A 144,179-nucleotide genomic window follows, 5' to 3' on the forward strand; every position below is an offset into this window, starting at 1 on the left:
CGCAGTCTCCCAGCGCTGTAGCAGTTCTCCGTAAAAGCGAATCCGAAAACATCGCGGACATGATACAAGCGCCTGCCGTCAATGGGTGATACAAGGAACAAGGAACATTATAAATGTGCAGGGCCCTGCCTGACTGCTGTGTCTGTGTATAAATAACCGCGCTGTTGCTGTTTCAAGCTGAATAAAGCTTGGGTTGCTAAAGTACTGAGACTCAGCTTCGTGTTTTAGGGTGCAAGACGGGGACTCGCACGTCACAGCACACACACGCGCGCGAGTGAGCACACACACACACGAGTGCGCGCGAGCACACATACACACACGTGCGCGCGTGCACACAGTCACAATGCTAATGCTGTAGTAAACACTATATGCTCGTACTGATGTTGACTATATGAGTGAGGCACGCCGACTCAGACGGAGAATAGGACACGATTGCCCACAATCCCGCAGTGAGAGAGAGAGAAGAACCATCAGCTCAGTTGTGATCACATGACGCTCAGCAGACAAAGTGTATACAGTACATACTACTCGTACTGCAAGACCTCGCTCATTTCTCAAGTGAAAATTTATTAAAAATTTTTGCTCGTCTTGCAAAACACTCATAAACCAAGTTACTCGCAAACCGAGGTTCCACTGTACTGAGATGTATACATGATATCATTTTCATGATGATAGGAGTTAAAGCGCGTTTATTAAACATGGGAACATGGTGACGCAGTGATTGTTCATGTCTCATGCAAGATGCTTGCTGCGCCGTGCGCGACCTTCGATGAAATACTTTATTGCAGCAGTACTGTCTTTCAAACATACTAACCGCCAATTCCTGTTCTTACTTTTCTTTCTCCAAATACCCAATTGCCACACAATCAGCTCAGTAATAGACGTTAAGCCATCTGTAACCTTAGAACGCCGATTCTTCAAAACTTTTAAGGAACATTGAAATATCTTCGTAGTACGTGTTTAATTATTCTATCCATCTATCCTTCCAGTGTCGCACCAGCAAGAATACAGCGCGAGGCAGGAACAATCCGAGAACGGAGCGCCAGCTACTCGCTAGTGCTGCAGCACCGTGTCCTTGCATGTTTAATTATTTACAATATAGATTATTTAAATAAAGTTAAAGTTTTATCTGTATAATATAATAAACATATTTTGCTGCATTTCATCTTAAAAATGATATCGTCATCATATGTAAATGCCCACTTTATAAAGTGGCTCAGGTTGTGTAATATTATAACTGTATCGCAAGTTTACAGTGAGGTAATTGTACTTATAAGTACAAACAGTTCTATAAGGAGCACTTGATGGACTGATTGAGTGCGTTTAGAGCTCTTGGGATGAAACCGTTTCTGAACTGTGAGGTCCGTACTGAAAAGGCTCTGAAGCGTTTACCGTATGAGAGCAGTTCAAATAGGCAGCATGGCTGAGGCAACATGTGCTTGATGCTGTATACCGATAATTGCTGTAGAGCTGTGATTCCTCACTCAGATATAGTGATATAAATACTCCAAGTGGTACAGTGAGAGTAATATGGAAAAAGATGATCCGCTGAGGCAACCCCTAACGGGAGCAGCTGAAAGAAGAAAAAGAAGGTGCAATGAGAGTAACAATGCTAAAGCAGCTATGGTATTTGGAATAGTTTGGCCATTCTGTGGACCATTATATTGTTATAGGTCAATTACAATCAGATGTATTAAACTAATAAACAATATGCAGTTAGTTTCAGTGTACTGTATATGATAAAGCCGCGTCAAGGATGTGGATCTAAAAAAGAAAGGGAGACCACACTGAAACAAAAGCACTGCTTTGACACTGGGTGCCGCCAGTCTTCAAAACCGAGCGGAAAACTTGCGTATGCCAGGGTATGAGCTACCGTGGAAATGTGCATGGCTTTATGCCAAGTTTAGGTTTTATACATCGCGATTTGTGCATGGAAACGTTCGTACGCAACATTTTTGTACGTACACACTGTTTATACATGAGGTCCCTGGTGCTTTAAGTAAGTTAACTAATAGAGAACAAAAAAGGTCACTTCTCTTGAAGTAAATGAAAGGGGGAAACAATTCTGTAAGCATATATAAGACCGAATTGATCGAATTCATATTACATGCAGATTATTATCGTAAAAAGCCAACATTATCACGGGAAAGGTGTGGCTGCCCTAACTAATATTAACACAAGATGGATTTAAACATGGACAGTGGCATCGGGAGGTGGGGTCTTCAGTCGCTTAAGCCCGTGATTTCTGCCACCTGGCCCCGACAGTTTCAGTCCCAGATAAACTGAAACAATTGCATCAATTCCCTGATCTTCTTGCCCATCGTGTGCCGTTTGTACTCCCACTATACAATAAATCAGTTCCTTTCCAAAATCTTATTTATAGAATTTTAATGATTTGCTGTGTTTTAACTAACATTCATAGCTCTATGGAGAAATTATTTTAATTCCTGTTTTCCTTCCATATGGTAATATTGATACTGATTTTATGATAGTGTGGACGATCACTTACACAAGACAGCAGGTGTGGTCATATAGCAGCTTTATTTTCTCATCGTCACAGTGAGCAGGTTTCAGAAAAGCAGGCAATCAATATTACATGACAGCGTCAGGGCTCTTCTGAATAAACTGTTTGTTGGGTGGGGCAAAGTTTTTATACCCCTAGAATGCGTGATTTAATATTTATTATGAAAATGCAACAGTCAACACTTTATTATACACAATCCTTGAGCCCCTTCAATGCTCCTTGTGCAACTTGATTCCTTTTTTCTGTTTGCTCAGCAAAGCATGTTTTTAAAGCTTACTTCTGCTTAACTCCTTAGACAAGGATTAGAACAAGGGAACGAAGAGAACATTCATCTTCCACAATAGTATCAGACACTTTGTATTAGTAGTTATTTTTCAATTGGATGTGACTCTACTGGATAGACTTTCAAATATGTTATTTTTTAGAAAAAATTGAACAATTAGTCACAGACCCCCACCTCTATGAGCACACATCAGTTGACACCATTTTCACATCACTTGAATTGCAGTCTGCTGTATAAGAAAGCCATTAAACCACCAAAAGCCTCTTTGTGCTTCATTTTTAACTCCGTTGTAGAGTGCTGTTACAAAGCAAATATTTAATGTCATCTACTAACACACGGAATTGCATTCTGTTATCATTATTACTTTTGAATATGACTCATTGCTACACAACTACTCTTGAAATCTTTGATCTGCTTATGAATGTGTTGGGGTAACAGACAAGACCCCCTTTATAGGAGGTCTGCACCAGGGATTGTCCTTCAACTCCTTACCTCTTTGATCTGGTTATGGACACGTTGACTCTTAGGATAAAAGACTAAACCCATGGTGCAAGCCTACAGCTGATGACAATGTGTTGTGTGGCACCAGGAAAGAGAAAGTGCAGAGGAAGTTGGAAGAATGGAGAAGAGCTTTGACAGACAGAGAAGTGAAGATAAAAAGGAACCAGACAGAATGTATGAGGTGTAATGATGATCAGGATTCATAGGGGGAGCCATTGAAAAAGAGTGTATACATTTCAATATGTAGGATCAGTGGCGGGTCAAGATGGAGAATTAGATTCAAAGATAACCCATAGTGGGCAGTGTGGATGGAACAATTGGAAGAGGGTATCCGGATTGTTGTGTGATCAAAGAATTAAGATGAAGATTAAAGGTTTTTAAGGTTTTTAAGACCATGGTAAGACAAGTTTGTATATCTGGAGTTGAGACATGGGCATTAAAGGGAGCACAGGTGAATGGGCAAAAATGAGAAGGTTGAGATGGATGTGTGGAGGTACAGAAAAGGACAGAATAAGAAATGAGACAATCAGAGGTACAACAAAGTGGGAGAGAATGTACAGGAAAGTAGTTTGAAGTGGTGTAGACATGTGGTTAATCAATCAATCAATCAATCAATCAATCAATCAGTCAGCTTTTTTAAAAGTGCACAATCACCATGCAACATTAAATAATTAAAAGTTAAGGTATGTCAACAAGTAACTGTGGCGGATGGCCAGAACCCTTACCAGGCTGGGACTCCTATGAACTGGAAGTACCAGGCGAGAGAGAAGACATAGAGCATTACCTCCCTAGGAGTGCTGGATGGCAGACCCCGTGGGTGGCAGTGGTGCCTCACATTACCACAGGGCTTCATGGGAGTTATAGATAGATAGATAGATAGATAGATAGATAGATAGATAGATAGATAGATAGATAGATAGATAGATAGATAGATAGATAGATAGATAGATAGATAGATAGATAGATAGATAGATAGATAGATAGATAGATAGATACTTTATTAATCCCAGGGGGAAATTCACATATTCCAGCAGCAAAAATATTAAATTAAAGAGTAATAAAAAATGCAAGTAAAAAAAAAAAAAAAAACAGACAATAACTTGAATAATGTTAACGTTTACCCCCTCTGGTGGAATTGAAGAGTCGCATAGTTTGGGGGAGGAATGATCTTCTCAGTCTGTCAGTGGAGCAGGACGGTGACAGCAGTCTGTCGCTGAAACTGCTCCTCTGTCTGGAGATGACACTGTTTAATGGATGTAGTGGATTCTCCATAATTGATAGGAGCCTGCTGAGTGCCTGTTGCTCTGCTACGGATGTCAAACCGTCCAGCTCTATGCCAACAATAGAGCCTGCCTTCCTCACCAGTTTGTCCAGGCGTGATGCATCCTTCTTCTTAATGCTGCCTCCCCAGCACACCACTGCGTAGAAGAGGGCGCTCGCCACAACCATCTGATAGAACATCTGCAGCATCTTACTGCAGATGTTGAAGGATGCCAGTCTTCTAAGGAAGTACAGGCGGCTCTGTCTTTTCTTGCACAAAGAATCAGTATTGGCAGTCCAGTCTAATTTATCGTCCAGCTGCACTCCTAGGTATTTATAGGTCTGCACCCTCTGCACACAGTCACCTCTGATGATCACGGGGTCCATGAGGGGCCTGGGTCTCCTAAAATCCACCACCAGTTCTTTGGTTTTGCTGGTGTTCAGTTGTAGGTGGTTTAAGTCGCACCATTTAACAAAGTCCTTGATGAGGTTTCTATACTCCTCCTCCTGCCCACTCCTGATGCAGCCCACGATAGCAGTGTCGTCAGCAAACGTTTGCACGTGGCAGGACTCCGAGTTATATTGGAAGTCCGATGTATATAGGCTGAATAGGACAGGAGAAAGTACAGTCCCCTGCGGCGCTCCTGTGTTGCTGACCACAATGTCAGATCTGCAATTCCCGAGACGCACATACTGAGGTCTGTTTGTAAGATAGTCCACGATCCATGCCACCAGGTATGAATCTACTCCCATCTCTGTCAGCTTGTCCCTAAGGAGCAGAGGTTGGATGGTGTTGAAGGCGCTAGAGAAGTCTAGAAACATAATTCTTACAGCGCCACTGCCTCTGTCCAAGTGGGAGAGGGATCGGTGTAGTATATAGATGATGGCATCTTCCGCTCCCACCTTCTCCTGGTATGCGAACTGCAGAGGGTCGAGGGCGTGTTGGACCTGTGGCCTCAGGTGGTAAAGCAGCAGCTGCTCCATGGTCTTCATCACATGTGATGTTAGAGCGACAGGCCGGAAGTCATTCAGCTCACCAGGACGTGATACCTTTGGGACTGGGGTGATGCAAGATGTTTTCCAAAGCCTCGGGACTTTCCCCTGTTTCAGGCTCAGGTTGAAGATGCGCTGTAGAGGACCCCCCAGCTCTGATGCACAGACCTTCAGCAGTCATGGCGATACTCCATCTGGACCTGCTGCTTTGCTGGCACGAAGTTTCCTCAGCTCTCTGCTCACTTGCGCTGCTGTAATTGTGGGTGGGGATGTCTCTCCTATGTTGGTATCAGCAGAAGGATGTGTAGAGAGTGCAGTACTCTGAGGTGAGAGTGGGTTAGGGTGGTCAAACCTGTTAAAGAAGATGTTCATTTGGTTTGCTCTCTTCACGTCTCTCTCGATGGTGGCAGTTGGAGTTCGGCACAGCCCTGTTGGGGGTGCCTGGGTGCTGCCGGTGGGTTGGGGGGGGGGGGGGGGGGTTAGTAATTGGGGATTGAGGGTTTAGCAGGGACTGCGGAGCCCTACTTTATCGGGCCTCTACCTCACATAGTGGTGCTTCCAGACCACGGTAAGAGGACACTGGAATTAGTCCCAGGTGCAGGATAAAAGAAGTCCGCTGCCACTGCTCCAGGAGTCAGAGTTGGGAAGAAGGTGACAAAGTTTACTGGAGGAGGAGTGCAAACCAGTATTAGCACTCAAGCTCTCACACAATTGTCCATATAGATAGATAGATAGATAGATAGATAGATAGATAGATAGATAGATAGATAGATAGATAGATAGATAGATAGATAGATAGATAGATAGATAGATAGATAGATAGATAGATAGATAGATAGATAGATAGATAGATAGATAGATAGATAGATAGATACTTTATTAATCCCAAGGTGAAATTCCCATACTCCAGTCTGTCGCTGAAGCTGCTCCTCTGTCTGGAGATGATCCTGTTTAGTGGATGCAGTGGATTCTCCATGATTGACAGGAGTCTGTTCAGCGCCCGTCGCTCTGCCACAGATGTCAAACTGTCCAGCTCCGTGCCTACAATAGAGCCTGCCTTCCTCATCAGTTTGTCCAGATGTGAGGCGTCCCTCTTCTTTATGCTGCCTCCCCAGCACACCACTGCGTAGAAGAGGGCGCTCACCACAACCGTCTGATAGAACATCTGCAGCATCTTATTGCAGATGTTGAAGGACGCCAGCCTTCTAAGGAAGTATAGTCGGCTCTGTCTATTTAGATGGTCTAAAAACCAATCGCTCTGTTTTAGCAGTAGTTAAGAGCACAAAGTTCATAACTTGCCCGTTTTCTAATTTCTGACAGACATGCCTCTAAATTTAGGAGTTGGGCAAAGGTCATTTGACTTTACAGGTGTACATGTAGCTGCATATTGTCAGAATAACAGTAAAAATGAACACCATGTTTACAAATGATGTCGACAAGGGGAAACGTATCTCTATATATTTAAAATCCAATATCTGTCTGTCTGTCCGCTTTTCACGAGAGAACTATTTAACAGATTCAAATCGTTTTTTTTTTTCTATCATTTGCTTGAACATCCCGGTTCATTTTGTGACTTGTCTCATTGCACTAAGTATCACAGTTCACTTGCAGTACTGATTTATTTGCGTGAATCCGAGAGACATGCAGTGGGCCAAGTATCCCTCCTCGCTCACGCACCAACCTCGGGTCGTTCCTTATTTCCACTTAGCTAGCAAACGAGAGAACTAATTAACGGATTTAGATTTGTTTTTTTTCTATAATTTGCCTGAATATTCCGGTTTATTTTGCGACTTCTCTCATTGCACTAAGTATCATACGTAGTTCACTTGCAGTACCGATTTATTTGCGTGAATCTGTGAGACATGCAGTAGGACAAGTATCCCTCCTCACTCGCTCGGCAGCTTTGGGGCTTCCTTACCTCTGTTTAACTAGTGAAAGAGACAACTACTTAACGGATTCAGATCGTTTTTTTAATTCTATCATTTGCTTGAACATTCTGGTTGATTTTGCGAGTTCTCTCATTGCTCCATGTATGTTCACTTGCGGTACTGATTTATTTGCATGAATCCGAGAGAAACGCAGTGAGTATCGCTCCTCACTCACGCGCCAGCCTCAGGGCATTCCTTATTTCCATTTAGCTAGTGAACGAGAGAACTACTTAAGAGATTTAGATCGGGTTTTTTTCTATAATTTGCTTGAACATTCTGGTTAATTTTGTGACCTCTCTCATAACTCTAAGAATCATAGTTCGCTTGCAGGAGTGATATATATTCACGCTAATCCGAGACAGAGGCTGCAGGCCGAGGGGATGGGGAAGCGTGATGTTAGGAGTAGGGAGCCGGGCAGAACCATCCTCACTGTCCTGTTTCACTATTACGTGGGTAGAGCCGTGGGGGATGGCTATTAAATAGATCAAATCAGAGGGCCAATGACTGACCCCTGGGATACACCAAACTTTACTTCAGAAAATTCAGAGATTGGATTGGTGTAACTTTCACATTGAGTTCTGTTTCATAAATAAGAGTGAAACCATGAAACTACCGTCCTCTGAATGCCAATATACATTTTCAAGCGGGTTAAAAGTATGCCGTGGTCTGCGGTGTCAAAAGCTGCACTTAAGTCAAGAAGAAGCAACCCTGACATCAAAATAGAATCAACATCATTCAGTAGGTCATTAATTACTCTGGTCAAAGCAGCTTCTGTTGAATGATGGGACCTAAAGCCAGATTGAGGTCTGTCAAAAAGTTTATTGTCATACAAGTAGGTGATATGTAGATCAGCTACAGCTCTTTCAAGTCATTTCGACATAAAAGAAAGATAGAAAATGGGACGATAATTGTTCAGAATCTGTGGATCCAAATTAGTTTTGTTAAGCAATGCCTTAATAATGACAGCTTTAAAAGCTGAGGGCAGATGAGGTGAGACAATGAACATGTGGGTAAGAGAATGATGGGAATAGAAGTCAAGGGGAAGAGAAATCGAGGGAGACCAAAGTGGAGGTGGATGGATAAAGTAAAAGAAGATCTGAAGGTCAGCCGGAAAAGGGTGGAGTGCCCTCTCAGGGTAGGTAGCGAGATCCTGCCCCAAGTGGAGGAGTTCAAGTATCTCGGGGTCTTGTTCACGAGTGAGGGAAGAATGGAGCGTGAGATCGACAGGCGGATCGGTGCGGCATCCGTAGTAATGCGGGCTCTGCATCGGTCTGTCGTGGTGAAAAAGGAGCTGAGCCATAAGGCAAAGCTCTCAATTTACCAATCGATCTATGTTCCTACCCTCACCTATGGTCATGAGCTATGGATAGTGACCGAAAGAATGAGATCGCGGATACAAGCGGCTGAAATGAGTTTCCTCCGCAGGGTGTCTGGGCTCTCCCTTAAAGATAGGGTGAGAAGCTCAATCATCCGGGAGGGGCTCAGAGTAGAGCCGCTGCTCCTCCGCATCGAGAGGAGTCAGATGAGGTGGCTCGGGCATCTGATCAGGATGCCTCCTGGACGCCTCCCTGGTGAGGTGTTCTGGGCACATCTAACCAGGAGGAGGCCCAGGGGAAGACCCAAGACACGTTGGAGGGACTATATCTCTCGACTGGCCTGGGAACGCCTTGGGATTCTCCCAGAAGAGCTAGAAGAAGTGGCCGGGGAGAGGGAAGTCTGAGCATCTCTGCTCAAGCTGCTGCCCCCGCGACCCGACCTCAGATAAGCGGGAGACAATGGATGGATGGATGGATGGATGGAATTTTGACCTTAAATAAAATATTCTTTTTTTTTCTTGTTATCCTTCCGTTGAATCTGTATTAAAATTGATTAAAGCATCAGAATTAAAAGCTTTCAAAAACAACTAAATATTTCAATAAAGATCAAAATTGAAATCCATTTCTTTTTTTTGTACACCACTCTATACTTTCATCCATCCATCTATCCCGCTGAATCTGAACACAGGGTCACGGGGGTCTGCTGGAGCCAATCCCAGCCAACACAGGGCACAAGGCAGGAACCAATCCCGGGCAGGGTGCCAACCCACCGCAGGACACACACAAACACACCCAGCACACACTAGGGCCAATGTAGAATCGCCAATCCACCTAACCTGCAGGTCTTTGGACTGTGGGAGGAAACTGGAGCGCCCGGAGGAAACCCACGCAGACATGGGGAGAACATGCAAACTCCACGCAGGGAGGACCCGGGAAGCGAACCCAGGTCCCCAGGTCTCCCAACTGCGAGGCAGCAGCACTACCCACTGCGCCACCATGCCGCCCTCTATACTGTCATTTGTATTGAATTGTGGAATTGCAACGGCAAATTTAGAACACATGGAGGGTGAGGAGCAAATGCGTTTTCTCCGATCTCTCTTGGTGCTATAAATGTAACGTTCTTTCTTAGCCAAATATGTACTTTACCTATATGTGTGTGTAAAGAATGCTGATGAGATATGAAACATAACCAGTAGTCAATGTGCAGGCTGCCAACTGAATAGTGAAGAAGCTACTCTTTTGGGTACATAGATTTGTAAATCTGACTCTGAAGGAGTCACCAGCCATGAACCTCACTGCACATCACTGAGCGTAGAGTGTATCCCGATGTCCAGCAAGGCCTGGTCATTCTGGCCCCCTAATCATTCTCTATCTAATTGGCTTTCCCCTTTACCACCTTATCACTTAAGCCGGCACATCATCCAGGTAAATGCTACAAATTAATGGTGGATGAAGTGGCTCATAATAATAATTCATTACATTTATATAGCACTTTTCTCAGTACTCAAAGCACTATCCACACAGGGAGGAACCGGGAAGCGAACCCACAATCTTCCACAGTCTCCTTACTACAAAGCAGAAGCACTACCACTGCGCCACCTGTGAGGACTCATATATATATATTGTGACAGATAGGGGGCGCTATCGCTCCCCTGAACCCTCGGATCAGACACCAGATAAAAGTCCAATTCTTATTTATTTTATAATAATAATGTGCACAAAGCACCCTCCACTCCACAATACTCATAAATCTACAATAAACAATAATTAATAAACAATCCTCCAATCCCAGACGTATTGCCACCCTTCTTCCCGACTCAGCTCGTTCATCTGGGATCTCTCACAGTCTTTCATAGTCCTCGACCCGGAAGTACTTCTGAACCCTCAGTCCATGTGACTTCCTAGCACTTCCGGGTCAGATCAAACTCTTCTTTTTCATCCCGGAAGTATGTCATTTCCTCTGTCACTGTGACTAAGACATACTTCCAGGTTATAGTGGAAATAAAAGTCCTTGCTCCTTCCTGCAGTGTCCCTTGGAGGCCCCCATAGTATCCAGCAGAGTTGTGATGTAAAACTCCACTGTCGATGATGCCCTACTGGAACTCGGGGCACCCCTATGTTGCAAGAAGGGCTCCACCTGGCATCCTGGGGGTATTGGCCGGGATGAACGGCTGGCAATATGCCACAATATATATATATTGTCACACACACTTAGGAGGCAGTCAACAAGCCCAGAGGTGAGCGATATAATGTCCGACGAAGGGTTAAAAATGTGGTACTGATATCTCTCTCTCTACATTTACAGAACCAAAGAAGAAAAATAATAATTATCCACACTCACCAACAACATTTCAGATATTTGAAAATGGCTCCGCACCAACCACTACTTCTGAGATGGCGTCACTTCAGGCTCCCATGGATGACGGCACTTTCTTGGTCCCTCTGTGATGACGTCACTTTCGACCAATCCAGATGACGTCACTCCTGGTCCCTCGGTGATGCTGTCACTTCCGTCCCTCCCAGATGACATCACTTCCGATTCCCTCTAACTTCTGCCAGCTCATTTCCTTTGGCCATTTTCTTATATAAATGATCATGTCAGCATTGTTTGGTTGGCAAATGTTTGATTTATTTCATTTCAGTTTGACCAACCAGAACCAGATATTATACGGGGTAATTCACCAACTCTTTTTTGACGTTTTGTCAATGTTATTTCATCACAATATATACAGTGCATCCAGAAAGTATTCCCAGCGCATCACTTTTTCCACATTTTGTTATGTTACAGCCTTATTCCCAAATGGATTAAATTCATTTTTTTCCTCAGAATTCTACACACAACACCCCATAATGATAATGTGAAAAAAGTTTACCTGAGGTTTTTGCAAATTTATTAAAAATAAAACAACTGAGAAATCCCACGTCCATAAGTATTCACAGCCTTTGCTCAATACTTTGTCGATGCCCCTTTGGCAGCAATTCCAGCCTCAAGTCTTGTTGAATATGATGCCACAAGCTTGGCACACCTATCCTTGGCCAGTTTGGCCCATTCCTCTTTGCAGCACCTCTCAAGCTCCATCAGGTTGGATGGGAAGCGTCAGTGCACAGCCATTTTAAGATCTCTCCAGAGATGTTCAATCGGATTCAAGTCTGGGCTCTGGCTGGGCCACTCAAGGACATTCACAGAGTTGTCTTGAAGCCACTCCTTTGATATCTTGGCTGTGTGCTTAGGGTCGTTGTCCTGCTGAAAGATGAACCGTCGCCCCAGTCTGAGGTCAAGAGCGCTCTGGAGCAGGTTTTCATCCAGGATGTCTCTGTACATTGCTGCAGAAATCTTTCCCTTTATCCTGACTAGTATACCAGTCCCTGCCGCTGAAAAACATCCCCACAGCATGATGCTGCCACCACCATGATTCACTGTAGGGATGGTATTGGCCTGGTGATGAGCGGTGCCTGGTTTCCTCCAAACGTGATGCCTGACATTCACACCAAAGAGTTCAATCTTTGTCTCATCAGACCAGACAATTTTCTTTCTGATGGTCTGAGAGTCCTTCAGGTGCCTTTTGGCAAACTCCAGGCGGGCTGCCATGTTCCTTTTACTAAGGAGTGGCTTCCGTCTGGCCACTCTGCCATACAGGCTTGATTGGTGGATTGCTGCAGAGATGGTTGTCCTTCTGGAAGGTTCTCCTGTCTCCACCGAGGACCTCTGGAGCTCTGACAGAGTGACCATCGGGTTCTTGGTCACCTCCCTGACTAAGGCCCTTCTCCCCCGATCGCTCAGTTTAGATGGCCGGCCAGCTCTAGGAAGAGTCCTGGTGGTTTCGAACTTCTTCCACTTACGGACAATGGAGGCCACTGTGCTCATTGGGACCTTCAAAGCAGCAGAAATTTTTCTGTAACCTTCCCCAGATTTGTGCCTCGAGACAATGCTGTCTTGGAGGTCTACAGACAATTCCTTTGACTTCATGCTTGGTTTGTGCTCTGACATGAACTGTCAACTGTGGGACCTTCTATAGACAGGTGTGTGCCTTTCCAAATCCTGTCCAGTCAACTGAATTTACCACAGGTGGACTCCAATGAAGCTGCAGAAACATCTCAAGGATGATCAGGAGAAACAGGATGCACCTGAGCTCAATTTGGAGCTTCATGGCGAAGGCTGTGAATACTTATGTACATGTGCTTTCTCAATTATTTTATTTTTAATAAATTTGCAAAAACCTCAATTAAACTTTTTTCACGTTGTTATTATGGGGTGTTGTGTGTAGAATTCTGAGAACAAAAATGAATTTAATCCATTTTGGAATAAGACTGTAACATAAGAAAATGTGGAAAAAGTGATGCGCTGTGAATACTTTCCGGATGCACTGTATATATATATATATATATATATATATATATATATATATATATATATATATATATATATATATATATGTAAAGAATTAGCATTTATTGTTAATATTTGATATTTAAAAGTTACGAAAAATTTGGAATCAGCCCACAGGACTATTCTGTGAATCAGTAAGTACACATAACAGGCTAAGGATTTACAGTGTGAGTCTGCGGACACGTAATCAGGCCCTGTAGCAGTGAAAAAGAAAACCCGTTGCCCTCCACCACCATTAAAGTGGCGCACCCTTTCATTATGAATGGAAATCATAGGATGCAGCCGTATATGGTGACGTCAGCCTTAAAGAGTTGAATGCAGGGATGATTATGGATGCCTTCTGTTAAGCATACATTTAATTCTGAATTTGTCAATTGTATCAAACCATGAATTTTTATTTTAAAGTGTAAGCATATTTTGTTTAAATAAGGCAATGGATATAATAGCCAACATTATTCTGAATCAATTCAACTCTTCTTTTTATCTCCATATGTACTCCGTATGCCGTTGTTGATATTGGACTTTAATTATAAGAAGAAAGCAGAAGGGCCGCATAAAGGTTAAGTGAAACCATGGTGATAACTGTGCTAATTATTTTAAAAGGTCTTCAAATTGTGTTCCTTTTTTTATTCACATTAATGAAAAGCAGATGGCCATTTAAGATGGGCAGGCATTAAAGAAATTTGCACCTTAACGACGTTCCCACTCATGGGTGAAGTGCCGCACTCGGCCTGCCAGCCGAATTAAGTGACTGCTATGCTTGGTTAACTCCAGCTACTCTGCACATGTAATGTAATATCCCTGTGCCCTGAAACTGGAACACCCGCAGATAACGCAGTTTATCTCGAAGGAATCCGTCATTTATATAAATAAGTTTTAAATCCTGGAACGCACATGGAAATAAAAAAATGAGTTATTCATCTACTGGCGTTTTTTTGTTTTTTATTGATGTGTGTTCATGTTGTGCCAGACGGAGTGTAAAGATGTAAACGACTTGTGGTTTAATCGATTGTCATGAGCTTCCGTATTGACCATAAAATAAAGCAATCAAAAATCAGGCGCTCGCCTTTTTTGCTTTAATGAGAGAGTTGGAAATCAAATTTTTATGCCATTGCTCACATATAGAAGCAAGTTTGTGGTTTATAAGACAGCCATTGGGTGGCGTCACTTGGTAACAATGAAGAGACACCTGCTGGCATGAACAATTCAGAAGAAACCATTCCAACGGTTTTTAGAACAATATGACGGGTGTTTGATAATTTATTATGGACTTGTGTTAGAGATCAGAACTTGTCACTGGAGATCAGGACATATCCTGGCATGCCACACATTCAGTTTGAGGTCATTCCATAGCAAACACATCGACCTGCAAGTCTATGAAGAAACAGATGGATTGGGAGCATTGTTCCGCCATTAAATGCCTGCCGAATGAAGGGAAGAACCCAAAGAACATCCATGAGATGCCGAATGTTGTCAGTCAATTGAAGGTGACACCCACACAGGGTACTCTGTGGAGCCACCTTTGCAGGAAATGTGCCAAAAAGCAGAGGCCATGATTTTGGAAGATCACCTGTGGTATAGCAGTGGAGCTGTTCCCATTTTAAACAAATATGCTATCAGACTTATGAGGGGAGTGTGGTAATGTAATGGAGCGACTTGAGGTGTGAATTGTGGTGATCGGTTGAACGCGCATTCATGTGCAGACACGCACGGTTCAGTCAATATGACTTCAGAGGTCGGAAACAGCGCGGGCAAAACTGCATCCCTTTGAGAAGAGTCCTGAGCAGAAAACATCAGAAGCAAGAGAGAGAAAACTGTGAGAGGGAAACACAGTTTTGGGGGGTTCAAGCCACTGTGGTGGAGATTAATCAGAGAGGTTGGTAACTCAGAGAAGGAGAGAGTCGTCGGTGGTCCAGGGGTGGATTGTCCCCCACTGATAATTGTGGAGGAGCAGGATATGCTGGAGGTGACCCTCCAAGGGAGCCAGAAGAGGCTGAGGTACACGTGGCGAGAGGTTGAAGGACAGCTGGCTCTGCGTAGGCCAAGAGACACCGAGGGAGGCAGCAGCCAGGACAGAAGCCGGAAGTGGGAAACACAGCAGCCGGTGTCTCTGCCAGCTGAGCGACCTGTGAGGGTGAGTCAGGGAGATGAAGTGGAGAAGACGCTCTGGGCTTGACAGAGAGACAGAAAGGACCTGATGACTGCAAGGATTTATTCAGAATTTTATTGTTGGATAATTTAGAAATTGATGTTTTAACTCATGGAAGACCACCTGTTTAAATGAATTATTTATTGAACTTTGTTTGAATTTTGGTAGTTGAATAAAAGCTCTGCAGCACTTTGCATCACCACTTGACTGTCTGTGTTCTCATTCACCTGGGTCATCCTCGGATACAAGTTTGTTGATAGTTCTGGGTTCAAGTGCTGCCAAAGGATGTGCAGCCAACCCGGACCTGCAACCTGCAACCTGTAACCCGGACCTGCACATCACCATGGGAAGAGGACTTTTAGTCAACAATTATGGAGCAGAAGTATGTCAAGAAACGTTACTGGGGCTCCTTTATTATATAATGTCTTCCACATCTATCTATCTATCTATCTATCTATCTATCTATCTATCTATCTATCTATCTATCTATCTATCTATCTATCTATCTATCTATCTATCTATCTATCTATCTATCTATCTATCTATTAGTTATATAGTGCCTTTCACATCTATCTATCTATCTATCTATCTATCTATCTATCTATCTATCTATCTATCTATCTATCTATCTATCTATCTATCTATCTATCTATCTATTAGTTATATAGTGCCTTTCACATCTATCTATCTATCTATTGTCACAAACTTGACCACAAGTCATTGCAAGGTTTAGGGCAGCCACCCGTATATTTGGTATCACAGCACTGATGTGCAGAAAACCGAGTCCAAAACAGAACTGAGGGAATACGGAAAAGGTGGAGGCTTTAAAAGGGGAAGACAGGAAATGAGGTCAAAAGGGTCGGGCTCATAAAGGTCTTCAGCCATAGGTTCGAGCCCGGACATGACATCATAGGGGCCGGAGCCAGCAAGGACTTCTTCTATAGGCTTGGACCCAGAAATGACGTCAAGAGGGCCAGGTGGGATCTCCCGTGAATGGTCTGCAGGGAAGCGAGAAAAGAGTCAGTGCACTCTGCCACATCCCGGTCTGATTCGGAACTGCCTTTACTCAAGCCCTTTAACTACCTATCTATCTATCTTTTTAGATATTTTTTCGAACCTTAATTAAACTTTCTTTCTTTCTTTCTTTCTTTCTTTCTTTCTTTCTTTCTTTCTTTCTTTCTTTCTTTCTTTCTTTCTTTCTTTCTTTCTTTCTTTCTTTCTTTCTTTCTTTCTTTCTTTCTTTGCCACATATGACTATTTCAAGGCACTTTATGAAGCTGAATTGATTTAAATGCAGATAATAAGCAGCACTGCACTGGCTGTTGAGGTCTGTCCTTCTGGTGTTGCTCATTCATTTATCAGATTTTGTTTTCCTGTTTTGCTCTCTTATGATTTCCAGTGGCTGGTTCAAATAAAAGACCAGGCCATGGTTTCTTAGGCCCCATTCTCACAGTAATTTAATCGAAAGGTAGAATACACTGATCCTTGGAAACTATTAGTATGATATATGGAATTTTACTTTTTTATTTTATTTATTTATTTTTTTCATCTGGGCTTGTTATCAAGAACGTGATGGCCACATACTGAAAAGAAAAGTAATTTAACTGACGACGTGGAAATGCTGGCCCATTTAAAAGCGTTTTTATCCACGTCGGGCATTGCAATTTAAAGATTTGTATAATGTAGTCAAATGCAATAGTTGTGCTTCAGTTCCATTTTAAGAGAATTGCTTTCTGTGTTACAGGACTGTGGGGAAATAACTGAATAATAAATAAAAGCCAGTCGCACTTCAGGAGTGAAACAAAGCTGTTCCAGGCCAGGAGCCTTTGTAGTCAGAATTAAAATAATTTTTGCTTTTCAGGTGTGTGACCTTGAAAACTTTTCTGTTGTTTCATGGTAGGTTTCATAGGTAATAATAGAAAACCAAATTGTGATTGTACCCATTTATATGGAGAAGGGCGATATTCAGGATTGTGTAAACTATAGAGTGATAAAGCTGATTTCACACACAATGACAATTTGGGAAAGGGTTATAAAGAGAAGGTTTACAGAAGAGACCTCCATGGGGGAAGAAGCAGTTTGGTTTCATGACAGGGAGAGGAACAACTGATGTAGTCTTTGCACTGATACAGCTGATACAAAAACAGAAAGGTCACTGTTTGGAGAAGGCTTATGATAGAGAGCCACGTCAAGAGGTCTGGAGGTGTATGAGTGGGAAAATAGGACCAGAGAAATGTGTAAGGATTATCCAGAATATGCATGAGGGAGTAAGGACTTGGGTCAGAAGCAGTGTTGGGGTAACAGACAAGACCCCAATTAGAGTTAGTCTGCACCAAGGATGTTCTTGAAAGTCCTTACCTCTTTGATCTGATTATGGATGTGTTGACATGTGGGATAAAAGACCAACCACCCCGGTGAAGGCTGCTTACTGATGACATTGTGTTGTGTAGTGTTGTGGAGAAATTTTCAGAAAGAATAAGCAGAGTCTTCAGAAAAGCAATTAGAATTTAGACTTTATTGCACAGCATAGGAAACAACTGCAGAGAACCTAAAGCCATTTCAGTTCATGAAATTAGCCCAGTGGATTGGGTGCGGCACATTTTTATTTCGGTTTTAATCACAAAATATCCCCGATCCGTACATGTTATCTTCACAATAATGATCTCATGATGTACCTGTTTTCATAACAATTACCATGCCTTGTAAACTTCTTTCCCCTAACAATCATCAGTCTTTTCATAACAATCATTAGGACTAACATAATGTCGTACTTGCCGCCTAGCCCGGCAAATGTTTTACATTTCTCACATTTTCACATTCCTACTCTTGAGCTAATGAAAATTGGAGGCCTTTTAATCGATCAGGCCTCATCATTAAGTTGGAACCAGGATGGCCCCCATAGGAGAAACTGAACTGTTCAATTAATAATTGCTTGTTGCACCAGCATCCAATAAAACTAAAATCATAGGCAGATGTGCTGGGGAGCGCAGCACGCAACTTCACTGATAAGAGCTAAGCTGCTGGAGCTGGAAGCAGGCTAAAGCCTTTATTAATTAACACTTAAAATTCTTATATTGCTCAAAGCCAGCTAATATAATATGTTTTGCGGTACCTTGATACATTAATATATTAATTCATCAGTAAGCATTGCCTTATGAACATACATGCTATCTAGATTGTACAGTCATATGAAAAAGTTTGAGAACCCCTTTTAATTCTTTGGATTTTTGTTTCTCATTGGCTGAGCTTCCTTTTAATATCTGACATGCCTTATGGACACAGCAGTATTTCAGCAGTGACATTAAGTTATTGGATTAACAGAAAATATGCAATATGCATCATAACAAAATTAGACAGTTGCATAAATGTGGGCCCCCCAACAGAGATATGACATCAATACTTAGCTGAGCCTCCTTTTGCAAATCTAACAGCCTCTAGATGCTGTCCTCCTGTAACCTCTGATGAGTGTCTGATTCTGGATGGAGGTATTGTTCACCATTCTTCATACAAAATCTCTCCAGTTCAGTTCAATTTGATGGACAGCCTGCTTCAAATCATCCCATAGATTTTCAATGATATTCAAGTCAGGGGACTGTGATGGCCCTTCCAGAACATTGTACTTCACCCTCTGCATGAATGCCTTTGTAGATTTCCAACTGTGTTTTGGGTCATTGTCTTGTTGGAATATCCAACCCCTGCGTCACTTCAACTTTGTGACTAATGCTTGAACATTATCCTGAAGAATTTGTTGATATTGGGTTGAATTCATCCGACCCTCGAATTTAACAAGGGCCCCAGTCCCTGAACTAGCCACACAGCCACACAGCATGATGGAACCTCCACTAAATTTGACAGGAGGTAGCAGGTGTTTTTCTTGGAATGCGGTGTTCTTCTTCCGCCATGCAAAGCGCTTTTTGTTCTGACCAGATAACTCCATTTTTGTCTCATCAGTCCAAAGCGCTTTGTTCCCAAATGAATCTGGCTTGTCTAAATGAGCATTGGCATACAACAAGCGACTCTGTTTATGGCGTGAGTGCAGAAAGGGCTTCTTTCTCATCACCCTGCCATACAGATGTTCTTTGTGCAAATTGCGCTGAATTGTAGAACGATGTACAGATACACCATCTGCAGCTAGATGTTCTTGCAGGTCTTTGGAGGTGATCTGTGGGTTGTCTGTTACCATTCTCACAATCCTGCCCATATGCCGCTCCTGTATTTTTCTTGGCCTGTCAGATCTGCTGGGTTTAACAGCAACTGTGCCTGTGGCCTTCCATTTCCTGATTCCATTCCTTACAGTTACTGACAGTTTAAACCTCTGAGATGGCTTTTCGTAGCCTTCCCCTAAACCAGGAGACTCAACAATCTTTGTTTTCAGATCTTTGGAGAGTTGCTTTGAGGATCCCATGCTGTCACTCTTCAGAAGAGAGTCAAAGGGAAGGAAGCACAACTTGTAATTGACCACCTTAAATACCTTTATATCTCATGATGGGACACACCTGTCTATGAAGTTCAAGGCTTAGCGAGCTCATCAACCAACCAATCAGCATTGAGCAGTGACAGGCATTCAAATCAGCACAATGACAAGGGGACCCACATTTGTGCACAGTCAGTTTTACACATTTGATTTAATTTCATACAACTAAATACTGTGTCACTAAAAATCTTTGTTCAGAAAACACAGCAGTACTCCTAGGAAATGAAAGACAGACCACTGATATCTTATTTGTTGAAAGGAGAGTCAATTATTATGCAGGCTGAGAGGGGGTCCCAAACCTTTTCATATGAATGTATGTATACATGCTGATGTAGTAGCCTATGACCACAGACAACTGCGTCATTAGGCATTGGCATGCAGCCGCATACAGTCTGGCTTACCAGCACAGGGGATTACCATAATAATCAATTGTTAAAACTCCTGTGTACTTCAACCTAACTAACATAATACAACTTGCTTTTAACCTGATCATCTACAATAGGGGTGAGCAATGTCGGTCCTGGAGAGCCACAGTGACTACAGGTTTTTCACTCCAACCCAATTGCTTAATTATAAATCAATCATTTCCAATCTCAGACCTTATTTAATTTTATGGCTTGTTAGTCTGCAATGTAAGGTTCTTATATCGTAGATTTTTTTCCTTTCCAAGGATATCATCAAAATGATTTGAAGCCTAAAATGGAAAATTTCCAGTCTGTCACATTAAGTGTTTTAATAAATCAAACAGTGGATGATGAACACACAGAGATGTAAATCGAAACAAGCTAGATGGTGAACTGCTGATTTCTTTTTCATTTAGATAGATAGATAGATAGATAGATAGATAGATAGATAGATAGATAGATAGATAGATAGATAGATAGATAGATAGATAGATAGATAGATACTTTATTAATCCCAAGGGCAATTCACATTTACATCATATTGCTAATAAGGACCAATTAAAACAGTGACTCCAGCTGTTTAAGATTGAAATAAACAATTAAGGGTGGGGAACCTGAGCAAATGAGACCACTAAAGTGAAGCATCAAAATCAATAAGGGCTTCATTAGCAATAATTGACTTCTCATTAAGAAACTGGGTTGGAACGAAAACCTGCAGCCACTGCGGCTCTCCAGGACCGCCATTGCCCACCCCTGAGCTAGAATATTCATGAGCCTTAATATATCCATCCATCCATCCATCCATCCATCCATCCATCCATCCATCCATCCATTTTCCAACCTGCTGAATCCGAACACAGGGTCACGGGGGTCTGCTGTAGCCAATCCCAGCCAACACAGGGTACAAGGCAGGAACCAATCCCAGGCAGAGCGCCAACCCACCTCAGAACACACACACACACACACACACACACACACACACACCAGGGCCAATTTAGAATCACCAGTCCACCTAACCTGCATGTCTTTGGACTGTGGGAGGAAACCCAGGCAGACATGGGGAGAACATGCAAACTCCACATAGGGAGGACCCTGTGAATCCAGGTCTCCTTACTGCGTGCCACCCGCCTTAGTATATATAAATTCATATACAATTTAAAAATGTTTATATGTTTAAACTGTTTATGCGCTAGCAGACAAGTGTGGCTGCAGATTTTCATTCCAACCATCTTCTTCATTAGTGACCAGTTGTTTGCTGCTACTTAACTTCTTTATCCTTAGTTTTATTAACGTGGCTCAGGCCCCTTAGTTGTCTCTTTTTCCTTAATTAGCAACCAAGCAATAATGAGACACAAAACGAGCCGCCACATGATCAGCTCAACTGTGCCCATCATACATTATCTAAAAATAAAGAAAGGTGATGTTCTCGGTAAGGTTGATCTCTCAGGTCACCAAAACTTCCTGATATTGGTCTTAGAAAAAACAGAAAATCAACAGCCAACCGTGGTAGAATGAGAGCAGCAACAAGCCAGTGAATTAAATAACAGGTTTAGTAATTACCAGCAAGAATCAGCTTCTCATTAAGAGATTGGTTGGAGTGAAATTGGTTGGAGTTTGAAATCCCAGTTTAGCTGGTCATCTGTCGGCTTGTGACACATCTCATTCCTGTTTGGCTGCCATTTAATGAAGAAATTAATCAATTCAGAGGACTGAATCCTTAAAAACAGGGCCATCAGAATGAAGAGAAAAAGGAGTTAATTAGCAGTGAAAACTGGGCACTGATTAGGAACAGGGTTAGAATGAAAACCTGCAGCCCACCAGGCCCGGATTTGGACACCCGTCCTTTAGCCTAATGTCTTTGGAGATTTGAAAGGTAAAGCAGTGGACCCAGAGGAAGACCCATACAGACACGAGGAGAACGTGCAAACTCTTCACGTACGGCGTCCATTTTAGAACATCTTAAAAAGCCACACAGGACCATTCTAGAGTTCCCCTTTAGCCCTGGGGTATCGAACTCCGGTCCTGGATGGCCACAGTGGCTGCAGATATTCATTCTAGCCATTTTCTTCATTAGTGACCAGTCGTTTTCCTCCTAATTAACTTCTTTTGCCTTTGTGTTAATTAACTTGACTCAAGCCCCTTAGTTGTCTCTTTTTCCTAAATGAGCAGCCAAAGAATAATGAGACACAAAATGAGCTGCCACGTGACCAGCTTACCTGAAAGTAAAGAAAGGTGATGGTCTTGGTAAGGTTTTATCTCTCAGGTCACCAAAACATCCTGATGGTGGTGTTAGAAAAAACAGAAAATCAGCAGTTTTGGAAATGTCTGCTGTGACAGAATGAGAGCAGCAACAAGCCGTGGAATTCAATAACGAGTTTAATGAACAGCAAGTATCAGCTTCTCATTAAGAGATTGGTTGGAGTGAAACTGGCTGGAGTTTGAAATCCCAGTTTAGCTGGTTATCTGTCGGCTCATTTCACATCTCATTTCTGTTTGGTTGTCATTTAATGAAGAAAGGACTGAATCCTTAAAAACAGGGCTATCAGAATGAAGGAAAAGGAGTTAATTAGCAGTGAAAACTGGGCACTGATTAGGAAAAGGGTTAGAATGAAAACCTGTAGGCACTGCGGCCCACCAGGCCTGGAGTTTGACACTCCTGTGCTAGCATGCAAGTTTACTTAGTTTTCTTTAAGTTTAAGGTCCTTGAAGGTTTGCAAACATTTTTTTACACTTTGGCGAGTCAAAAGGCCCAACAGGACCATCATGTCCCAAAACAAAAGTTTGTTTGCTCCATTCCCTCAAAACGCACAGCATCCTTGACCCACAAAACACAAGGAAAGTGAAAAACAAGCAGGCCACATCCACAACAAAAGCAGCAGCCCATAAAACAATAGTGCCTGTCCAAGCCACTCAAAAAAGATGTCATGCAACTCTTTCCAATCTGCAATAGCTCTAAAACCAACAACAAAGCAAACTGACCCTTGATCTAAACTTCAACAGTAGCACCAGAAAAAGAGTTGGAAGAATGGAGAAGAGATTTGGAATATGGAGGGTTGATGATAAATAGGACGAAGAAGACAGAATATTTGAGGTTTAATGATGACCAGGATTCAGAAGTAAGCCTGCAGGGAGAGCTACTGAAACGAGGGGAGAAATTCATACATCAGTGGTAGCTGGAGATGGAAAACTGGAGGCAGAGGTAACCCATAGAGTGCAGTGTGGATGGAACAATTGGAAGAAGCTATCAGGAGCATCGTGTGATCGAAGAATTAATTGAAGGATAAAGGTGAGGTTCTTAACACCAGCAACGATGAATGGAGCTGAGACGTGGTCAGTAAAGGGGAGTGCAGCAAAAGAAGCAGGATTTGTCAGACGTGAGAAGGTTGAGATGGAAGTGTGGAGTGACACAAAAGGACAGAAGAAGAACTGAGGCAATCAGAGGAACAACAAAAGTGGAAGAGAAATCTAAGAAAGGACAGCAAAGTATGGCAAAGTGGTATGTGGTAAGGAGAGACAATGAATTCGTGAGAGAAAGGATGATGGGAATGGAAGTCCAGTGGAAGAGAAAGTGAGAGAGGCCAAAGCAGAGGTGGATGGATAACGTAAAAGACTGAGTGGTAAGGAGGTGCAGGACTGAGCTGTTTAGAGAAGATTGATAAAGCACATTGACTCCACATAGAAGTGGGAAAGGGTGAAAAGGAAGAAGAAGAAGACTGCACACCTCTACAGTGATGGGAATAAATAGCATTGGTTTTACTAGTGTGGCCCAGATTACATGCAGCTCTGGTGAAGAAGACAGGAAAACACAAAAGTGTGAAAGAGGGTAGTTCATGGGGTGAGGTGTGTAGTGAGAGCAGGGCGTGGATTGTTGGAGTGTTTGATTCCTTTTAATTGTTTTAGAGGTTGTGTCACGTCCCGTGTGGTTCAGATTGGCATGGGGCATGCACATTGTTTAGTTTTTGTGCCAGCTGCGCAATAAACAGGAGGCACCGGCTGAGAATAAAGAACGACTAAAAGGGAGCAGGATTTGTATTTCGGGAATGCAGAAAGAAAGAAAAGGAAAGAGAATGCAATCACTGGTTGAGAAAGGTTTAACGAGAGGAGGACACAGTGGGCAGCATCTGTCATAGATAAACAGAAGTTAATTTGTCCCCAGTCTGAAATTTGACTTGCAAAAACTTGACTTTTCATGCGGACTAATTGTGGTGGGCTGACAGAAAGCTCCGGATGTGTTCTCGCTGCTGGACAGATAAAAGGTAGGCTTGAGAGAGGAAGCTGATTGAAAGATTGGGGTCCTGATGTGGTGGCCTGGCACACCAGGGAGTTGCACTGACTGATGGAGGAGACAGCTCTGGGTCCACAGCTACTGATTGAGGTGGGCTGTGCCCATGGTAATGCCCACAGTAATGAAGAGAATGGTGAAATGGAATGAAAAACGTATCAAAAGGTTTAATTTCTTTATTTTGGATTTTATCTTATTTACTGGTTATTGACACCAAAGGGTTTTCTCTAAGGTACGATTTTACGGATTATTTATTGAACTGCTTACGGAAGACATCTTCTGCATTTTAATCTCTTCATTTTTATAATAAACAGTTACTTTACCAAGTAAATGTGTTTATTTCCTTAATCCTGGTTCATCCTTGGTCGTGACTATCGATGTCCTGAGAAGTGGGCAGTGCCAAGGTTGAGGGCACACCACAGATGCACTTACTTTTTCACATGACTTGTTTAATAAGGAAATCTTGAAATATTTAAGGTGATCCCGCAACAGAATTATTATTCTCCCCGCACATTTCACTCCACTGTCACATAGTTAATATAAGCCTGAGATTGCATGAAATGAGCTTCCCGAAATGCGAGCCTTTTCATTTAAACTAAATAGCACACACAGGATAATGAAAGTCCTCTCATTATTTGTACACGTGTAGTCAATTCGGGCTTACTGAGGACAGCTCAAACATGGCCGATTTCTCTTCTGCCAACTGCAGGGTTGCAACGTTGCCATTTTGCATTTAATGAACCTTAGCAGGTGAGACAAATGTTAAGCGCACATGCAATTGAAAACGAAAATCAATTTACTTGAAACGCAATAGCCCCCCTGCTACATACTAAACAGTGCTGTTGTTTACCCTTCTCCCTGTGTTAAAGCTCTTTTATTCAGGCGGTATACTCATTTCGTGTAATCACTATTTCTGACGAAACCTGCTATGAATTGTAATCCCGAGCCACCGAATACATTTCCAACGAATAATAAATGTTAGGACCGTAAAGAATATTGATGACCTGTGATCAATATAAAACATGTGAGCTCATCTTCCAAAGCCGGATGCTTTGAATTTGAAACAATACCTGCAGCTGAATGGAGATGAATAATAATAATAATAAAAATAAATAAATAAAAAAGTTGTACGAGAAATAAATATGCCGAGAAGTGAGTGAAGCATTAAGGAGGAGTACTGCGTATACAAATGAAAGCAGACAGAAGATTTATGAGCAGCAAATAAGCAGGCGTCTTTTATTTGTAAGTCATAGACGTGGGGAATAAAACGGTTGATTAACATTCCGACCAGTTGTGTCTTTTGCAGCACCAATGCAAGCAACTTGTGCGGACCCTTCGGGATTGTTTCTTTTTTAGATAATGAGTATTTGTTTGTAGTTCCTTCACTGGTTATAGATGAAGCCAGATTAGGACCCTCGCAGGCCCCTGGGGTGACTTAGCTCCTTAACTGAGTGTTGATCAAGGCCTGTTAAGATGGTAGATTTAACAGGGGTGCGGAAATTCAGCTGCAAAACCTGTAATCCTGGGTGAACGGCTGATCTGAGGTTCTACCGACACTTTGGTCAGTCTGCCCTGCACTTCATCTGATAAGAAAGCTGGAAATCAGAGTTGAGCTGACATCTCAGCAGAGACTCCTTCAGATGAAAAGCTGCCTAAGTGGACATCCATTTTAGGCTTCTAACCGGTAACTTAACTCTGACTCGGTGTGATGGACAATGTCTTCTTTTTCTTGTATTGGCTGCTCCCAATTAGGGGTCACCACAGCGGATCATTCGTCTCCATCTATCCCTGCCTTTTAAAATTAGAGGGGCAATGTCGCTGACAGTTGTGACCACAAGGTGGTGCCACTGAGCCCCAGACATTAGTCATAATTACACCCATGCAACCAGCCAGGAATGCAAATGAAGGTTCCTCATTTATATAGTAACTTTACTAAACAGTCAACTTACAGTCCAAACTTTAATCACCACAATTAAGTAAAATTCCCTTCTTCTCCATTCCTTCTCCAGTGAGCTTTGTCCTCTCTCTTTCTGACTCCTACTCCTCTAGGTGAGGGGAGATGGTTCCTTTTATGTTGTACCCGACGTCATGACATAGCATGATGGAAGCACTTCTGAGTCAGATGGAAGCTTACCAATGTAGAGGGGACCTTCTCCCAGCAGCGCTCTCTGGAAACACCTAGGGATCCCAATAGGGTCCCTGAGTAATGAGTAATCAAGCACCTGGAGCACTTCCGGGTGCATTATAAAAGGAGCCAACAGCCACTATTCACTATGTTCAGCCTATATACATCGGACTTCCAACACAACTCGGAGTCCTGCCACATGCAAAAGTTCGCTGATGACACTGCTATCGTGGGCTGCATCAGGAGTGGGCTGGAGGAGGAGTATAGGAACCTAATCAAGGACTTTGTGAAATGGTGCGAGTCAAACCACCTACACCTGAACACCAGCAAAACCAAGGAGCTGGTGGTGGATTTTAGGAGGCCCAGACCACTCATGGACCCCGTGATCATCAGAGGTGACTGTGTGCAGATGGTGCAGACCTATAAATACCTGGGAGTGCAGCTGGATGATAAATTAGACTGGACTGCCAATACTGATGCGCTGTGCAAGAAAGGACAGAGCCAACTATACTTCCTTAGAAGGCTGGCGTCCTTCAACATCTGCAATAAGATGCTGCAGATGTTCTATCAGACGGTTGTGGTGAGCGCCCTTTTCTACGCGGTGGTGTGCTGGGGAAGGAGCATAAAGAAGAAAGACGCCTCACGCCTGGAATAACTGGTGAGGAAGGCAGGCTCTATTGTAGGCACGGAGCTGGACAGTTTAACATCTGTGGCAGAGCGACGGGCGCTGAGCAGACTCCTGTCAATCATGGAGAATCCACTGCATCCACTGAACAGGATCATCTCCAGACAGAGGAGCAGCTTCAGTGACAGACTGCTGTCACCATCCTGCTCCACTGACAGACTGAGGAGATCGTTCCTCCATCACACTATGTGACTCTTCAATTCCACCCAATGTTAACATTATACAAAGTTATTGTCTGTTATACCTGCATTGTTATCACTCTTTAATTAAATATTGTTTTTTTTGTATCAGTAAGGTGCTGCTAGAGTATGTGAATTTCCCCTTAATAAAGTATCTATCTATCTATCTATCTATCTATCTATCTATCTATCTATCTATCTATCTATCTATCTATCTATCTATCTATCTATCTATCTATCTATCTATCTATCTATCTATCTATCTATCTATCTATCTATCTATCTATCTATCTACTACTACTACTCTTGGAGCCAGAGTCGGGAGGAAGAATATGAAGTTTGACCAGAGGAGTGGAGGAGAAGGAAAAGAGCAGAGAAGGGGTATTGTTTGTGTGCTGTGTTTTGGACTGTGTTGTGCCTGTGGGAAATGGGAAAGGCGTTTACCACAAGAAAAAGACAAAATAAAACCTGTATGCCTTGAACTTGTGTCCCAAGCTTGTCTGTGTATGGGTGAAGCTGTCGGTGCCAGCCTGGTGGGCCACAAGTGTTTACTTTAAAATGAGTTTCTCAAGAACGCGGGGACATAATTCACAGTTGGAAACTTGTGAAGGGGAAATTTCACACAAACATTAAGAAGTTTTTCTTTACACAAAGAACAATAGACAGAACAATAGACAGTGTGGTAGACAGTAAGACTTTAGGGACTTTCAAAACTCGACTTGAAGTTTTTTTGTAAGAAATAAGTGGATAGGTCTGGCGAGCTTTGTTGGGCTGAATGGCCTGTTCTCGTCCAGATTGTTCAAATGTTCTAATCCAAGAGTAAAAATTAAAAGAAGTGGTGAAGCGGGCAGCCTTCTGGAATAGCCTACCAATAGGAATTCGCCAGGCTAATACAGTGGAGCACTTTATAAAACTGCTAAAAACACATTACTTTAACATGGCCTTCTCATAACTTCACTTTAATTTAATCCTGATACTCTGTATATCCAATTCATTATAATAACTATTCATGGTGGCTCTAAAATCCGTACTAACCCCTACTCTCTTCTGTTTCTTTTTCCGGTGTCTTTGTGGTGGCGGCTCGCGCCACCACCATCTACTCAAAACACCGTGATGTTCCAACATTGATGGATTAAAAGCCAGAGGTCTGCATGACCATCATCATCAAGTCCTTCCGTGAGAACCTTAAATACAAAGAGGACTATTTCATTTTTGTTAGGTAGAATGCCCAGAGGGGACTGGGTGGTCTTCTGGCCTTTGAACCCCTGCAGATTTTATTTTTTTCTCCTGCCGTCTGGAGCTTTTTTTTTTTTTTCTGTCCTCCCTGGCCATCGGACCTTACTCTTATTCTATTTTAACTAATGTTGTCTTATTTTAATTTCTTACTTTGTCTTTTATTTTTCTTTTCTTCATTATGTAAAGCACTTTGAGCTACTTTTTTGTATGAAGATATGCTATATAAATAAATGTTGTTGTTGTTGTAATGCATTACAGCTTATTGTACACAGAATGTAGTAATCAACTGTACTCTATCATGCACATTGAGTTTAAATTGTCACATAATTTTTTTAACCCTTTGAACAAGCAGCTGTTTTTTGGGCCAGCCACACAGCAGTGTATACCCAAAAGACCAGTATAATGGCCCACCTATCTTTCGTCATAGCCCCGATGGCCTAAATAACGGCCTGTACATATCTGTTATGCTACGCTAGTGTTACTCCACTTTACTCTCTAAATCATGCAGTCCGCTACCACAGAGTTATGTTCTTGAATGGCTGAGACATTTTTCTGCTGTCATGACCCAGCTGGCCAGAGTACCAGCCTCCGCTGTATTAAACTACAGGTCAGGTCAGGTCAGGTCAGGTTGGGGAGCATGCACTGGTACAGCGCTTTGCCGCACCCACCACACAACAAAACAGCTCAGGATCCCGGTTGGCAACCCCCCCAGGCCGACACATGGTCCAGTCCCACCCTCTGGAAATGACCCGCTATCTGTTGCAACCAGGTGTTACGTGGGTGTCCCCTTGGCTTGGTCCAGCCACTCGGGTCCTCAACAATGAGGGTCCTGCGAACCAGATCACTCTCGGGTAATCGCACAACATGGCCATAGTGCCGTAACTGACGCTCCTTCACCATACAGGTCATGTGACTCATTCGGGACTCCATGAGCAACACAAAGTCAAACCAACGGGACCCAAGGATTCTCACAGTACTGAAGGGGTCCAGTCTTTATCTCAGGTTATTGGATAGCATCACTATAAACTACGCATAATAACATATTGCTGTCTTGTTACGCTATTAGGCTATTTGCGCAAGTTATGCCATTTTTTATTTCTTTAGCTGCTGGTCAGTTTTGTTTTTGCCTCGTAGGTTTCAAGAAGAAGACAAGGATTTCAGTTGTACTTTAGCATGGGGTCAAATCTAAATGATAGACGCGCAGTGTGCAGAGAAGTACAAGCAGGCAAAGAGAGCTTTTATCTTTCGGTTCCACGGGAGGTTTCATTCCTCCTTGAGCTCGCCTTAGGATATCTGCATTACGGTGTATCACTCCAGTCAAACTATCCATTTGTCACTGTCCCCAGCACAGGTTACACTGCGCCCGAGGGACTTGGGAAGCTTGACGCCAGAAGTGAGAGCCCCTCAGGGAGGGATGGCCTCTGGCATCTAAAAGCTGTTTTGAAGTTTTATGCTATGACTGCCTCAGCTGTAACTTATCTCATCAAACGTCAGAATTGGTATCCATTGGCAGGCTGGTAAACTCCAACCAGAGTGGTCTCCATCAAAATAGATTGTGGCTTTCATACAAAACACAGTTTTACAGCCCAGCTGGAGAAAAAAAGACTTGCAGACCGTCTTCTGTTTTATTTGTTTTTTCTGTTCAAGCAAGTAAATCCACGATGGAGGAAATAAAGGCAGGAGATTGTCAAGCAGGTTACTACTAAAAGTTCATCACGGACAAGAGGAAAATTCAATTACATAGTGTTAATTAAAACATTATCCACTGAATGCAAATGAATAGCGGATGCATCCAATTTAACATTCAGAGAGGAAATAAAGCAAAAACTGCTGTTCTTTGTGATCTTTGTTTGATTACGTAATTCATACAGTTACTTTATTACTAACTAGAAGCCAGAAGTGTAATGTACAGAGACACAAAAGACATCTTCTTGTCTTGTTCAATTTTGGGACAAGCCAAATAAGATAAATATTGCATGTCTTGTAGGAGAAAAAGGGGTTCAGGATCTTCAACCTTAATAAAAGGACAGGCGTCTGTGCATCTGTCTGGTTGCTCTGTCTCTGCTATCTAACAGGTGGCACATCACAAACATTAGCACTGCTTTTACGAAATCACATACCAAATCTACCTTAATAAAAGCACAAGTGTCTGTGTGTCTGTCTGGTTGCTATGTCTCGGTTTTCCAACAGGTGGTGCATCACAAATTTTAGCTCTGGTTTTACAAATCCCATACCAAATCCACCTTAATAAAAGGAGAAGTGACTGTGTATGTCTTTGTGTCTGTGTGTCTATCCGATTGCTCTGTCTCTGTTATCCAACAGGTAGAACGTCACAAACATTGGCACTGCTTTTACAAATCACATACCAAATCCATCTTAATAAAAGCACAAGTGTCTGTCTGGCTGCCATGTCTCTATTTTCCAACAGGTGGTGGATCACAAACTTTAGCACTGCTAATTTGAATCACATACAAAATCCACAAACTTTTAGCTCCAGTTTTACAAATCACATACCAAATCCACCTTAATAAAAGGAGAAGTGACTGTGTAAGTCTTTGTGTCTGTGTGTCTGTCCCGTTGCTATGTTTTTGTTACCCTACAGGTGGCACATCAGAAATATTAGCACTGCTTTTATGAAATCACATACTAAGTCCACCCTAATAAAAACACAAGTGTCTGTGTGTCTGCCTGGTAGCTATGTCTCGGTTTTCCAACAAGTGGTGCTTCACAAACTTTATCACTGCTTTTATGAATCCCATACCAAATTCACCCTAATAAAAAGACAAGTGACTGATAGATAGATAGATAGATAGATAGATAGATAGATAGATAGATAGATAGATAGATAGATAGATAGATAGATACTTTATTAATCCCAAGAGGGAATTCACGTGTATGTCTTTGTGTCTATGTGTCTGTCCGATTGCTCTGTCTCTGTTATCCAACAGGTAGCACATCACAAACATTAGCACTGCTTTTGCAAATCACATACCAAATCCATCTTAAAAAAAGCACAAGTGTCTGTCTGGTTGCTATGTCTCCATTTTCCAACAGGTGGTGCATCACAAAACTTTGCGCCGGCTTTACAAATCACATACCAAATCCACCTTAATAAAAGGACAAGTGACTGTGTAAGTCTTTGTGTCTGTGTGTCTGTCCAGTTGCTATGTTTTCCGTTATCCAACAGGTGGCGCATCACAAACATTAGCACTGCTTTTAAGAATCACATGCCAAATCCACCCTAATAAAAGGACAAGTATCTGTGTGTCTGTCTGGTTATTATGTCTCTGTTTTCCAACAGGTGACGCATCACAAACTTTAGCTCTGCTTTTATGAATCACATACCAAGTCCACCCTAATAAAAGGACAAGTGTCTCTGTGTTTATCTGGTTGCTATGTCTCTGTTTTCCAACAGGTGGTGCATCACAAACTTTAGCACTGCTTGTATGAATCACATACCAAACCCGGTTTCTTGACTTGGATTTCAGTTCACGTTTTGGGTTTAGATGTTGTGGAAGCCAGCCCCGGACACAGACAGACAGACACCTCCATGTCTTCAAAACACACGTTTATTTACAGTTCTCACACATAGTGCCCCTGCACCATTCACCCTTTTCTCAGTCCTTTCCAACGTCCTTCACTGCCTCCACTCCTCTCTACGGAGCTCTGTCCTCTTCCTCCCGACTGCAGCCATTGAATGGAGGGAGGCGGCCCCTTTTATACACTCCCAGATGTGCTCCAGGTGCCTGATGGCACTCTGGGAATAAACCATCCCTGGTGTGTCAGCACTTCCTGGTGTCCCAGAAGTGCTGTCCCCCAGGGATCAAGGACCGGCCAGATACCCAGGGAAAAGAGGCGCCGCTCTTCCAGTTCCTCCTTCCTCCTGGCATCCTGGAAGGGCAGGGCTCCTGGCTGTCTATTACAATGTTTATTAGGCTCTCTTTCCATCTCTTATTGCATCCACACAAAAATCGAGAAGCCAGGCATATCTCAGCCAGTTTCAGTTCTACCAAAGAGGAACATGGCAAGATAAGCTTAGTAGTAAACCAGGCAGCTAAGCGTCAGAGTAAAGATGAAGGTCAGCGGAGTGTTGTGGATTGTGAGTTCATGAAATTCACATACGATGAGAAACAAAACATTGGAGTGAGATTCAGAGGGTTTTATTTTTAGCATGATCTAATGTTGATGAATTTTTAATTACTCTGCTGTAGTGATGACACAGTGCAGAGATGGTGGGCACTCACAGAGAGAGATCTGTTGATGTTACTAGGTAAACCCACCACGGTCCAAGCAATTCGAGATAGGCACCGCGCGGCTGACAGATAGAGCTCTACATTTACAGTAGCCAATGCCACAAAGTGCTCACCTCTGATCCGGAGAATGGGGGTTAGCAGCTCACCACAGTGCAGATCTTCAGACTGAGATGGTTCATAGTGTGAGTCCACAGCAACTGAATTGGTGACAAGGGTGGGATTTGCACTGTGGACGGGTAGAGTGAAGTAGCAACGAGAGAGAGAGATCAGCGGACATCACAAGGGAAACACATCGCTCACAATGGTCAGATGGATAGAACTCTCTGTTTAGCTTACGTCACAAAGCACTCGCCTCTGAGCCAGAGAATGAGGGTTCATGGCTCACCACCGGCAGTTCATCAGAGTGCAAATCTTTGAACTGAGATGCTTCTCGGTGTGTGTCCACAGAAATTCAAAAGGTGACAAAAGTGAGATTTGAACTGTGGACGGGTGGAGTGTAAAGGTGACTCTGTGTAGAGAAGGTGTGGGCTGACACACAGAGAGAGATCTGCTGACGTCACCAGGGAAGCACAATGGTGAGAGACAGGCCCTGCATGGCTGACGAATAGAGGCCACAAGGGGCTCACCTCTAAGCCAGAGAACTCGGGTTCAAAGCTCACCGCGACGCAAATCTTCAAACAAAGGTGCTTCATAGTTTAAACCAACTGTCGTTTAAATGTCACAAAATGGTAAAACGTTAAAAAACTATACTATATGTTGTAGGAGAAATCATCGAACATGAGACTCAAATGTCCCCTTATAACGTCCGGCAATCCTGCACAAAATAAGCAAAAAAAAAAAAAGTGATCAAATTTGTGATCAAAAAAAAAGTGATCAAATCAAATTGTGAATTTCCCATTGGGATTAATAAAGTGTCTATCTATCTATCTATCTATCTATCTATCTATCTATCTATCTATCTATCTATCTATCTATCTATCTATCAAAATCATAACATTTGATGATTAAGCTGGATGTGAGATTTTATAGAAGATGGCAACCAGAAGGAAGTAATAGTGGAAATGACGTCAGAACTGGTAGACGGACGCGACGTCATCAGTAGGTGACCAGAAGTAACGTCGTCTTTGGGAGTCGGAGGCGGAAGTTGAGGAAATGGAATGTGAGCCATTTTGGAAATCCGGAACTGTTGAAGGTGAGTGAATTATTTTATTTCTTTTCTTCGACAACTCTGGTGAAAGAAGGAGAGAGGCATTAATACCCGCTATTACCCCCTTGTCTCGCGATAGTTCACTCACCTCAGGACTTATTGGTTGCCTCTTAAGCGCTCGTGTGTGACACATTTTACAACAACAGGAATTAATAACATATCACATTTAAATTATTACTCAGATCGTTCTCATGGCTGGTTTTCGTCAGTGACATGCAAGAGGAAAGGGTGTGTTTCATAATGTGAAAATCGTCAATTAAAACAAAATACTAATTCTATGTCGGTAAACCTCTAACTTTAAAATTACTCAGAGATGTTCATAGGAGGGCGGCATGGTGGCGCAGTGGGTAGCGCTGCTGCCTCGCAGTTGGGAGATCTGGGGACCTGGGTTCGCTTCCCGGGCCATCCCTGCGTGGAGTTTGCATGTTCTCCCCGTGTCTGCGTGGGTTTCCTCCGGGCGCTCCGGTTTCCTCCCACAGTCCAAAGACATGCTGTTTAGGTGGATTGGCGTTTATAAATTGGCCCTAGTGTGTGCTTGGTGTGTGTTTGTGTGTGTCCTGCGGTGGGTTGGCACCCTGCCCAGGATTAGTTCCTGCCTTGTGCCCTTTGTTGGCTGGGATTGGCTCCAGCAGACCCCCGTGACCCTGTGCTCGGATTCAGCGGGTTGGAAAATGGATGGATGTTCATAGGAAGGTAATGTACAAGAAAAATGCCAGACTTTGAGTCATTTTGGGATCAACTACGGTGAACTCCTTTCCTTAAAATCTCACTGAATCAGAAGATGGTGTACACCGTGGAGCTTTTTAACCACCAGCACAAATAATGAGTAGAAGGAAAGCTCACTGGCTCCTACAGTCCTGGCGACATTTGTACATAAATTGTGTAATATTAAAGAGGATTGTGTATTATGTGGGTTTAATGATTAATTGCTTTCAATCTCTTTATTATTTTTTGAATAGCTCATATTTTTTTTACGAGTGAGATATTAAAATGTAGGGTCTGGCTTTCATAAAGACGATTTTCATACAGATGTTTGTGGTTACAACCAATTCAGGAAAATTTAGAGATTTTGGTTTGTCGATAAATGAATATTGTTAAACGCCTGCCCTTCAGACCCCTTTCACTTGTTTCACATTTTGTAATGTTGTAACCTTGCGCTAAAATCATTCCAATTCATTTTTTCCCCTCATCAAGAAACCCTCAATACCCCAGAATAGCAAACTGAAAATATGAGATTGTAGGAATTTTTGTAATTTTATCAAAAATAAAAACCCATGAAGAAATTCCGGGGAACAAATCATAAAAAAACAAGTCAAGTCAAGTTGGGGAGCATGCACTGGTTCAACCCCCCCAGGCAGTCACGCGGTCCAGTCCTACCCTTGGGAAATGACCCTCTATCTGCCGGAGCCAGGTGTTATGTGGGCGACCCCTTGGCCTGGTCCAGCCACTCAGGTCCCCAACAATGAGGATCTTATGAGCTGGATCACCCTCGGGGAAACGCACCACATGGCCGTAGTGCCATAACTGACGCTCCCTCACAATGCAGGTCATGTGCCTCATTCGGGACTCCATGAGCAACACAAAGTCAAACCAACGGTACCCAAGGATTTTCCACAGAGACACAGTACCAAAGGAGTCCAGTCTTCGTCTCAGGTCACTGAATAGCATCCATGTCTCACAACCATATAGCAACACAGGAAGCACCAGGACTTTAAAGACTTGGACCTTCGTTCTTTTGCATAGATATCGGGAGTGCCACACACCCCTTTCCAGCGACCTCATGACCCCCCATGCTCTCCCAATCCATCTACTGACTTCACAGGAAGAGTCACCAGAGACATGAATGTCACTGCTGAGGTAAGTAAACCTCTCAACAAGGTCGACACTCTCTCCACAGTCAGACACACTGCTGACGGCTGTGCCCAAGAGGTCATTAAAGGCCTGGCTCTTTGGTTTTTATCAGGACACTCGCAAGCCTAGACCCTCAGACGCCTCACTCAGTCTCTCGAGAGCCCCGATCAGAGCCTCCATTGACTCCACGAACATCACAGCATCGTCAGCAAAGTCAAGATCCTTGAATCTTTCTTCACCAACAGATGCCCCACAGCCGCTGGACCCCACGACCTTACCCAACACCCAGTCCATACAAGCATTGAACAGAGTAGGAGCAGAACACACTGCTGACGAACCCCAGAATCAACTGGGAAAAACGGAAATGTCCTGCCTCCACTCTGCATAGCATTCACAGAACCAGAGTACAGGCCAGCCATGATATCCGGAAACCTCGAGGGGATCCTGCGAACCCTCAGGATGTCCCACAGGGCAGCTTGATCAACTGAGTTGAACGCTTTGTGAAAATCGACAAAGGCTGCAAAGAAACTCTGCCGATTTTCGTATAAAAAAACAAGTCAATTAAAATTAATTAAAGAAGAAAAGAAGTTAATCAGCAGCAAAAACGAGTCACTACCGTATATTCTCAGGGATAATTTATCCCGTGGATTTGATTTTACCGTATAATGTCTGGTATTTTATAATGTCGGTCGTATAAGTCGAATGCAGAAAACTTACTCTATTGGTCCAAGAGATCACGATATGCTAACGCCCACCTGAGAGAGTAACCACGGAGCACACGGCCTTTTTGTTTCTATGTGGGTGCGGCAATGCGCTGTATCAGCGTGTGCTCCTAACCTCACTGTCTCTCTCTCTGTTGTGCCAACGTGACCACACGGTAATACCCAAACTATTCTGAAGCGACGTTTGCACTGATTTGTGTTTTTTGTATCTCACATCTTCATACACCTTTATCTAAAGAGCACCCCTTATCTACAATGGAACGTTCGATCAGAAGAAAATTAAAGGTCATTGAAGTAACGAAAGAAATCAGAAACGGCGCTGCTGCAATAAAATTCGATACATCTGAGAAACTGATGTGAGATCGGAGGAGGCAAGACAACGTAAAAAAAAAATAATTAAGTGTCGTATTTTTGAACAGGTGTATAAGTCGGGGTCTGATTTTATGATCAATCAGTTAGGGATCGCTGTTTCCCCTTAAACCCAACAGACAGACACTTTGGACACAAGTTAAAAGCACTTGTTTAATTATTTAATAATAATAATAATAATTCTTTGCATTTACTGTATATAGTGCTTTTCTCACTACTCAAAGCGCTCAGCAATTGCAGGTTAAGGGCCTTGCTCAAGGGCCCAACAGAGCAGAGTCCCTATTAGCATTTACGGGATTCGAAACGGCAACCCTCCGATTGCCAGTGCAGATCCCTAGCCTCAGAGCCACCACTCTGCCTATTTCTTCTTTCCCATGCTCCAAAGCACCTCCACCACAACAGACACAATCAATAAACACAATAATTCAATTCTCTTCTTCTCCTCCACACCTCCCAAGAAGCTCCGTCACACTCCTTCCGACTACAGCTTGTTTGCTGGGTCTCCACCAGTCCTTGACCCGGAAGTCCTTCTGTCCTTGCGTCCACGTGACTCGTCAGCACTTCCGATGTCAGATGGAGAACTGTATTTTTCTTCAACTATGTTCACAGTAGGGACTCCCCAGTCTCCCTGCAGCATTTCCTGGCGGCACCCACGGTACCCCCAGCAGGGCTGTGTTGCCAAATCCAAGTCCCATAGTGCCCAGCAGGCATCTGGGGCACCATTGCAGTCCAGGGAAGTTGCCATCTATTGTCCTGGGGGAGGCAGTGTCCCTGATAAGCTGCCCTCTCCCATCCTTTCATTATTGGGGCGTCCCAGCAGGGATAAACTGTCGGCCGTCCCTTACAGTGAGTATATATGGTAATGAAGAAAAGGATTAGAATGAAAACCTGCAATCACTATGGCTCCTCAGGACTGGAGTTTGAGATACCTGATATAGAATGAGTTGTGATTGAATTTTCATAGGACATTTTGTACACTGGAAGGTCAGTGGATCCCTGGTGCCTTCATTCTCGCCCGTTGATGTCCTTCTGCCTCCATTCTTTGGCTTTCAAAGACATGGCAACACATTTTTGAAGTTTTCCTCCAGGTTTAGCAGTCATTGGGAAGAACCTCCAATTTTTTCAGTGAAATCCCACAGAAAATAAGGGGTACAAGGGTCTCTCATTTTTTCTTGAATCTTTTCTGGTAAAGTGATCATGGTCACTATACCTTGGGATCATTCTGGAAGAACTTCTGCCATAAAAGCGAGCAAGATCCTTGCAAGTGTCTCACCAACTATTGACAATAGGGAAATGCCTCTGGCGTTCCTACAGGTCGAGTGGTCACCCTTCTTGAAGACAGTGAGAACGTTTATGAAGTCCTCCACTGCCTTGGTCTTCTCAGTGATAAGTAGAATCAGCTGGTGGAAATATCCTGTGGAATATTCCCTCAACCAGGAGATCTTTCATTTTTCATTGCCAATATTGCAGATTAATATTCAGATAGAGTGGGAGGGAAATCATCAAGATGTGAGCAAAATGGATGCCGGGGGAGCTGATTGTCCATGGAATGGTCCAGTGATGTAGCTAACTTGCTGAAGGCCCCCGTGCTGTGCCCTGAGGTGGGTCCATCTCGTCTGTTAGTAATTTATTCGCAACTAGGTTCTAGGGGCCGGCTGGGTAGTGGTGTCCGTGATCACATGCTGGGGACAAACAAACTGGCACTCTAAATGGAATTTGTAATAATCTTTTTTAATCACTTTATTATAGCAGCTGTAAATTAAAAAAAATAAAATAAATTGTGGGAATGAAATGTGCGAGGTGTGGTTAGTAGTAGTACTAGTACATAAATATATGTAAAATGTGTGCTTTTCCAAGACAACTTTGTGGAGGGAGATGATTAAAATGTATTGTAAGCTAGAAAGTAGAAACTGTTCTGTGCTATAAAATGAAACTATTTCAATTTGTAACAAATTATAACGACAACACCGGCTAACAGAATACAACTACACAATCGAGCCTGTTTTACACAAGTTCTGAGAAAATGGACACCATAAAGTGAGGGGTTAATGGTTCCAAGAAATTTGCCTTGTCGGTAGGAAATTGCTTTGTCATATTGTAGCAGTGCTACTATTAGTGAGAACTGCATCTCCCAGCAGTCCCTGCAGGGGCTGTTGGGGTCAAAGGTGGTCAAAGAAGTTTAAAAGGAGGGCATGTGGCAAAGGGAAGGGTGTGTGTTTTTGTGTAGTATTTTGTGTTCCGTTTACCTTTTACATTGTGGTCAGCAACACAGGAGCACCGCAGGGGACTGTACTTTCTCTTGTCCTGTTCAGCCTATATACATCGGACTTCCAATACAACTCAGAGTCCTGCCACATGCAAAACTTTGCTGATGACACTGCTATCGTGGGCTGCATCAGGAGTGGGCAGGAGGAGGAGTATAGGAACCTAATCAAGGACTTTGTTAAATGGTGCGAATCAAACCACCTACAACCGAACACCAGCAAAACCAAGGAACTGGTGGTGGATTTTAGGAGGACCAGGCCCCTCATGGACCCCGTGATCATCAGAGGTGACTGTGTGCAGAGGGTGCAGACCTGTAAATACCTGGGAGTGCAGCTGGATGATAAATTGGACTGGACTGCCAATACTGATTCTCTGTGCAAGAGAGGGCAGAGCCGGCTATAGTTCCTTAGAAGACTGGCGTCCATCAACATCTGTAATAAGATACTGCAGATGTTCTATCAGATGGTTGTGGCGAGCACCCTCTTCTACTCGGTGGTGTGCTGGGGAGGCAGCATAAAGAAGAAGGACGCCTCACGACTGGATAAACTGATGAGGAAGGTAGGCTCTATTGTAGGCACTGAGCTGGACATTTTGACATCTGTGGCAGAGCAACGGGTGCTGAGCAGACTCCTGTCAATCATGGAGAATCCACTGCATCCACTGAACAGGATCATCTCCAGACAGAGGAGAAGCTTCAGCGACAGACTGCTGTCACCGTCCTGCTCCACTGACAGACTGAGGAGATCGCTCCTCCAGCACACTATGCGACTCTTCATTTCCACCGGGTGGGTAAACGTTAACATTATACAAAGTTATTGTCTGTTTTTACCTACATTTTTATTACTCTTTAATTTAATATTGTTTTTTTTTGTATCAGTATGCTGCTGCTGGAGTATGTGAATTTTCCCTTGGGACTAATAAAGTATCTATCTATCTATCTATCTATCTATCTATCTATCTATCTATCTATCTATCTATCTATCTATCTATCTATCTATCTATCTATCTATCTATCTATCTATCTATCTATCTATCTATCTATCTATCTATCTATGAGACTGCCTTCTGTTGTTTAAGCCTTAGTTTTGTGTCCTGGATTGTATTCGTTGTTGGGGTCTGGATTGTCTTCTGTCTTCCTGTGTCCTGTGGATTGATTATGGAATCATTGGCTTCCCCGCAAGAAAAGGAGCTCTCCTGAACCATCCATCCATCTTCACCCTTACAGTGGCTACCGGTAGGACTGTTTTTCATTCCCTTGCAGCGAGCAGATCTCTGGACTCACTATCGTCATCTTTCGTTTCATCCGGTGTTGTTTCATGGACTTTGCTGTGTGGAGTTGTTTGTATTTATATGTTTGATGTAATATCACCGTAGGGGTACTGGGGTGGTATTTTTGGTTTCATTTATATGATTTAATTTCATTATATTCTTTAATTCCTGTTAGTTCCTATTGTGCTGTATTTTTGTCTCTGTTTGTGAGTGTGTGTGGGTCGAGCCAAGGCTCGGAACGTCCCTGGGATCCACTATAAAAAATAAATAAATCACCGTCATCTCGACGATGTGAATTTTAGCAGCACCGGACCGCTACAATATTTATTGCTTGTTTGTCTTAATTAATTTCTCCATTTTGAACTGTTTCAGCAGATAGCTCCTGATCTGAAGTCGTTGTATTGCTTCTTCCAGACTCGGTAGCTGCGACCATTTCACTTGCTGCACTGTCTGCATAACCTGCTTGCGGCCGTTGTGACGATTCACCAGCACCAGCATTCTCAGTTACTACCGTTGGCACTTGCTCAGTTTTTAGAAAGGTAGAATCTTGGTAAGCTTAGCGTTTTTCAGTTCGTGTTGCAGGCGTGCCTGACGTTTAGCACCACCACTCTTATAATGTTTCCCGGATCCGCTGCTACTGCCCGACATGGCGTCATGTGGCGAGAGTATAAAAAGCTTCAAATTGTTCAAATATTCTGTTTGCTAACTAACAGGGACCATAACTTACCAACAGAATTGCTATGATTTACCATTTACAAGTTCGAATTTTGAAAACTGTTGACATCAAATCAAAGTACAAAAGTAACAATTATTTACGATAATAATGTATATTTACACTATTCATGTGGCACCCTTCAAAACTTCTTCCGTTCACATCCGCTATAGCACGCCAAAGGTCACCAAATTTGGGAATGTGCACTTCTCTGTAAGGCAAACTAGGACGTGTTGTGGCACCGATTAGGCTCAGAGCCTTCTGAAGTCTAAATTCGTGTAAACTGTAGGCCTGCCGAATACGTAATATCATCATGGATTGGATTAGACTTGCCTGGTGATGGTGCAAACGTATCACTGAAACTGTGAATTAATAACGCAATCAACTGTACAAGTGATTTACATTATTAAATTTATTTATTTTTTAATCTATACGGTCCCGAGTGGGCCACCCCAAGCTCACAGGCCCTCGTGTTTGCACAATCTGCACAATCCATTGCTATGCCACAGGAATGATCAGTGCTGGAAGGATGGTTCCACATGTAAAAGTAGATTGATGCTATCTTTCACCTTCAGAGGAACTGAGCCGTCGTTTGAGAATGGCAGCGTAGAAGTTCCTGTTGTGTCGCTCGTATAAGCACAGGCTAGGATCTCAGCAGCCTTTGTTGTCCACCATTCACTTTTAATTTCCCTGATCCTTCTTTGAGTGGCAGCCTTTATGAATCTATAATGGTCTGGCATGACCTCAGAGTGAGGAATCATTCTCAGACTGAATTCTTGACAGTCATTTCTTATGAGTTTTGATGAGTTCTGAGATTTCTGCATAATTCTCGTCAAACCATTCTTCATGTTTCCGCACTAGATGTCCAAGCTGTCTTTACAACAGCTTGCTTCTGGATGTTCCATCAATGGGTGCTGTTGCTGGAAGTGAAAAACTCGTTGGAGTTCCTTATTCAGCATGGACTGGAAGCATTAGACACAAGATGGATTCAGTCAACATACATTTCATACAAAGTCCTGGGGCATTGTGGTGATGCTGGTGTGCAACTTTTGAGAGGATTGATCGACAATCTGTCCACTAATTATTTGCTGACTTAGAGGTTCTTGTGATATTAACATCAGAGTGAGAGCAAGCCTGCGTAATTACATAGTCGATCAGATACCAATATCCAGACCTTACGAACCATAAGGTCACCATTCCCTCTACATCTCGAATCCCTTAGCTTTGGAAAGAGAGACGGATAACCTGGATAATCCTCCAAACAGTAGTGAAAGTAATTGGGAAATGTGGCCTTAACAATCGAGTTGAAGCTACCAATACTCTAGAAGACAACATACTTGACCGTGCCAACTTGTTGCTCCAATATCTACAGTTAGGTCCATAAATATTTGGACAGAGACAACTTTTTTCTAATTTTGGTTCTGTACATTACCACAATGAATTTTAAATGAAACAACTCAGATGCAGTTGAAGTGCAGACTTTCAGCTTTAATTCAGTGGGGTGAACAAAACGATTGCATAAAAATGTGAGGCCACTAAAGCATTTTTTGAACACAATCCCTTCATTTCAGGGTCTCAAAAGTAATTGGACAATTGACTCTTTGGCTATTTCATGGGCAGGTGTGGGCAAGTCCGTCATTATGTCCTTATCAATTAAGCAGATAAAAGGCCTGGAGTTGATTTGAGGTGTGGTGCTTGCATGTGGAAGATTTTGCTGTGAACAGACAACATGCGGTCAAAGGAGCTCTCCATGCAGGTGAAAGAAGCCATCCTTAAGCTGCGGAAACAGAAAAAACCCATCCGAGAAATTGCTCCAATATTACGAGTGGCAAAATCGACAGTTTGGTCCATCCTGAGAAAGAAAGCAAGCACTGGTGAACTCAGCAACGCAAAAAGACCTAGACGTCCACGGAAGACAACAGTGGTGGATGATCGCAGAATCATTTCCATGGTGAAGAGAAACCCCTTCACAACAGCCAACCAAGTGAACAACACTCCCCGTGGGGTTGGCGTATCGATATCCAAGTCTACCATAAAGAGAAGACTGCAGGAAAGTAAATACAGAGGGTGCACTGCAAGGTGTAAGCCACTCATAAGCCTCAAGAATAGAAAGGCTAGATTGGACTTTGCTAAAGAACATCTAAAAAAGCCAGCACAGTTCTGGAAAAACATTCTTTGGACAGATGAAACCAAGATCAACCTCTACCAGAATGATGGCAAGAAAAAAGTATGGAGAAGGCGTGGAACAGCTCATTATCCAAAGCATAGCACATCATCTGTACAACACGGTGGAGGGAGGCAGTGTGATGGCTTGGGCGTGCATGGCTGCCAGTGGCACTGGGACACTAGTGTTTATTGATGATGTGACACAGGACAGAAGCAGCCGAATGAATTCTGAGGTGTTCAGAGACATACTGTCTGCTCAAATCCAGCTAAATACAGCAGTCAAATTGATTCATGATCCAGATGGACAATGACCCAAAACATACAGCCAAAGCAACCCAGGAGTTTATTAAAGAAAAGAAGTGGAAAATTCTTGAATGGCCAAGTCAGTCACCTGATCTTAACCCAACTGAGCAGGCATTTCACTTGTTGAAGACTAAACTTCAGACAGAAAGGCCCACAAACAAACAGCAACTGAAAGCCGCTGCAGTAAAGGCCTGGCAGAGCATTAAAAAGGAGGAAACCCAACATCTGGTGATGTCCAGGAGGTCAAGACTTCAGGCTGTCATTGCCAGCAAAGGGTTTTCAACCAAGTATTAGAAATGAACATTTTATTTCCAGTTATTTAATTTGTCCAATTACTTTTGAGCCCCTGAAATGAAGGGATTGTGTTATAAAAATGCTTTAGTTGCCTCACATTTTTATGCAATTGTTTTGTTCACCCCACTGAATTAAAGCTGAAAGTCTGCACTTCAACTTCATTGGAGTTGTTTCATTTACAATTCATTGTGGTAATGTACAGAACCAAAATGAGAAAAAAATTGTCTGTCCAAATATTTATGGACCTAATTGTACATTGGTGCACAATGTACACAGCTGATATAGGAGTTGTATTTCTCTTCTTTTTTTTAATAATGTCCCACCACATGAGTGTGGGTGGGCTGGTCTGTATCATGTCCCTCCAGGGCTAAAGACAATCTCACTCATGGAGGGGTAATAACATTGGAGAATATAAAGGAAGGCTGCAAATCAAGTAGACTTTTACATTGAAGAGGAGCTCAACAGAGAGCATGGAGGTCCAATAAGGATTGACTCAGCAAGAAGATGGCCAGTTCAATACTTACAAAGTAGCTTAATATGTTTTTATTACAGAAATGTGCTACATTATTATTATTATTATTATCATCATCATCATACACCCCTATCAGCGCTGTACGGTATGCTGGTGCATTTGCCAGAGGTCAATCAGACCTTTTAGGTTTTGAATTCAGCTTGTTGTTCAGCTGAGGACTCGTGCTGAGGAGTGCAATCTTCTGGGTCTCTTTCACACTGAATCTACAGTGGAGTTTGTCCAGCTGCTCTTGGAACCTTGTCCCTCTGACTACTGGAGCCACTCTTGTCCTCATGCTCCACATGCGTCTCACTTCGATCTCTAGGTCTTTATATTTGATGAGCTCCTCTGCCATTTATGTTGGGCTAACTTGAAACCTGGTCTCTGTCTGGGAGCTGCTAGCACAATGAAAGGAGTGCATTCTATGAACAGGATTTTGTGGAATGATGACCTCAGGACATCCACTACTCTGGCTCGGATCTTCTTTAGAAACCCAGACACAGCAGCCACATCTGCAACTTGGCGGCTCCTGTTTATGTTGTTAATTATCTTTCTTGTGTATCTATGATTCATGGTTTTTGGATTCCTGCTCTGTTAGCCGTCCCCTGGGCTCGGTACAGGTTAGCTCCTCCTCAAGCAGGTAAAAGCCCATGGTGTTTACGAGCTCAGAAGTTGCCCAGTTGGCACCATGAAGAGATGGGGCTAGAACTTTGCTTCTTCTTCTTCCTTCGGCCACTCCTGTTACGGGTTGCCACAGTGGATCATCTTCTTCCATCTCTTCCTGTCCTCCACATCTTGTTCTGTTACACCCATCACCTGCATGTCCTCTCTCACTACATCCATAAACCTTCTCATAGGCCTTCCTCTGTTCCTCTTAGCTGGCAGCTCTATCCTTAGCACCCTTCTCTCATTATACCCAGCATCTCTCCTCTGCACATGTCCAAACCAACGCAATCTCACCTCTCTGACTTTGTCTCCAAACCGTCCAACCTGAGCTGACCCTCTAATGTCCTCATTTCTAATCCTGTCCATCCTCGTCACACCCAGTGCAAATCTTAGCATTTTAGGACTTTGCTGACCTTAATTATTATTATTATTATTGTTATTATTATTATTATTGTTGTTGTTACTGTCATTATTATTTATTTTAGAGTATTTATTTTGTTGCTATGTTTCAAATGTCACAGACATGTGAACGGTTACCCCGTGTAGCCCTTTTTCTGAAGAATGAAGCTTTTAGATTAATAGGAGCCCACTCTGTTATTTATGCCTCATGTCGCTCCGTCCCCTCATGCATCAGTCATCTGAAAAAAGACAAGGCTGAATTTATCTTTTGGGCTCTCCAGACTCATAGGGATATATACTGGTCGATATTCTTTGTGAAAATCAGTTGGGTCTGCGTCTTCAATCTACTGGTTGCCCTACTTTCATCTTTTTTTTTTTCTTTTGCTCTAATTACCGGTGCATTGTCAGCACTTTCATGTCTCTGCACAAAATTAGAATTCAACGCACAAGACTGGATAGCACATCAAGATGCATGGTGATGCCTTTTCTTGGACAATCGTATTACAAGAGTGGGCCCTGCCACATGGAACTCAAGTTGTGGCAAGATTTAATTTTCATTCTGAAAACTTTTAAGGAGGTGTGAAAATGAGGATTAAATACTGAATATGATTTGGTCAAACTCACAGTAAACTGTACTGCCAAACTCACATACAGAAGTGCCATGGACATGTGATTTACAAAATAGGCAAAATTACAATGCAGAAGGCAAATAAGAATTACAGTTTAATAGGTGATGTAGATCGTGTAAAATGTAAAGGTGCAAAAAGTTACAGTATATGAGGGTAAATTAAAAATTAAAGGCAATTTGAAAATTATGCAGTAACAGCAACAGATAGAAGTTGAAGCAATACAACGCAAACCAATACAATACAATTAATTTTTGTACCACGCTTTTCGCTGAGTGCAGGCAAAGAGTACCCAAACAATTCTCAGGGTAAATACAGGTATAAATTACACTAATTACTAAATACAGAAATGGCTTACAAATAAATGCAGATTTGTTAACCAATCTACAATATCTGTTGTGAAATGAATAGCCCTGACATACGAAAAAAGTTTGGGGCAGCCACCTGTACACTTGAATTCAGACTGCAAAAGGCAAATATTAAGTACAGATGTGTAGAGAGTTGAGTCCAGAACAGAAATGAGTAAAAGCAGGAGGTGGTCTGGTTTTTATGGCTGGTTGGCAGAAGTGATGTCAATGAGGCCAGAACCGGAAGTGATGTCATTGAGGCTGAAACTAGAAGTGACATCTTCGGGACCGAAACTAGAAGTGACATCGTCGGGTCCAGAGCTGGAAGTGACGTCTTTGGGGCCAGAGCCGGAAGTGATGTCTTCAGGGCAGGAATCAGGCAGAATTTCCAGTGTTTGACCTATAGGGATAGCAGAGAAAGATTTAGCGCACCCCGCCACCCCCTGGCCTGCCTTGGAATTATCTTCTATTGGTCCTTTTAGCTGCCTCCCATGCGCACGTGTGTGACTCTGTCCATTAATTAATTGTTGAACTTTGGCCAGTTGACAACGGTGGAGATTAAAGTCATACAAGAGAAAGTCAAAACCAAAGTCAGAGCCCTGAAGACCTTGACCAACTGGCTGTATACCTGCTCCTGGATTTAATATAGTGGAGTCTGTGCTGATTGTCCAATCTGATATGAGAATCTTTCCATCCAATGATTCCTTTATCTGAGATGACTTTTCCATACATAGGAGAGTTAGTAATGGTTTAAAAATATTGTAATACTTATATATTAGTATAAATGACTAACAAACAGAAATACAGTATACAGAGCTAATCAACAGCTCTAGTCAGGGTATTCTGAATTAAGATTAAGTCTTCTGCTGAGATTTAAAAGCTAAGACTGAAGGACCATTTCTTGTAATAAGCAGGCAGAATATTATACAGCTTTGGGTCCCTTTAAGAAGCTGTTATTTTGTTAATCCTAAATAGGCAAGCATCTTGAGATCTCGATGTGCAATCAGGTTTTAAAGTAATGATAAAAAGCAGGGTCTCAGTCTTTAAAGGCTTTATAATTTTAAAGTTGTATTTTGAAATCAGCCTGAAAATTAACTGGGAGCCATTGTAAGGACTTGAGGACTGGAGTTATGTGTTCGTATTTTCTTGTTCTTGTAATTATTCTTACAGCAGCATCTTGAACTAACTGAAAGCTGCATAGAAAAGATTAGAAATGCTAGTGAATAACCCATTGCAGTATTCAATACTACTAGAAACAAATGCATGAATTAATTTCTCAGTATCTTGCAAATTTACAAAACTTCTAAATCTTCCAACATTTTTAAGCGGGAAAGCACATATTTTGGATAGTTAAGATAACAATTAAATTGTGTTCTGGTTCAGTACAATTGATGGTGATTACAACTGAATTAACGAGTGACTGAATGTTCTAGCAGTCTCATCATTCTCTCCAATAACTATCATTTCTGTTTTTTCTGAATTCAGAGACAAGTCAATCTTACTCACTGACACAATGAATTAAGGACAGCATTGGAAAAATATTATTTGGTATAAAAGAAAGGTATAACTGGGGGTCATCTGCATATGAGTGAAATTAACATGTTTTCCAATGAGAGTTTCCATTGCAAGCATGTAAAGCAAAAACAGTAAAAGTCCAAGTAATGAACCTTGCGGGACACCATATTTAACTACTGTGTATAATGATGGAGTCCCATCAGCTCATTTCTGTACGTAGTGCAATCAATTTGATTAAAAAGAACCAAACCAGGCAAGCACAGTGCTTGTGTGCTCAGTGTATGTTTCTGGCCTGTGTAATAAAATAAAATGGTCAATGGTGTCAAACACTGCACTTAAATCTAACAACATAATTGCAGTGGAATTTTTATCTTCAGAGGATATCAAACTGTCATTTATAACATGTGTTAGTGCCGTTTTTGTACTGTGACTGATGTGATGGTTTATGTGTAGTTTAAAAACGCACAGCACTCTGCCATTAGTCTAGTTCAAGTCAAGGCCAAATGAACATGGCCTCTCTGCTGCTGGATTTTCATTGCCGAACAACGTGCTGCAGTGAAATTTCTTTGGGCAGAGAAAATGAAACCTGTTGAAATTCACTAAAGGATGTTGGCTCAGTATGGACCTAAAAGCAGCATGATTGAATGAAAAGTTTATGAATGGGTAGAAAGGTTTAAAGCAGGAAGAACAAGCAAAAGTGATGAAGCTCGATCTGGTCAACCATCAACGGTGGGCTCACAAGCCAACATTGACAGGGCGAATGTCTTCATCGGATTATGTTTTCCACTGTTACTGTACATTTGGTTATCAGCTATGGATCTGCACACGCTAAAGTTCATGATGACTTGGGGGTACAGTAAAATCGGCATAAAATGGCTACCCAAACAGTTTACTGATGAGCACAAACCAACATCCTTGAGTGAATTGCATCGGGTTTCACTCTCTCTGCCCAAAGAAATCTCAGTATGGCGCATTGTGTAACAATGGTGCAATCCCGCTGTGAAGTGTCCATATTCATTTAACCTGGACTTTGTAACATAAGTTTGATGTCATTGAGGCCGAAACTAGAAGTGACGTCTTCGGGGCCGGAGCTGGAAGTGATGTCTTCAGGGCCGGAATCAGGCAGAATTTCCAGTGTTTGACCTATAGGGATAGCAGAGAAAGATTTAGCACACCCCGCCACCCCCTGGCCTGCCTTGGAATTACCTTTTATTGGTCCTTTTAGCTGCCTCCCATGCGCACGTGTGTGACTCTGTCCATTAATTAATTGATGAACTTTGGCCAGTTGACAATGGTGGAGAGTCATACAAGAGAAAGTCAAAACCAAAGTCAGAGCCCTGGAGACCTCGACCAACTGGCTGTATACCTGCTCCTGGATTTAATACAGTGGAGTCTGTGCTGATTGTACAATCTGATATGAGAATTTTTCCATCCAATGATTCCTTTATCTGTGATGACTTTTCCATATACAGGAGAGTTAGTAATGGTTAAAAAATATTGTGATACTTATATATTAGTATAAATGACTAACAAACAGAAATACAGTATACACAGCTAATCAACAGCTCTAGTCAGGGTATTCTGAATTAAGATTGAGTCTTCTGCTGAGATTTAAAAGCTAAGACTGAAGGACCATTTCTTGTAATAAGCAGGCAGAATATTATACAGCTTTGGGTCCATTTAAGAAGCTGTTAATTTTGTTAATCCTAAATAGGCAAGCATCTTGAGATCTCGATGTGCACTCAGGTTTTAAAGTAATGATAAACTCAGATTAAAAAGCAGGGTCTCAGTCTTTAAAGGCTTTATAATTTTAAAGTTGTATTTTGAAATCAGCCTGAAACGTAACTGATGTTGGCTCAGTATGGACCTAAAAGCAGCATGACTGAATGAAAAGTTTATGAATGGGTAGAAAGGTTTAAAGCAGGAAGAACAAGCAAAAGTTACGAAGCTCGATCTGGTCGACCATCAATGGTGGGCTCACAAGCCAACATTGACATGGCGAATGTCTTCATCGGATTATGTTTTCCACTGTTAATGCACATTTGGTTTTCAGCTATGGATCTGCACATGCTAAAGTTCATGATGACTTGGGGGTACAGTAAAATCAGCATAAAATGGCTACCCAAACAGTTTACTGATTTGCACAAGCCAACATCCTTGAGTGAACTGCATCGGGTTTCACTCTCTCTGCCCAAAGAAATCTCAGTAACGTGCATTGTGTAACGATGGTGCAATCCCGCTGTGAAGTGTCCATATTCATTTAACCTGGACTTTGTAACATAAGTTTAATATGTCACTGTCCCCTGTACAAATACATTTTATAAATCTACTTTTCTTTCTACTCGCCTGCACAGTTTGACACAGGGGCTCATCATTTAGAACTGCTAGGCAAAGCATAAGACAAGACAGATAAAGACACCTGGAGAAACGTGCACTCTTTTTTCATCTGTCAGAATCAGCTTGAAATTGTATCCTTTTTGCCTTGTTTGGAATTGTATTATTCACCTAAGTGGGGCCCTGCACGTGAAGAAAAAGTATAAAGGCACACCCTTGAAGCTGACAGTCGGATGGGAGATAACGTCATCCGATCCTGAAAATCCTTCCAATGCAGTGACGAAAATGGCAGACTCTATACATCGGGCCCCCACTCCCGAATTGGGTTCTTGCCATTGGCTTCCTTCGTCTGTTATGCAACATAAGCTGTCATTAAAGAAAGTTAAGTTATTTCTCCTATGTCATTTCTTACCGCCGTATCACTAAGGGAGGGATATCGCCTTTTAATATCATATCTATATAGATTCGGGATATGTAACATGCTGCATATAATATAATCTCTCTATTATAAAAGAAAATCCTGGAAAGCAAAGTAAAAGCAAGGCTACGATACGTGATCCTCTCGGAAGACATTTTAAAGACCCGCGAGACCCGCATGCAAGACGCGCCCTACTTACAAGATAAATCAGATAAAAAATCAGTAGTGTAAAGGCAGTCACGCAGCACACACAGCTCCATGGCTCTCAGTGTATATAAAATGTATAAGGTCAATACAGTAGAAATGAAATGAATAGGGTAGAAATGAAATGTCGACGACTAAACGAAGACGAAAGAAAAGCGCGGAGAAAAGACACCCAAATAAGGTGGAGAGAAAAAAATGCTAAAAAGAAAAACAATAATCTAGGGGCAAATTTAGAAAATAAGGAAAGTGATAATCAGCCCGGAACAAGTGGAATTGAAAACAAAGCACGTCCAATAGGGCTCAGAATTAAAAGATTAGAACTTCATAAACGGGAGGAGCGTTATACGTCCTGCAAGAAAGAGATTTAATCACACCTGGGCCGGAAATAAAAGACAAGTATTGTTTTTACAACGTCACGCGAGATAAGTCAGTGAGCCATCATTTAAAACAAGTCCACAGACCTCTAACTAAGCAGTTGTTGGATTGCTTTTGGCAGACACGCATCATGTGCTCCCGGCTCTTAAAACAACGACATGCAACAAGCAGAACAGGCAGCTCGCCAGCAGGCTGAAGCCTTTTTTGTTTCAAGTGACTGATAGGTCCGATTGAGGGAGGCGGAGTACAGCAGGGAAGACTGATAGCGGGGTACTGATTGATGCGGTTAGGGGGAGGCGAGACCCGGGGTCAGAGAGGGTGCTAGACAGTTGTGTTTGGGGTTACGAAGTCGGTGATTGTTCAAGTAAAACGTTTGTGACACTTTATTACGTCAGTCGCTACAGTATCAAAAAAAAATATAGTAAGAATCTCATTAGCGCAAACAAAAGGTAATTAATCATCAGAGCCAGGTGTAATTGAAAAAATAGCAGGACAAAGCGAGGTTGTCCCACAACAGTTAAAGCAACAATCAAGTTTAATTTCAAAGAATACACAATTCGGTCAGGTGTATATTGATGATCACGGAGAAGCGATGCAAATTTTAACAGGCGACAAGTAAGGTGATGTATATATTCCGCGAATAACATTAGACACCAGCTGCATTGGAGAAATTTGGGTTTGGCCCGAATATTTGTGCTTGGATTAAACTACTGTATACCAGTCCAGAAGCTTCAGTTTGTATTAATAAAATTTGCTCAGACTACTTTAAACTAGAACGTGGTACCAGACAAGGATGTCCCTTGTCGCCACTGTTGTTTGCAATCGCTATTGAACCACTGGCGGTTCACTGCCGAAATTCTCATCAGATAAAGGGGATTGTCAGAGAAGGACTGAAACAGAAAATTTCTCTATATGCAGATGATATGGTCTTATATATATCGGACCCAGAAAACACTGTCCCTGCTGTTTTAACAGCACTAACAGAATTTCAAAAGATATCTGGTCTTAGAATTAATCTGAATAAAAGTATACTCTTTCCAGTGAACTCACAAGCATATAATATTAAATTAGACACCCTACCTTTTACCATAGCAGATCAGTTTAAATACCTAGGGGTAAATATCACAAGTAAACATAAAGCTCTTTATCAACAAAATTTTGGCGTCTGTATGGAAAAAATTAAGCAAGACTTGCATAGATGGTCAACCCTTCATCTCACTCTAGCCGGAAGAATTAACATTGTTAAGATGAATATCCTTCCTAAACTTCTCTTTTTATTTCAAAACATTTCAATATATATCAATAAATCGTTTTTTAAACAGTTAGATTCAATAATAACCTCATTCATTTGGAACTCAAAACACCCACGTATCCGAAGAGCGACCCTACAAAGACCTCAGGCAGAAGGTGGCATGGCTTTACCTAATTTTCAGTTTTATTACTGGGCAGCAAACATACAAGCCATAAAAACCTGGACACAAATAAATGCACATAGACAGGCTTGGTCTGCAATAGAAGTAAAATCCTGTAGTACTTCTTTATATTCCCTGCTCTGCTCTCCAATAAATGAAAGTTATCGCAAATATACTAATAACCCAATTGTGCTTTACTCACTCAGAATATGGAACCAAATTAGGAAGCATTTTAAGATGGAAAATCTTTTATCAGTGGCACCTTTGCAAGGGAACCACCTCTTTCAACCTTCGCAAGTATATCCAGTTTTTAATACCTGGAAAAGTTTTGGGATTAAAATGCTCAGAGATCTTTATATAGACAACATATTTACATCTTTTGAACAATTACGTTCAAAATTTAACCTCCCAGCTACACATTTCTTTTACTATCTTCAAATTAGAAATTTTGTTAAACAGAAATTGCCCGATTTCCCCCACCTTGCACCCTCCACAATGCTGGAAAAAATACTGCTCAATTCAGAGGAAACAAACACTATTTCCGCAATATATAAAATCTTATTAGAGTCCCTACCTTTCAAAGATCCAAGAGGACATTGGGAAGAAGATCTCTTAATCAATATATCAGAAAAGGAGTGGAAGGTAGCAAAGCAGAGAATTCACTCGAGTTCTATATGCGCAAAGCATAGAATTATTCAACTAAAAATTATATATCGAGCTCATCTGTCTCGCTTAAAACTGTCCAAAATGTTTCCAGGCCAGGATCCAACCTGCGAGCGCTGCAACCAAGCTCCTGCCTCACTGGGTCACATGTTCTGGGCCTGCACCAAACTAACATCATTTTGGACAAAAATTTTTAAGTGCCTCTCAGACAGCCTTAGTATCACAATCCCTCCTAACCCACTAACAGCTGTGTTTGGTGTCCTTCCAGATGGACTGGAATTGGAGAAGGACAAGCAAACGGTGATTGCATTCACTACACTCTTGGCACGCAGACTTATTTTGTTAAATTGGAAGAATCCTAATTCTCCTCTTATAAGTCAGTGGGAAACCGATGTTTTATATTATTTGAAATTGGAAAAAATCAAATTTTCAGTTAGAGGATCTGTACAAAATTTTTTCAAAACTTGGCAGGATTTAATCAATATTATTTTAGAATAAGAGAATTAACTATTATTGTATTTAACTCCCTTCTCCATCTCTTATTTATATAGATATTTACTTCTCCCCTTCTTTTGTCTAATGTTGCCTTATTAAAAAGCTTAAAGAAATTTTCCTTTAGCTAAGCTCTCCTTCTCAGGGGTGGGGTTTGATTTGTTTTCAAATTTGTTTTTTTTTTTATTATTTAATATTTTTATAAAAAAAAAAAAAACCTTAGACACCAAAGGAGATTGTGATATGCCATTCGTATTAAAATGTTTACAGTTTACCGTGAGAATAGCTTTTGCTATAACAATTAACAAATCACAGGGAAAACCATTAGAAAACGTCGGGTTATTTATTAGAGAAACAGAAACAATATTCACTCACGGGCGATTATATGTTGCGTTGTCACAATGTGTCTCCAAAAACGGATTCAAAATTCTATGCGATCTTGAAGAAAAGGTAATTCCAAATATTGTTTTTAATAAACCTTTAAAGTAAAAAAGTTTAACTAATGAAACTGAAACAATTCCAAAGAAAAAAAAAGCTTTTAAAATTGTATATCCGATTAACCAAACAGCGGCACGGTGGCGAAGTGGGTAGCACTGCTGCCTCGCAGTTAGGAGACATGGGTTCGCTTCCCTGATCCTGCCTGCGTGGAGTGTACATTTTCTCCCCGTGTCTGCGTGGCTTTCCTCCGGGTGCTTGTTCCCACAGTCCAAAGACATGCAGGTTGGGTCAACTGATGATTCTAAATTGTCCCTACTGTGTGTGCTTGGTGTGTGTGTGCGAGCCCTGTGATGGGCTGGTGCCCTGCCCGGGGTTTGTTTCCTGCTTTGTGCCCTGTGTTAGCTGGGATTGGCTCCAGCAGACCCCAGTGACCCTGTACTTAGGATATAGCAAGTTAGATGATGGATGGATGGATTAACCAAACACAGGGGTTGGTGAGCAAAGCGAGCAGGGGGCATTGCCCCCTAGTATAGTATAATATAATATTTATACATTTATGTATAAATGTGTTTTAAAATATGGTGTGATCTTCAACATATTTACAATAATGAACAAATATTTTCAATATGTTTAAAATAATAACATACAAATTCTTATTAAATATTGAATAAATCATTCCAACATTCACTGCATGTGAAACCCTAAGCTGATGGCTTTGACAAAAACTAATTGGAGTCCAACCAATGAAACGAGATTGGAGGTGTGGCTTAGAGATACTTTGACCAATAAAAAAAGACTCAAACATTTGGAGTTTACTATTCACCAGAACTCCAGAAGCATCTGCTAACGTGAATCAGGCCTCACAAAAAAGAGATCTCAGAAGATCTAGGATGAGGAAGGGTTTATTTGTATAAAGCTGGAAAGGGTTCTAAAATTATTTTAAAGTGTTTAAATATTCCTTGGAGCAGCACAGGGAACAGTCTGGTTTCCTTTTCTTTTCACTCTGTTCACCTCCGATCATAAGTACAACAGCAGGTTAGGTCACTTGCAGAAAGTCGCATATAAATCTGCACTTATGGGATGTATTGATAAGGGGGATGAGACAAGGGAGAGGAGTCAGTGGGAGGACTTTAAGAACTGTTTGCAACTTAACATCAGCAACACCAAAAAACTGGTTATTGACATTCACCTCTAAATCCAGTCACTAAAGAGTGGAGGTGGCCCATTCCCTCATGGACTTGGGGGTCCACATTAATGACAGGTTGGACTGGTCTCAGAACACAGAGGAACTAGAGAAGAAAGGGCAGAACAGACTACTTTTTTCTTAGGAAACTACATTCCTTAATGTGGGCAGTGACATCCTTCACATCTTCTGCAACTCTATGATGACCAGTGTGGTGGGCTGGGCTGATAACATCATTTCAAGTGAGGCCCACTGAATCAGCACACTAATTAAAAGGACAGGCTTAGAGAATGAAGAGAATGAAGAGGCATCGCTCCAGCACAAGGGGGCGCCCATCTAGCTTCCAGGGGGAGGTATTGCACAGTCCAGGGCTGTTCCCCCTGAAAACATAATGAAGGGGCGTCCCGGCCGTCCGTCACAATATATATATGTATATATGTACAGTGTGATTACATGCACACACAAAATTGGCATAAAGTAAGTAACCCAGTAAAGGCAGAAAACTGGTTTCCCACAAACCTCTAATTACATGCCTAAGAACTGTTCTGGAGTTTTCCTTTGAGAAAATGCTCCGACACAAACTGCACAAAAGAATTAAATGCCATCATCTACCACCGCAAATCTAAAAACAAGCACGAAGCCTGCAATCATTTTCTTATTTTGTAAAAATTTGTTTAGTGCTTCATGTGCTGTCATGTACATAACATTCATCCCCCTTTATATAGCTTATCCTCAACACAATCCATCTGATCACACAAATCTACAGCAAATAGCTGAACTACAACCAAACTGTCACTTTATTTATAGATTTTTGTTCTGCTGTTGGGGTAATAATAATACACAGGTATTTCTATCTATCTATCTATCTATCTATCTATCTATCTATCTATCTATCTATCTATCTATCTATCTATCTATCTATCTATCTATCTATCTATCTATCTATCTATCTGTAACCCCTTTACCCAGACAGGCAACTACACAACCAAGACTAGTGACTTGGCTAAACTGAGGATTCTCAAGATAATAACAAGCCATACCCCTTACTTAGTCTTTTACCCCAAGCTATGAAATAATAGGCAATGCAAATCAGTGATGTAAAATTAAGCGCAGATATACTGAAAGTGAAATGAGTATAAATACATATATAAGGACAGACAAATACTCAATTATATATATATTGTGGCACCCGGCTGGGGTTAATGCCCGGCTGGGATGCCCAGGAGGACCGGAGGAGGGCTTGTGCCTCCTCCAGCACGAGGGGGCGACCACCCTGGTTGCTTTGGGGGCCAAAGCCACCACCAGGGGGTGCCCCGATGCCTTGGGGACCATGGATCCTAGTGCTTCTGCCACACCCGGAAGTGCTGGAGGGAAGAAAAGAGGGGACCCCCGGAGTCCTTCCGGTTGCGCAGCCGGCACTTCCGCCACAGAAGGGAGTGTCGATGGAATAGTGTCGGGAAGCACCTGGAGCCCATCCGGGGGTGTATAAAAGGGGCCGCCTCCATCCATTCAATGTCAAGAGTCGGGTGGAAGTGGACGAAACTCAGTGGAGAGGAGTGGAGGCGGACCAGAGACAGTGAAGGCATTGTGTTGTGTGGCCAGGACTGAAGGGGTGATAGGTGCTGAGACACTGGGTATTGTACTTATATTGTAAATAAACGAGTGTGTGGTGAAACCATCATGTCTACCTGTCTGTGTCCAGGCTGTTCCCCACAATATATATATATATATATATATATATATATATATATATATATACACACGATTCCTTACTATTCCAAAAACACCCATGAAAGATTCTTCCTCTTTCTCTCTCTCTCTCTCTCTCTCTCTCTCTCTCTCTCTCTATATATATATATATATATATATATATATATATATATATATATATATATATATATATATATATATCCTATTTAGCATGAGCACACAAATATACAGTAATAAAAGGAAATACAAAGCCCTCCCTTACCCCTAAACAATAAATTAATACACACAGAACCCGAAACACAAAACACAGATCAAAAATAAACGGCAATTAGAGTTGATGTGGTATATGAGTTCAGAGTTATTGAAGTCCTGAATTAAATGAACACTGGTTGAAATGATATTTTGCTCCTTCCCGAAAAAATACAAAATGATCTCACCATGTGAGTCCTCGCAATGGCTGAAAGAAATCCGAACCCCAGGGTTTCTCCACACTGGCTATCATTATGATGTTCTGGATAATGAAAAAAGCAAACGGTAAAGTTGCGCACTGAACATAGGTGATGATTTGGAAAATGAATGTGAAAAAATGACTCATTTCTCCTTCTCTCTCCTTACTCTCCCCTCTGTTCTTCCCTCTTCTCGTTTACATAACAGGTATTCCGGATGTAATTGTGGTGGCAACAGGAAATTCCATTCTCTGCGTTGCTGTCTCCCTGTATCATCCTTCCCTGTTTGTTTACCGGGGACAACATTTACATAAACACACACGATAGTAAACAGAATGATGTAAACAAAATGTGACTCAGCACAAAACACCAAAAATACTGTATCTACTATTATGTAGCCCTGCTATCTATCTATCTATCTATCTATCTATCTATCTATCTATCTATCTATCTATCTATCTATCTATCTATCTATCTATCTATCTATCTATCTATCTATCAAAGAAATAATCAACTTCAAGTCTTTTTAAAGAGTTGGGGAATTGCCTCATATAATGTCCAAAGGACAGATCAAAAAGAAAATGAACAAGCGGTTCAAAATAAAACATTCGACACTAGCAAATGATACTGAGGGGTATCCTAGCAAAATAATAACAAGCAAGATGGCAGCCAGAAGTGACAAAACATGTTATGATGTCATCATGATGGGACCGGAAGTGACATCATCAACAGGAGGACGGAAGTGAGAGTGTGGACCGGCCATGATGGTTTTTGGAATGGGGGTAGGGTGCTTTTGTTTTCCTTCTTTGTTTCTGAAGAAAGAGAGAGAGAGACCTTAGTACTCCTTCGCATCCCTTTATCCTGCGAGTATTCACTCACCTTAGGGTTTGTTGGCTGCCTCCTACTCGTGCGTGTGTGACACTATCTATTATATAGTGCCTTTCACATCTATCTATCTATCTATCTATGGACCCCAATCTGGTTGTCCCCCTTTAATTGAAACACAATCTAAGCTCCACATCTGGATTAAACTGGGCACCACTTATCACCTCTGCCAAACCATTCCAATTGTGAAGCATAGTTGTGGCAGCATCATGTTGTGGGTTTCTCTTTTGGTGGCAGGGACTGGGGGACAAGTCAGGGTTGAGGGAAAGCTGAATGGAGTGAAGTGCAGAGGCATCTTTATTTCACTCTGGACCTCAGACTGGTTCAATGGTTCACTTGCCAATACTACTATGACTCTAAGCACAAAGTGACTTCGGGATAACTCTGTGGATGTCCTTTCGTGGCCCAGTCAGAGTCTGGACTCAAACCCAGTAGAACATCTCTTTAGTGATCTGAAAACGGTCTGTCCATCCACCAGTGGTCTGCCATCCAAGCACACAGAGTCTGAGAGGATCTACAGAGAAAAGAATGGCAGAAAACTCCCAAATCCAGGAGTTTGAAACTTGTTGTGTCAAACCCAAGAAGACTCTCGGCTGAAATCGCTGCCAAAACGGGCTTCAACTAAGTACTGAGTAAAGGAACTGAATGAATACTTGTGTCAATGTGATATTTCAAGTTTTTATTTTAAATAAATATGCACAATTTTCTAAACTCCTGTTTTCACTCTGGCATTCTGAAGTGATTTTCGATTTGGGAGAAACTTGAATTGAAATGATTTGAACACAAGGCTGCAACAAAACAGACTGTGTAAAAAGTGAAGGGGTCTGAGTACTTTCCGCAGGCGCTGTAATTTAACACCTGGTGCTTTTGTTGCACATTTTTCTGAAGCTTTGCAGCTTTCATCTGCAGAGGTGAAGGATATTTTCAAATCTTAAAGGGATTCAAAGAGCTTAATTTTCTTTCTTGGCTCAGGAATGACATGGTCTCACTTTGCTTTTAAATCCAACTTGGCAAACCCATCGACATCGCTTTCTGTGTTAAGAAGCAATGGGCACAAGTTAGCTAAGGCTGAATGTTGGCAGGACAAGGCGAAGCTACAACACGGTCGACACACCAGTCCATCGCATTGTACACAGATACCCTCCAACATGCCGGGGGGAGAGCTTGTGGCAGCAACTGACATGACAGCAAATGCTTGGCCTGCATGAGGACTCCACACAGATGGCTCCCCATTCCTGATGTTCAACCTGGAGCTCACACACATATCTGCAAAATCCTAACAGTGGGGACTTGGCTGGGTTTGCAGTGTGGTTTTCTTGAATGACATTAACGGACATGCATGGTGACTATTGTTAATAATTAAGGACTCTGCTGTATGGAACTTGTTATTCCAGATTTTTCGAATCTGCCCAAGTCCTGCAAATAGAAAATGACATTTAGCTAAATCTGTAAACAATGTATAGTATACTTGTCAAAAAAGGTTAAGTAATGTACGCTGCTCCTGTCACATTAGAAAATAAATAAATTCAATAATAAATAAGAAAAATCGCAGTTTTCTGTTGACAAATAGCAGCTTTCTTGCTTTCTTTTGAAAAATCAACAGTGTAAGAAGATGAAAAATGATCCATCCATCCAATGGGTGCACTCACTTGTGCCAAGGTTAGGCCTCTCACCAGCATCAAATGTAATGTAGAATCCAAGTCCAGTCCACACCCAGTCACTCTCAGTTTGGAGAAACCAATCAACTTAATACATATGTTACATCATAGGGATCAGGTAAAAAAATATCTAAAGCCGATGTCACACTGCGTGACTTCTAGTCGTGGATTATGTCCAACTTGCTGACTGCAATTGCTAATCATGTCTGTGCGTCATGTCAATTTAAATAACTGAAAATACAATACAATACAATACAATTTATTTTTGTGTAGCCCAAAATCACACAAGAAGTGCTGCAATGGGCTTTAACAGGCCCCCTGCCTCTTGACAGACCCCCAGCCTTGACTCTCTAAGAAGACAAGCAAAAACTCCCAAAAATACCCTTGTAGGGAAAAAATGGAAGAAACCTTAGGAAAGGCAGTTCAAAGAGAGACCCCTTTCCAGGTAGGTTGGGTGTGCAGTGGGTGTCAAAAAGAAGGGGGTCAATACAATACAATACACAGAACAGAACAAATCCTCATTACAGTATAAAAATAAAAATTTTAGAAGTACAGAGTAAAATTTAATAGCAGATGATATCACATCATATGATTTGGATTTGTTTAGAGGCCTGGAGACCTCATCCATCAAGCTGCCGCCCCCATTGGCCATTCCATGGCTGAGACAGCGCTGGGCCTGCCAATCCGATGACAGGACCCCTCTACCCCACAATTCCTGCAATCCTCCATCAGGGATGTCTTTACCTTAGGCAGGCAGAACAACTTGGCAGGTGGGCCGTGGCACCAAGTGCCACATTTTAGTACTGAGAAGAGAAACAGAATAGGTGAGGGTTAGTATCCAATTATAACTGTCATGTTACTTATGTTTTAATGCTAATGACTAACAACAGAGATGCAGTCTGCACAGTTAATCAGCAGCTCTAGTCAGGGTGTGCTAAACTGAAGTAGTGAGTCTTCAGCCGGGATTTAAAAGCTTAGACCGAAGGGGGGCACCTCTTATAGTAGCAGGCAGACGACTCCACAGTTTAGGGGTCCCCTGTAACTAAAAGCTTGACCTCCCAGTTATTTTATTAATCCTTGGAATCATCAGCAGACCGGCATCTTGAGATCTTAATGTGCGCTCCGGTTTGTAAGTCATGATAAGTTCAGATAAGTAAGCCGGACCTCGGCCATTTAATGCTTTATATGTTAAAGTAGGATTTTGAAATCTGCCCTAAACTTAACCAGGAGCCAGTGTAAGGATTTAAGAACTGGAGTTATGTGTTCGTATTTTCTAGTTCTTGTAATAATTCTTGCAGCAGCAATTTGGATTAACTGGAGGCTTTATAAAGAACAGTTTGAACATCCTGTGAACAACTCATTGCAGTAGTCAATCCTACTAGAAATAAATGCATGAACTAATTTCTCAGAATCCTATTTATTTAGAAAGCACCTTAATTTCCCAACATTTTTAAGATGGAAGAATCCTGTTTTGGACAACTTTGTAATATGCGCTTTAAATGACATGCTAGAGTCAAAGATAACTCCTAGATTGCGGGTTAATTCAGTGAAATTAATGGGGATTCCAACTGAGTTAAATGATGACAAAATATTGTATTGATCAGCATCATTCCGTCCAACAATTAACATCTCTGTTTTATCTGTATTTAAAGACAAGTAGTTCTCATCCATCCACTCCTTTAATTCACTAACATAACTAATTAAAGACAACATCGGAGAAACTTCATTTGATCTAAATGAAAGGTATAACTGGGTGTCATCTGCATACGAGTGAAAATGAACATTATGTTTCCTAATGATAGGAAAATCACAGGGCATGTTTAATCTTACTGTCTAAAGGCCTTTAATGACCTCTTGGGCATGGCCATCAGCAGTGTGTCTGTCTGTGGAGAGAGTGTTGACCTTGTTGAGAGGTTTACTGACCTCAGCAGTGACATTCATGTGACTCTGGTGACTCTTCCTATGAAGTCAGTAGATGGCATGATAATGATGAGACACAGATAGCATAAAGATTTAGGGCAGCCACCCATATCCCGTACCCAAAAATAGGTTGTAAAATGGAACAGAGATGTTCACTGGTTTGAGTCCAAGACAGAACGGACTATGAGGAGGTAAGATGATGGCTTTAAAGGCCGGTGGAGGAAGTGACGTCATTGATGCCATAACCGGAAGTGACATCGTCTTATGCACCTGGACCGGAAGTGATGTCTTCAGAGGCCCCAGAACCAGAAGTGACGACTTCAGAGGCGCCGGATCCCGGTGACATTTCCCGAGAATGGTCTGCAAGGAACTAAGAGAGAGAGAGACAGTCAGCGCACCTCGCCACATCCTGGTCTGGTGTAGAATTACAATTACTCAAGACCTTTAGCTGCCTCCTACTCGCATGTGTGTGACAATGGATTAGAAGAGCATGGAGGGTCATAAGGTTGCTGGAAAGGAGTGTGTGGCGCTCCTGATATCTCTGCAAAAGGATGAAGGTCCAAGTCTTTAGAGTTCTGGTGCTCCCTGTCTTGTGAGACATGGATGCTATCCAGTGACCTGAGATGAAGACTGGACTCCTTCATGTATGTCTCTTTGGAGAATCCTTAGGTACTACTGGTTTGACTTTGTGTTGCTCACGGGATCCCGAATGAGGCACATTACCTGTATTGTGAGGGGACGTCAGTTACGGTACTACAGCCACGTGGCACGACTACCCGAGGGTGATTCGGCTCACAGGACCCTCATTGTTGAGATCTGGATGGGCTGATCCAGGCCAAGGAGATGCCCACATAACACCTGGCTGCAGCAGATAGAGGGTAATTTCCACAGGGTGGGATTGGACTAAGTGTCTGCATTTACCAACCAGGATCCCGAGCTGTGTGGTGGGTAAGACAACATGCCGTATCAGTGCATGCTCCCCAACTCGACCTGACCTGACTTAAGTGCTGACCTTCCAGTATAGTCGTGATCATCCCATTTTGTGAAAGTTTATGGAGCTAACACTGTATAAAAGATTAACAGGTACAGCCACAATCTTGGCCATTTGTTTTTAGTTTTTTCCATTGTGTTGTGGTATGTAAACCACGAGACATCAGACAGGTGAGCTTCTCTTCTGTTTGTGAGGTCAAAAACTCCCATGCTCCTTATTCTTTATCACTGTATTCTGTGTATCGTATGTCCGCACAAACATTCGCTGACTGTCAGCTCTCCTACACACTGCCACCCCTACAAGTCGCAGACTAGATGGAGTGAGTCACTAGGCATGTCACATTTTGCGACCGACTTTACCTTAACATGCCACCAACTGCCTTTGACTCTCTAAGATTATGTAAATGAGGGCTACGACTGAAAATCCCTGGAAAATTAACGTAACATGACAAGGCCTGAACCCCTTGTAAATGACTGTTGTGAAATTGCTTCAAACCGCTTAAAGCCTAAATGCAGGTGGTTGATGCTTATTTGATACGTACCAGGGATCGTATTGGAAGCACTGGTCACGCCATCTTGCAGTCATCGTGGAAACTACATCAGCAAAGCATCCGTAAGTAATTCTCATGAACACCATAACACAATACTTTTGTGAAATAATGCAATAATTACTGTGAAATAATTCAATACATTTGCAAAAAATGCAATTTTTTTTACATAAAAATGCAGTATTTTGTGGAATAAGTGAATGCATATATATATATATTTTTTTGAAATTGCTGAAATAACCTTACATATGATTTGTACTTTTTAACTCTTTGAAAAATAAATATTTATAAATATTTGACAAATTAGAATTTTGACTCAGCACCTCCAAGCCTGAGGTCATTGTTCTGGAATGCCCCCTCTAGGTTGCGAGATAAGCTGCTGCCTCATGCAAAACAGTTAACACTATAATTCATGAAGCCTACAAAAAAAGTCTTAATCCTGGCCCACCTTAAATTCCTTCGCACTTCCCCATCAGCGTCTTTTGTTTTTTAAATGTGTCGATCAGCACAAGCAGCAAGCAGCCTGCTATCCCATCCCTCGACTGCCGCAGCTCAAGTCGGACAAAAAGTTCTCCCAGCTCAAGTCAATTATACACTTGATGTCAAAATTTTGAAAAAAGTTTCTGTTTTAGTTATGTGTTCAACATTTCTTCCCTCACATTTCTTCTCATCCTACATTTACGCAGATCGTTGCAGACATGGAACTCACATGAAATGCACGTGTTCCAAATAACAATATATTATTTACCCTCTACAACTCCAGTATCTTCACACCCAGATAAACAGACTTGAGATGAGAGAACTTTCTGTCCAAGTTGAGCTGTGGCGGTGGTGTGGGGAGGATGGCATAGCAGGCTGCTTGCTGCTTGTGCTTATCAACACATTTACAAAACAAAAGACGCTAATGGAGAGGTGCGAAGGGATTTAAAGTGGCCCAGGATTACGACTTTTTTCGTAGGCTTCAGGGATTCAGGAGTTAACTGTTTGGCTTGAGGCAGCACCTCATCCCCAACCTAGAGGGGGCACTCCAGAACAATGACCTTAGACTTGGAGGTACTGAGTGAAAATTCTAATTTGTCAAATATTTACAAATATTTACTCTTCAAAGAGTTGAAAAGTACAAGTTGTATGTCATATACAGAGGTGCGAAGGGATTTAAGGTTGCCCAGGATTACGACTTTTTTCGTAGGCTTCAGGGATTCTAGTGTTAAGTATCTCATGATATTTTTCATGAGTGATTAAAGAAGGGAATGGTAGATCGACAAATGGATTGGAGCAACAACCACAATTATACGGATGTTGTATCGGTCAGTTGTGGTGAAGAGGGACTTGAGATTTCAATTTACTGGTCAATCTTCATCACTATGCTCACCTAGCTCATGACTAAAAAAATAAAAAGATTGTGGATACAAGCTTCAGATACTCGACGCAAGGTGGGTCAACTGTATAAGTAGACATCCAGTTATTCAGGAGGAGCTCAAGGTATAGTCTCTATTTCTCCGCAACCAATTGAGGAGGTTTGGACATCTGATTAGGATGTCTCCTGGACACCTTTCTGGTGAGGTCTTTCAGGCGTGTCCAACTGAGAGGGGACCCCGTTGGCAGGCCCAAGACACATTGGAGAGATTGTATGTTCTCAACTGGCCTGAGAATGTTTCAGTAGCCCCTGGAGGAGTTGGTGGAGAGAGGGGCATCTGTGCATCTTTGTTTAGACTGCTGTCCTTAGATAAGTGGCAGAAAATGTTTGGTTCGATGGACTTGTGACCAAAAAACTGCACGTTATTGATATTTCAACACAAAACAAATTTGTTTCTGCATAAACATCTTCATGGCTTCACTTTATATCTTCACTTCATTATTTTCTTTTGGTTGACACTTTGACAGCTGGACATTTTATACCAGGACATGTCATTATAGGTCTATGCATGTATGATAAATAACAAAAGTATTCTAAACTCATCAAAAATGTAAAGAAATGTTTAAGAAAACAACCGTTTTATTATCTCAACAAGAACTCTGTCAAAAACATAAAGAAACTCTTAGTTTATTTTCATCAGCAGCATAACTAAATGTCTCCATTTGAATGGCACTACTCAGAGTGCAGGCTTAGAAGCACATGGGCTGTAAATCTGATGCGATTCTTTATGTTGTCATAATGTCTTTATGTTGGTGACAGTTTGTGCTCAGTGGGTGGCAGAATGTCCATGTCATGCTGTCCTGACAGTCATGAAGAGTTGGACGACTTGTGATGAAGAAATCAGTGATCCGTATCTGTGCCGGAGTTCTACAGGTTCCACATCATCCAACTACTTGTCACTATCTCAATCACTGTCATTATCATTAAAATATTCACTGTGCAACAAATTTAGTTGTTTCAAAACATCAGCAGTTTTATTCCTTTTTCACAACAACATAACCATGGACTGCCTATTTATAACACAATTATCTGCAAGCTGTTGCCACCCAAAAAAAAACATCTATTGTTATCCACTAGATGGCAGCACTGTAATAGATAATGGAGATGTGGCAGCAAAGCTCACCAGCAAGAGATACAAGTTATCTCATACGTTGCAGTTTCACAGTCTCAGTTTAACTCGTGTTCAAAGTGTATCTTGTGTGCCATAAAAGGAATAGACTAGAGGGACGAAATAAAGGGTTGGGAGCCAGTTGGCACCCTGTTTAATGAGATAGGGAAAACTGCTATGAAAGAAAAGTTCCAGAAATGCAGGGTGGCGCAGGGAAACAGAACATTTTCAATTGACGTTCAATGCACGAATAAACACATTATAAAATACATTTAATGATGAAATGAAATATATTGTACGGGATATGCGATTAATGATGGTAATTGTTATTCATTTTATGTTTTGAAGAAAACATCATGAAGGTGTTGTCCATTTCTCTGTACACATTCTGACTCTGAGAGCCTGCTGCAGAAATTCTGCATTGCTCGACATAACACGTCAAGAGGAATGCCAGCGATTTCCTCTTCAATCCTCCTTTTTAGTTCAGCAATGGTTGCAGGACATGTGTGGTACACTTGGCTTTTAAGATGTCCACACAGAAAAAAAAAATCACAAACAGTGAGATCTGGGGATCTCGGAGGCTATGAAATGTCACAGTTGCGCGAAATGACGTGCCTTCCAAACAACCGTCGAATAGCTGCCATCGATTGTCAGGCAGTATGTGAAGTGGGAGCTTCTTTTTTAAGGCTGAAGCCGTTTCTTTGAAATTACTGTCGTACAAATGAGCCAGAGTCATCAAAAAAAGTTTGGGGCAGCCACCCATATATTATGTCCTGGCTGCAAACGGGTAAATAGTTGAGTTGTTTATAGAACAGAGTCCAAAACAGAACTGATTGTAAGATGAGAATATGGCGGCTTTAAATAAGCCGGAAGAGAAATCATTGGGACCAGAAGTGACATCATCAGTGGCGCCAGAAGTGAACGGGTTTACCCATGGATGGTCTGCAGAGGATTAAGAGAGAAAGTCAGTGCAGCTCGCCACCCCCTAGTCTGGTACTACTATTATCCAGGCCCTTTAGCTGCCTCCCAATTGCACGTATGTGACAGCACCCATGTTGTAATCGCATGAGCAGAAGGGACACGATTGCGACATTCTAACTGGTAATGACACTGAAATTCTTTTTGCGCAGCAGTCCCACCATCACCATTCTTATAGTCTTTCACAGTGAACTCTCATTGCACACCACTCCACTTCTCCATTATAACTAATGGCATGGGGTCCTAAACGAGTTTGCAGACAACCGCCGACGCCCCAGGGTCGCCAACACCTAGTTCCAAAATTTCCCATTTCCCTGCGCCACCCTGTATATTCTTGAGGACATGGCTTGTTCTTTTGGTGCTTCCTCTCAGGCCAAGTGATTTGTGTTAATGAGGTGGCACTCCATAATCCTTGGTTCTGGGTTGATTATATATATTGGAAGAAGAAGAGGCAGGACATCCGGGATCAAAGTGGAGATGAAGTCAGTGGGTTGTATCCTCTGGACTGCGAGTCTGTTAGCAACCACATTTTCCCAGATGGTGGTATCTAAGGACTTACCTCAACACTGCTGCAGGGATTCTCCCAATTAACTCGTGTACGACAGAGCTCATTGGTGGATTAATCAGAGAACCAGGCAGGATGAAGCTCTGTGATCTTAAATTACAAGCGGTGTTCTACCTTGTGGACGGCACGGTGGCACAGTGGTAGTGCTGCTGTCTCGCAGTTAGGAGACCCGGGTTCGCTTCCTGGGTTCTCCCCGTGTCTGCGTGGGTTTCCTCTGGGTGTTCTGGTTTCCTCCCACAGTCCAAAGACATGCATGTTAGGTGCATTGGTGATCCTGAAGTGTCTCTAATGTGTGTATGCCCTGTGGTGGACTGGTGCCCTGCCCAGGGTTTGTTTCCTGCCTTGCGCCCTGGGATTGGCTCTAGTAGACCCCCGTGACCCTGTAGTTAGGATATAGTGGGTTGGATAATGGATGGATGGATGGATGTTCTGCCTTGTAGAGGAGCTCCTTGTTTGTGATTCAGAATTACTAACCCGGCCTCATGAATATTTATGAAAAGAGTTGGAAGGAAGCCAAAACAGAATCACAGGAAGTTAGTGGGTAGACAGCATGTCTCACAAGCAGAGCATATGTTTGTTAATCCTATCAAAGCAAAGCTTTTAAGTAGTTACTTCGATTAATCATACACAGTCATGTGAAAAAATAAGTGCACCCCATGGAAATGGTCAGCTTTTTCAACATATTGGTGCAGGCAAACGATAGATCTTCATACAAACAGTGGCTACAGGTAAAGGTGATATATTTGAACAAATGACATATCAAATTGACATATTATATATGTGGACATATTGCAAGTGCCAGGTAGGACAGTTAGGCATCCCGACCAAGATGGTGACAGAGTCCTTGCCTGTATTGGACACCTTAATATAAGGACTACACTCTACTGGAGACACAACCCAGCCTGAACACCATATAATCTTCATAATAATAAATGGACTGGGAGAACTTGGATTCCAGGAACAGTTCATACCCCCACACATATAAGGTGGCAGTGTTCCTCAAGGCTGATCCCAATCAGGACCGCCCGCAGGGTTGCAAGAAAGTTGGAGTGAGGAAGTGAGGCACTGTCAGGGTCTTTCAGTGCCACCAGAGGGTGCTGTTTGGGGATAACAATACTGGTTTTCACATGAACCATGAAGTGATTCTGACAAACAGTTTGGTAACACCGGAAACAGTTCAGGGGTCTAACCTAAAAAGGAGCCCGCCACCTCACATTGGGGTTTCAAAGTCTGGAGGCAGTGGGCGACACTCTTGGAAGGAGGAAAGAGGAAGAAATGACAAAAGTTTGCATTTAATGAGTGATCTTTGCATGGGTGGTTGTTATAAAGTTGCAGTAGATGAATAAATATAGAATTGTGTTGTGCATTACTGTGTATGGAGTTTGGGACTCAGGAGCGCCCCTGGTGGTTACATGCTAGCTGACAGGTAGAAATCTAAATAGTCAATGTAGACCTCAGGGTTAACATTTGCAGTGCACTATCTATGTGAATGCATTTTGTAATAAAACGATTTGCATTTGTCATTTCAATAGATGACACATCACAAACATTTTGCATAATAAAATGTATTACAACAAATATTTGTGATGCACCATCTGTTGAAATGACAAATACAATGCATCTGTACCTGTTATATGCTGTTTGGTATGGGATTCGTAAAAGCAGTGTTACGTTTAGTAAGGCGCCATCTGTTGGAACTACTAATGCAATTTTATTTCTACAGATGTTTGTGATGCACCATAGACATAGCAACCGGAAGGTCAATCAGATACACGGACACTTATCCTTTTGTTAAGATGGATATAAACATATGCCAAGTGTCCTGTGCTTGCTATATGACCATGCTCAAGATTAAGTGAACTTAGAAAATAGCATTGTATATGAGGAGAGATGCTGAGTATGGGAGAAGGATGTTAAGGATGGAGCTGCCAGGTAAGAGGAAAAGAGGAAGGCCTAAGAGGAGGTTTCTGGATGTGGTGAGGGTGGACATGACGGTGGTGGGTATAACAGAGTGAGATAACGAGGACAGGAAGATATGGAAAAAGATGCTGTGGCGACGCCTAACAGGAGCAGCCAAAAGATGAAGAAGAAGAAGAAGAAGAAGAAGAAGAAGAAATTAGTATGGTATATAACAAGTCAAGTCAAGTCAATTTGGGGAGCATGCACTGGCACAGTGCATTGCCACACCCACTAAACGACGAATCAACTCGGGATCCCGGTTGGAAACCCTCCAGGCAGACTCGCGGTCCAGTCCCACCCTCTGGAAATGACCCTCTATATGCCGCAGCCAGGTGTTGCATGGGCGACCCCTTGGCCTGGTCCAGCCACTCAGGTTCCCAACAATGAGGATCTTACGAGCTGGATCACCCTCGGGGAAATGCGCCACATGGCCATAGTGCCGTAACTGACACTCCCTCACAATGCAGGTCATGTGCCTCATTCGAGACTCCATGAGCAACACAAAGTCATACCAATGGTACCCAAGTATTTTCCGGAGAGACACAGTACCAAAGGAGTCCAGTCTTCATCTCAGGTCACTGGATAGTGTCCATGTCTCACAACCATATAGTAAGACAGGAAACACCAGGACTCTAAAGACTTGGACCTTCATCTTTTTGCATAGATATCGGGAGCACCACACATCCCTTTCCAGCGACCTCATGACCCACCATATTCTCCCAATCCATCTACTGACTTCACAGGAAGAGTCACCAGAGATATGAATGTCACTGCCGAGGTAAGTAAACCTCTCAATGATGAGGTCGACACTCACTCCACAGACAGACACACTGCTGATGGCCGTGCCCAAGAGGTCATTAAAGGCCTGGCTCTTAGTTTTAATTCAGGACCCTCACAAGCCCAGACACTCAGACCCCTCACTCGCTCTCTCAAGAGCCTCCCAATCAGAGCCTCCTTTGACTCCATGAAGATCACAGCATCGTCAGCAAAGTCATGATCCGTGAATCTTAATAATACATTTTTTTATATAGCGCCTTTCCCATGCTCAAGGCACTTACAGAATATAAGAAAGAATGGCAGGGTATACAGTATATACAGTGCATCCGGAAAGTATTCCCAGCGCATCACTTTTTCCACATTTTGTTATGTTACAGCCTTATTCCAAAATGGATTAAATTCATTTTTTTCCTCAGAATTCTACACACAACACCCCATAATGACAACGTGAAAAAAGTTTACTTGAGATTTTTGCAAATTTATTAAAAATAAAAAAACTGAGAAAGCACATGTACATAAGTATTCACAGCATTTGCCATGAAGCTCAAAATTGAGCTCCGGTGCCTCCTGTTTCCCCTGATCATCCTTGAGATGTTTCTGCAGTTTCATTGGAGTCCACCTGTGGTAAATTCAGTTGACTGGACCTGATTTGGAAAGGCACACACCTGTCTATATAAGGTCTCACAGTTGACAGTTCATGTCAGAGCACAAACCAAGCATGAAGTCAAAGGAATTGTCTGTAGACCTCCGAGACAGGATTGTCTCGAGGCACAAATCTGGGGAAGGTTACAGAAAAATTTCTGCTGCTTTGAAGGTCCCAATGAGCACAGTGGCCTCCATCATCCGTAAGTGGAAGAAGTTCGAAACCACCAGGACTCTTCCTAGAGCTGGCCGGCCATCTAAACTGAGCGATTGGGGGAGAAGGGCCTTAGTCAGGGAGGTGACCAAGAACCTGATGGTCACTCTGTCAGAGCCCCAGAGGTCCTCTGTGGAGAGAGGAGAACCTTCCAGAAGGATAACCATCTCTGCAGCAATCCACCAATCTGGCCTGTATGGTAGAGTGGCCAGATGGAAGCCACTCCTTAGTAAAAGGCACATGGCAGCCAACCTGGAGTTTGCCAAAAGGCACCTGAAGGACTTTCGGACCATGAGAAAGAAAATTCTCTGGTCTGATGAGACAAAGATTGAACTCTTTGGTGTGAATGCCAGGCGTCACGTTTGGAGGAAACCAGGCACAGCTCATCAGCAGGCCAATACCATCCCTACAGTGAAGCATGGTGGTGGCAGCATCATGCTGTGGGGAACTGGGAGACTAGTCAGGATAAAGGGAAAGATGACTGCAGCAATGTACAGAGACATCCTGGATGAAAACCTGCTCCAGAGCGCTCTTGACCTCAGACTGGGGTGACGGTTCATCTTTCAGCAGGACAACGACCCTAAGCACACAGCCAAGATATCAAAGGAGTGGCTTCAGGACAACTCTGTGAATGTCCTTGAGTGGCCCAGCCAGAGCCCAGACTTGAATCCGATTGAACATCTCTGGAGAGATCTTAAAATGGCTGTGCACCGATGCTTCCCATCCAACCTGATGGAGCTTGAGAAGTGCTGCAAAGAGGAATGGGCGAAACTGGCCAAGGATAGGTGTGCCAAGCTTGTGGCATCATATTCAACAAGACTTGAGGCTGGAATTGCTGCCAAAGGAGCATCGACAAAGTATTGAGCAAAGGCTGTGAATACTTATGGACATGGGATTTCTCAGTTTTTTTATTTTTAATACATTTTCAAAAAACTCAAGTAAACTTTTTTTCACGTTGTCATTATGGGGTGTTGTGTGTAGAATTCTGAGGAAAAAAATTAATTGAGTCCATTTTGGAATAAGTCTGTGACATAACAAAACGTGGAAAAAGTGATGCGCTGGGAATACTTTCCGGATGCACTGTAGCATTGTACAAACCAGATAAATGAGTCTTTCTTCACCAACAGATACCTCACAGCCGCTGGACCCCATGGCCTTACCCAGCACCCAGTCCATACAAGCACTGAACAGAGTAGGAACAGAACACACAGCTGACGAACCCCCAGAATCAAATGGGAAAAACACAGAGGTTGTGCCTCCACTCCGCACACCACTCACAGTACCAGTGTACAGGCCGGCCATGATATCCATCAACCTTGAGGGGATCCCGATATATATTGGGTATATAACCAAATAGTCAAAACAGTTATGAATAATAAAGTAAGCAAACAAAAATAGAACAAATTAAATCCAGGGACAGAGCTCCAGCAAAAAATGTGCTTCTTAATTACCTCGGGCCGCCTGTGATAGCAGAGAATCAGGTGATGCTGGAGCTTTTAATGGCTCAGGTGCTGAAAGGTGTTTATCATCCAGAGGCCTGAGCACAGCAGAATGAGTTAAGCTTTTGGTGATTGATGAGGGTCTCCATTTCTAACAGACTTGTGGGGGGTATTCGACCAAAATAAACATTATAATGATTGTTGCTCTGCATAGTAAGCACATTTGCTTCTTTGTTGTGGACTGCGTGAAAAATCATTCTAGGGTGATTATAGATGAAGCAGCAAAATCCTGGCAGAGACTGGCGAAGCAAATAAATTGTGGCCTACAATAAGAGCCAGCAGCCCTCATTTGCACATAAAATAATAAAACTAATAAGAAAGTATGTTTTACTTGCTGTTGTTATCTGTTACAGACCTTCAACACCATCTTCAGCACAAAGAAAATACTCATCTTGGTACACCTTAAGGTCATATGTGGTGCCTGGTTTGGCACAAGGTACTGATCTGGCATTTTTAACAGTGGCGTTTTTGGGCATAAAAATTCTGGTGGGACATCTTGGCCAGTGGAGGGAGAAATCCTAAGAACCCACACAGAAGGTGTGTATATGCGTGTGTGATTATGAGAGAGACATTGGCAGAACTTAGAGAGCAGCATTTATTAGAGCAGGTGCAGTGGTAAAGACTTCAAACCCTGAGGTCATGGGTTCAGATCCTGCCACTGACATTGTGTGGCCCTGAGCAAGTCCCTTCACCCACCTTTGCTCCAACTGGAAAAAGAAACGTTGTAACTTCAATCCTCCTTTTGAGTTCAGCAATGGTTTCAGGACGTGTGTGGTACACTTCTGGATCGACCCCCACAGAAAAAAAAATCACGAAACAGTAAGATCTGGAATCTCGGAGGCCATAGAATGTCACCGTTGCATGAAATGACGAGCCTTCCAAAATCAATCATTGAATAGCTGCCTTCGATATGTCGGGCAGTATGCCAAGTGGCTCCGTCCTGTTGAAACCACATTTTCGATATTCAGACGTGCGAAGTTTTGCAACCTCAGCGCAAAAAATGTTTCAAGCATAGCAACATATCAATCGTGTGTAACTGTGTTTGCAATGCCCTCCTCATTTTCAAAGAAGGGCCTATGACACCATGCGATGACACAGCACACCATACTGTCACCTGGGTGCTGCATAATGGATGCTGGTGAAGCTCAAAAGGATTTTCTGGTGCCCAATAACGGAAATTATATTTGGGTGAAAATGGGCTTCGTCCGACATTCACAAGTTGTTAATCAAATTGGCGTCCTCGTTTACTTTAGCCAACAATTGTATCACAAAACTGTTGGTGCAACACGTGGTCATTGGGTTTGAGTTCCTGCACAATCTGCAATTTGTAGGGTTGGAACTTCTGGTGAGATTTCCCATGAATGGTCTGCAGAGGATTGAGAGAGAAAGTCAGCGCACCTCACCACTATTCATGCCCATTAGCTGCCTCCCACTCGCACGTGTGTGACAATATAGGGGGCAGCCAAAAGGACCGATGAAAACAAACCGGATGGGGATCTAAGAAGGCGTACTAATACTTCTTTACTTTCCTCACCAGAAAAAACGAAGACCAAATGCACTCCAGTACTTGAATTCTATGCCAAGACACGGTCCCATCATGGGAAGAACTTACGCATTCCAGCTGTCCATCCTTGATGACTTCACCTCCATCACCCTCTGTTCACGTCATCTCCTCCCTACACTTATTTCCAGCTCATATACCATAAATTAAGCCATCTTTTCGCCATTGTTTGTTGACTGTGCATCACAACACTGACCATGCTATACAATACAGTGACTTTACTGGTTCACTGACAGCATATGGGGACAGTTCCCCAACCCTTAATCTGTCTCTCTGGTCACTTTTCTTCACTATATATATATATATAGTGAGATGTTCAACCCAGCCACAACCAAAAGGGACACCGACAGTTCATAAAACACACTCTTTATTATACAAATGTCCCCAAACACAAGTCCTGCACACTCACAGTGCTTCCCGCACCAAACATCCTTACTCGGGCCTTCACTTGTCCGTTGGCCGCCTTTCTTATCCTCACTGGAGCTTCGTCCTGCTCCCACTCCCGACTCTACCTCCCCAACTGTAGGAAGGCGACCCCTTTTATGTCCACCCAGATGTGCTCCAGGTGCTCATTGGTGACCTTTCAGCGGCACATCCTGGTGTGGCAGAAGTGCCGCACTAGCACCCGGAAGCACTCCGCGTATCCCTGGAAGGTTCTTCCTCCACCTGCCCAGGTGTGGCGGAAGTGCAGGTCTCCCGGACTCTATGACGCTCGGGGCGCCCCCTGGCGGTGGCTCTTTGCTCCGTCCCGTCCCAGGGAACGTATAGACTGCCTCTTGGTCCTTCCAGACGTCCCAGCTGGGTCTGGCCCCCAGCCTCCTGCCACAATATATATATATATATATATATATATATATATATATATATATATATATATATATATATATCTGTTATATAAACAAATCTTGGGTTGAGACGTGATCATCTCGGAGAGACACTTTGATGTCACATGAGACTAGACATTACAACTTTAGGAAGCAAGACCAATGAGTTTTGCACGTCACCCTACTTACAAACAATTTAAAACAAGTTCATGGACATCTAACCTCTCAGTTGTTGGAATGCTTTTGGCAGACACACTTCATGTGCTCCCAGCTCTTAAAATACGTTCTAGATGGCACGTGAACGACTAAGTGAAGAAGAAAGAGCAGCGTGTCGAAGAAAGACACAAAAACGTTAGAGAGAAAAGAAGGCAGAAAAGGATGCACAAGAGAACAATAATAATCTATGTGCAAATTCTGAAAATAAGGAAAGTAATAATCAGCCTGGACGTCCTGCTAGAGACAATTTAATGTCCTTCAAGACAAAGCAGTGAGACCAAAGGACAGCTGCTGTGCAGGGTTTTAAATGATCGACGCGCAGTGCGACAAGCAGAACACGCAGCTCGGCAGCGGCAGCAGAAAGACAGCAGCTGATCCATCCGCATCTCCTTAGCATGCATTGAGCTCCCCCCCACTTCATAAAGCGAACGGCAGAGACGCGAAGTGGCAGGTGCTTAGCGCACAACGGATGGTGGTGGTAAGTGAGCAAAGTGAGGACAGCTGCTGTGCAGGCTTTGAAATGATCAACGTGCAGCATGAGAAGCAGAACATGCAGCACGGCAGGAGGAGCAGTAAGCAAGCAGGTGATCCATCCGCATCTCCTTAGCATGCATTGAAGCCCCCCCCCCTCACCCCCCCCCCCCCCTTCACAACGTGAGCGGCAGAGACGTGAAGTGGCTGGTCTGCAAGTACTGGCAAACATCCACCACAATGCCCTCTTTCAGTTGCGAGAAGCAGATCATGGAATGTTGCATAGTTTACTGTCAAATAATGCAAAGAGTACGCGACACGTATTTTGCTTTAATTCTGGGCTCATCAGGCGTACACACTCACTGCACCCCCTCTCAGGGATCAAACCTCAGATGAAACACGTGTCGCGTACTCTTTCCATTATTTGACAGTAAACTATGCAACATTCTATGATCTGCTTCTCGCAACTGAAAGAGGGCACTGTGGCGGATGTTTGCCGACTTGCTGACCAACCACAAGCATTACCTGGTAGGTAGCCACCCATACATTCAGATTGTGATTAGACTACGATTGCCATGAATGTAATTACCCCGATCTACATGTTGTCAAATAAACGAACCACACGCCGTTGCGCAACGTAAAGAGGCTTCGCCGCTGACATCCAAGTTTCGATCCCCGAGAGGGAGTGCAGTGAGTGTGTACACCTGATGAGCCCAGAATTAGGGCGAAACACATGTCGCGTACTCTGCATTATTTGACAGTAAACTATGCAATATATATATATATATATATATATAAATATATATATATTTCTATACCTATTTTTGTATTTAGAGTGCATCTGTAAAAAGCCAAATTTCAATTTCGTTATCTCACCATTGTGCACCATTTTTGTTAACTGAAATTATTAAATTAGGAGGCCCAGCTGGCTCCACAACATTTCTTCAGTGCAGCTTTCGTACCTTGCATGACCACTATATATATATATATATATCCATCCATCCATTTTCCAACGCGCTAAATCCGAACACAGGGTCACGGGGGTCTGCTGGAGCCAATCCCAGCCAACACAGGGCACAAGGCAGGAACCAATCCCAGGGCAGGGTGCCAACCCACAGCAGTATATATATATATATATATATATATATATATATATATATATATATATATATATATATATATATATATATTATATATATATATATATGATTTCTTGCTACATATATACTGTATATATACTGTTTGTGGCAGATGGCTGCGTGAAAGGACCTGGGGAGAGAGTATTTTCAGGACAGTTTCTCTCCCGGGCTGCCAGAGGGCAATCCCCATGTTTTCCAATGGGGCCACGGGTCATGAGCATGGGAGCTCAACCTTGGTGGAGCCCTTGGCTGCTGCCAGGGGGCGCATGGACAGCTCCAGGGCCTTATTTGGCCACACTTCCACCACACCCGGAAGTGATGTCTTTGATAGGTGATTCTGAAAGGGAAGATGTCATAAGGAAAGGCCGGAAGTGACATCATGAGAGGGCAGGTTGGTGGTGACGTTGTTTGGTTGGTTCTTCTGCTGGTCTGCAGAGGGGCAAAGGGAGAGATGATTAGATGACAGCGCCAACCCTCAGTCAGAGAAACAACATTATTTGAGCATATCAACCTTCTCCCAAGCACATGTGTGTGACTATATGCAGCATACAGTTGGGTCCATAAATATTTGGACAGAGACAACTTTTTTCTCATTTTGGTTCTGTACATTACCACAATGAATTTTAAATGAAACAACTCAGATGCAGTTGCAGTGCAGACTTTCAGCTTTAATTCACTGGGGTGAACAAAACGATTCAATAAAAATGTGAGGCCACTAAAGCATTTTTATAACACAATCCCTTCATTTCAGGGGCTCAAAAGTAATTGGACAAATTAAATAACTGGAAATCAAATGTTCATTTCTAATACTTGGTCGAAAACCCTTTGCTGGCAATGACAGCCTGAAGTCTTGAACTCCTGGACATCACCAGATGTTGGGTTTCCTCCTTTTTAATGCTCTGCCAGGCCTTTACTGCAGCAGCTTTCAGTTGCTGTTTGTTTGTGGGCCTTTCTGTCTGAAGTTTAGTCTTCAACAAGTGAAATGCCTGCTCAGTTGGGTTAAGATCAGGGGCCTCATGTATAAACGGTGCGTACGCACAGAAATGTTGCGTACGAACCTTTCCACGCTCAAATCGCGATGTATAAAACCTAAACTTGGCGTAAAGCCACGCACATTTCCACGGTAACTCATTCCTTGGCGTACGCAATTTATCCGCCCGGTTTTGCAGACTGGCGGCACCCAGCGTCAAAGCAGTGCTACTGTTCCTGTGTGGTCACCCTTTCATTCTTAAATCCACATTCCTGGCGTGGCTTTATAAATACACTGAAATTAACTGCATATTGTTTATTAGTGTAATGCATCTGATTGTAATTAACCTGTAGCAATATAATGGGCCAGGGAATAGCCATAGTATTCCAAATACCATAACTGCTTTAGCGTTGTAACTCTCACTGCATGTTCTTTCAGCTGATCCCGTTAAGGGTTGCCACAGCAGATCATCTTTTTCCACATTACTCTCACTGCACCACTCGGAGTATTTATATCACTGTATCTGAGTGGGAAATCACAGCAGCAGCTGATTGGAAAGAGAATTATCGGTACACAGCATGAAGCAGATGCTGCCTGAGCCACAGCAAACGCTTTAGTCCCTGTACGGACTTCGCGGTTTAGAAACAGTTTCATCCCAAGAACTCTAAACACACTAAATCAGTCCATCAAGTGCTCCTTGTAGAAATATTTGGACTTATAAGTACAATTACCCCACTGTAAACTTGCACTACAGTTATAATATTGCACAACCTGCGCCACTTTATAAAGCGCGTATTTACATGTGATGACGGTATTCATTTCTAAGACGACATGCAGCAAACATGTTGATTATATTATACAGATAAAACTTTAACTTCATTTAAATAATCTGTATTGTTTATAATTAAACATGTGAGGACACGGTACCGCAGCGCTAGCTAGTTCAGTAATTGTTCCTGCCTTGCGCTGTATTATTGCTGGTGCTGACGCGACACTGGAAAGATAGACGGATAGAATAATTAAACACGTACTACTAAGATATTTCAATGTTCCTTAAAAATTTTGAAGAATCGAAGTTCTAAGCTTACAGATGGCTTCATGTCTATTACATAGCTTATTGTGTGGCGATTGAGTTTTTGGAGAAAGAAAAGTAAGGACAGGAATTGGAGGTTAGTACGTTTGAAAGAGACAGGACTGCTGTGATAAATTATTTAATTGAAGGTTGCGCATGGCGCAGCAAGCCTCTTGCGTGAGACATGAACAAGTACTGCGCCACCGTGTTCCCATGTTTAATAACATGCTTTCATTCCTATCATCATGAAAAAGATATCACGTATACATCTCAGTATTTTAATTATTCAGAGAGCTGTAATATCAAGAATGTAATGGATTATGTGTCCTGTCGGAGAAAGCCCGTTTAAAAAGCAGGTAGTGATTCATACACATAGAGCACATAGAAGATCAAATACAGAACAAAGCATTTAACATGCCACTTTAGTTACAATAGGATTTGAGAAACTAGTAAATTAAACAATTTTAAGATGAAGTTTATGATGTTCTACTTTAATGGCAAAATAAACTACGTGATTAAAGTGGAAATTTCGAGATTAAAGTTGACATTTCGTGCTTTTTTCTCACTGTGTGCCTTTTTTTTTGTCTGTACCCTAATAAGCTTTCATATGACACTCAGACGGTGGGCTACGACTCGCTTTTTCACGGCAACTTTGATATGTGATTTCTTTTTTATTTCGGGCACTGTGCGACTTTGTGAAGTTGAGCCTTCGAGTTTCTCCGACACTCTGTCACTCGATCAGCTTCATTTTGTTGATTATACCACTGTTTAAACCAACAAATAGTACGTTTTTCCTTTGCCTCCACTTGGTATTCGCTGAAATTCTTATATTTTCACCCGTGCTTTTCCCATTGTCTTTTCACAGAAGGCTATTTATATTGATTTGCATACTCAAAGAGGCGTAATTCTGGGAGGAGTTGGGGCGGGACAGAAGGCGCGTGCACGTGCGTTACTTTTCACGCAAATCGGGATTTATGTAGTAGAAGAACGTGAAAAGTATGCGTGCGCACAGATTCCTGCATCTGGATTTTTCTGTGCGTACGCACAATCCCGCTTTTGTGCTTACGCCATGTTATAGTGTGAGTTCTACACACGGCGTTATACATGAGGCCCCAGGTGACTGACTTGGCTATTCCAGAATTTTCCACTTCTTTGCTTTAATAAACTCCTGGGTTGCTTTGGCTGTATGTTTTGGGTCATTGTCCATCTGTATCATGAATCAATTTGACTGCTGTATTGAGCTGGATTTGAGCAGACAGTATGTCTCTGAACACCTCAGAATTCATTCGGCTGCTTCTGTCCTGTGTCACATCATCAATAAACACTAGTGTCCCAGTGCCACTGGCAGCCATGCAGGCCCAAGCCATCACACTGCCTCCCTCCACCGTGTTTTACAGATGATGTCGTATGCTTTGGATAATGAGCTTCTTCCACACCTTCTCCATACTTTTTTCTTGCCATCACTCTGGTAGAGGTTGATCTTGGTTTCATCTGTCCAAAGAATGTTTTTCCAGAACTGTGCTGGCTTTTTTAGATGTTCTTTAGCAAAGTCCAATCTAGCCTTTCTATTCTTGAGGCTTATGAGTGGCTTGCACCTTGCAGTGCACCCTCTGGATTTACTTTCATGCAGTCTTCTCTTTATGGTAGACTTGGATATCGATACGCCCGCCTACCTCCTGGAGAGTGTTGTTCACTTGGTTGGCTGTTGTGAAGGGGTTTCTCTTCACCATGGAAATGATTCTACGATCATCCAACACTGTTGTCTTCCGTGGACGTCCAGGTCTTTTTGCGTTGCTGAGTTCACCAGTGCTTGCTTTCTTTCTCAGGATGTACCAAACTGTAGATTTTGCCACTCGTAATATTGTAGTAATTTCTCAGATGGGTTTTATCTGTTTTCGCAGCTTAAGGATGGCTTCTTTCACCTGCATGGAGAGCTCCTTTGACCGCATGTTGTCTGTTCACAGCAAAATCTTCCACATGCAAGCACCACACCTCAAATCAACTCCAGGTCTTTTATCTGCTTAATTGATAAGGACATAACGACGGACTTGCCCACACCTGCCCATGAAATAGCTTTTGAGTCAATTGTCCAATTACTTTTGAGCCCCTGAAATGAAGGGATTGTGTTCAAAAAATGCTTTAGTTGCCTCACATTTTTATGCAATCGTTTTGTTCACCTCACTGAATTAAAGCTGAAAGTCTGCACTTCAACTGCATCTGAGTTGTTTCATTTAAAATTCATTGTGGTAATGTACAGAACCAAAATGAGAAAAAAGTTGTCTCTGTCCAAATATTTATGGACCTAACTGTAGATATATATATATATATTCTGAAAGGAAAGGAATTTTTTTTTTTGCAGTGTACTTGTATCATTCCTACAGTCTTCAGGCCTGTACAGTAATCTTTAAAAGTGTTTAAAACATTACTATGATGGGCATACGAGGATGAGTTCCTGACATTTGTGTGCTCTGGCATATGTGGGTGAGTTGTGGCACACGTACAGGCATCTGAGTTACACATATGGCGATACACTCAGCTACAAGGCTTAAATATAAGATATATGGTGTAGCAGATATTTTTGATCAATTTTGCTCACTTGAGAAAAAACATTCTGTCAGGAAAAAGGCGAGACCCTTGGCTTCTGCATCCTGCGGCCTGCCAGGCAGTTGTGGGTGTCAGCAGATGGATTCCAAATATTTAGAGCTTTTCATTTTACACTTCCTTACCAGCAAGATTAACTTAAATTTCCTGTGACAGCTTGTAGCTGCACATTACTGTAATACATTTTTTATGATTACAGGCATACAGATTTGCCATAAGCTCATCTTCAACAAATGAGAAACATCTCAGAAAAAAAAAGATCTATTGAGAGATAAAATTGCAACCTGAATTTCCTGCAAATATGTAGACATTTGAGTGCAACTCCATCAAGGTCTATGCTTCAAATTCATAACTGATTACAGAAAACTTTTTAGTTTATGTCTTTGTCTCTTTAATGGACGTAATCTGACCAGCCTTTTATGTGTTTATCCATTTTCTTTTAAAATAAATTTAGAATGAGGTCCAAGAAGGCAAAACAAAAGGAGTGTGTGTGTGTGTGCATTTACAAAATGAGCACCAGCACAGGAGACACACAGATGATTCAGATAGAATTCGAACCCCTTCACTTTCTGCACATTTTAATGTGCTGTAGATTTAATTTGAAATGGAGAAATTTACCATCTTTGCCCACCAATCTAAACTCATCAAGCTAAATGACAAACTGAGAACACGTCTTCCATAAGTTTCACACATTTATTAAATATTAAAAAAAATGAATTTATTAGAAGTATTAGAGTTACATTGAAGTTTATTTGACCCCCATGTGCAGGGATATTTGGCTTTTAACAGAAGCACATTAGATAGATAGATAGATAGATAGATAGATAGATAGATAGATAGATAGATAGATAGATAGATAGATAGATAGATAGATAGATAGATAGATAGATAGATAGATAGATAGATAGATAGATAGATAGATAGACATGAAAGGTCCCAGGTAATACTCTGTTAAGCTTTTCAGTCCTTACTGCCTTTAGTCTAACTGCTCTAAGTAGTATGAGTTCACTCTGGTACACTTTTGTATAATCATACACATTAAAGGCTTTGGGAAACAAAGGACTTTCAGCACACCTGTCTTTTCAATGCAAGGTGCAAAGCGTACTTTGAAGACCTCTTTGTTAAATAAATTTCTTATAATTTGTTGGAGCTTGCAGAACTTTTTATGTATGATTGCTGAAGTGGGTGGGGGATTGGGATCTCCCCCAATGCCATCATCTACATGCTACATCGATTCCTCTCCCACTTGGACAGAGGCAGTGGTGCAGTAAGAATTATGTTTCTGGACTTCTCTAGCACCTTCAACACCATCCAACCTCTGCTCCTTAGGGACAAGCTGACAGAGATGGGAGTAGATTCATACCTAGTGGCATGGACCGTGGACTATCTTACAGACAGACCTCAGTATGTGCATCTCGGGAACTGCAGGTCTGACATTGTGGTCAGCAGCACAGGAGCGCCACAGGGGACTGTACTTTCTCCGGTCCTGTTCAGCCTATATACATCGGACATCCAATACAACTCGGAGTCCTGCCACGTGCAAAAGTTCACTGACGACACTGCTATCGTGGGCTGCATCAGGAGTGGGCATGAGGAGGAGTATAGGAACCTCATCAAGGATTTTGTTAAATGGTGCAACTCAAACCACCTACAACTGAACACCAGCAAAACCAAAGATTTGGTGGTGGATTTTAGGAGGACCAGACCCCTCATGGACCCCGTGATCATCAGAGGTGACTGTGTGCAGAGGGTGCAGACCTATAAATACCTGGGAGTGCAGCTGGATGATAAACTGGACTGGACTGCCAATACTGATGCTCTGTGCAAGAGAGGACAGAGCTGACTGTACTTCATTAGAAGGCTGGCATCCTTCAACATCTGTAATAAGATGCTGCAGATGTTCTATCAGATGGTTGTGGCGAGCTCCCTCTTCTACGCGGTGGTGTGCTGGGGAGGCAGCATAAAGAAGAGGGACGCCTCACGCCTGGACAAACTGGTAAGGAAGGCAGGCTCTATTGTAGGCACGGAGCTGGACAGTTTAACATCTGTGGCAGAGCGACGGGCACTGAGCAGACTCCTGTCAATCATGGAGAATCCACTGCATCCACTGAACAGGATCATCTCCAGACAGAGGAGCAGCTTCAGCGACAGACTGCTGTCACCGTCCTGCTCCACTGACACACTGAGGAGATCGTTCCTCCCCCAAACTATGTGACTCTTCAATTCCACCCGGGGGGGAAAACGTTAACATTATTCAAAGTTATTGACTGTTATACCTGCCTGTTATACCTTGCATTTTTTAACTTGCACTGCATAGTGCCTTTCATATCTATCTATCTATCTATCTATCTATCTATCTATCTATCTATCTATCTATCTATCTATCTATCTATCTATCTATCTATCTATCTATCTATCTATCTATCTATCTATCTATCTATCTATCTATCTATCTATCTATCTATCTATCTATCTATCCACAAACACTATGGTGTGAACACACAACAGAATGACTAAAAAGAGAGAACAATAAAAAAAAACAAAAAAAAAAACTTCTGACTTGACCATCCCAGTCCGTGCTTTACAGGTCTACTGCTGTTGGTTTAAAGGACGCCAAGTCACATTTTTTGTCATTCTTCTGCTGAATAATTTGTTGTGTGGAAGTCCTCAGTGTTGGTGTATCAGGATGAGGATGTGCAGCGCTGTTCATTATGACACTCAGTTTTGTCTTCATTCTCTCCTCCTCTACTACCTCCATAAGGTCCAAGAGTGCATCCCATAAGTGAGCCTACCTTCGGACTCAGCTTGTTGATTTCAGTCCTTTGGAATTTCCTCAGTGTGCAGTGGCTTCCTAAAAACATCTTTCAAGGCTTTATGTCTGCTCCTGCTAACCTCCTTAAGCACTCAAGAGTAAATATGATGTGGCCCTGGAGATTTGTCAGACTTCAGCCTATTTAATCTGAACAGCTCTTCTCTCTCTACAATTTCCAAATCAAGCAGTACCTCCTTAGTCATCCCTTTTACCACTCAGAGGTGATCCACTTCCTCACATCTGAAGTCCTCAGACAAATATGAGTTTAGAGCTTCTGCTATTTCACTGTCTGTATTTTTTATTTCCCTTTAATTATTCCTGATGCCCTTCACCTCCTCTTTGACTGTTCTGTTACTACTAAAATACAGAAAGAATCCCTTTAGATTGTCTTTCACATTCTCTGCTATATTCCTCTCTGTCCTTTAGCTTTTTCCTAATATCCTTCATAATGGTTGCCCTCCTGTTCTCACATTGGAGTCATATACTATAAGAGATGGCCGGCAGCTCAACTCAGCCGGGACGCCCCTGAGATGGAAGAATGGGAGATGGCAGCTTTTCGAGGACACTGCCTCCAGTGTTGTACCAGTTCACACCTCACAAGAACTCACTCAAAGTTCAATTCACACAGATTAAAATGAATAAATTCACATTTAGAGTTCACCATTTCAATTTTGAACTAGTTCAGGTTCAGTTCATTTTTTATTTTTTAAGGAGTGATAATAAACGACCCATGAGTTTACTTTTTTTGATTTTGCATGCCTTATATTAGGCTATTACAGTGTTCTTGAATAAAATACAATAATTATGAAGACTTTTTTATTTAAATACACTTTATTAAATTATGCCCAGCAACAAACATGTATAACCATATATGCTAATATCCTCCTGGTCAAAAAAGAAACTAAAATGATGCAAGTATACATATAAATTATTACCACTCTATTTCCAACCGTGTGACACAAATGGTGACTGTGGAAGCAGCGTGTAGGTGAACTAACTTGTTACGCTGCCGGTCAAAATTCACGTCACATATTGAGAGTCCAATGGGGAAAAATATAAAGTGGCCTTGCGAAGTCCAACGTTTTCCTAAAAAACGATAGCGAAGCTTCACCGCATGCTTGTGTCAGCAGGAGTGCAGCTTAAGCACAAGCAGGCAGACACAGACAGTACCGATTTGATTTGACGTTATTTTTTTCGAATACAAATAAATGGCAAAAAAATCATACAAAATAAATATTTGTAAAAAACAACTATTTGTGATTCTATGAATACCGTTTTCATATTCGGCTCCACCCCTACATTACAGGGTAAAGCAAAACGTTTAATCAGGACCTAAACCAGATCCTGAATGTCACCTAAAACTGAACGAGCTCACGTTCAAGTTCTTCACTTGCAAATACGTTACGTTAAGTTCACCGTTCTTAGAAAAATGAGCTTGATCAATGGACGCTCTCTTTTAAACTCGTTCATGGACAACTCTGACCGCCTCCACCAAGATGCCAGATGGCAGCTCCCCTGGACTGCAGTGATGCCCTGGATTCCCGCAGGGCACTATGGGACACAGAGTTTGGCAACACAACTCTTCTGGGTGCCGTCAGGGTACGCTGTGGGAAGATGGTGGGAGAACAAAATTCTCACCTTGCCCGGAAATACTAATGGATCACAAGGACGGAATCCCCGAAAGCACTTCCTGGCTGATTAAAAACCTGAATTCTCCGTCTGACCCGGAAGTGCTTCCGGGTCAAGGACTATTTAAAGGACTGCTGAAGACCCCACAGGTGAGCCGGAAGTCGGGTGGAGGTGGACGAACCTTGCTGGGAGCTGTGGAGGAGATTGAGAGAGAAAGAGAATTGTGTTTATTATTGTGCTTTGTGACTTACTTGCCTGTGTTATTATGGCTGTGGTTTTCGGGGAGCACAGTTTAAAGAAAAGAATTATGAAAAGATCTTCTTGGTGCTTTTACCTGGTGTCCTGAGTGTCTGTCTGTTGGGTTTAAAGGGGCAACAGCGACCCCTAGCGTCTGCAATACACATTTTAAAAGTTTTTCATTATTGTAAAAAGATTTAAAAAAGGTTATTTTACTTATTTGCCTGCAGAATATGCTAACCCATTTATTCAGCCACCTCTCCATATTAAATCTTTTAAAAATCATCTTTAAAAGTGTCACCATAAGGTATCAGCTGCTGACAAAGTATGCCGATAAAAGAAATTCGAGAAAGATTTGACAAGACTACCGTGTAACGTAAAGCTCACAGTGAACACATTGTTACCTTGGAATGATGGCATACTATTAATGATTAATTCAGAAGATCCTTTATGGCTACCGACAACTGCAAAAAGAGTTCTTTGTTGCAACAGGAGGCTTTCTTCATTGTTATGAAGTCTTTGGAAACTCTTTTAATTGGAATAGCAATACGCCGGGATTCATTAAACCTTCAGTCAATTAGTTTTAACAGTCATGTGATCAGCGAATTACTTCATTGGTCTAGAGATGAAAAGACAATGGAAAAATAAAACAAAATCGATAAAATTCATGGAATTAATGGAAAGAAAAGTGCGGTGGGTTGGCACCCTGCCCAGGATTGGTTACTGCCTTGTGCCCTGTGTTTGGCTGGGATTGGCTCCAGCAGACCCCCGTGACCCTGTGTTCGGATTCAGCGGGTTGGAAAATGGATGGATGGATGGAAAGAAAATTCCAATTGCATGGAATATGTCACTTGGGAGAGCAGCAAAAAAAGCATAAAGACGAGTAAATGTATTGTGTCCATAATTACACTGTAACTACTATGTAATTACCTGTTGTGAGACCCGGGTCCAAACACCACCAGACAGACAGCGCTTCTTTATAAACCACACGTGTATTTACACAGTTCTTGCACAACACACAGTGCCCCCAGCACCAATCATTCCCAACACGGGCCTCTCCCAATGTCCGTGGGCTGCCTTACCTCTCTTCACAGTAGCTTCACCCTGCTCCCACTCCCGACTCCAGCTCCCTGTAGGGAGGTGGCCCCTTTTATTCCCACCCGGATGTGCTCCAGGTGCCTGATGACACTCTTCTGGCAGCACTTCCTGGTGTGGCGGAAGTGCTGCCCTTGCACCCGGAAGCACTCCGCGTATCCCTAGAAGGATCTTCGTCCACCTTCCCAGGTGTGGCGGAAGTGCCTGTTTCCTGGGCTCTATGAGGCTCGGGGCACCCCCTGGTGGTGGCCACGGGCCCCAGTTGGCTTGAGCCTCCTTGCTCCTTTCCCGTAGTCTCCTCAAGATCCAGGGTGGTTGCCCCCTCGTGGACAGGGGGATGTCTAAGCCACCTCCCGGTCCTTCCAGGTGTTCCAGCTGGGTCTGTCCCCCAGCCTCCTGTGACATTGTATAAGTACAGTGTAACTATGACTCCATACTTACTCCATACTTACTGTGTAACAAAGTACCGTTATAGTGATTTACTTAGTTGTCATTGTTATTCCACAGTTAATATAATTACAGCATTCCAACAACTGAGAGGTTAAATGTCCAGGATCTTGTCTTAAATTTTTTGTAAGTAGGCCATGACGTACAAAAGTGACCGTCTCACGGGTCTTGCTTCCAAAGGTTGTAAAGTCTAGACTTGTGGGATGTCAAAGTGCCTTTCTGAGAAGATCACCTCTCGACCCAAGATTTTTTTTATTATAATAGAGAGATTTATTTATTTGTTTATTTATTTATTGAGGAAGAAAAAACATTATTAACTGTAATGCTTATAAGTATTTAACACACAAATACCAAGGAGCAGAGAGCTATATGATTTATTATTTCTATATGATTTGTTCTTCATTTAGAAAAACCCAAGATTTTTTTATTATAATAGATTTATTTATTTATTTATTTATTTATTAACTTTTCTTAACATTTTACTTTTTGTAAATTCAATTTTGAAAACACTTACACCTTGTTGTATTTAGATTTGTATTTATTTCTCTGGTTGTTTATATTTCATTAATCGCGTGTCCATAATTACACTGTAACTACTATGTAATTACCTGTATAAGTACAGTGTAACTATGAGTTATTACTCCGTACTTACTGTGTAATACAAAGTTAATTACTCAGTTCTCATTGTTATTCCACAGTTTATATAATTACAATATAACAATTTAACATACATGGTGCCCTGTCCAGGGTTTGATTCTGTCTTCCACCCTATGCTAGCTGAGATAGACTCTAGTCTCTCTATAGCAACCCTCCACTAAATTAAGTGGGTTAGAAAATAACATAACACCCGATGTCTACTGGGCATCACTCTTCCGCATGGCACACCCAGGCACACACCCACAATCACTCACCCACACTGGGGTTGTCACTTCACGTGAAGTGGACGGTACCTGCACCCCAGACTTAAACCCCTCATCCACCAACATGTGTGGAGAGACCCGAAAATGGCAGTTTACAGGCACGTCCCATTCAATCTAAAGGGGCTTGAGAAGATCTGCCAGGAAGAATGGGATCAGCTGTTCAATTCCAGGTGCACATAGCTTGTAGAGACCAGGCTAAGAAGACTCAAAGTAGGAATTGCACTACAAAGTACCGAATTAAGGATCTGAATACTTCTGTGATTGAGAGATTTCATTTACATTTACATTTATTTGCTTTGCAGATGCTTTTATCTAAAGTGAGTTACAAAAGGGGTAAACATAATCGAGTAACATTAGGCTGGGGCGTGCTTGTTCAGCAAGTGTAGCAGGACAGGTAACAAAAGTTGATTGCCACAAGTGAAAATGATATAACTCATAAATATTCAATTATGGATTACAATCAAAGAAGCAATTAAACTTAAACAACAAATTAACCAACAATATAAAACATCACAGAGTGAAGTTTATTCAATTACACAGATATTCACAGAACTGATGAGTCTTCAATTGCTTCTTGAATACAATGAGGGACTTAGCAGTACGGATGGAGATGGGGAACTCATTCTATGAACTAGGAACTTGATACCACGGAGAAGTGGCATCACTAGACGCTGTTAACTGGCATACCAGGGTGGGCAAGAAGGAGCAGAGGACCTCACCAGTGTATCCATATACTCAGGGGTATTTCAGTTTATGATTTTTCAAATGTTTCTGAAAACATGTTTTAACTTCCGCATTATGAGTTACTGAGTGAAGATTGATAGTCATAAATTGCAAATTTATCCATTTCAAATTAAATCACCAACACAATAAACAGTGCAGAAAAAGAAGGGTTATGAATAATTTCTGCTATCTATCTATCTATCTATCTATCTATCTATCTATCTATCTATCTATCTATCTATCTATCTATCTATCTATCTATCTATCTATCTATCTATCTATCTATCTATCTATCTATCTATCTATCTATCTGTTATATGGTGCCTTTCACATCTACAGTGCATCTGGAAAGTATTCACAGCACATCATCACTTGTTCCACATTTTGTTATGTTACAGCCTTATTCCAAAATGGATTAAATTCATTTTTTTTTTCAGAAATCTACAGACAACACCCCATAATGACAATGTGAAAAAAGTTTACTTGAGATTTTTGCAAATTTATTAAAAATAAAAAAATTAAGAAATCCCATGTCCATAAATATTCACAGCCTTTGACATGAAGCTCAAAATTGAGCTCAGGTGCATCCTGTTTCTCCTGATCATCCTTGAGATGTTTCTGCAGCTTCATTGGAGTCCACCTGTGGTAAATTCAGTTGACTGGACATGATTTGGAAAGGCACACACCTCTCAATATAAGTTCCCACAGTTGACAGTTCATGTCAGAGCACAAACCAAGCATGAAGTCAAAGGAATTGTCTGTAGACCTCAGAGACAGGATTGTCTTGAGGCACAAATCTGGGGAAGGTTACAGAAAAATGTCTGCTGCATTGAAGGTCCCAACGAGCACAGTGGCCTCCATCAACCGTAAGTGGAAGAAGTTCGAAACCACCAGGACTCTTCCTAGAGCTGGCTGGCCATCTAAACTGAGTGATTGGGGGAGAAGGGCCTTAGTCAGGGAGGTGACCAAGAACCCAATGGTCACTCTGTCAGAGCTCCAAAGGTCCTCTGTGGAGAAAGGAGAACATTCCAGAAGGACAACCATCTCTGCAGCAACCCACCAATCAGGCCTATATGGTAGGTGGCCAGACGAAAGCCACTCCTTAGTAAAAGGCACATGGCAGCCCGCCTGGAGTTTGTCAAAAGGCACCTGAAGGACTCTCAGACCATGAGAAAGAAAATTCTCTGGTCTGATGAGACAAAGATTGAACTCTTTGGTGTGAATGCCACTCGTCACGTTTGGAGTAAACCAGGCACCGCTCATCACCAGGCCAATACCATCCCTACAGTGAAGCATGGTGGGGGCAGCATCATGCTGTGGGGAACTGGGAGACTAGTCAGGATAAAGGGAAAGATGACTGCAGCAATGTACAGAGACATCCTGGATGAAAACCTGCTCCAGAGCGCTCTTGACCTCAGACTGGGGTGACGGTTCATCTTTCAGCAGGACAACGACCCTAAGCACACTGCCAAGATATCAAAGGAGTGGCTTCAGGACAACTCTGTGAATGTCCTTGAGTGGCCCAGCCAGAGCCCAGACTTGAATCCGATTGAACATCTCTGGAGAGATCTTAAAATGGCTGTGCACCGACGCTTCCCATCCAACCTGATGGAGCTTGAGAGGTGCCGCAAAGAGGAATGTGCCAAACTGGCCAAGGATAGGTGTGCCAAGCTTGTGGCATCATATTCAACAAGACTTGAGGCTGGAATTGCTGCCAAAGGGGCATCGACAAAGTATTGAGCAAAGGCTGTGAATACTTATGGACATGGGATTTCTCAGTTTTTTTATTTTTAATAAATTTGCAAAAACCTCAAGTAAACTTTTTTCACGTTGTCATTATGGGGTGTTGTGTGTAGAATTCTATCTATCTATCTATCTATCTATCTATCTATCTATCTATCTATCTATCTATCTATCTATCTATCTATCTATCTATCTATCTATCTATCTATCTATCTATCTATTATATAGTGCCTTTCACATCTATCTATCTATCTATCTATCTATCTATCTATCTATCTATCTATCTATCTATCTATCTATCTATCTATCTATCTATCTATCTATCTATCTATCTATCTATCTATCTATCTATAGTGTCTTTCATATCTATATCTATAGATAGTGTAAAATAAAATGACTTGACACAAGACAAAGGTTTGGGGCAGCCATCCGTGTACTTGACCTTGGCTACAAAACAAGCAAAATGTTCAGCATAATAATATACAGAACGGAATCCAAAACAGAGGAAGGGAGTGGGTTTTTATAGGGAGGTTGGCGGAAGTGATGTGGTCCTCAGGGCTGGGACAGGAAGTGACGTCTTCAGAGCTGAGGCGGAAGTGACGTCTTTGTATTCAGGAGGAATTTCCCGTGTCTGGCCTGTGGGGACAAAATAAGAGGGTTGAATGCACCCCACCACATTTCTTTTGGTCCCTGTGGCTGGCTCCCATGTACACTTGTGTGACAATAAATAAATAGATAGATAGTGTGACAGACTGGGGGCGCTATTGCTCCCTTGAACCCTCTGATCAGACGCCAGACACCAGATAAAAGTCCAAATGTTATTTTTATTATAATAACAATGTGCACCAAGCACCCTCCTCTCCACAATACTCATAAACCAATAAACACTACAATAGTCAATAATAATCAATCCTCCACTCTCCCAGACGCGTTGCCACTCTTCCACCCAGCTCAGCTCAACATCTGGGATCTCTCACAGTCCTTTTATAGTCCATGACCCAGAAGTGTTTCGCTCTCTCTGTCCATGTGACTAGGAACTCTTCCGGGTCAAATAAAAACTCCTTTTCTTCAACCCGGAAGCACGTCATTTCCTCTGTCCATGTGCTTAGGAGGCACTTCCGGGTTGTAGGGAAAATACTCCTTGTTCCTCCCTGCAGTGTCCTCTAGCGGCCCCTATGGTATCCAGCAGGGCTCTGGATAAAAACTCCATTGTCCAGGATTCCCTGCTGGTCTTTGGGGCACCTCCCTGCTGCAGGGAGGGCTCCATCTGGCGACCTGGGGGTATTGGCCAGGATGAAAGGCCGGCCATATCCCACAATAGATAGATAGATAGATAGATAGATAGATAGATAGATAGATAGATAGATAGATAGATAGATAGATAGATAGATAGATAGATAGATAGATAGATAGATAGATAGATAGATAGATAGATAGATAGATAGATAGATAGATAGATAGATAGAACTCTAATTGTCCCCATTGGGAAATTTTATTTTAGGTTCTAGACAGTGACAAATGCAGAAGTGAGTGCACTGTGTGAGTTCCAGCTGCTGGCTCAATGTACTCTTTACAGTTTTAAATGTATCCAGATGGTTTCTTATTTTTCTACTAGTAAGCCACTAAATCCTAGAAGCAGCAATGGGGAATACTGTGCAGAAGCAAATCTACAGCACAATGTGACATTTCTGATAGGATCGGCTCTCCCGAGTTTGCCTACCTTGCTCCAGGCAAGTCTCCGTGTGACTTTGAACTCGTCGTAATCAGCTTCAGGTGGGCTCTTAAAGTGTCAGCCTGAAATGAGTTTCTAAGCCCCAAAGGAAGGTTGACTATGCCTTTCGGTATTAAGTAAGGTGAAACAAAATTTAACACCCAGGATATTCTGTCGTTAAATAGCCCTTCCAAGTGTGCCCCCACTGGACAGTAAGACAGATCTAACATGCCAACTAACTAATCAAAAGCCGTTAAAAAAAAGAATCTTCTTACCCTGAGGCCCCAAATAGCCTTACGTGGCATTTAAATTAGAAGTTCAAAATCGTGACCCTGGTGAATGGAGCTCTCACCACATTTATCACAGGTCGTTCCCATTCTTTAATTGAAGCTTGTTTAGCATTGTCTGCAATCCCCACACAGAGGTTGGATAAATTCCTGCAGTGGAGGTTTTGCTTCACTACAAAAATACGGCTTTGTAACTGCAATCCAAGATGTCTTTTGTATATCGATTAATGAGGTTATTGTAAATATAACGCCTTCAGAAAAGCTTCTGGCTATGGTTTCAGGCCAAGAAAGAGCACCACAAATGTGATGTTTGCTCTGAGGGTGTTGATGGAGAAGTAGAGAGAAGGCCAGAAGGAGTTGCATTGCGCCTCTGTGGACCTGGAGAAAGCATATGACAGGGTGACTAGAGAGGAGCTGTGGTATTGTATGAGGAAGTCGGGAGTGGCAGAGAAGTACGTAAGAGTTGTACAGGATATGTACGAGGGAAGTGTGACAGTGGTGAGGTCTGCGGTAGGAGTGATGGAGGTGGGATTACATCAGAGATCGGCTCTGAGCCCTTTCTTATTTGAAATGGTGATGGACAGGTTGACAGACGAGATTAGACAGGAGTCCCCGTGGACAGTGATGTTTGCTGATGACTTTGTGATCTGTAGTGAGAGTAGGGAGCAGGTTCAGGAGACCATGGAGAGGTGGAGATATGCTCTAGAGAGGAGAGGAATGAAGGTCAGTAGGAACAAGACAGAATACATGTGTGTGAATGAGAGGGAGGTCAGTGGAATGGTGAGGATGCAAGGAGCAGAGTTGGCGAAGGTGGATGAGTTTAAATACTTGGGATCAACAGTACAGAGTAGTGGGGATTGCGGAAGAGAAGTGAAGAAGAGAGTGCTGGAAGGGTGAAATGGGTGGAGAAGAGTGTCAGGAGTGATTTGTGACAGACGGGTATCAGCAAGAGTGAAAGGGAAGGTCTACAGGTTGATAGTGAGACCAGCTATGTTATATGGGTTGTAGACGGTGGCACTGACCAGAAAGCAGGAGACAGAGCTGGCGGTGGCAGAGTTAAAGATGCTAAGATTTGCATTGGGTGTGACAAGGATGGACTTGATTAGAAATGAGGACATTAGAGGGTCAGCTGAGGTGGGACAGTTGGGAGACAAAGTCAGAGAGCCGAGATTTCATTGGTTTGGACATGTGCAGAGGAGAGATGCTCAGTATATTGGGAAAAGGATGCTAAGGACAGAGCTGCCAGGGAAGAAAAAAAGAGGAAGGCCTAAGAGGAGGTTTATGGATGTGGTGAGACATCTAAAACATTGAGATTCATCAAAATCTCAAAATGGAATTTTTGCCGGATTCCATTACTTTCCCTACACTTTGTACACGAGAAAGTCAGGGAGGTCTAAAACATCGAAAATTCATCAAAATCTCGACACTAAATTGATTGGAATACTTTCCTTATACTTCGTATATGAGGAAGTAAAAAAGTCAGTGTGGACACCCACCCTTCTGAACTGTTTAATGAATTTTCCTCCATATGGAACATGCCCAAGCAGACATTAGTAATTAAAGGCAACAGAAAAGAAGAAATAATCATAAATATTGATTAAAGTTCACTTATATGAGGGTTAAATGTTGTCACACATGTGCAACTTCAGGTTATCTTCCTGGCCCAACTTAGATAAGCAACACCACTTTGCGTGGAGGGCGCTGTTGCTGATGGTGTCTTCTCTTCTACATACAGCCCAGTCACGGAATCCCCAGCAGGACCGGTGAAACCAAGAGTTGGTCCCGCCTCTTCCTGACAGGACAGCATGAAACTGAATGGTCAAGGGAAAAAAAAAATTAATTATCTCTATTAGGGCTAAATTATTTGTTCCCCTTTGAACCCAGGACTGAATATTTTTCTAAAAAACTCACGTTTATAAAAAGCACACAAATCAATGGTTTCACACATAAATCAACATAATATATTTATTGATGACAAATGTCGATGGCAAATGAGCCCCTACAGTGTATAAATTCACATACTTATTACATTCTTATTACAAACCTGTTTCTCTCATCATAAGGTGAAAGGCAATTTCTTGAAAAAACAGCTTGAAGTAGTCAGCTAGCTGGTGTGGCAGATGGCCAGGGCCCTTGCCCGGCCAGACCGCCCAAAATTTGGAAGGACCGGGGGAAAGAGGATTGTCAGGACAGTTTCTTCCCCGGGCTGATAGAGGGCAGCCCCTTTGGTTTCCAGTGGGGCCATGGGTTAACCAGGGGGAGCATGGACCTTTCCAGGGCCTTATGTGGTCACTCTTCCGCCACACCCCGAAGTGTGGCCGGAAAAAGCTCGTTAGACACCTGGATTCCATCCAGGTGCCCTATAAAAAGGAGCCACCTCACTCCATAAGTGGCCAGAGTCAGGAGGAGAGGACAAAGCCTGAAGAGGAATGGAGGGAGAAGGACGGGTGGCAAGAAGGGACTGAATGGTGTTGGTGTGTTGCATTGTGTTTACTTGTATTGTGAACTGGTAAAACTGTAAATAAATGTGTGGATTGAGGCAAAACCTGTCTCCTGCCTGTCTGTGTCTGGGTTAGGATGCCCCCTACTGGCTCACACTGGTAATGCGTAGTGTCCACTAGCACACCGTGTCATTTGATGAGGTCCAGTTGCCAGCTTGCTTTCCACCCAATCTATGTCTTTGTAGTCCTAACAGGTAAATGTTGCTGTAGGCGTGTCAGATGCACGCCTCTCTAGATCACTTGTATCAAAATCGCAGTCCGATAAATCAGTGGCATCCAATTCAGCAATAATATCCATCCATCCATCCATTTTCCAACCCGCTGAATCTGAACACACGGTCATGGGGGTCTTCTGGAGCCAATCCCAGCCAACACAGGGCACAAGGCAGGAACCAATCCCGGGCAGGGTGCCAACCCATCGCAGGACACACACAAACACACCCACACACTAGGGTCAATTTAGAATCGCCAATCCACCTAACCTGCATGTCTTTGGACTGTGGGAGGAAACCGGAGTGCCCGGAGGAAACCCACGCAGATACGGGGAGAACATGCAAACTCCACGCAGGGAGGACCCGGGAAGCGAACCCAGGTCCCCAGGTCTCCCAACTGCGAGGCAGCAGCACTACCCACTGCGCCACCGTGTCGCCCCAGCAATAATATGTAATAAATAAATAAATAATACATACTGAGTATAGGTTTTGCTCTCACGCCCGATGTTGATGCCATTCCAGATGTTGTTTACTCTATGCTATGCACACACACTCAGAAATTTGATATCAAATCAACAAGTCTAGCAGTCCTCCTAGTCTAATCTACTTATAACATAACGGTGAGTTTTATCAATGTTTACACCTTTTTTTCACCCTTTCAACTTTAGTCGACATCCGCCTTCAACCCTTTGTTTCGACAAAAGTCGATATCCGGCCCAAAAGAGTTAAAATGATTTAAGCACAAAACTACAACAGAACACAATGTGAAAAGAGTGAAGGGGTCTGAAATACTTCTAGATATAAACAATGCTAAATATGACAGTATGTTGTTTATTTGGTGACTGGGAGATCAACAGCTTGCTTGCTTTCAAGATGAAAATGCTTTACGGAATTACACAAAGAAAAGGAATGGAAACCAAAAATGATGAGCGATCGGGATGACTGAAATGTATGGGATGGATCCACCAAATGTCCACCCAACATCCACAGATTGCATACGTGTAGGAAATCAGTCTCACAAGAGACACAAATAAAGAGTTGGGGAATTGTCCCCGTATAATGTCTGGCGATCTTGAGAAAACTTCTTCTTCTTCATCTTTCGGCTGTTCCCGTTAGGGGTTGCCACAGTGGATCATCTTCTTCCATATCTTTCTGACCTCGTCATCTTGTTCAGTTACACCCATCACCTGCATGTCCTCTCTCACCACATCCATAAACCTCCTCTTCTCATCTTACCTGGCAGCTCTATCCTTAGCACCCTTCTCCCAATATACCCAGCATCTCTCCTCTTCACATGTCCAAACCAACACAATCTCACCTCTCTGATTTTGTCTCCCAACCATCCAACTTCAGCTGACCCTCTAATGTCTTCATTTCTAATCCCGTCCATCCTCATCACACCCAATGCAAATCTTAGCATCTTTAACTCTGCCACCTCCAGCTCTGTCTCTTGCTTTCTGGTCAGTGCCACCGTCTACAACCCATATAACATAGCTGGTCTCATTATCAACCTGTAGTCCTTCCCTTTCACTCTTGCTGATACCCGTCTGTCACAAATCACTCCTGACTCTCTTCTCCACCCACTCCACCCTGCCTGCACTCTCTTCTTCACTTCTCTTCCATAATCCCCATTACTCTGTTCTGTTGATCCCAAGTATTTAAACTCATCCACCTTTGCCAACTCTACTCCCTGCATCCTCACCATTCCATTGATCTCCTTCTCATTCACACACATGTATTCTGTCTTGTTACTACTAACCTTCATTCCTCTCCTCTCTAGAGCATATATCCACCTCTCCAGGGTCTCCTGAACCTGCTCCATACTCTCGCTACAGATCACAATGTCATCAGCAAACATCACTGTCCACGGGTACTCCTGTCTAATCTCGTCTGTCAACCTGTCCATCAACATTTCAAATAAGAAAGGGCTCAGAGCCGATCCCTGATGTAATCCCACCTCCGTCACTCCTACCGCAAACTTCACCACTGTCACACTTCCCTCGTACATATCCTGTACAACTCTTACGTACTTCTCTGCCACTCCCGACTTCCTCATACAATACCAGAACTCCTCTCTAGTCACCCTGTCATATTCTTTCTCAGGTCCACAAAGACGCAATGCAACTCCTTCTGGCCTTCTCTAAACTTCTCCATCAACATTCTCAGAGCAAACATCACATCTGTGGTGCTCTTTCTTGGCATGAAACTACACTGCTGCTCACTAATCATCACCTCACTTCTTAACTGAGCTTCCACTACTCTTTCCCATAACTTCATGCTGTGGCTCATTAATTTTATTCCCCTGTAGTTACTGCAGTCCTGCACATCCCCCTTTTTCTTAAATATCGACACCAGTACACTTCTTCTCCACTCCTCAGACATCCTCTCACTTTCCAATATTCCATTAAACAATCTGGTTAAAAACTCCACCACCGTCTCTCCTAAACACCTCCATGCTTCCACAGGTATGTCATCTGGACTAACGGCTTATCCATTCTTCATTCTCTTCATAGATGTCCTTACTTCCTCCTTGCTAATCCGTTGAAATGATGTCATGAACTGTGCGTCCGGAAGTGACATCATCATGAGGCGACCGGAAGTGCCGTCATCATTTGGTGACTGGAAGTGATGTAGGCACAAGTGACGTCATCAGGGTAGGGTCGGAAGTGATGTCATCAGGGCGAGTTTGGAAATGGTGTTGTCTTTGGGAGTCGGAAGCGGAAGTGATGAAACCAAAGAGGAGCCATTTTGGGAATCCTGAATTGTCAGTAAGTGAATTAATTTGTTTTTCTTAATTAATTCTGGTGGAAAAAGGAGAGAGACGTTAATACTCGATATTACCCCTTTGTCTTGCGATCGTTCACTCACCTCAGGGTTGGTTGGCTGCCTCCTAAGCACACATATGTGACAACAGATACAGAAAAATAAGGAATCTAATCATGCAGTTCAGCTGCTACAGGATAAGAAGGTGGACTGTGTCAATTGCAGACCACCCTAGCTTGAGATTGAGGACCACCTATTTAACTGATACCATCTTACTGTAAATTAGATTGGTGTTCACAAGTCTGTTTTTTTCTTTTCTAAAATAAGTAAACTACCACCTAACACCTTGAATTTATCACCATTGCTTTGTGATGCTTCATTATTCCAGACTCCTAAGGTCACGGCCATAATTACTGCCTGAACCTAAACATCTGATTCTATTCAAATACCTGGTAGATGACATCTGGGGCACCCATAAGAAAAACTGGAAACCATCTAAGGTGGGATTAAGTGCAGTCTAAATGGGGTCTGCAGTGCAGCCACAAGAAAGTTTCAGTGATTATTGTCACGAAGCACAGCATAGGAGGATGAAAAATGGTGTCATCTCGTTCACATGCATGCGGGACCTCCCTGAAGCACTCGGCTCAAGCAGAGGAATGTGTCACGTTGTCAAAATGACACTACAAGATAAAGTGGTTATTTTTATCAGAAATAAAACACCCCTGAATCATAGTGTACCCTGAGGAAATTTCATACCCTGTAATTCCACAAGTGTCAGCAGTAGATTGTCTACTGCATGGTCAGCTCGAGCTTTTCCTACTCAGGCTCCTTGATTTTCTGATCAACAAGTTTGGTGCTTTAGCTTTTTACACTTAACTTTTCATCACTTCATTATCTCCCATGACTACACCATATGGCCCCATAACTGTGTTAAGTAGACGACTAATTTTCCTCTTCCTTCCCCCTCGAAGCGTTCCGAGAACACATGGAAACATTTTGGAAATGCTGCAACAATCACCTAAAGTGACAGCAAAAAATTTACAAGCAAATGAAATTGAAATAAAGTGAATAGTCTATTGGACACACACCGACCACTTTATTAGGTACACCTTGCTAGTATCGGGTTGGACCCTTTTTTGCTTTCGGAACTGCCATAATTCTCCTTGGCATACATTCAACAAGGTGCTGGAAACATTCCTCATGGACTTTGGTTCATATTGACATGACAGCATCACGCAGTTGCTGTGGATTTGTCAGCTGCACATCCATGATACGAATCTCCTGTTCCACAACATCCCAAAGGTGTCCTACTGAATTGAGATCTGCTGACTGTGGAGGCCATTCGAGTCAAGTGAACTCCTTGTCATGTTTAAGAAACCAGTGTGAGATGATCTGAGCCTTGTGACATGGAGGGTTATCCTGCTGGAAGGAGCCATCAGAAGATGGGGACACTACAGCCATAATGGGATGGACATGGTCAGCAACAAGACTCAGGTAGGCTGTGGCATTTAAATGATGCTCAGCTGGTACTGAGGGACCTAAAGTGTGCCAAGAAAATATCCCAGACACCATTACACCACCACCAGCCCGAACTGTTGATAGAAGGCTTTAATGTTGTTGACCCTACAAACCAAATGGCACAGCAGAAATCGAGACTCATCAGACCAGGTGATGTTTTCCCAATCTTCTCTTGTCCAGTTTTGGTGAGGCAGTGTGAATTGTATTCTCAGTCGCCTGCTCTTAGTTGACAGGAGTGTCACCCGGTGTGGTCTCCAGCTGCTGTAGCCCACCTGCAAGATTCAATGTGTCGTCCATTTAGAGATGCTCTTCTGCACACCTCGGTTGTAAAGAGTTGTTATTTGAGTTGCTGTTGCCTTTCTATTAGCTCAAACCAGTGTGGCCATTCTCCCTGATCTCTGGCATCAACAAGGCATTTTCACCCAATAGAGAACTGCCACTCACTGGATGTTTTCCCTTTTTTGGACCATTTTCTGTAAACCCTAGAGATGGTTGTGTGTGAAAATCCCAGTAGATCATCAGTTTCTGAAATACTCAGTCCAGCCTGTCTTGCTCAAAATCACTTCAGTCACCATTCTTCCCCATTCTGATGCTCGGTTTGAAATTCAGGAGGTCGTCTTGACAAAGTCTACAGGCCAAAATGCATTGAGATGCTGCCATGTGATTGGTTGATTAGATATTTGCATTAACAAACAGGTGAATGTGTCTACCTAATAAAATGGCCTGAGAGTGTGTATGCAATTAACTGTGCTACCTGTCTAAAGTGGGTTGAAATGTAAATAATCAAGGATTAATATTTGTAGTACACTACCTAGTAGAATTTATTCTGTAATGTATGTGGTAATGAAATGCATTGCATTTTTCATTCCAACAGATGGCACATCACAAAAGTTGTAGTAATAAAATGTATTACTACAAATGTTTGTGATGTGCCATCTGTTGGAATGATAAACGCAATGCATTTCATTACTACAAGTGTTTATGACGTGCCCTTTGATGCAATGATAGAGATATAACAAACGGACTGGCACAGAGACACACAGACACTTGTCATTTTAGTAAGGTAGATTCCTAGACTCCTCTAACACACTGAATTCAGGAAGGATTCAGACCCCTTCATTTTCTGCACACTTGTGGTGAAGTGAGGTAAAGGTCTGTGCTGGAGTTTTTTAAAAATAAAAACAGTGAGGCAGTGTGGACCACCTAGTGTAGGTGTGTGTGAGAACAGCCATGTGGCCATGGAGAATGTTGATGAGGGATTTGGAGAATCAAAAGGGGTCTGTGAATGAAAACAAGGGGAAAAAAGAAAAGAGCAAAAAGATCAAGTAAGTTAGGGAAATAAAAAAGGGGGCAGAATTTGTGGGAAGCCAGTGCAGTGAGAAGGTGGTGTAGTGGCCAGTCCCACGGAGGAGCGTGACAAGAGGTGGTCCTAGGATCGACTGGATCACTCCTGTTACATTGTAGAGAGGAGAGACTGGGGCTCCTAGGGATCCTGTGGATGCTGAACAGAGCAGTGGAAAGAAGATGGAGTTGGGCTCAGCACATCCTGGTAGATAGATAGATAGATAGATAGATAGATAGATAGATAGATAGATAGATAGATAGATAGATAGATAGATAGATAGATAGATAGATAGATAGATAGATGTGAATTCACTATATAAATGATAGTTTAAGTGCTAGATGAGATGGATGAGCATCCCAACAAAGAGAGCCCAGCAAGGCTGTAGTCATTTGACACCAGAAGTACTCCCTGGCCATTAAATAATAGTAGGCAGGTCCAGGTGAGCTACATCAAGAGGAGGCAGACAAGGATTTCCTGGATGATAGACAAAGGATTTAATTTAGAGGGAAGTTAATGTTGTTTATGGAGGATTAAAACCTGTATAAGGTATTAGATTTAATAAAAACATGTTTATTGAAGCCCTTCGACTGTGTGACTATACGTGTGTTCTGAGTTTGAGGAGCTACAGTGCCCTCTAGTTGCCTAGATAGATAGATACTTTATTAATCCCAATGGGAAATTCACAAGCCAAGAGATGGTGGCTGGGCATTATGACTAGGAGACTCAAGACACATAAGTCCAAAAAAGTTGCAAAGTCACTTCTAATAGTGCCCCATAGAGGGGGATATACCATAAACCTTGGCACAGAAACTTAATAAAAATAGAAAGGTCTTATTCTATCCAAAAATACTCTATCGACACAAAGAAGCTTCATAGGGCAAAATGGTAAAATGGAGTTGCCTAAAAACAAAAGGCAATCCAAGGAGAACATAGTCTTAATACATTATCCCAAGGTGAAGTCCAAAAACAGAGCAAAGAGGTCAAAAATCCAGAGAACTCAAAAAGGACAAGCACAGAAAAAAGCAGAAGAACTCACCAGAACTCCCAGAGCGCATCAATAATTAACCTCCTGGAACACTGGGAGACTCTCCATATTTACAGTATGGAGGGCAAGTTCTGGTGATGATTGACAGGTTGACTCACCTACAAAATATATGGAACAGGCAGACCTGTGCGCCAGAGGGTCGTCTACCAGGTCCGGCTTAAGTAAGTAATATCATCTCTGGACAAGAGGTGGCGCTGTCACTACAACAGTCTTGGCTCCTTTCGCCTGAACAAAATCTGATCTAAATTGGTTAAGTAATTCTGTCATGAAAAGTGGACAGACACACAGACAGACAGACATTGGATTAGATAGATAGATAGATAGATAGATAGATAGATAGATAGATAGATAGATAGATAGATAGATAGATAGATAGATAGATAGATAGATAGATAGATAGATAGATAGATACTTTATTAATCCCAAGGGGAAATTCCCATACTCCAGCAGCAGCATACTGATAATAACAATATTTAAAAGTGATAACAATGCAGGTATACAGACAGACAATAACTTTATATAATGTTAACGTCTACCCCAGGTGGAATTGAAGAGTCGCATAGTGTGATGGAGGAACGATCTCCTCAGTCTGTCAGTGGAGCAGGACGGTGACAGCAGTCTGTCGCTGAAGCTGCTCCTCTGTCTGGAGATGATCCTGTTCAGTGGATGCGGTGGATTCTCTATGATTGACAGGAGTCTGCTCAGTGCCCGTCGCTCTGCCACAGATGTTAAACTGTCCAGCTCCGTGCCTACAATAGAGCCTGCCTTCCTCACCAGTTTGTCCAGGCATGAGGCATCCTTCTTCTTTATGCTGCCTCCCCAGCACACTGCATAGAAGAGGGCGCACACCACAACCGTCTGATAGAACATCTGCAGCATCTTATTACAGATGTTGAAGGACGCCAGCCTTCTAAGGAAGTATAGTCGGCTCTATCCTCTCTTTCACAGAGCATCAGTATTGGCAGTCCAGTCTAATTTATCATCCAGCTGCACTCCCAGGTATTTATAGGTCTGTACCCTCTGCACACAGTCACCTCTGATGATCACGGGGTCCACACTTTATTTTTTGTTGAACTCTTTGTTTGAATGAAAATGAGTGCACTGCACACTTTGCACCTGCCCTTGCTATGTGTATATGTGTGTTTGTTTGTCTGTGTATGTCTGTGTTTGTCCTCATTGCCCACTCCATCTACGGTCTATCACAGTTGATGTCCCAGGATTAAGTGAATGATGCCAGCTGTGAGCAAACCAGTCTTTATATGTTCTAAATTTACAATCCCCTTTCCAAAAAATTTGAGACGTTGTGTAAAGTGTAAATAAGAACAGAATGCAATGATTTGCAAATCTCATAAATCCACATTTTATTCACAATAGGACACAGAAAACATATCAATGTTGGAACACAGACACAGTCAGGTGTAGGATGTGGGTTCAAAGCACACACATGTTTTTTTATTATCTTTCCACTCATGGAGAATGACTTCCCCATTCCCTCGAGCAAACAACACTGTCCCAAACACAGCACAAACAGAATACTTTTACTTCTTCTTCTTCTTTTCCTCCTCCACTCCTCCTCGGCAAGCTTTGTCTCCCTCCTCCCGACTCTGGCTCTCCGAGTAGTGGCTGCTGGCTCCTTTTATATGAAGTGTTCCAGGTGCTTGTTGACCTAATTCTGGTAGCACCTCCCGGTGTGGCGAAAGAGCTGCTTTCCATGGCTCAGTAGCAGCTGCAGCACCCCCTGGCGGTGCCCATGGATCCCAACAGGGCAGCATCAAACTCCAACTCCCATGAAGCCATGCGGGAGTCCTAGGTGCTGCTGCAACCCAGGGGGGCTGCCATCTAGCGTTCCAGGAGAGGTACTGTCCTGACCAGACTTGCTCCCTCAGTTCTCCCAGAAAAGAGGTGTCTCGGTCAAACAAGGACCCTGGCCATCTGTGACAATATTTAAACTGAGAAAATGTACCAGATTGTGAATTTCCCCTTGGTGTGAATTTCCCCTTGAGATTAATAAAGTATTTATCTATCTATCTCTATCTATCTATCATTTTAAGAAATGAATAAGGTCATTTTAAATTTGATAGCAGCAGCACATCTCAAAAAAGTTGGGCAGGGTGTTGGACAGGGTCGTGGGGTCCAGGGACGTGTTTACCACTGTGCAGCGTCCCCTCTTCTTTTAACAACAGTCTGTTAAATGTCTGGGAACTAAGAAGATCAACTACTGGACTTTTGGGAGAGGAATGTTGTCCCACTCTTGACCAATATCAGATTCTAGCTTTCCAACAGTCCTGGGGCTTCTTTGTCGTATGTTTCGTTTCATGATGCGCCAAATGTTTTCAATTAGTGAAAGGTCAGGAATGCAGGCAAGTCAGTTCAGCACCTGCACTCATTTACTATGAAGCCACACTGTTGTAATTGATGCAGTATGCGGTGTAGCATTGTCTTCCTGAAATATGCAAGGCCTTCCCTGAAAAAGATGTCGTCTGGTTTGGAGCAGATGTTGCTGTAACACCTGTATAGATCTTTCAACACTGATGGTGCCTTTCCAGATATGAAAGCTGCCCATTCCATAGGCACTAATGCATCCCCATACTATCAGAGATGCAGGCATTTGACCTAAGTGCTAACAAATAGCCAGATGGTCCCTCTGATCATTAGTCCGTTGGATGCGGCGTCCATGTTTTCCAAAAAGAATTTCAAATTTCAATTCGTCTGACCACAGAATAGTCTTCCACATTGTCTCAGTCCATTTTAAATGAGCATTGGCCCAGAGAAGATCATGCTCACATATGGCTTCTTTTTTGTATGATATAGCTTTAACCTGCATTTGTGGATCACAGACAGTGATTTCTGGAAGTGTTCCTGAGCCCAGAGAATCAGCCCCATTTTTTATTGAGGGCCCAAAGATCACGGGGATGCAATATTGATTTTTGGCCTTGTCCCTTGCGCAAAGACATTTCTCCAGATTCTCTGAATCTTTTGATGATATTATGTACTGTAGATGACGGAATTTTACGTTGAGGAACATTATTCTGAAATTGTTCCACAATTTGTAGACGTAGTTCTTTGCAGATTGGGTATAAAAAGAGCATCTTAGAGACTCTCAGAAGTAAAGATGGCCAGAGGTTCACCAATCATGTTACTGACCTGCTGCCATTTAAACTAATAAGATGCAAAATGTTCCTCCAGGTGTTTCTTTGTAGTGCCACTTACTTTTCCAGCCTTTTGTTGCCCTCGTCCCAAGTTCTTTGAGACAAGTCGTTGCCATTAAATTCAAAATGAGCTAATACTTATCATGAAGTAGTAAAATGTCTCACTTTCAACATTTGATAGGTATTCTTTGTTCTATTGTGAATAAAATATGAGTTTATCAGATTTGCAAATCATTGCATTCTGTTTTATTTTACATTTTACACTGTGTTCCATCTTTTTTGGAATTGGGGTTGTAATTTGCAATGAATACATTTGCAGTTTCCGCCCATCAATTTACACTCAGCACTCACTTTAGGTGTTATCTTTGATACTAGCATGTCATTTAAGACACATATTACAATTCTATTAAAAAATGTTTTTTCCATCTTTAAAATGTTGGAAGATGAAGACATTTTCTAAATATGCAAGATTCTGAGAAATGAATTTATGTATTTATTTTTAATGGATTGACTACTGCAATGCAGCTTTCAGTTAATTTGAAACGCTGCTGCAATAATTATTACAAGAACCAGAAAGTATGAACACATAACTCCAGTCCTTACACTGGATTCCAGTTAAGTTTAGGGCAGACTACAAGATCATGCTTCTTAAATATAAAGCCTTAAATGAGCAAGGACCCCCTTACTTATCTGAGCTTACTGTTACTTACAAAAGCTCAGCGCACATTAAGATCTCAAGATGTCAGCCTACTTAAGATTCCAAATATTAATAAAATAATGTTGGGAGGTCTTCTGATCTGTACCAGGAACTGAGAAGGATGGCTGCTAGTGCTCTGATGGCAGATTAGGAGGCGTTTATTAGAGGAACCTGTGACCAAGTGACACACCATCTATGGTCTAGTGACCCACATCCTGTTTACAGAGGAATCGAAGCATTACTCACATCTAATTCTGTTTCTCAGAGATTTGCAGTCCACGGTTCTTGAGACTGCTCCTCCAATTAGCTGTGAACCCCCTAGTCTCACTAAGGTTGCATAGGTGGTGAACCAGCTGAGGGTAGGGAAGGATGTAGGAATCTGTGGTATCCAGGGTGAACTTCTCCAGGCTGATGGTAAGGCTGTCTTCCTGGCATTGCAAGCAATCTTTGCTTCCATTTGGGAGACTGGCATCATCCCAACTGACTGGAAAACGGGACTTGTCGTCCCTATCTGGAAAGGGAAAGGTGATCACCTGGATTGCAACAACTACAGGGGGATAACACTGCTCTCTGTGCTGGGTAAGGTTATTTCTACGGTCATCCTCAATGGGATCCATGATCACTTGCTCACCTTCAGTGAATGGAGCAGTCTGGTTTTACTCCTAAGAAGTCTACCATCGACCTTATCCTGGCACTGAGGGTTCTCATTGAGTACAGACACGAATATCAGCAGAGATTCTTTGCAGTCTTTGTCGATTTTCATAAAGTGTTCAACTCAGTTGATAGAGCTGCCCTGTGGGATATCCAGACACTTCACAGGGTCCCCCCGAAGTTGCTGGATGTCATGGCTGGCCTGTACACCGGTTCTGTGAGTTCTGTGTAGAGTGGAGCAGAATCTCTGTGTTTTTCCCAGTTGATTCTGGTGTTTGTCAGGGGTGTGTTCTGCTCCTACTCTGTTCAGTGCTTGCATGGACTGGTTGTTGGGAAGGGTCATGGGGTCCAGCAACTGTGGGGCGTATCTTGGTTAAGAAAGATTCAGTGATCTTGACTTTGCTGACGATGCTGTGTTCTTCACCGAGTCATTGGTGGCTCTGATCAGGGCTCTTGACTGACAGAGCGAGGAGTCTGAGTGTCCTGATAAAAACCAAGATCCAGGCCTTTAATGACCACTTGGGCACAGCCATCAGCAGTGTGCTTGTCTACGGAGAGAATGTTTACCTCATTGAGAGATTTACTTATCTTGGCATTGACATTCATGTCACTCTGGTGACTCTTCCTATAGAGTAAGTAGATGGATTGGGAGAGAATCGGAGGTCATGAGGTACTGGGAAAGGGGTATGTGGCGCTCCTGATATCTCTGTAAAAGGACGAAGGTCCAAGTGTTTAGAGTTCTGGTGCTCCCTGTTTTGCTATGTGGTTGTGAGACATGGATGCAATCCAGTGATCTGAGATGAAGACTAGACTCCCTCTGTAATGTGTCTCTTCAGAGAAAACTTGAGTACCACTGGCTTGACTTTGTGTTGAACAAGCTGTTGCTCATTGAGTCCCGACACATTACCTGCATTGTGAGGAAGCAACATTTACGGCACTGCAGCCATGTGGCGTGATTCCTTGAGGGTACTCCAGCTCACAGGATCATTATTGTTGAGGACCCAAGCCGCTGGACCAGGCCAAGGCAACATTCATGTAACACCTTATTGCAGCACACATATATTCATTTACAGATGGTAGGACTGGACCGTGTGTCTGCCAGGGGGGTTGCCAACTGGGATTCCGAGCTGTTTTGTCATGTGGTAGGTGCGGAAATGCGCGGTACCAATGCATGCTCCATAAATGGACCTGACCTGGGAGGTTGAGATTTTACTTACAGGACCCTGAAGTTTTGGAATGGTCTTCCCATTAATATAAGAGATGCCCCTTCAGTCTCATCTTTTAAATCCAAGACTCACAACTTTATGCCTGCATACCCTGACTAGAGCTGCTGATTAGCTGTGCATACTGTATTTCTGGTTTTTATTCATTTGTACAGAAACATAAGCAATATGAAGAGAAGTGTGCCAGTACCTGTGCCAGTCATACATGCCCAAACCATAACACCCCCAGAACCATGTTTTTTTTTTTTGTTTATTTATTTATTCTTTATTGATTTAAATTAGAAGCAAAGAACAATCCATACCAGCAATCAAGTCAAACTTAACAAACCAAAATTCAACCTCCTCCTAAGAGAAAGAGAGTAGAGCCAGCCAACAACCAGAGCAAATCTTTAAAAGCAGCGAGGAAGGAAGAGTATCCTTTTCCCCTGATATGTAAGCTTATTCTAAAAATGTTATTGATTAGATCCTGCCATATTTTAAAAAAATGTTTTGAACAGATCCTCTATATGAGAATTAGATTATTCCCAATTTCAAATAGTATAAAACATAATTTACCCACTGACTTAAAACAGGTGGGGTGGGATTCTTCCAGAGGAGCAAGATAAATCTATGTGCTAGTAGTGTGGCAAAGGCAATAACTACCAGTAAGCCCCTCTGTGAGCCCGCCAAACACAGCTGTTAAAGGGTAAAATGTGGTTATGACACAAAGGCTCTCTGAGAGACTTTCAGAGATTTTTGTCCAAAATGTTGTTAATTTGGTGCACGTCCAAAACATGTGGCCCAGTGAGGCTGGAACTAGAGTGCAACATTCACAGGTTGAATCTTGCCCTGGATACATTTTGGACAATTTTAAATGAGATACATATGCTCAGTAAAAAAATTAAGTTGAACGAGTGAGTGCTTTGCGCATATGGAGCTTGAGTGTATCCTGTGCATGGCTGCCTTCCACTCCTTTTCTGAAATATTAAGTGAAAGATCCTTCCCCCATTGTATCCTGGGATCTTTGAAAGGAATGTTTTTATAAAGTATGGAGATCCTCTCTTCAAGACTGATCAATATTTCTTCTGGAATAGAAATAGGTGGGAGGTGAAGAAAATTGGGCAGGTTCAGTTTAGCAAAGTTTCTAATTTGAAAGTAGTGGAATAATTGTGTTAATGAGAAGTTAAATTTAAAGCTTGATTGTTCATAGGATGCAAAGACATTATCTATGTACAAATCTCAGTCCTTTACATCTTTTAAACATTAAATACTGTGTATGTTTGAGAGGGTGGAAAAAGGTGGTTGTCATGTAGAGGTGCAACAGATTAGAGCTTTCCTGTCTTAAAGTGCTTCTTACATTGTTTCCATATTCTGAGAGACTGAAGGGCAATTGGATTATTACTGTATTGATGATAAGTTGTATTTACTGGAGAACAGAGCAAGGAATGTAAAGAAGTACTGCAAGATTTTAATTCAACTGCAAACCAGGATTGTTTATATTCAATATGTGTTCATGTCCAGGACTTTACAGCCTGTAAATTTGCTCCCCAGTAATAAAATTGAAAGTTAGATAGTGCCTTGCCACCTTCTGCTTTAAGCCATTTTAGAGTCACCTTTTGGATAATAATAATAACAACTCTTTGCATTTATATAGCGCTTTTCTCACTACTCAAAGCGCTCAGCAATTGCAGTTTAAGGACCTTGCTCGAGGGACCAACAGAGCAGAGTCCCTATTGGCATTTACGAGATTCGAACCGGCAACCTTCCAATTGCCAGTGTAGATCCCTAGCCTCAGAGCCACCACTCCACCTGTTGGATGTGGGGATGTTTTGAGTTCCAAATAAATGAGGTTAAGATTGAATCTAATTTCTTTAATAATGATCTGTTAATGTATATTGGAATGCTTTGAAATAGAAAAAGAAGTTTGAGAAGGATGTCCATCACGACAGAGCTGATTCTCCCTGCTAATATGAGATGGAGGGCAGACCATATATTCAAAACTAACCTTTACTTCCTATGTGTAATACTTTACATTTACTGACATTAAGTGTCATCTGCCACAAATCTGCCCAAGCTTGTATGCTATCCAAGTCCTTCAGTGATGATATAATGGATTCCAAATTATCTGCTAATCCACCTATCTTGGTATCATCTACAAATTTAACCAGCTTGTTCTTTATATTCCTTTATATATCTAAATCATTTCTATAATTAAAAATAGCAGTGACACTAGCACTGACCCCTGCTGGTCACCACTCTTAACATCGGCCAGTTCTGATGAGGTTCCTCACACCATCACCCTTTGCTTCCTGTGTCTGAGCCAGTTTTGCACCCATCTAAAAACATCACCCTGGACTGCCACTTCTTTTAATTTGATGCCCAACCTCGACCTCAACCAAAAACACGACCTCCCTCTTCCAAACCCATGCTGGCTGTTCCTAATAACTCCTGCCCTTGCCATGTGTTGCTCAGTCTTATCCTTAATAATCCCTTCCATTAATTTTTCTGTGAACAGAGCACATCCAGAACAAAATGAGCCCCCCAGCAGCAGGGTAGAAAAGGTACAGTCTAAATTCAATAAACCTAGGATATGATCTTAAATAGTCCCAATACACTAAACCAAGGGTATGATGTGGAACAAAATATACTGCAAATAGCTAGTTACGTTGTGATTGTCAAAATGTACATGTGCACCATGATTAACAGATGAGGTGGTCTGCTTTGGATCTTCAGCAGTTCCTTTATATCTCCACACTTTACCCTTGCCATCATTCAGATGCAGGTTCATCCATGTCTTTGTCCAAAAAACCTTTACTCAGAACTCTGCAGTCTCTTTTAAGTCCCTTTTCATCATCTGAAATCCGGCTTTTCCCATTTTTGTGATTTGTATCTTGCATTGTGGCTTCAGAATTTCAGTTTATGAAATCTTCTGTTGATAGTCATCTCTGTCACATCCAGACAGTTGATTTTGGTCATCCTAAGGTTTTATTGATGTCTTAAATGGTTTTATTTTTGTTTTTCAGACTCATACTGGCTTCTTTGACCTCTATTGGCACAGCTCTTGTCCTCAAGTTGAACAATGGTAACTGCAGACCCCAAAGTGTAGAAGTAAGCCAATGTATCTTATGAAGCCATGAAACCCACCTGAGGAATTACAAACACCTGTGACACCAATTGTCCCAAACATGATGGTGCTCTGAATTGGGGAAACCATACAAGAAAAAGTGCTGTGTGACCAAAATATATGGAAATCTCCATCCATTGTCCAACCCACTGAATCCAAACACAGGGTCATGGGGGTCTGCTGGAGCCAATCCCAGAACACAAGGCAGGAACCAATCCCGGGCAGGGTGCCAATCCACTGCAGGACAAACAAAAACACACCAAGCATCAATTTAGAATTGCCAATCTATCTAACCTGCATGTCTTTGGACTGTGGGAGGAAACCCACGCAGACATGGGGAGAACATGCAAACTCCACCCAGGGAGGACCCGGGTCTCCTAACTGCGAGGCAGCAGCGCTGCCACTGAGCCACGGTGCCTCCCATGGAAATCTCCTTCAATGAAAATCTGCAATGTGCACTTTAACCACAACATCTGAATGGTTTGATTTGTAGTTGTAAACTATAGAGCAGAGGGCTAAATCAAGAACAAATGTGTCTTTGTCTCAAACATTATGGGTGGCACTATATATTGCATGTAAGTATGCAAAGACTACCCTCTTCCAGATTTTAATGCATAAACAAGGATTTAGGATCTGGAATTGGGGAAGACAGCTTGATGGCTGAGCTCTCCAGGGGCCTCATGTGTAAATGGTGTGTACGCACAAAAATGTTGCGTATTCCCGTTTCCACGCTCACATCGCGATGTATAAAAACTAAACTTGCCGTAAAGCCACTCACATTTTCACGCTAGCTCAAACTCTGGCGTACACAAGTTCTCGGTTTTGCAAACTGGCGGCATCCAGCATCGAAACTGTGCTTTTGTTCCAGTGTGGTTTACCTTTCTTTTTTAGATCCACATCCCTGATGCATCTTTATCATATACACTGAAATTAACTGCATATTGTTTATTAATTTAAGGCATCTGATTGTAATTAACCTGTAGCAATATAATGGTCCATGGAATGGCCAAACTATTCCAAATACCATAGCTGGTTTAGCGTTGTTACTCTCACTGCACCTTCTTCTTCTTCTTTCAGCTACTCCCGTTAGGGGTTGCCAGAGCAGATCATCTTTTTCCATATTATTATCACTGCACCACTCAGTATTTATATCACTGTATCTGAGTGTGGAATCACAGCTCTACAGCAGCTGATCGGAAACAGAATTATCGGTATACAGCATCAAACACACACTGCCTCAGCCATGCTGTCTATTTGAACTGCCTCCATACGGCAAACACTTCAGAGCCTTTCCTGTACGAACCTCGCGGTTTAGAAACAGTTTCATCCCAAGAACTCTAAACGCACTCAATCAGTCCATCAAGTGCTCCTTGTAGAACTGTTTGTACTTATTAGTATAATTACCTCACTGTAAACTTGCGATACAGTTATAATATTGCACAACCTGAGCCACTTTATAAAGTGCATATTTACATATGATAACAATATGATTTTAAGGTGAACTGCTGCAAAATATGTTTATTACATTATACAGTTAAAATATTAACATCATTTAAATAATTAATATTTTTAATAATTAAACATGTGAGGACATGTGAGCTGGCGTCCATTCAGGGATTGTTCCTACCTTGCGCTGTATTCTTGCTGGGACTAGAGCGACATTGGAAGGATAGATGGATTGAATAATTAACCCTTTAACTGCCAACTCCCTAAATATTCCCCACGCCAGGCGAAATCTGAACAATTTTCGTTTTTTTACTTTTTTACATTTTTTTTACATTTTTTACATTTATTCAAGCAGTATTGACCACTAAATGTTGTGCAAGTTCTAGAAATGGGCAAACACATAATAAAACACAGAATGTACCTTTTCTCAGGCTTCCACAACAATAAACTTTCATCAACTGTAACTGACGATCCTGGCATGTAGGGCAACTGAAATGCTTCAAATAAATGGTCAATCAAAGGACGTAGCTTGAACAAGCGGTCGCGGTTTGGATCTTTCTTATCTGGCTCATTTCTGTTGTCATTCAAATGAAAGAATTTCAGCAGCAAAGAGAATCGGTTACGTGTCATGATAGCTGCAAAAATAGGTGTTGCATACATAGGATCTGTAGACCAGTACATCTCAATATGTGGTTTTCTGATTATTCCCATCAACATCAAAATCCCAATTAATTTTTTCATTTCATTTTCATCAGTGTCTATCCAAGCACGAACACGGGAATGTGGAGGTAAATTGGGATTTTTCTCAATAAACTGTGCTGCATACAGATTTGTCTGATGAGCAAAATGTCTGATCAAATCAGGTGACACAAACAGCTCATAAAACTGCTCAGCAGTGTAATTGTTTACATCAACAGTAAAGCCACACATTGCCTCAAACGGATGCAGAAAAGGTAGTTCACCTCGGGCAGCAGTCCAGTTGAGAGGCTGGGGATACACCCACTCATCGCCATCATCCGATGCGTCTTCATTCACAGTATCATGCAGCGCACGTTGCTGATCATCATTGTCGCTAAAATCTTCTTCAGAACTGCTACAATCATGATCAGAATTATTGTCCAAAATCGCCTGCAAAACCTCACTTGAAGTCAGTTTACGTTTCGCTATATTCACAGCTTTCACTTTCGAATCACATCATGTGATCGGCCAATACAAGCGCAGAGTTGTCGAAATACAACGTAGTAATAATACCCACGCCAAACTGTCAGTTATACTACGCGCCAGGCATTCACATAACCACAGGCAAATGTGCCGGATAATTCCGGCAGTAAGGCGTCAGCATTAAAGCTACGACGCCGGATATATCCGGCAGAGGGCGGTTAAGGGGTTAAACATGTACTACAAAGATATTTCAATGTTCCTTAAAAGTTTTGAAGAATCGGCATTCTAAGCTTATAGGTTACTGAGCTGATTGTGTGGTGATTGGGTACTTGGATAAAGAAAAGGAAGGACAGAAATTGGAGGTTAGTACGTTTGAAAGAGACAGTACTTCTGTAATAAATTATTTCATTGAAGGTTGCGCACGGCGCAGCAAGCATCTTGCGTAAGGAAGGAACAATCTCTGGACAGGACGCCACCTCGTCACTATCACTGCACCACCGTGTTCCCATGTTTAATAACACGCTTTAATTCCTATCATCATGAAAATTATATCAAGTATACATCTCAGTAGTTAAATTATTCAGAGAGCTCTAGTATCACAAATGTAATGAATTCTGTGTCCTGTCGGAGGAAGAGAAAGCCCATTTAAGAAGCACGTAGTGATTCCCACACATAGAGCACATAGAAGAACACATACAAAACAAAGCATTTAACATGCTCCTTTAGTTACAATGGGATTTGAGAAACTAGTAAATTAAACAATTTTAAGATGAAGTTTATAATGTTCTACTTTAATGACAAAATAAACTACATGATTAAAGTGGAAATTTCGAGATTAAAGTTGACATTTTGTACATTTTTATCAATGTGTGCCTATTTTTTTGTCTGTACTCTAATAAGCTTTCATATGACACTCAGACGGTGGGCTACGACTCGCCTTTTCATGGCAACTTTGATATGTGATTTCTTTTTTATTTCGGGCACTGTGCGACTTTGTGAACTTGAGCTTTCAAGTTTCTCTGACACGCTATGTCACTTGATCAACTTCCTTTTGTTGATTATACCACTGTTTAAACCAACAAACAGTACGTTTTTCCTTTGCCTCCACTTGGTATTCATTGAAATTCTTCTATTTTCCCCTGTGCTTTTGCCATTGCCTTATCATAGAATGCTGAGCTTAAATATCCACGTATCCAAAGAGCAACCATACAAAGACCTAAGGCAGAAGGTGGCATGGCTCTACCCAACTTTCAGTTTTATTACTGGGCAGAAAGCATACAAGCTATAAAAGCCTGGACACAAATAGATAAACATACACAGGCTTGGTCAGCAATAGAAATAAAATCCTGCAGTACTTGTTCATATTCCCTGCTTTGTGCCCCAATAACTACAAGTTATCGGCAATATACTAATAACCCAATTGTGCTTCACTCACTCAGAATATTGAACCAATGTAGAAAGCATTGTAAGATGGAGAATCTTTTATCTGTGGCACCTCTGCAAGAGAACCACCTCTTTCAACCCTTGCAAATAATATGCAGTTTTTATTATCTGGAAAAGATTTGGGATTAAATTACTTAGAGATCTTTATATAGACAACATCTTTGCATCCAATGAACATTTACATTCCAAATTTAACTTTCCAGCCACACATTTCTTTCACTATTTTCAAATTAGAAACTTTATTAAAAAGGACCTGCCTGATTTTCCTCATCATGCCGGAAAAAATATTGCTCAATTTCAAGGACTTAGACACCATCTCTGCAATATATAAAATTATCTTGCAGTCCCTCCCTTTTAAAGATCAAAGAGGAAAATGGGAAAAAGATCTCTTAATCAATATATCAGAAAAGGAGTGGAAAATACCAATGCAGAGATTTCGCTTGAGCTCCATATGCGTGAAACATACAATTATTCAACTCAAAATTATATATCGAGCACATCTGTCTCGCCTAAAACTGTCCAAAATGTTTCCAGGACAAGGTCCAACCTGCGAACTCTGCAATCAAGTCCCAGCCTCACTGGGTCACATGTTCTGGTCCTGCACCAAATTTTTTGGACCAAAATTTTTAAGTGCTTTTCAGACAGCCTTGGTGTCACAATTCCTCCTAATCCACTAACAGCTGTGTTTGATGTTCTTCCAGATGGGTTTAAGGTGGAGAAGGACAAACAAACTGTGATTGCATTCACTACACTTTTTGCATGCAGACTTATTTTGCTAAAATGGAAGAATCCTAACTCTCCTTTTTAAGTCAGTGGGAAAGCAATGTTTATACTATTTAAAATTGGAAAAAATCAAATATTCAGTTAAAGGATCTGTACAGAATTTTTTCAAAACCTGTTAGGAACTAATCAATGATTTCTTAGAATAATATCTTAATGCACCGAGGAAGCAATTATATCCACATTTCTTTTTCTTCTCCGATTTATCTCTATTGCCCTATTAAACTCATCAATTTAGGTATGTTTACAAGCCTTAAGTTTTACTCTGCTGGCCATGCTCTTTCTCTCGAGGGGTTGGGGGGCGACTTGTTTTCAATCCTATCTTTTGTAAAAATTGATCTATTTGTATGGAATGATTACAATAAAATTAATAAAAAAAAAGAATGCTGAGATTAAAGGCTATTTATATTGATTTGCATATTCAAAGAGGCACAATTCTGGGAGGAGTTGCGGAGTGGCAGCAGGTGCATGCACATGGGTTACTTTTCATGGTGACTGGGATTTATGTAGGGGAAGAACGTGGAAGTTGGCGAACGCACAGATTTATGCTTCTGGATTTTTTTGTGCGTAAGTACATTTCCGCTTTTGTCCGTACGCCATGTTTTAGTGTGAATTCTACGCACGGTGTTATGCATGAGGCCCCAGGTCTCTAAACAAATCCAAATCCTATGATGTGATATCATCTACTGTTGAATTCTGCTCTGTACTTGTAATATTTTTATTTTACTGTTATACTGTATTGAGGATTACTTGTGTTCTGTGTATTGTATTGTATTGACCCCCTTTTTTTGACACCTACTGCATGCCCAACCTACCTGGAAAGGGGTCTCTCTTTGAAGTGCCTTTCCCAAGGTTTCTTCCATTTTGTTCCCTACAAGGGTTTTTTTTGGAAGTTTTTCCTTGTCTTCTTAGAGTCAAGGCCGGTGGGCTGTCAAGAGACAGGGCCTGTTAAAGCCCATTGTGGCACTTCTTGTGTGATTTCGGGCTATACAACAAATAAATTGTATTGTATTGTACGTTTGTCTGCGGTGGGCTGGCACCCTGCCCGGGGTTTGTTTCCTGCCTTGCACCCTGTGTTGGCTGGGATTGGCTCCAGCAGACCCCCATGACCCTGTAGTTAGGATATAGCGGGTTGGATAATGGATGGATGGATGGATGTATTGTATTGGGTGGGAGTTTGGCAGCTTTTGATCCTTACTTTAACTCTTTCAGGGCTGATGTCGACTTTTGTCAAAAGGAGGAGTTGACGATGGTAATCAAATGTAAACTGTTATGTTTTAGTTGGACTCATGTTGTCTGAAGGAACATTAAATTCATTGGTTTGACTGAGATTTCCTGCGCTCGCATGAGTAGCAAGGCGCAAACAATAGCAAAAATGGGACTGACATCCGGCGAGAGATCAGATAGATAGATAGATAGATAGATAGATAGATAGATAGATAGATAGATAGATAGATAGATAGATAGATAGATAGATAGATAGATAGATATAGGGTGTCCCACTCGGGAGTACAACTTTAAAAATGCGAATTACTCTGCAAAGCGTGCATGTATCATCATGCAACAAGGTTCAAAATATTCCTTATTTAATGAAGAATTGATTCTGTGTCATAAAGAGGCGGGCACTATAGCAGGTGCCGCTACGGGGCAACAAGACGGGGCAACGTGTCATACCTCTCATGCCAGTATGGAAGAGATCCGATCGTTTTTTGGAGACAGGGTGATCTCGAAAGGTTTGTGGCCACCTCGATTGCCCGATTTAACTTCCCCAGATTTTTTTCTATGGGGATATTTAAAGGGCAAGGTTTATGCAAGCAAACCCAGGACCATCGAACAACTGAAAGCAAACATCGAGCATGACATTGTTTCCATCGACAGTGACATGTTGCAGAGGACATTCTCAAATATGGAGCATCGCGTTTCCTTGTGCGCGGACGTTGGGGGAGGACATTTTCAGCACCTTTTGTAATGTGGACTTGTTTTCCACTAAATACAGGTATGTTCAGTTCTTACAGCTCGCCTTTACGTTCACGCGTTCGTGAGTAATTCGCGTTTTTAAAGTTGTACTCCCGAGTGGGACACCCTGTAGATAGATAGATAGATAGATACTTTATTAATCCCAAGGGGAAATTCACATACTCCAGCAGTAGCATACTGATAAAAAACAATAAAGAGTGATAAAAATGTAGGTGTAACGGACAATAACTTTGTATAATTTTAACGTTTACCCACCCTCCCCCCCCAGTGGAACTGAAGAGTCACATAGTGATGGGGAGGAACGATCTCCTCAGTCTGTCAGTGGAGCAGGACGGTGACAGCAGTCTGTCGCTGAAGCTGCTCCTCTGTCTGGAGATGATCCTGTTTAGTGGATGCAGTGGATTCTCCATGATTGACAGGAGTCTGCTCAGCGCCCGTCGCTCTGCCACGGATGTCAAACTGTCCAGCTCCATGCCTACAATAGAGCCTAGATCAAAGCGAATGCATAAAGCAAAATACTCCGCCGACGACATTTTGCCTATTATTTCTGAACTGGACTATGACTTGTCAGACTCTGATTTTGGTACAAGTGATCGAAAACAAATGTGAGGTTCCTGCTTCAGCTGATTGGTCCCCAGCTAATCGTTGTACTGACAATGTTCACCAGGTAGAACTGCCACTTAACAATGACAAGAGGTAGAAACCACATTGCAATGCACTTTGACCATGATCGCTGCTGCCGCAGCCACACGAAGACAGCCTGGCAGCAAACCTGCTGCACATTCTTCGCAAACTGGCAGCCACAGCAGGCAGCAACAGACATTTTATGTAGATTTCTATGTGAAACCATTGCTTTTCAGAAACTGTTTTTTGGAAAAAATATTCAGCCCTCAAAGAGTTAAATGCAATATACAGTAATATTTTGTGCTGGTATTTTTTATTTGTGCTCAATATTACAAAGACACATTATTCACCATCCTGTAAAGGAAATACGCACCCCTAACTACGAGCCGCTTCCAACTGAATAGCTTTTGGCGCCTCATCTTGAGAAGTCTTGGCTGTAACTCAAGGGTCTTAACACAGGCTGCAAATTATTTTGAGGACATTTCATTAGTCTGTCCCAGCGATCCCTGGGTAATGAATGAAGTTAATCAAGAAAAAGAAAAGAAAGGCATTTTTAAATGATTGAGAACAGGTACATCTGTCTGTGTAAAGCATTTATTTTAATTCATCGCTCATACAGTAGCCAAAAACAAATTGGATATCAATAACTACGACTTACTCTGCTGCTCTCTGTTTACACTGACAGAGTTACAATCAATTATATATTTTTTTCCAATTAGTTACTTTATGATGATATAATAAGTTCTGTTAAAACTGCTTAGGACTTAGGGATGTGGTGCTACTTTACTGTACTTTTCTCCATCTTAAGCTCCCCCTTGCCGTCTTTATTTTTTGGGTGCAATGCATATTTTTGCCTTTGCTCGTGTGCATTTCCTCCTGAACACAAAACTATTTTGCTGAGTTACACATAAAGTATAAATTCGCCTGATGTGTTTCAAGAATGTGTCTTTTCTGAGTGATGTAAACTGGCAAATAGATTTGTAAGACCTGATGCCTTTTTATCAAAATCAGTATGGCATGGTGGCACCAAAAGGATGCTGGTTGAACACTTCCAGCTACTATGTGAACCCTGAGCAAGTCACTTAACCTGACTGAATTCAGGATGAATTATTTTGTTAAGCGCAGCGCTTGGTAGTTACAGACCCGTGTTTCTCCTCTTCTTTCTAATCACAAAATTCTGGAACATGCCGTCTCTAACCAAGTCTCTTCTTTGTTCAAGTCAGGATTCAAGAAGGTGTACTCCACGTAGAAAGCTCTACTCACTGTTGTCGATATATTACGGCAGGTCATAGATACCAGCGTGTCATCTATGCCCATTCTGCTTGATCTCTCTCGTCTTTGACACAGGCATATATATAATATATACATATATATGTAATGAATAATGAATTAGTGAATGTAAGCTAGCCATCTATCTGATAAATGTGGATAGTGTGTATCTAGCTCTGTACACTTTGTTTAGATAGATAGCTAAGTTAGTGTTGTCCTCTAGTGTAGGCCCCTCCTGGACCCCGTGATCATCAGAGGTGACTGTGTGCAGAGGGTGCAGACCTATAAATACCTGGGAGTGCAGGTGGATGATAAATTTGACTGGACTGCCAATACTGATGCTCTGTGCAAGAGAGGACAGAGCCGACTATACTTCCTTAGAAGGCTGGCGTCATTCAACATCTACAATAAGATGCTGCAGATGTTCTATCAGACAGTTGTGGCGAGCGCCGTCTTCTACGCGGTGGTGTGACGCCTCACGGCTGGACAAACTGGTGAGGAAGGCAGGCTCTATTGTAGGCACGGAGCGGGACAGTTTGACATCTGTGACAGAGCGACGGGTGCTGAGCAGACTCCTGTCAATCATGAAGAATCCACTGCATCCACTGAACAGGATCATCTCCAGACATTAGAGATTTTGTGAATTTCCCCTTGGGATTATTAAAGTATCTATCTATCTATCTATCTATCTATCTATCTATCTATCTATCTATCTATCTATCTATCTATCTATCTATCTATCTATCTATCTATCTATCCTCCTGCCTTGCTTCTGTTTTGTGTGTAACTTTCTCCATATTTTGTGAGGTTTTTCTTTTTGACAATAAATGGAGTCTGTTTTTATTTAGCTGGTTTGTTTTTTTCTGTGTTTTGTCTCTCTCACTTGTGTGAACATTAGAACACTCTAGATGAGAACAGGCCATTCAGCCCAACAAAGCTCGCCAGTCTTATCCACTTATTTCTTACAAAAAAATATCAAGTCGAGTTTTGTCCCTAAAGTCTTGCTGTCTACCACACTACTTGGTAGCTTATTTCAAGTTTCTATCGTTCTTTGTGTAAAGAAAAACTTCCTAATGTTTGTGTGAAATTTACCCTTCACAAGTTTCCACCTGTGTCCCCGTGTTCTTGATGAACTCATTTTAAAGTAACAGTCTCGATCCACTGGACTAATTCCCTTCATAATTTTAAACACTTCAAATCAGGTCACCTCTTAATCTTCTTTTGCTGTAAAGGCTCAGCTCTTTTCATCTTTCCTCATAACTCATCCCTTGTAGTCCTGAATCAGCCGAGTTGCTCTTCTCTGGAGCTTTTCTTGTGCTGTTATGTCCTTTTTGTAGCCTGGAGACCAAAACTGCACACAGGACTCCAGATGAGTGTGTTATAAAGCTTGAACCTCCTGTGACTTGTACACCACATGTCAAGGCGCTATATAACCTGACATTCTGTTAGCCTTCTTAATGGCTTCTGAACACTCTCTGGAAGTCGATAGTGTGGAAGATGAATGTTCTCTTCGTTCCCTTGTACTAATCCTTGTCTAAGGAGTTAAGCAGAAGTAAGCTTTAAAAACATGATTTGCTGAGCAAACAGAAAAAATATTTTTCAGAAGGACTCAAGGTCTAAGCTTCCACATTGAGACTGCCTTATCACGTTCTCCCTTTGTTTACGTCTGAACGCCATAACACGGAGCCAAGGAATCAAGTTGCACAAGGAGCATTGAAGGGGCTCAACGATTGTATAATAAAGTGTTGACTGTTGCATTTTCATAAAGAATATTAAATCATGCATTCTAGGGGTATAAAAACCTGCCCCACCCAATAAACAGTTGTTCAGAGAGCCCTGACGCTGTCATGTAATATCGATTGCCTGCTTTTCTGAAACCTGCTCACTGTGACTCCGAGTAAAATAATAAAGAGAACTAAAGAAATATTATCTGCCTGCTGTCAGTGTGCCTTTTTCGTCCACAATAGCTTAGAGTCCACTATGACTCTTAAACCCTTCTCATTAGGTGGACTCACAATTTTCTGACCGCCCATAGTGTATTCAAACCTAACATTTTTACTTCCTATGTGTAATTCTTTACATTTACTGACATTAAATTTCATCTGCCACAAATCTACCCAAGCCTGTATGCTATCCAAGTCCTTCTGTGATGATATAACGGATTCCAAATTATCTGCTAATCCACCTATCTTGGTATCATCTGCAAACTTAACCAGCTTGTTCTTTATATTCCTGTCTAAATCATTTATAGATATTAAAAATAGTAGCGGCCCCAGCACTGTCCCCTGCTGGTCACCACTCTTAACATCGGCCAGTTCTGATGAGGTTCCTCACACCATCACCCTCTCCTTCCTGTGTCTGAGCCAATTTTGCACCCATCTAAAAACATCACCCTGAACTGCCACTTCTTTTAGCTTGATGCCCAACCTCTCGTGTGGCACCTTATCAGGTTTGACTTCTGAAAGTCCAGATCAATAATATCATATTCTCCACTTTGATCAGATCCTTTTGTTGCCTCCTCATAGAATTGCATCCTGTTAGTAAAACACGACCTCCCTCTTCTGACCCCATGCTGACTGTCCTGTCCTTGCCAGGTGTTGCTCAGTCTTATCCTTAATAATTCCTTCCATTAATTTTCCTGTGATACACGTTAAGCTTACTGGCCGATAGTTGCTTGGATCTGCCCAGTCACCCTTTTTATAGAATGGGTGTGGCCTATTTATATACCCATAGGCCTTTTGGTAGGCCCTAACAGTGCATAATTAATTCATTAAATTTGTCTGCTTTGTCTGTTTGGCTGGGTCCTTTTCTTTTTATGCCTGAAAACCATGAGGACTGATTGAGATCGATTATGTTAGGCTGGTCAGGTGGTCTCTTGGCCTTGGACCCCCTGCAGATTTTGTTCTTTTCTCCAGCCATCTGGTGATTTTTGTTGTTTTTTTTTCTGTCCACCCTGGCCACCAGACCTTACTTTTATTCTATGTTAATTAGCATTGCCTAATTTTATTTTTATATTTTGTTTCTTTTATTGTTGTCTTCCTTCATCCTATAAAGAACTTTGAGCTACATCTTTTGTATGAAAATGTGCTATATAAATAAATGTTGTTGTTATATTAATTTATTCATTTATATTTAATCTGTCATTATTGTAGGAAGGGGTCCGAGGGCAGTTTAGGGTTGACTTGCTATCCGAATCAAATACATCGCCTTATAGCAACATCATCTGGGATAGGGCAAAGCATTATAATTCTGAGGTATTGAGTGTTGCTTGATGGGAAAAAAATGAATTTAAGTGACATTAGCATAAAGCTGCCACATAGCAACATGTGTAGAAAAGGTGACAGGGTCTGAGTCCTTAGCTCAGTTTATCTATTTGCCATTAATGCATCGTAATTGTAAATGTTCTGCTGATATTATGCCCAGTGAAGAACGCTAAACAAAAATCCATGAAATTGGCTATATCTTTGGGTTTTTAATGTATCGGGTTTCCCAAAATGAAAGTGACAGATTGCATTTCTCAAAAGTGACACGGAAGACATTTAGCTGTCAATCGGGATTTGACATTATCTTGACATTTTTGATTTTGATTCTTTTTTTGCTGCTAATGTGAAATGTGTTTAGCTGTGACCACATACCTTTCTGGAGTGACATGCCCACATCTAATCAGCAATTCTTGTCATTTAATCAGCTTGGATGAAGCAGAGTGCAGGGGAGGTGTGACTCATTTCCCTTATCTGCTCCTCGTTTCTCTGTGTTTGATGTAAGACAGCAATTTTCTCATTGAGTTTTTGGTGTTTATTTCTGCTGTAACTGTTTTGTGTTTTTTGTCTGCAGAGATAATGAATCAATTCCAGTTCAGCTCTCTGTCCATCCATCCTTCCAATTTCTACCACATATCTGGTCCTGTTCACAGGGGCAGAATTCTAAGCAGGATGCCCAGAGGTCCATTTTTCTTACCAACGCTTTCAACACCTTCAGGGGGAATACTAAGGCATTTTCACGTCAGCCGAAAGACATCATCTCACCTGGGTATCCTCAGTCTTCCCTGAGGCCTCCTTCAGTTTGGACATGCCCTAAGCTGCTCATTAAGGAGTCGTCCAGGAGGAAGTCTAATCAGATGCCCTAACCACATCAACTGGCCTCTTTTTGATGCAGAGGAGCAATGGCTCCACCTTGAGCTCATCCTGAATGTCTGCACTCCTCAACCTGGGTATCCTCAGTCTGCCCCGAGGCCTCCTTCAGTTTGGACTCGCCCTAAGCTCCTTCCCTTGGAGTCATCTAGGAGGAAGTCTAATCAGATGCCCTAACCACCTCAACTGGCTCCTTTTCGATGCAGAGGAGCAGTGGCTCCACCTTGAGCTCGTCCTGAATGTCTGCACTCCTCAACCTGTCCCTAAGGCTGGGCCCAGACATCTTGTGAAGGAAGCTCATTTATGCTGCTTGTGTCCACAGTCCAGTTTGTTCAATCACTTATCTGACTGAGGACAGGAACTTAGAACAATTGAAAAAATTGAGAGCTTTGCCTTTCAGCTCAACTCTTTTCCGCCATAATTGTCCAGTACAATTATGCATACAGTAACTATGGACACCACACATGTCCATCTCCAGGATCCCAAACTTCTCCACTTGACTCAATAGCTCATCATCCAACTCAGAGAGGCCACTCCATTAATTTTCAGTACCATGACCTTGACTTGGAGGTGCTGATCTTCATCTCAGCTGCTTCACACTTGTTCACAAACCACCCCAGTGTGCATCTGAGGTCATATCCTGATAAAGCCAACAGGACCACATCATCTGCAAAGCGAAATTCTACCCAGAAAAATTAAGAACAGGATCAGTGACAAGGGCAGACCTGGTGGAATCCCACTCCCACCAGAAATTAGTCTGACTAACTGCTGGAAATTTGAAGTGAGCTTTCATTCTGATTGTATGAGGACTGAATAGCTCAGAACAGCAGACCTGGTACCCCATACTCCTGAAGAACTCCCTACAGGACCCCTCAAGGCATTTACCAATTCCAAAAAACACATGTAGACTGGATGGGTTAGGGTTAGGGTTACTCCCATGAACCCTCACAGAATCCTTGAAGCAGAACTGAAATTGAAATGGAATGTCAGAAAGTTGAATTGAATTCAGAGAAATTCTTTTTAGTTCCGTGTTTTTTTTTATTTATGTTGAATACTGAATATCATCAATTGTTAAAGATATCAGTTATGGGGGGAGGGGGGGTTGGGGGGATTTGACTTATGAAGAAGAATTCATGTAAAGTAAACTAAAACAAAATGGGATTTTCAAGTTGAGAGCTGGAAAATGTAGAGTGAGTGTGTAGCAGGGCTACTTAATTGGACTGCAATTCCCAGCATCCCCAGAAATACTATGCCAATGAGTAAGCCTTGCTCAGGGGTTGCTGGGAAGAAACAAGATGAGATGCTAGGTTTTAAAAGAACCAGAAAGACTTTAGCAGTACTACAACTTAAAGGACTCCACTTCCCAGCTGCCCGAGCTATGGAATCAGCAGCATGTTGGCGACTTTTACGCACCATGTACCTTAGCAGTTATTGACCCCGCTCTGTAACTTTACGTGGTTTTCCGTTTCGTGACTGACTTTATGTTGTTCCTAAATGCTTCCACTTTCTAAAATACCACTTACAGTTGACCGTGGAATATCCAGCAGGAATGAACTTTCACACACCATCTTATTTTCAAAGGTGGCATCCTATCACAGTACCACACTTGAAGTCACTGAGCTCTTCAGAATGACCCAATTTGTTTCATACATTTTTGTAAATGGAGACTGCATGGCTAGCTGCATGGCTATCTATCTATCTATCTATCTATTATATATTATATAGCGCCCTTCATATCTATCTATCTATCTATCTATCTATCTATCTATCTATCTATCTATCTATCTATCTATCTATCTATCTATCTATCTATCTATCTATCTATTATATAGCGCCCTTCATATCTATCTATCTATCTATTATATATTATATAGCACCTTTCATATCTATCTATCTATCTATCTATCTATCTATCTATCTGTTATATATTATATAGCGCCCTTCATATCTATCTATCTATCTATCTATCTATCTATCTATCTATCTATCTATCTATCTATCTATCTATCTATCTATCTATCTATCTATCTATCTATCTATCTATCTATCTATCTATCTATCTATCTATCTGTTATATATTATATAGCGCCCTTCATATCTATCTATCTATCTATCTATCTATCTATCTATCTATCTATCTATCTATCTATCTATCTATCTATCTATCTATCTATCTATCTATCTATCTATCTATCTATCTATCTATCTATCTGTTATATATTATATAGTGCCCTTCATATCTATCTATCTATCTATCTATCTATCTATCTATCTATCTATCTATTATATAGTGCCTTTCATATTTCTATCTATCTATCTATCTATCTATCTATCTATCTATCTATCTATCTATCTATCTATCTATCTATCTATCTATCTATCTATCTATCTATCTATCTGTTATATATTATATAGTGCCCTTCATATCTATCTATCTATCTATCTATCTATCTATCTATCTATCTATCTATCTATCTATCTATCTATCTATCTATCTATCTATCTATCTATCTATCTATCTATTATATAGTGCCTTTCATATTTCTATCTATCTATCTATTATATAGTGCCTTTCATATTTCTATCTATCTATCTATCTATCTATCTATCTATCTATCTATCTATCTATCTATCTATCTATCTATCTATCTATCTATCTATCTATCTATCTATCTATCTGTTATATATTATATAGTGCCCTTCATATCTATCTATCTATCTATCTATCTATCTATCTATCTATCTATCTATCTATCTATCTATCTATCTATCTATCTATCTATCTATCTATCTTGTAATCATTGCTGACTTGGCCTGCAGGAATATTTAAAAAGTCAGCTAAATATTTTCATGCCATTCCTGGCAACATTAAAATGTTTGGACCTGGCAGCTCTGGTTAAAAATGTCCTGGCATTTCACTTTACCTTTTTAATAAATGTGAGTTGGTAAAGAAATTTGCAGTTCTAAGGCATGAAATACAATCGTGACCCTTGTGTGAATGTGCAATTTAGAATAAAGGTCAGCTTGAAACGTTATTCTGTGGCTAATAATAAAGAATGTAATGAAAATTCAAATAATTTGTCAATTAAACTCCAAGTTGAAGAATTCTTATACTGACCGTGGTGGGGGTTTTGCACACTTATACTGTGTATTTATTTATTTATTTATTTTCTTTTAATATGAATGCTGGCAGTGTGGCCTTTCTGATTTATTAACATGTCATTCTTCCCCTCACACAGTCTCTGCCTAGTCATGCTTGGATTTCCCTTCGCAGTGTCCGTCGTGAGCAGAGACTTCTAGAATTTCCCAGTGAAGCGGCTGAGCTGAGAAACATTCTGAGTGACAGACACACACGCACACACACACACACACATACTCAGAAAGACACGCATATGTTGAAAGCATTTCAGCGCCTCATCAAAGATTTATTCTTCAAGTGGAAACACCCGGAACGCCAGGAAAGCCGCACATATGGAGTCCAAATTAGGGACGTCAGAGGGAAAACGGTGCTGGGGAAGAGAGGCAACATCTGGCTGGGAAAGTGCATGGAGGGGAGCTCCCCTGGGATGGCTTTTTGGGATAATTCTGTCTTTGATTTACACTAATGATGCAGTCAAGGAGTTGGAAAGGCTGCAGATGACATTGATTCAGAAGGTTCAACTGATAATCAGGCTGTCTGATGCAATGTGACTTTTAGTTTAAAGGTAAATGAATTTAAATGAGACAAATGGGCGAGTTTTAGGTGTGACTGGTGAATTGTAAGCATATGCATTGGTGTCTGAACTATTTAAGGATATTTAAGGATATTTTCCACAGCAGTTGCATGGCCTGTAAATATTAAAAATGTCCCAAGTGTCTTCTGGAAGTATCACAAGGAGACACAAATGTACTGCAGAACCAGAAATGTTAAAGGGGCTTTCAACCTTCTTCTCAAGGAAGTAGTTTTAACTGATGTATACAATAAATGACTTTTACTTCAAAAAGAAATGTCAAGGGACCTTCCTCCCTCCCACTCTTCAGAGCTTTTGAAATTGGGGAACCGAACTGTAGGGTCCTTTATGATGACAGCTGGCTCTGCCAGATCCCCTCCTGACCATGGCTTCACTAGGAACGGCCCTCTGGTGGTTTTATTCCTAACTCTTGGGCAGATCCCACCATGTGTCTTGGTCAGGAAAGATGTCTAGGGTACATCAGAGAAGCATGGTGGTACCCCAAGGACTGGTGTTCTCCTCTTCTCTGTCTCTATGGACCTCATCACTAGGCCCATCACTCCGTCCCTTGGTTCCTTTTATCAGTGCTATGTCGATGATACACAGTTGTACCTGTCATTCCTCTCAGAGGACCACACAATATCTGCTAGAACCTTGGTAAGTCTCTGCGATATTATAGACTGGTTAAGAAATGCCATCCTCAACTCAACCTGTCAAAGACAAACATTTTTGATACCCTGTCTCTGTTCAGCTCAGTTCAGTATTATTAATACTCATCAAGATGGTGTGCAACCTTGAGGTGGAAATTGATGACCAGCTGCTCTTCTCTTATCATGTTGTAATGATCTCTCAATCTTGCAGATTCATTCTGTACAACATCCACAAGATCAGACATCTCCTACTCCAGGCTTTGGTCCTGTCACATCTGGACAACTGCAACGCTCTGCTGGCAGGATAACTGACATATGTGTCACCAAGCTGCTGTAGATGATTGAAAATGCAGCGGAGCGTCTGGCATTCAACCAGATAAGGTGGACATGTTACTTCTCTTTTCAGATCACTACAATTACATCTAAATTCTTGAAACTTGCCTACAGAGAAGTCAATGGGTCAATGGAGACATGTGTGAGGTCCTCTGATCCTTCTTGACCACTCAGGTCTGGTGATGAACACCATGTAGTGATGCCAACTCTACATGCTATCAGATCTCAGTCCAGACCATTTTCATGTGTAGCTCATGGCTGGAGGAACGAGCTAATCACATCCATTTGAAATTCTGCCGCCCCCAACGTGTTTAAGAAGCATTTGGGGACCCTCTTGTTGGGTGACTGTCTGTCTAAGCTTGAAACCTAGGAACCATAAATCGCTTGGATTTTGTTCTGAGCTCTTTGCTCGTGGTGAGCAATTTTGTACTCTTGTCCCAGAGGTCCACATGACCATCATCGTCTAATTCTTCCACGTGAAGCCTGAAAACCATGAGGACCGATTGAGATCATTTATGTCAGATAGAATACCCATTGGGGGCTGGCCAGGTGGTCTTGTGGCCATGAAACACCTGCAGATTTTGTGTTTTTCTGCCACCCTTTGGAGTTTTTTTTTTTATTTTTCTGTCCTCCCTGGCCATCAGACCTTACATTATGCCTGATTTTTATATTTTTTCTTTCTTCATGGTGTGAACGCGGCCCCAAGGGGACATGATCGTTCCTCCGAAACTTCCTCTTAAGCAGTGATTCAATGGGAAATCTCTTTGCGGGATCAGCTGCTAGCCTGCTGCTTGCTGCCATGCTGTGTGATAGGATCGCGGCTGTCCTAGTGTCTCACTGCCTTGTCTCTCTTTCCCCAGACTCCCTCTGCTCCGTTCGGGGCTCCCGAGCTGTTGCGCTCCTTTGAGGAGGAAGATTTTGTGTTCTTTTGACCAGGAGCCGAAGCCAAGGCAGGCGTGTTTGACAGTTGTCCCTTGTGCGGCCAGATCACTCCTGAAAGAGATTTGTGTTTGTTCTGCCTGTTTTGGAATAAAGTTTCTGTCTCTTTGAAAACCCTGAGCGCTCCTGTGCAACTTTGTAACCCAATCGTGACAACCTCGTAGAGCACTTTGAGCTACATCATTTACATGAAAACGTGCGATACAAATAAATGTTGTTGTTGTCTCGTCACACTTGTTCCCAAACTGTCCCCCAGGCTGATGTTTCCTCAATTACGTTGACCTCTTTTGCAAGTCACTTTGGATACAAGTGTCCACTAAGCAAATGAAGGTAAATGTAAATGTAAGCGATTGCTGATATGGTTAGAGAATTTAAATTAGACAACTTTTATTTGACGATAGAACATCGCAAAGTAAGAGAGAGATGTTAAGCTTATATACTCCATTTAGAGAATTTTCCTAACGTGACGGCTTATCCTAATTTTGCAATGGCTGTAACCTCAGTTGATTCATGAATAAATTTATCTGTTCATTTTAATTATTGTTTGTATCTTTACCAGGTAGCAACACTGAAATGAGTGCAAATCTCTTAAAACAATGCATGTCATGTCATGATTCATCCATTGGGTGGCGCTATAAACATCCAGTATGAAATACCCATTTTATAATACAGGCTGTGAGATGTTAGTAAGTCTAGAGCGCTTCTAATTTCCTTCAATAGTATACATTTTTATTCCTCTGATAATGAATTTGCTAACATGGGAGTAAAAAGCTGCTGGAAATCACCTCAGATCTCAAGAAAAACAAAAACTGCAGAAAAATTTGCATTTTTCTGGTGGTGTGACCACCTGGGGGTGCTCCAACTCCGCAACACCCGACACAACAGACACCAGGAACAAGTGTAGCACAAGAAACATTTTATTTACATGCGGGAAATGCTTTTTCGTTCGTTCACCCTACAGTGAGCACGGCATACAGCACCAGTCCAATCAATGAGCATAGCACACAGCACTTTGTCTCTTCTCACTCTGTCTTTCTTTATGACTTCACTCCTTCTCAGGCAAGTGTCGTCCTCTTCCTCCCGATTCCAGCTCCCTGAATGAGATGCAGCTGTCCCTTATATTCAAGATCCTGGGAGTAATTCCAGTGTTGCATAATTGTGGACCGGGAGCACTTCCAGGTAAGGCGAGAGTCCTATATAAAAGGGCTCAGCAGTCCCTGCAGCACCCCCTGGTGGTACCCCCGGAACCCAACAGGGCTGAGCTCGACAAATACCAATTCCCCTACAGCCCTGTGGGAATCTGAGGTGGCATGTCAACCTAGGGGGGGGCTGCCAATTAGCAGCCCGGGGAAGATAATGCTCTTCTTAAACCATCTCCCCCTGTCCATCCATTAAGGGGGCATTCTGGCTGGGTAATGATCCTGGCAGTCCCTCACACTGGTAAACTGGAGATTGAACTTAAACTGGTACATTCCAAGTGTGAAATAGCAATCGACATTTGATTTGAGTTCAGTTATCCTTCCATCTCTTTACTTCATTCAGATTCAGGGGGTTGTGGGGAGTCAGGGCTGATCAGGGCCTTTTCCAGCCTACTTGGGTTATGACATATCCAGCATATCTAGATGAGCTTTTGTAGGACACACTCACTCATGAGCAGACACTATAGAAACATGTATTCTTAAAACTGGTAATCCATATTAGAAAAGTATTATAAGCACATGAGAAAAGTGGACACTATATTTCACTAAGCATTAAGGTGTAAAAGTTAGTATTAGAAAGGCTTATGTCTTTTCTTCTTCTTCTTCTTTCGGCTGCTCCTGTTAAGGGTCGCCACAGCGGATCATCTTCTTCCATATCTTCCTGTCCTCTGTATCTTGTTCTGTCACAACCGTCACCTGCATGTCCTCTCTCACCACATCCATAAACCTCCTCTTAGGCCTTCCTCTTCTCCTCTTACCTGGCAGCTCTATCCTTAGCATCCTTCTCCCAATATACCCAGCATCTCTCCTCTGCACATGTCCAAACCAGCTCAATCTCACCTCTCTGACTTTGTCTCCCAACTGTCCAACCTGAGCTGACCCTCTAATTTCCTCATTTCTAATCCTGTTCATCCTCATCACACCCAATGCAAATCTTAACATCTTTAACTCTGCCACCTCCAGCTCTGTCTCCTGCTTTCTGGTCAGTGCCACTGTCTCCAGCCCATATAAAATAGCTGGTCTTACTACCATCCTGTAGACCGTCCCTTTCACTCTTGCTGATACCCGTCTTTCACAAATTACTCCGGACACTCTTCTCCATCCATTCCACCCTGCCTGCACTCTCTTCTTCACTTCTCTTCTACAATTCCTGTTACTCTATACTGTTGATCCCAAGTATTTAAACTCATCCACCTTCGCCAACTCTACTCCCCTCATCCTCACCATTCCTCTGACCTCCCTCTCATTTACAAACATGCATTTTGTCTTGGTGGTCCTACTGACCTTCATTCCTCTACTCTCTAGAGCATATCTACACCTCTCCAGGGCCTCCTCAACCTGCTTCCTACTCTCGCTACAGATCACAATGTCATCAGCAAACATCACAGTCCATGGGGACTCCTGTCTAATCTTGTCTGTCAACCTGTCCATCACCATTGCAAATAAGAAAGGGCTCAGAGCCGATCCCTGATGTAATCCCACTTCCGTCACTTCCAACCACAGACCTCACCATTGTCACACTTCCCTTGTACATATCCTGTACAATTCTTACATACTTCTCTGCCACTCCCGACTTCCTCATACAATACCACAACTCCTCTCTAGTCACCCTGTTATTTGCTTTCTCCAGGTCTACAAAGACGAAATGCAACTCCTTCTGGCCTTCTCTATACTTCTCCATCAACACCTTAAGAGCAAACATCACATCTGTGGAGCTCTTTCTTGGCATGAAACCATCCTGCTGCTCACTAATCATCACCTCACTTGTTAACTGAGCTTCCACTACTCTTTCTCATAACTTCATGCTGTGGCTCATCAATTTTATCCCCCTGTAGTTACTGCAGTCCTGCACATCCCCCTTATTCTTAAATATCGGCCCACCAGTACACTTCTTCTGCACTCCTCAGGCATCATCTCACTTTCTAAGATTCTATTAAACAATCTGGATATAAATTCCACTGCCATCTCTCCTAAACACCTCAATGCTTCCACAGGTATGTCATCTGGACCAATGGCCTTTCCATTCTTCATCCTCTTCATGGCTGTCCTTACTTCCTCCTTGCTAATCCGTTGCACTTCCTGATTCACTATCACCACATCATCCAACCTCTTCTCCCTCTCGTTCTCTTCATTCATCTGCTCAACACACTCTCCTCGCTTGTGAGTATGTTTCCATCTTTATCCTTCATCACCCTAACCTGCTGCACATCTTTCCCAGAAAGGCTTATGCCTACATATTTTTATTATTCTGTATGAGCTACTAACCACCAGTATTTCATAAGCCGAAGGTCAGATGTGCAGGAGAGCTGGGAAGGATGGGCCCCCTCTGTTAGACAGGGGACATGAACTTTCCAACTATAAATATTGGTGGTGACTGCAGAGCTATTAGGGAGTAAGGATAGGCCTTGTCAAATAGATATGATGGACAGAGATGGGTCTGCCACCCCCTCAGCTAAGAAATATTGGTAGAATTAATTTGAGGCAAGATTAGAGCAGTGAAATGACAGGAGTCAGATGAGGATGAATAATGGCTTGTATGATAAGAATTGTAATAAATGTAAGAGATGCCAATGGCTGGATGCTCATTGCATCTGTAGTGAGTCTGTATGTGCGCCATACAATAAATCTTGATTCTGCTGCCTGTCCTGAGACTCCGAGTGCCTTCATTGGGGCTAAAGGTGCCTGTGCCTGCCTGCTTTCACAACATGCACACATCCTCTCACAGGGGCAACCAAGAGCCCCCTCAATCGGCTTATAAAACACATATTTAGGAAATGGGAAGAAAACCATAACACCCATAGTCTGCAACTTCTCCCTTATCCACGTCGTTGTTTGTCCCACACCCCTTAGACTTCCTTGTTTGATTGATTGCAGATTCTAAATTATCCTTAAACTCAATTCCTGCTCCATGCCAGCTGGAAGGGGTGCTAAATTGGTTCATCTAGGGGCACCATTTTTAGTTCCCAAAAGATTCTTTCACCTTATGGTTCTAGAAAGAACATTTATGTATTTAGATCCATAATAGGCTCCATAAATAACCAGGAATAGATGATGAAAGATTTGTAAAATATCAGTGTGTTCCTGATTTTAAAGGTGACTCTGGCCGCATACAATCAAACAGGCTAAGTTCAGCTTTTCTTGATATGTCAATATCCTGCTAGACAGCTCACTGTATATTAAAGATTTCTGTTTTGTCCACATATTAGGTACCATTAGAAGCCCAGAGGACCAATTTTATATACAAAGAACCATCTCCAGAATTAAAGTGTTCTTCATCAAGCAATTCTTCTACATGGAGCCATGTGACCTAGGAAAGTTGTAGCAGTGCTACTTAAAATTGCCTACAACTCCCATCAGCCCCCGGAGTATTACATAATTGTGTAATTTCAGAGGGCGCAGGGGTTGCTGAGAAGAAGGATAATTAGATAGATAGATATAGTTTGGGGAAGGAACGATCTCCTCAGTCTGTCAGTGGAGCAGGACGGTGACAGCAGTCTGTCACTGAAGCTGCTCTTCTGTCTGGAGATGACACTGTTTAGTGGATGCATTGGATTCTCCATAATTGATAGGAGCCTTTTGAGTGCCCGTGTAAGCAGACTCTTTAAGAAGGAGCCAAAAATATGACAAATTTTAATATTAATATTCGAACCCTAATCCAGCTAAATAAAAACATAAGTTTCTCTGTGTGTGTGTATGTTGTATATCTGTGCATCCGTCCAGTTGCTATATCTCTGTTATATCTATTTCAGATGGGATTTATTAAAGCTGTACAAACGTTTGCAAGGAGCCATCTGTTGGAAAGAAAACTGCAATGCATTTTATGACTACATGAATTACAAAATACTGTGCATTCCAAGAGGTGGTGCATTTTAAAGGTTATCTCTGAATACGCCGAGGTCTACGGAGATTGCAAAGATTTCAACCCATCTTGGATGGGTAGCCCAGCTAGTATTACACATAAATCCATCCATCCATCCATCCATTATCCAACCCGCTATATCCTAACTACAGGGTCACAGGGGTCTGCTAGAGTCAATCCCAGCCAACACAGGGCGCAATACAGGAAACAAACCCCAGGCAGGGTGCCAGCCCACCACAGGGCGCGCACACACACACACACCCACACACTAGGGACAATTTAGAATCGCCAATGCACTTAACCTGCATGTATTTGGACTGTGGGAGGAAACTGGAGCACCCAGAGGAAACCCACGCAGACACGGGGAGAACATGCAAACTCCACACAGGGAGGACCTACACATAAATCACAATATACAAAAACATCTATCCATCCATCCATCCAATTCGCTATATCCTAACTACAGGGTCACGGGGGTCTGCTGGAGCCAATCCCAGCCAACACAGGGCGCAAGGCAGGAAATAAACCCCGAGCAGAGCGCCAGCCCACCACAGGGCACACACACACACACACACACACACAAACCCACACACCCACACACACACCAAGCACACACTAGAGACACCAGTCTATAGTGACGTCATGAGAGGGCGGGTTGGTGGTGACATCACTGTTTGGTTGGTTCTTCTGCTGGTCTGCAGAGGGGCAAAGGGAGAGATGATTAGATGACAGCGCCAACCTTCGGTCAGAGAAACAACATTATCTGTGCCTATCAACCTTTTCCCATGCATATGTGTGTCATTATATGCATCCATCCATCCATTATCCAACCCGCTGTATCCTAACTACAGGGTCACGGAGGTCTGCTGGAGCCAATTCCAGCCAACACAGGGCGCAAGGCAGGAAACAAACCCTGGGCAGGGTGCCAGCCCACCGCAGAGCACACACACACACGCACACCAAGCACACACTGGGGACATTTTAGAATTGCCAATGCACCTAACCTGCATGTCTTTGGACTGTGGGAGGAAACCCACGCAGTCAATGGGAGAACATGCAAACTCCACGCAGGGAGGACCCAGGAAGTGAACCCGGGTCTCCAAACTGCGAGACGGCAGTGCTACCCACTGTGCCACCATGTCGCCCCTTTTATAAAAATATTGCTACATAATCGTAGCTTTAAATCTATTTTACCAACAAGAAAGTCTATTCAAATAAGATGAGAACAAAAAATATCTGTGGAAACCAGGAGCACGTACAGCTGCCCTAACCCGACGCAGACAAGCAGAGACACAAGTGCAGCCCACAAAACGCTTTCATTTACTGCCGGGAAGTGCTTTTTCCTTGCTCCCCAGAGCAGAGCTCAGAAGACCTATAAATACCTGGGAGTGCAGCTGGATGATAAACTGGACTGGACTGCCAATACTGATGCTTTGTGCAAGAGAGGACAGAGCCGACTATACTTCCTTAAAAGACTGGCGTCCTTCAACATCTGCAATAAGATGCTGCAGATGTTCTATCAGACGGTGGTAGCAAGTGCCCTCTTCTATGCCGTGGTGTGCTGGGGAGGCAGCATAAAGAAGAATGACGCCTCACGCCTGGACAAACTGGTGAGGAAGGCAGGCTCTATTGTAGGTACGGAGCTGGACAGTTTGACATCTGTGGCAGAGCGACGGGCGCTGAGCAGACTCCTGTCAATCATGGAGAATCCACTGCATTCACTAAACAGGATCATCTCCAGACAGAGGAGCAGCTTCAGCGACAGACTGCTGCCACCGCCCTGCTCCACTGACAGACTGAGGAGATCGTTCCTCCATCACACTATGGGGCGTAAACGTTAACATTATTGTTTTTACCTGCATTGTTATCACTCTTTAATTTAATATTGTTTTTTATCAGTATGCTGCTGCTGGAGTATGTGAATTTCCCCATGGTATTAATAAAGTATCTATCTATCTATCTATCTATCTATCTATCTATCTATCTATCTATCTATCTATCTATCTATCTATCTATCTATCTATCTATCTATCTATCTATCTATCTATCTATCTATCTATCTATCTATCTATCTAGATAGCACCAAAGTACCAATCACAGTGCTTTTTTTTTCTTCTTCTCACTTTCTCTCTCTCTGCCGCCTCCACTCCTCTTCCAGCAAGCTTCGTCCAACCCTGGCATCCTGAGCAGTGGTGACTAGCTCCTTTTATAGGACACCCAGAAGGACTCCAGTTGTCCAACAACCTTCTTCCGGCAGCACATCCGCCCCAAACAGAGCTCAGTAAGCGTCCAGGCACCCACTGGCGGTGGCCAAGGGCCCCAGCAGGGTTGAGGGGGGTTGCACTCTAGCGTTCCGGGGGAGATAATGTCCTGAATAAGCTCTCTCTTCCGGTCCTTCCATTATCGAGGCATCCTGGCTGGGTAAGGGCACCGGCCGGCCGCCAAATATCAAGTCTGTTACTTATATAGCTAAGATTCACACTGTTAGAAGACAGTGCTTTGTTTATTTTATTGTGGGGACTGCAGGAACAAACACAGCCTTGATCTGGAGACTCAGATAAATAATAATGAATACAGTTAGTCCACATGTATTTGGATGGTGGCTCTGTATGCCAACACACTGGATTTGAAATGACAAAATCATTATGTGATTGAAATGTAAACTTTCAGCTTTAATTCAAAGGGTTTAACAGAATTATCATATGAATGTTTTAGGAATGACAGCCATTTTATACAGGGTCCCCCCATTTCCAGGGGCTCAAAAGTATTTGGCCAGTTGACTGACAAGCTGTCCTATAGCCAGGTGTAAGCAGGTCCCTCATTATTTCATTAACTGTTCAGCAGATAGAAGGTCTGGAGTAGGTTCCAGAGTGTGGAATTTGCATTTGAAAGCTGTCACTGTGAACTCTCAATATGAGGTCCAAAGAGCTGTCCAGTCAAATAAAAACAGGTCATTAGGCTGAGCAAACAAAACAAACTCATCAGAGAGAGAGCAGAAACTCCAGAAGTGGTCAAGTCAACCATTTGGTAGATTCTTCAAGAGAAGGAATACACTGGTGAGCTCAGCAACACCAGAAGATCTGGATAGCCATGAAAGACAACTGTACTGGATAATCACAGAATTCTTTCCTTTGGTGAAGAAGAACCCCTCCATGACATTTAGCCAAACCATGACCACACTCCAGGAGATTGACCTATCATTGCCAAAGTCTACAATCAAGAGAAGACTTCACAAAATTAAAGACAGATGGTTTACCACAAGGTGCAAACCACTGGTAGAGCTCAAGCAGAGGAAGGAGAGATTGGACTTTGCCAGAAAATATAAAAAAAACAGTCCAGACATGGAACAGTTTTCTTTGGACAAATTAAATTAAGATCAATATGTACCAGAATGATGGAAAGAGAAGAGTATGGAGAAGAGAAGAAACGGCACATGATTTGATGAACACCACATCATCTGTGAAACCTGGCAGAGGCCGTGTTATTTCCTGATCATGTGTGGCTGCCAATGGAAGTCACTGATTGGTGTTTATTGATGATATGACTGCTGACAGAAGTAGCAGGATGAATTCTGGAGTGTAGCGGGCGCCATACTGTCTGCTCAGAATCAGACAAATGCTGCAAACCTGATAGGACGACACTTCACAGTACAGATGGATAAAGAGCCAAAACAACTGGGATACCAAACCGAGTGCTTCTCAACACAAAGACGTGGAATATTCTTCAATGGCCAAGTCAAGCAACTGACGTCAACCCAACTGGACATGCAGTTCACTTACTGAACACAAAACTGAAGGCAGAAAGTCCAACGAACAAGCAGCACCTGAAGACAGCTGACCTGGCTAAGCATCACTGGGGTGGAAACACAGCACTTGGAGAAGGCCAGGGGTTCAGACTTCAGGCAGTCACAGCCTGGAAAGGAGTTTCAACCAAATATTGAAAATGATCTTTCTACAGTATTTATGATTATGTTAGTCTGTCCAAATACTTCTGAGCCCCTCAAAATAGGGGGACCCTGTATAAAAATGGCTGTCTTTTCTAAATGGCCCATACAATATTTTTGTTAAACACATTAAATTAAAACTGCAAGTCTACATGTCAATCAACATCTTGATTGCTTTGTTTCAAATCCACTATAGTAGTGTACAGAGCCAAAATTATGAAAATTGTATCACTTTCCAAATACTTAAGGACATAACTGGATAGATAGATAGATAGATAGATAGATAGATAGATAGATAGATAGATAGATAGATAGATAGATAGATAGATAGATAGATAGATAGATAGATAGATAGATAGATAGATAGATAGATAGATAGATAGATAGATAGATAGATAGATAGATACTTTATTAATCCCCAAGGGGAAATTCACATACTCCAGCATACTAATAAGTTAAAAATGTAAGGTGGAGAGTGAAAGGCAGGAATAATATATTAATGAAATAATATAACAAAAATCACATACGTAAAAGCGCTCCTTAGCTCCCCAATGGCGACAATAAATTACAACACTATCAGCAAGCAATAAAAACTGACAACAAGGTTCAAAACAGTCCAGTATAGTAGTAGCAAATGCAGATGATGATGGATGTGTGAATGAAAAACTGCTTTCTGAAAGCAACAACAACAACAACATTTATTTCTATAGCACATTTTCATACAAAAAGTAGCTCAAAGTGCTTTACATAATGAAGAGAAGAAAAATAAAAGACAAAATAAGAAATTAAAATAAGACAACATTAGTTAACATAGAAAGGAGTAAGGTCCGATGGCCAGGGTGGCAAGAAAAAACAAAAAAAAAACTCCAGAAGGCTGGAGAAAAAAATAAAATCTGTAGGGGTTCCAGGCCACGAGACCGCCCAGTCCCCTCTGGGCATTCTACCTAACATAAATGAAACAGTCCTCTTTGTAGTTTGGGTTTTCACGGAGTGACTTGATGCTGATGGTCATACAGACCACCTTCTGGCTTTTAATCCATCCATCATTGTTGGAACATCATGGAGCTTTGGGTAGATGGTGGTGGCTCAAACCACCACCAAAAGGACACCGGAAAAGGAAACAGAAGAGAGAGTAGGGGTTAGTACAGATTTTGAATGAATAGTTATTATAATGAATTGGATATACAGAGTATCAGGATTAAATTACAGTGAAGTTATGAGAAGGCCATGTTACAGTAATGTGTTTTCAGTAGTTTTTTAAAGTGCTCCACTGTATTAGCCTGGCGAATTCCTACTGGCAGGCTATTCCAGATTTTTGGTGCATAACAGCAGAAGGCCGCCCGCCTCACCACTTCTTTTAAGTTTTGCTCTTGGAATTCTAAGGAGACACTCAGTTGAGGATCTGAGGTTACGATTTGGAATATAAGATGTCAGACATTCCGATATATATTATTTAAGGCTTTATAAACCATAAGCAGAATTTTAAAGTCAATTCTGAATGACACAGGTAACCAGTGTAGTGACATCAAAACTGGAGAAATGTGTTCGGATTTTCTTTTCCTGGTAAGGATTCTAGCAGCTGCATTCTGCACTAATTGCAAACGATTGATGTCTTTTTTGGGTGGTCCTGAGAGGAGTGCGTTACAGTAATCTAGCCGACTGAAAACAAACGCATGAACTAATTTCTCTGCATCTTTCGATGATATAAGAGGTCTAACTTTTGCTATGTTTCATAGGTGAAAAAATGCTGTCCTAGTGATCTGATTAATATGCGATTTAAAATTCAGATTACAATCAACGGTTACCCCTAAGCTTTTTACCTCCGATTTGACTTTTAATCCTAATATATCCAGTTTATTTCTAATAGCCTCATTGTATCCATTATTGCCAATCACTAAGATTTCGTTTTTTTCTTTATTTAATTTGAGAAAGTTACTATTCATCCATTCTGAGATACAGGTTAGACATTGTGATAGATAGATAGATAGATAGATAGATAGATAGATAGATAGATAGATAGATAGATAGATAGATAGATAGATAGATAGATAGATAGATAGATAGATAGATAGATAGATAGATAGATAGATAGATAGATAGAGTGTTAGCGAATCAAGAGATTTGGGGTCATCAGGTGCTATTGATAAATACAGCTGTGTGTCATCAGCATAGCTGTGGTAGCTCACGTTATGTCCCGAGATAATCTGACCTAATGGAAGCATGTAGATTGAGAAGAGCAGCGGACCCAGGATAGAGCCTTGTGGAACACCATATAGAATATCATGTGTCTTTGAGTTATAATTACCACAACCAACAAAGAATTTTCTCCCTGCCAGGTAGGATTCAAACCAATTTAAGACACTGCCAGAGAGGCCCACCCATTGACTAAGGCGATTCTTAAGAATATTATGATCAATGGTGTCAAATGCGGCACTCAGATCTAAGAGGATGAGAACAGATAAATGGCCTTTGTCTGCATTTACCCGCAAGTCATTTACTACTTTAACGAGTGCAGTTTCTGTGCTGTGATTTGTTCTAAAACCTGACTGAAATTTATCAAGAATAGCATGTTTATTGAGGTGCTCATTTAACTGTATAATGACTGCCTTCTCTAGAATTTTACTTAAGAAAGGCAGGTTAGAGATGGGTCTATAATTTTCAAGAAAGCGACATAAAGTTTTGTCCTACCAGGTTCCTGATGAGGCATGATGATTTGAAGTGACTGGGAGGGCTCCCTCAGATGAATAAGTATCCAACCAGTATGAACTCACACAGTCAAGCACGGACAGGACAGCACATGCATCCAGTCAGAAACTGTAACTCAAGGTGGTCGAGTTTTAAATCCAGTTGCATGATGAGATATTAACAAATAGATTTATGATTGCGATCCCCCTCGGCATCTGTTAGGTTCCTTTTAAAAGGACCCCTTGCTCAATCTCCTTCCCAGCAGCCCCTGCACCCTTCAAAGCTGTCCAATAGCGTTACACCGCTGGGGCAGCTGGGAGATATAGAACATTTTAAGTAGTGCTGCTATACTCATAACAGCTGGACACAGAATAGAAACAAGAAGTTATAACAGAAAAGGTGTAGCATAATATTTTAAGATCATGCCTTATCTTGTTTATTCATTAGGACTGTATACAAAGCTATTAAAATAAATAAATACATTTAACAAGTAGGTCAACACAGACAGGAGCTCATGCTTTATGCACTTTCTTCTCATCCAAACTTGGCACAACTGAGCAGGAAGAAAGTGTGCAAAACTCACAAATAACACCACAGCTGGGGCAAAGGTATACAATACAAACTCCAAACACAGAATAATTTTATCCTTCCTATCATGTTGTAAAAATGACTCATTAAGTGTTTGTGTCAAATTAGCCCACACAGTTTTTTCATAAAGTCAAAAGCAGGCAGGAATCGCATTAACACAACAAAACTTTTATTACAGACGTCTAGAACATTCAGAAAGATGAAATATGGGAACATATGGGAGATGCACTATAATTAACATCTATTTAATAAACATATTTTCTTTCTCGCAATTTGTGGTATTTTTGTAACACCATCTAATTGAAGTAATGAACATATTTTTTATATTTTGTTTGAATTTTAGACCCTTCCCATGACTCCCCTCATGATGAGCGCAATGTCAGCATCTGCTTTTTTGCACTACACACACACAAACAAACAAAAAAATCATCAACAACAGCAATACCGTTTCTTTCTAGGGCACATTCTCATACCAATAATGGGACTGAAGAAGCTTTACAAGATGTCAAAGAGAAAGCTAGAAGGAAAAAAGACAAATAACATTAGGTAAAACAATAATGAATGAGTAACAAAGAAAAAAAAAATCCATATGATCTTATATAACGACCGGGACCCATGTCCAGCCAGGACGTCCCTTTGACACTGGATCTGGGGGAGCAACCATGGGATGCACATTATGTCCCCTGGAACACTTGGTGGCAGCCCCCGTGGGTTGCATCGGGGCTACAATCGTGTTACACCGGAACCCATCCCTGTTGGGCTCCGTGGCCACCGCCAGGGGGAGCTGCATACCTGGAGCACTTCCGGGTGGACTATAAAGGGAGCCAGCAGGCACAACTCCGGGGGCGAGAGTCGGGAGGAGGAGGACAGCGCTTGCCAGGAGGAGTGGAGGCGAAGGAAGAGTTCTTTTCTGTGGGTGCTTTATTTTGTTTGCTGTGCTTTTGGGACTGAGTACTGCCTGTGGGTCATGGGGAAGACGCGCTCCACAGGTGAAGAAAAATAAACCTTTTTGTTTAGTTTTCACGTGCCTCCATTGTCAATCTGTGTCATGTCAGACACTATATAGCACCTTGTTACATAACATATACACATACTAGGTAGAAAAGGAACGTCCTTATATAAAATATCGTAATTTGTCTGTAATATGATATTTGTAATTTGTTACTAACCGTCACCTACTCTGTTTCTCGTCTCGGTACTCACATGTGGCCTTTGGTGCCACTGCTCACCTGTCCAGATGTTTGCCTACCCATCTATATATATAAAATTCTTTTCGCGTTTGAAACGGAAAGTACGTATGACCACGTGATATGGAAATTACGTATGAAACGAAAATTACGTATGACCACGCGATATGGAAATTACCTATGACCACAAAACATATTATAATACAGGAACTAGCCAGACGCGTTCTGACAGAGAAGTTTTATTTATTCATCCACATGACTGTCGCTGAAACTGCCACATTGTAACTTTTTTTTAGTTGGCAGTACTTGATAGTAGAAGAGATGAGGAAAACAGCTTTGCGTCTTTCTACTTTTTAACTGCGCCGAGCTGTAAGCAATGTGAAGACGAGACCGCCTTCAACAGTGAAGGGTCGTAAGAACAAAGTGGACGCTGGGAGGTGCGCAATGTCTGGCTGCTCCGCCGGGTCGAGAGCTTCGCAGTTTCGGGCAGCGCCCTCTCTTCTCGCACTGTTTGTGACACTTCAAGTGCCCCATCGGCTCCTGGGAGAGTGGAAA

This window comes from Erpetoichthys calabaricus, chromosome 4 (assembly GCF_900747795.2).
Source record: "Erpetoichthys calabaricus chromosome 4, fErpCal1.3, whole genome shotgun sequence".
Classification (NCBI taxonomy): domain Eukaryota; kingdom Metazoa; phylum Chordata; class Cladistia; order Polypteriformes; family Polypteridae; genus Erpetoichthys; species Erpetoichthys calabaricus.